We start from the raw sequence: 144179 nt of genomic DNA on the forward strand, positions 1-144179 counted from the left end.
CCACATTGCCTCTTGAGAAACCATTATTTAGTAGAAATTTGCTTAGCCTTTCATACCATGCTCTAGGTGCTTGTTTTAGACTATATAAAGCTTTATTTAATCTAAAGACATGATTGGGAAAAGCATGATTTTCAAATCCAGGGGGTTGTTCTACATATACTTCTTCAGAAATATATCCATTTGAAATAGTTTGAATTTCATAAAGCAAGCATAAGCAAGTAGAAGTCTAATGGCTTCTAATCTAGCAACAGGTGCAAAGGTTTCATCAAAATCAATTCCTTCTTCTTGATTATATCTCTTAGCAACCAGTCTTGCTTTATTTCTAATTACATTTCCATGCTCATCTAATTTGTTTCTAAAGACCCATTTTGTGCCAATTATTGAATAATCTTTAGGTCTTTTCACTAAGGTCCAAACATTATTTCTTTCAAATTGACTGAGTTCTTCTTGCATAGCATTAATCCAGTTATGATCATTTTCAGCTTCTTCAAAAGTTTTAGGTTCAAGTTGAGATACAAAAGCACAATGATTAAGTACATCTCTAAGTGAAGAACGTGTTTTTACCCCATGCATAGGATCTCCGATAATTAATTCCTTAGGGTGGTTGTGAACATACCTCCATTCCTTGGGTAAGTCATTTGTACCTTGAGGTTGTTCTTGAATTTCTTCACCTTTCTCATTTTGTTCATCTTCTTGATCCTTGTCTTCTGGAGTTGCTGAATCTTTTAGAGTGATCTCCTTCATACCTTCTATTAGTGGATCTGCATCATCAACACCCTTATTCTTCCTTGAAGGAAGATCGTTAGATTCATCAAAGACAACATGTATGGACTCCTCAACTACTAAGGTTCTTTTGTTGAACACTCTAAATGCTTTACTAGTGGAGGAGTAGCCTAGAAGGATTGCTTCATCTGATTTTGCATCAAATTTACCAAGTTTTTCTTTGCCATTATTTAATACAAAACATCGGCAACCAAAAACATGAAAATAGGCAATATTTGGTTTTCTTCCTTTCCAAAGTTCATAGGGGGTTTTCTTTAAAAATTGTCTTATTAAAGCACGATTTAAAATGTAACATGCTGTGTTAATAGCTTCCGCCCAAAAATATTTTGGAAGGTTGCTTTCACAGAGCATGGTACGGGCCATTTCTTCTAAGGTTCTATTTTTCCTTTCAACTACCCCATTTTGTTGGGGTGTCCTAGGAGCAGAGAAGTTGTGGCCAATTCCATTTTCATCACAAAAATTTTCAAAGTCATGATTTTCAAATTCTGTTCCATGATCACTTCTAATATTTTGAATTGAAAACCCTTTTTCATTAGTGACTTTTCGATGAAATTTCGTGAAAATTTGAAAAGTTTCATTTTTGAGAGCTAAAAAGAAAACCCAAGTAAAACGAGAGTAATCATCAATTATTACAAATCCATATCGTTTTCCTCCTAGACTAGTGGTTTTAGTTGGTCCAAATAAATCCATATGTAAGAGCTCTAAAGGTCTAGAAGTTGAAATAGTGTTTTTGGATTTAAATGATATTCTAGTTTGTTTACCTAATTGGCATGCATCACAAATTCTATCCTTTTCAAAATTTAATTTTGGCAAACCGAGAACTAAATCCTTTTTGATTAATTTTGAAAGAGAATGCATGCTAATATGTGCAAGTCTACGATGCCACAGCCAACTAGTCTCATTTATTTTAGCATTTAAGGAAACTAGGCATTGCATGTCTAATTTAGTTAAATCATTCAAGTCTACCATATAAACATTGCCATGCCTATGTCCTATAAATTTAATGCCATCGTTAATAGGACTCGTCACAATGCATACAGATGATTCAAAACTTACTTTATACCCTTTATCACAGAATTGACTAATGCTAAGTAAGTTATGCTTTAAACCTTTAACAAGTAAAACATTCTCAATGTATTTGGAGGGAGTGATACCAATGTTACCTATCCCGATGATCTTTCCTTTGCCATTATCTCCAAAGGTGACCATCCCTCCATCCTTAGCATCAAGCGTGATGAATTGTGATTCATCACCAGTCATGTGTCTCGAGCATCCGCTGTCAAGATACCATTTCCTGTTTCCTTCTTGGGATGCTAGACACACCTGCAAGCACAGATCAAGTTTCTGTCTTAGGTACCCAAGCTTTCTTGGGTCCTTTCAGGTTAGTCAGAATGGTTCCTTTTGGAACCCATATTTTCTTTGTGTTTGCATATTTGTTAATAAGACATGTGTATGATTTATGTCCTATTCTTCCACATTTAAAACAAGTAATATTTGTAGGCTTTTTGCTTGAATAATTTGCATAAATATCCTTCAAAAATTTTTGTTTCTTCAGGGGTTTATAACCAAGTCCAGCCTTATCATATATAGCTTTCTGATTATCAAGGATCATATTTAGCTTGTTTGAACTTAAGGTGAACTTATCTACTATAGATTTCAGTTTGTTAATTTCATCCTTAAAGTTTTGATTTTCTTGAATCAATGTGAATTTTTCAATTGAAAGAATTTCAGCTTGTTTCACTAAGGACTGATTTTCCAATTTCAGCTCTTTGTTTTTCTTCCCTAGTTTCTTTAATTCATCAATTGAATCATAGAAAGCTTCATGCAATTCTTCAAAAGTAAATTCACTAGTGGATTCAGAAGTTACCTCATTTTCATGTGCCATCAGGCACAGATTGGCTTGTTCGGTTGAGGTTTCCTCGTCGGAGCTTGAGTCATCACTCGCACTCCAGGTCGCCATCATTGCCTTCTTTTTGAATTTCTTTGGACCTTTCTTCAATTGAGGACATTCGGATCTGAAATGTCCTGGCTTCTTGCACTCGTAGCATATAGGGGTTTGATCTTTCTCCTTTTCTATGCTTTGATCCCCTTTTGTAAATTTCTTTCTCATCCCCTGTTTCCTTTTTCTTAGAAACTTCTTGAATTTCCGGGTGATGAGAGCCATCTCCTCATCCTGATCTTCATCTTCAGAGTCATCTGTTTCATAATCAGGTGAAGTTGTGGATTTGAGGGCAATGGTTCTTTTCTTTTTGATTTCATCCTCTTGATGTTGCATCATGCTAAGTTCATGAGTCATCAAGGATCCAAGAAGCTCTTCTAGAGGTAGAGTGTTCAAGTCCTTTGCTTCTTGGATGGCAGTCACCTTGGCTTCCCAAGTTCTTGGCAGTGACCTGAGAATCTTCCTTACAAGTTCACTGTTAGTATAAGATTTGCCAAGACTCTTTAAACCATTGATTATATCAGTAAAACGAGTAAACATAGCAGTTATGGACTCATCATGCTCTATTTTGAACAATTCATATTTATGTACAAGCATGTTTATTTTAGACTCTTTTACTTGATTTGTTCCTTCATGGGTGACTTCTAACCTATTCCATATTTCTTTAGCAGATGCACAAGTAGAAATGCGATTAAATTCACTAGCATCTAGTGCACAATAAAGAACATTCATAGCTTTGGCATTTAATTGTGCTAATTTCTTGTCAACCTCATCCCATTCTTTCTCGGGTTTGGTTGACTCCTCACCATCTATAATCTTGGTGGGTGTGTGAGGACCATTCACTATGATACTCCACATATCATAGTCGAGTGCTTGTATGAAAATCTTTATCCGAGCTTTCCAATAGGTGTAATTAGACCCATTGAAAAGTGGAGGTCGGTTTGTTGATTGCCCCTCGGCTAGAGAAGTTCCAACATGGGTTGCCATAGATCTTTGGCTCTTTGATTGTTAGATCAAAGAAGGGCTAGAGCACTGGCTCTGATACCACTTGTTGCCCAGCTATGCAACCCAAGAGGGGGGGTGAATTGGGTTTCTAAAAATTTTAAGCCCAACCGATAACTTATGAAGAACAAAATAATGGCTTTAAATCAATATTAATTAACTAAAGCAGTATTGCAAGGATATAAATATGATAAAGCGATAAAGCACACCACAAACACAAGGATTTATAGTGGTTCGGTGCTAACCTTGCACCTACGTCCACTCCCCAAGATCCCACTTGGGAATTTTAATCCACTATCCTTTGTATTCAACCCGAATACAAAACGTCGGAAACTCCGACACTAGCTATCCCAAGCTAGAATACAGGACGTCGGAAACTCCGACCCTAGCTATCCCAAGCTAGAACACTTGTTTCCCGGGTACAAGCCAACCCACAACACTCCGATTTCAGGTTCGGATCAACCTTTCCTTGTTTTGGAAATCCTCCAAAAACAAGAGCAAAAACTCACAAAGAGTAAGAATATTTAGAGCACAGATGAATACAAAAACAGCTCCTTAAATGAGCAAATATAACAATAAAAACTTTACTCAAATGAAGAACCCCTTTTTCAGATTTTCTCAAGATGAATGAACGGTTGAACGCTTGAGAAGAGGTTGATTGTTGATTGAAGATCTCTTGAAAGCTTTGAACGATCTCTAGATCAAGGTTGAAACGATAGGCGTGAAGAATTCTCTCCTTGAAAGATCTTCCTTTTCTCTTTCACAATCTCTCTGGTATATTGTGGATCCTCTCTCTTTTTCTCTATGGATATTTCGTTGATCTCAGGCTTTTTCTTGCAAATTTCGGATCCTCTCTTCTGTTCTTCTCTTTTTCTTCTCTTTTCTTCTCTTTTCTTCTCTATTTGATTTCACGTTTGATCCGCTATTTAATCTGCAATTTCTTTCATCATTTAAAGCATTTTGTAGCATTAGAAGCAAGAGAAAACAATTTAGGCAGATAAAGAGCCGTTAGAGGATTTTTAGGAAGCATAAATGGCAATTAAAACGGGCAAAAAAATAGCCGTTGCTGACATTTCCCGTCGCAGGGGTCGACTCATGAGTCGACTCATGCTTCAGGAGTCGACTCATGAGTCGACTTCTGTTGCAACAGACCAGAAGATCTGATTTCTGAATTTTTCGGTTCAAATCAGCAGGGGTCGACTCATGAGTCGACTCATGCCTTGTGGGTCGACTCATGAGTCGACTCACAGGTCGTGCCAAGCCAAAAAATCCAGCGTGCCATGGGAATTTTTTTCGTGCCATTCAGCTCATAGTGCCATGAGTTGACTCATGAGTCGACTCATGCACTTTAAACCTTCATAACTTCAAAAATATTAGTCCAAACACAATGAAATTTTCACCAATAGATCACAAATCTTTTGTTCTACCAAATGATACTATCAAATCAGGATTTTAGCAAAATTACGATTTTGCCCTTGAAGAGCATAAAGCCTTTTTCAATTTAAAATATTTGTATCCCTTCAATCTGCTTTGTAATCATCAAAATCAATCTAGGAGCAACATAAACTTACTTGAGACAGGTCAGATCATAATTATCATAACTAACCTCTCAGATTTCCTAATATCTACCCATCACTCGCTCATTTTATTCTATATGTCTTTATCTATCTACTTATGCTCTGATACCATATTAATTGTCACGCCTCCGACTCGAGATTGTGAATCGAGGATCATGACAACCGTCGCATACTCATAGAAAACTTTTTCCATAAGCATGCAAGGCATCTCATCATGATATCTTACACATAAAATTAACACTAATCAAACCTTAGTTCAAATAACAAATCAAAACTCAATGTCCAAAAGAAAAATAATTGTCTGACAAAGTCAACACTTAAAATAAAAGTCTTGAATCAATTCTGAGAAAATTCTAAATCAAATGAGCTAACTCCATCTCTAATCGCTCTCCCAACCGAAATCCCGCATCATACTAATTTTCTGAATCTGTAAAGAAAAATATAAAACTCATCATGAGCTAAATAGCCCAGTAAGCAGTGTGTACCTTTAACTAAATAAATCAAGCAATAATACTGTACATGTCGGTTTACTGATAATAACAAAATCAATATGTAAATTCATGAAATCATAATCATACTATCAATCATATATAAAATTTTAATTCATCATAATTTCAAATTATGCTTATCATCTTAAATTCATCAATTTCTTAAGTTCTTCTTACCAACCATGACTATGACCATATTTTTTCTGTGGCAGGGTCATAATACCGCGTATCTACTTGCGGTAGGCTGCGAATCATCTGGCAACCAGGTCCTTTGGAATCGCTGATCTCACTGGCAGTTTGTCGCTGGTCTCTCTGGCGACATGTCGCTAGTCTCGCTGATGACATAAACCCTCAGGACAATCAATTGCCAACGTATATGCCCCCATTGGTGGGGTCCTTTACATAGCCAGGTTGTCAAATTCATATCATCTTCCAATTTATATATTATTTTCAAAAATAATATAAATAAATGATATTCGAGTCAAATCAATCATATCATTCTCTATGATCATACATCATCATAATAATTTTTCAACAAATAACTTCAATCATAAATAATTTCAACAAATAACTTCAATCATAAATAATTTCAACAATTATTTTCAATAAATATTTTCAATCACAAGCATGTCATGAATTTATTTAATTCAGAATTTATAATTTATCAGATAAATTCAATAAAAGTAAACACTACTTACCTCAAAAAAAAATTCAAACTAGGAATTCTAGAAATCTTGAAAATTCTTCTCCAGACCTGGTACGTCAAATATCATATTTTTGATCAAAATTTCATCGAATTAAAAAAATTAAAATTTGTTAAAATTCAATGTCCTCACATGGATTAACTAGACGACAGCGTCCAGGATTTTCGAATTGATCCATAAAAATTCTTCTTATATTTCTTTTAATTATTATTATTATATATTATTTTTTTCTTTTTTTTTATTTTCATAAATCCTAAAAATCTAAGAGAGAGAGTAGAGAGAGAAAGTTTCTCTCTTCCTTTCTTTTTCTCTCTCTTTTTTTTTCTCTCTCTTTTTCTTCTTTTTCTTTTCTTTTCTTTTCTTTTCTTTTTTTTTTCTTTTCTTTTCTTCTTTTTTTTTTCTCGGGCTCCTTCCTTGGCCGAAACAGGGGACCGACAGGTCTCCTCCCTTGACCGACCGTTCAGGCCACGGCCGACATGGCGAACCCGACGGCAGGGGGGGCAATCTCTCTCGAGTTCGGAGAGACAAAGCCGGCGGTTGGTTGTGATCGCCGGCGCTGGAAAACCAAAAGGAAGAAGAGACTGAACAGGGATCCCTTCTCCGACAAAAATCGACGACATCCGTCGCCGGCAGTCGTGCACAGAGGCACGGAAAGAAGGAGAAAGAAGAGAGGAAGAGGAGGAAAGCTTACTTCGGTCTTTGGTGACCCCGCCGGTGAGCAATCGCAGCGAGCACGAAACAAGTATCCACGGCTCCAATCAGAGAAATCAGGGAGGAAGAGAGGGGAAAAAGACCAGTGGAGGGCTTCTAAGGAAGGGGAGAGCCTTTTTATAGAGAGCCTTAGGACTCCTGGTGGTCCTAGGACTCCCGATCACCGTGGTTTAATCGGAGAAGAAGATTCCTATTGGGAGTCTTCTTCCCGATTCTCCCGTTCTTCTTTTTTTTTTTTTTTAAATGGGCTTGGGTCTTTTAAATTGGACTTGGGCTTGGGTCTTTTAAATTGGACTTGGGCTTGGGCTATAACAGCCACCAAGGTTGCAGTCCATAGAGTTCCTGAAAGACAAAGCACTCCATGTTAGCCAATGGCTCACCATGGATCTAAACTTCACCAATCTTTTTTTTTTTTTTTTCTTGCTCATTAAGAAGAAGCCAGATGATGTTTTCCTTACCAACACTGGCGAGTTTGTGCTCGGAGACTCATGCCTGAAAAGAACCCATCCCTAGAAGAGAAGGAAATGAAGAGAGAGAGAGAGAGAGATAGAGAGAGAGAGAGAGAGAGTGAAGTGCTAAAAAGGAGTAGGTGCCCCATGGTTTAAACATGATCCCTGGGATGAACGTTAAAAACCACCGGCATGCCGCCTTCGGTTCACCGCTAGCTCTTTCCGACTTTCCGACAACCATGTAGCAACTTCTCATCATTTTATTCTTAAGCATGAGTAACGGGCCAAAATGCAGGTGGTCGAACGAGGATTGAGTGTGTTTTCAGTTCAGCCATGGCCTAGAAGTGGCTGGAAAGTCTGTCCTCCCAACACGTGGTTTGCAACACGTTACATCAGGTTCAAGTAGTATCTTTCGTACAAATCTTTGTTCGTGGAACCATTGGATCGCATTGTGTACATCTTTCAAAGCACATCACCCTCTCCCTTCCATCCGATAGAACATACCGCACTTTGAAAGATGTGCAAAGTCCGATATAATGGTTCACACCGTGAAAGAAAATCAATCAGTCTTTCACACGCGCACACACAGAGAGAGAGAGAGAGAGAGAGAGAGAGAGAGAGAGTACAGGCATATATGGCTAGTCAAGTTAAGATTCTTTGTGGTGCACACTTTGCACTGCAAGCCTAGTACAATCATAGATGGCTTCCACATCATTCAATCATAAAGATTGACGACCATCTAACAATCAGGGATTACATACCATACATTGCTCATTTTATGCATTATACATCATATCCTATTTTCCTATTAATAGCTATTAATCTCCATGACTAAATGATGCGACGGCCATCCAGGACTGCATCACTTTCTGTGGGATAAAATGAATAATGTAGACGACTGAAAACTTTCATTTTAGCAGAAACTTTTACTTAGGTAGAATTCAAGAAGACATATATATTTTTCTATTATGGGATTAGAGAAGAAGACTCCATTTTGTTTGAAATTCATGACGTGGCATGTTTGATTTTTCTATATTTTTTTTAAGAAATTTTTTCCTTGAATTTGAGAAAGGGAAAAGCTCTCTCCTTTCTATCCGTTTAATAGATATATAGACAATAATTATATTGTTGGAGTATGTGCAAGAAGCCAAGAACTGTTCCTGTGTCGTCAAGCTCATATCCTCCTTTTTTTTTCCCTTTATTTTTTTTGGTAAGACTCCATTCTTTTCTGGCCTTGGGTTGCCGGTGAGAGAAGGAATCCATATACTCAGCCAACTCATGCTTATCTGTTAATGTAGAGTCTAGTTATCTAATTTCTGAAATGATATTTACTCTTTATATCTTCTCCAGCATTATCGAGATTTTATACAGGTGTATATTTCCTAGGGTCATGCCCCACGGAATGTGTGGCTGCGTCGAGTTCCCAGCTCGAGTGATGTTCTGGGGCGTGACGAGAAACAAATATGGCATAGAAGGTATTTAAAATGGGATATGGGTAAATTGTCACAATCCAACAAGTTTGCTGTCCAATGCAACAGAGAAATTCTGGCAATATCACTAGTCAAAAGTGTTCAAAAATGCCTCAAACAAAATTGAGTACATAAAATGGAGCTGCATCTCTACGAAGCATTTGCATAAAACATCAAAAGCTCAAGGAGAGAGAGGGAGAGATGAACCTAACATCATTTTAAGACCCATTTATTGAATGAATCATTAGACTGGTGATGTCACAAACACAAAGGTCTTGACATCAAAAATGAATGATAAGATTGGAAGAGCTATGAGTTGCATCAAAAACAGAAGATGTTTCAACATGATTGGAAAGATCAAAGAGAACTCCAAACAATATGACACAACCATTTCAAACAATTTTGATAATAATCAAAGTACTAAATGCTTCACCTCTATATTTTTCTTTGATATGTCTATTGCGAACGTGGTCTTGGATAGCCCTTCTTTTTCAGAGGGCAGTATCATATCCCAGAGATGAGGAGCAACTTCCAGGGGAGCCACCCAAATGCATATAGATAAATGCAAGGTGTTCAAGGACAATAAAATCAGGGGATAATATAATTCAAGGCAACAAAATAAATATATTCAGCTTCACCGAGTATTAACAGTTAAAACAGTTGACTAGCCTTTTGATTGAAAGATGGATTATCCAACATTTTTCTGGTACATAAAGCTAATGTTATGCTAAACCTATCAGATTCTTAGCATAAATCATACATGCAACTCTTACGATACAACAAAGCAAACTTCCTGTGTTCACAACTCCAGTAAGATCATAGGCATTGGAAGGGGGCAAAAATGTCTTCAACCAGATTGGAAAAAATGAGGGGAGTGACATCATACCTCATTGCACACGCACCGGTGAATTAAATACAGCCACCACTATAACTCAAACGTTTTTTCTTCATTTTTAAGAAATCTTCTTTCCATACCTTCCATGAAGCTCTGACTTCATCAAGCTCTGTGTCTGAAATGCTTGTGTACACATCTAAGTTATCCACCCATTCATTCCATGGGGATTTGGACCGATCCAAGAACTTGGATAACTGAGGCAACAGCACAGAAGAGTAGAATTCATCAACTGATTTCTGGATTTCTTCAGATTCAACCAATATTTGCATTTCAGGCCGTATGATGTTTCCGGGGCGGTTTCTCACAGAATAACAGTTAGCCCTAAGGATCAGAACTTCAGAAGGAGCAAGGGGCAGAACAATGCGAGAAAACTTCGCCAGAGACAACTCTATGATATCTTCCGGTAGCAAACCCCGCTTTACGGCCACTGCAGTCCCAACCATTTTCCGGATCTGTGATGGTAACAAAAGTGAAGCACTTTTATGACTTCGACCAAGATATGCACATGCTCAGATGAAATAACCCAGAGATCATTGAAGTAAAAGGTCACACTTCTCACTTACCACAAAACAGGTCATTATCCTATATGTTAGTTCAGTTGAAGATGACTGGAAAATTTTACTATTTATTTTCAAGCTCAGTTCTCCATCATGGTCAATATCTTGGTTAATATGGTTGTTTGAAAACTCACTAATTATTTTCTAAATCAAGAAAAAAAATGTCAAAATACACACATACGTATGCATATAGAATAATGACCTGTTTTCCATCATTGTGGGTATCTTGGTTGACATGGTTGTTTGAAACTCACTCATCCATTGTCTATATTTACCTTTAAGCTCAGTTCTCCATCATCGTCGATATCTTGGTTGATATGGTTGCTTGAAACTTATTCATATGTTGTCCAATTTTAGAAAATATTTTTAAGTCAAAATACACAACACAGTACACAAAAAGGACAATGCCCTGTTCAACCTGAGATTTAAAGGACAATGCCCTGTTCAGCCTGAGATTTATGAAAAGTCTAAAATGGATCCTGCAGTAGAATGAGAAAAAGATCGTGAAGCAAACTTAGGTGGGTCATGTTACCTCTTCCCCCCACAGTACCTTCAAGATCTCCGCATCTGCTTTGCTCATATTATTTGTCTCGAAAGGTTCACCATGACAAATATTGAGTTCACAGAAAAAATAGTAAAATTCAACGGTTCATGATTTTTTTCTTTTAGATGGTAAGCTGCACAGACAGCCCCACAACATTAACATTGAATACACTCTTGCCTAAAGCAATTGCAGAAAGTTTAAAAAAACAGGGCATATAAGTTATAGATAAAAATGTTAAAAGTTAAAAATCTCCAGTCACACTTTACGATGTTTGCAGTACAAATGTCAGACTGGTTTAAAGGGAAAAATGGCAATCTAGCCAGGAATTTCCTAAATATTTAGAGATGTGTGTTAAATAACAATGTTTACTGTGCCATGAGTTTTTTCTCAAAGATAACATGTGGAAATTGTAAAAGAGCTTCTGTGTCACACAAAGAACACCACCATGGTATTAGCTTACCTGATGTAGCATGAAGGATTCCCCCCATATGGACAACTCGATGTAATTAATTCCTGAAAATGTCTCTAGCTGTCCACATGAGCAGCGAAAGATCTTTCTGAAGTGGGATGCATTGAGTCTATCCATTTCATCAGGCTCATGAAGCCATCTTGCACGAACAGTTAGATGGGTTTCTGAGTCTCTAATATCACATTGTAGTTTTCCTGATGAATCATATCCTTCCTCATCAGAGTCACTTTTACACAGAATATTTGGATGTTCTTCACATTTATCAGGTTCTGCCTCCGCAACCTCAGAACTTTCCAGATAATCATTTTCTTCAACATCAGCAGCAAATGCATCCTCAGCATGTCTTGATCTTGTGATTATGTGCCCCTTCTTTGGAGGTTTTTTCCTATATTTGGAACGAACAGTGTAGTTATGGAAAGGATGTTCTCCCTGCAATGAAACCATAAAGCACACTATAGATGTTAGTTTTCTAAGGATCAACTACCGTATGGTATTAGATTACGAATTTTTTTTGTATTCCTTAGATGCTCATGACAGGTATGCACTCCAGTAACAGCATGTAAAAAATTTCTAAACTTCTTATGCACTGAAAATGGTATCCGCACAAGTCTTTTCAGATATTTTAGTTCTATAAGAATGTCTAAATTCTGATCTAATATTACAAACCTCTTAGTATGATGGACCCTTCTTTTTTTTTTTCTTTGATAATAAGCAACCATGTAGTTAGACTGTCCTGTGCAAACTCAGATGCCACCTCCTTACGTCTAAGAAAGCTTTTCATTGAAAAAAAAAAAAAAAGGTAAATATTTACCTCTGCAAAGTTGGATCTGGTAATAAATTTGACTAGCTAGCTATTCCATGAATGCTTAATCATTAGTTATATTCATGGATGCATGAAAAAATACTTCGGGATGTAAGCGGGAAAAAAGAAAGTAGATGCATATGGATCAATGTGTGTAAATTTATATATGCAAACACTAAATTAACAAAATGAACAGAAAATTTCAAACTCCATGCAAAAGCCAACAACGAATGTATACCTCAAATTTTTTCAGTATATTGTTGAATTGACATAAGTGGTCGTCAACTTCTGCAGAGCTGCAATCACTAGTGATCCCAACAATTTCAGCAGGAAGGAGATAAGAATACATGCGGACAGTGCATTCCCTTCTTGCATCAAAACTCCTACAAAAATCAGTATAAAATGACTAATGAGAGCTAAGCTAAGACAGAAGCAAGTTTTCTTTATACAGTCATCACCTTGGAAGAGAAAAGGTGACAAGTAAATGTGTTCACCGTTTTAGTAAGAATTTTGATACTGCTAAAAGAGTCCGCATAACACATTTCATAAAATATATCAACTATCTCAGGAAGCTGGCAATAGTCTAATTCCCTTTTCCTCTTGCATAACTTGGAAAGAGTTGAAAGTACATAAACTAGAAGACAATTAAAAAAAAATGTCAGTTGACAGATTGCCAAGTAGCAGTCTACACACTTCAACCTCCAAGATCCTGAAACAAGGACTCTACTGCGAAATAGGATTTAATTTACAAATATAAAAAATATAAATATATTGAGATATACTGATGACCAGGTACGTTTACTGGCCTTAGCAATTTTAATAAACTAAAAGTTATATTTACACCATCATAACAATAAGAAAAGGAAGAAGAAAGTATTATCAACATTCAAAAAAAAAAAAAATTCAAGCATCTGCAATTGCAATAAGGTGTTCTTGACAGGAAGTGTCTAGTGCCAAGACTTGTAGCTGAAGGAAACAAGATATTCCATTCCTCCAGATGCCATGAAGTGGCATGCTATCAAGTTGTGTATGTGCCTAAGTTTTGGTGCTTCAGAATTTTAAAAAGCTGAAGCATCTAGATACCACAACTGAGCACTCACAAATTTGGAATTATATAAAAAACGATCATTAGAATAAATGTTGATGTGACTGTGATGAAGGTAATGTTTAGTAATGCCTGCACTATTTATGCATGCATGCATTTTTTGCATGTATCTCCTGGTAAAACACTATGACTGCAGCATGGGGATTGTTCGAATTCACCTAAAAAGCAAACAAAGCATGCAAGGCATATGTATCCACAATGAAGTGCACAGAAATAGAAGGCTGGCAACTAAGAATTATGAGAGAAGGAATGCAAGTAACAAAGTAATTTGAGGTATGAGCTACTTTTTTTTCTTTTCTTTCCGCCCAGGACCATCAAAGATATAAGAGTTTCAAGGTATGGTAGTATATGTTGTATATATTTTCCTTCAGGTAGCACCAGCTTGTTGAGAAACTAACAATATAGTAACATCCAAACTAATAATAAAAAAATGAATAACAAAACATGCATGTTTTAAGGATTTTGTGACGTAATTTGTGTCAAAGAGACACAAATTTCAGAATACAGTCACAAGTTTTTTTTTTTAATAAAAAAATGCCATGTTTTATTTCCATAGTTGCTAAAAAGGCATGTAAATTAACTGATAAAAAAATTCAGGTACTAGTTCTCACTTTTGGGATGGTAATACACTGAAAACTCTGACGTTGTTGGGTAGGTTAGAGTTAACACAATTTGCAAGAAGCATGCCACTAGGATCCTCCCTCCATGCATGTTCAGGAATCTCCATCTTCAATGAAATCATGGTCGCCAACGAATGCACCTACGATATGTTGAGTTTAGAACAAATAAGAAGTCAATTACTCTAATGTAATCACATTCGAAACAACTAATAAAAGGTCAAAAGATAAAAGAGGAACTAAAGCAACAGCAAAGCTAGAACCACAAACACATCCAAAGATGCAAGTGACAGTTGCATTTAAAATAAATGAGAGGTGCTGTAAAAGTTTTTTGTTCCTTCGATATAGGATTATTACGGTGGGAGAGATTGCATTAATACATTTTACCATCTTAGGAGGTACACTTCAAGGAGCAATTATTTTGTTTTGTTAACTTAAGAAATAAGAAGTATAAGGATTGTAATGCAAAGAATATTTTCTATCTTCTACCATACACAATGAGAAGCATAAAAGTCAGGCCATGCGAGGTTTGTGGCCACTGAAGCCTTTTACACAAATGGTGGCATCTCATTTCTTGAGTGGTGAAGCTCCTGTTCGCTTCCCTTTTCTCTCCTAAGACCATCTTATATCTTTCTCTCATTGTCAATAGAAATAGAGCCATTGACCAGATCCTCTTGCATGCATCATATGTACCAAAATTCTAGTTGCACTTATTGGAGATGGTTTGTAAATATAAGCATTGGTATTGTTCATCAGATGCATCTGAGAATAAACTATTAATTGGAATTCTGGTTCTAAAGTAGCATAAAGGTGTAAAGATATACCTATACAACATAATCAAAATATGGAAAGTGAAAAAAGTGTTCCCATGAATTATAAGAAGATTTTTACCTTGCTTTTCATTTCTGATATCAAGTGATTTCTTGGTATAATAACAAGGTCATTAGTAGAAATCTATCCATAAAGCCACATTTGTGAAGATGCTCAAGATACATTTACAAAGAGAACTTTAACAGACATTTGGAAATTTCAGAATTCTGCTGATAAAGAAGAGGCTGTAGCAGGCCAATGTTTTATTTTTTATTTTTATTTTTGTAAAGTCACCTAGTTTTGAAGTCGAAATTCAGTTTTTGGAGAATGGTGTTCGGAACGCAGTTAATCTGAATGATGACAACAGTGCAGCTTACTAACAACTGAACAACTAAAATAAAGAAAAATGTCACGTTACATTTAAATAAAGGAAAAGGTTCACATGTGATCTCTTACTCCTTTGTCAGTTCTGCTACTCCTGGCCCACCCAATTTTGTGCAAATCCCCGTAATTACTGTCACGAATCCCACCTGCCTTGAAGATAGCAGACTCCAACTCTGCTTCAATTGCTACACGTCAAGATTGGAAAGCTTTAGCAAAGGCCCATCCACGCTAAGCTGATAAAATGCACGATACCATCAATACTTTCACACATAACACAGACAACGAGAAAGAAAATAGAAAAGGACCTTCCAAGACTAGTATATATGCGGAAATATCAGAGTTGGGCAAGATTTCCGCAAGATGCAATCTTTATAAAATCTGAGCTCCTTTCAAAAAATTTTCATCTTAACAAATACCATTACGTCACTTCCATTTTAATTTCAGATAAGTGAAAGATTAAAACTTTGGCAGAAAAAAAAAATCCATAACCAAGAACATTTATTTTAACTATCATAAAAAATGCAGAAAGATTATTCTTCGTGCTCTTACTCGATAAAGAATGGCTATCTCGCTGCATCTGAAGACCTACAAAATTAAAGATTATCAACGTTAGAAAAAATATATAATTCGACAACAGAAATATCTTAGCAAAGAGAGAAAGTTAATATGGAGATACCTCTGTAATCGGTTCCCACATATCCGACGCGCATGACGACCTTCTTCTTGCGGAAGGATTCCCATCTCCTTCCGCCATGATCGGTGGCCGGAGGAGGAGTAGGAACAGAAGAAGAGCATAAAACCCTGAAAATTCTCGGGTTTGGAAGCAAGCAAAAGGAGCTAGAGTTTCGAAGGAGGGCGAGCGAGCTAGGGTTCGGGAGGAGCCATGGAGAGAAGGGTAGTCGCACCGAAGAGGCGGCGGCCATTGCGAATCGAATGGAGCGAACAAAGAGACTCGGCGGGGAGAGAGAAGGCGGATGGATTAGAACCAGGGGAAGTCGCCCGGTCTCACGGACGGCTAGACGACCCCTCCGTTAGTATTTCTTGCTACGAGATTCGTGCGATAGATGACGCGATGCGCTCTAAATTCTTAAAAAATAATAATAATAATAATATAACGTAGGCTGCAAATAGATTGGATGCAGGTATAGAATACTGGTCGAAATTTCGGGCCTCTGTCAGGTGGGCCAAGGCTTGGGTTGGGTCGGGACCGGATCTTATTTTGCCAGGCCTGCTAATTGCTCTCTTCTCTTTATTATTAGTAACCCCGGCCCGACGGTGCGCCGGTCTACCCAAGCCCCAAACCCTTCTCTTCACGCTCTACCCTCTCCTGCCGAGTTCCGACCTTTCTATTTCCCTCTCTCGGCCAAGAAGACCTAGGAAAGAAAGGAGAAGATAACGAAAGGGAAAAAGAAGCAAAAAAGGTCCCTCTCTTTTCTCTCTCTTGTTCGTTTTCTTTAATAAATATTGTGGTATGTGATAAAAAAATATTCTGTGAGGAGTAATCGGAAGAAGAAAATAACTAGAGAGGTGAGTATAAACCTTTACATGGTCGTTCTATATAGCCTTGGATTTGTCCTAGTTTTGTGGCTGATATTAGTGGCTCTTTCTTGTCGGATTTATAGGGGAAAAGATATTGAAATTTTATGAAGTCATTTGAACTAGTTATCGGTTCCTCTGTTCGAAGTTTGATTAGCAGAGAAAATATTAATTTTTGCCCACTTTTTCACTGATTGAATTGTTACAGTAGGAAGTCTTCTGTCTCTGTTGGAAAAATGTTCTTGGAATTAGGCAAGAAAATGTGGTATTAGCATTTGTTTCTGCCTTTTTCCTTTTTCCATTCATCCCTTATTTGTTTTATTGGGGTGTTGAGGGTTTAAGATTTCACTGGGTGGTGTTTTTAGTTTTTTGTTTTAGGGTTGGAGGTTGGTGATTGTTCTTATGTTTTATGACTTTGTCTAACTTGGGTTCCTATTTCCTGTTCTTCGTTTTCTTTCTATATGTTAATTGTCTACCTGATTCATATATTTCAACAGGTCTTAGTGTTTGTTCCCCAGATGATAAAGTAGATTTTTTTTTTTTTTCATTTTCCCCGATCTTAAGTTCTAACCATCTTAAGTTCAAACCAAATCAACGATCACCAATGCTGTATGCTAACACTTTTTGTAAAATGAAACTCTGAGTATGAAATAAATCCCTATGTTAATTAATTCTTAGATTAGCAGATGTGCTAGTATTATTTCTTCAGAGTATGATAATTTTGTATATATCCAATTTATATACAAAACTAATTACACATGATTCTTTGATTCTAAAAGCAACTTCAGAATTTAGGGTTTTCAATTTTAGAAAGATTTTTTAATGAAATTTGGACAGGATATTGGACAGAATATGTACAGTCCTGGACTCAGACTGTTATCACTTCTCCTGTGCAAAACTACACTTCTTTTATGAATCTGTTGTCTATGTACTATTGATAATTTCAGGAAACTGCGATGCAATTTTTTTATGCCACCTTATTAACAAGGCATGAACAATTGTGTTTGTGATGTTTAAAGAATCACTATTGTTGCTTTCACCAAATTCATAAATTTAGAAGCTTCTATGACATGCCTCTGCTTTTTGGGTAAATTTACTTTATAGGACTCATGAGCCTCTTGTTATTAGTTGTCTCTATGTGTTGGGCTAATTATAAAAGGTGGAAGATTTTCTTGGTTCAATGAGCATTTAGGACCAATCTAGATTTTGTTCTTGGTAGCCTTTAATTTCTTGGTGATTGTTGCTCTCTCCATGTTTTGAGGTTCCTGGACTAAGAAATCTGCTTCACATTTCCAGCAGGAGTCTGGCCAGTCAGCAAAATCCTAAATAGTCAGGGAGTTATTTAATTGTGTCTTTACAATTCATTAAAGTTTATTCGGTTTTGATGTAATATATTGTGTCAGTGCTGTCTGCTTAATGAGCTGTAGTGTCTCTCTTTTGGTTGGTCTCTACAACTCAAACAGTTCCTTCTTTGGCAACTTTTGACAAATAAGATGTTACTATGATTTAATCATAATGATTAACGTGCCTATGGTTGGGTTATAATGATGCTTGCTATGCTGTATTTATGACTAGAGCAAGGTTCGTAGTTCTGATTTCAATACTTATATTGGTACATTTTGGTATAGTGTTGGCATGCGTCTGTTCGTGGTACCGACACTTGGTACATCCCTTGTCGCGAGTATTAGTTTGCCAGTGGTACAGTATTATATTGGCACCCCTGGTATTGGGCGGTACAATTCAATATGAGGTACCATTAACTAGAGTATGTATACACCTAATTTTGAAAATTCTGAGGAACAAGGTCAACACTGAGGTCCCAATAATACTTTCTCTGGCTTGGACAAAGGCTGTTTGTGAGGGGTTTCAGAATACTTCTATTAGAAAATGTGGAACATCATGATTCCAAGTAATTTCGCTTTTCTGTGAAAAAATAATGTTTACTAGCATTTCTTGTGCTATGTATGATGTCTCTTGCATGTGCAGATGGCTAGATGGGATGAGATTTTGACACTTCCAGTGCAGAATCCACCAACCTTGGAGTTTTCTGCTGCTGATATTGTATGGTCCAGGGTGGAAGGCTGGAGAGAGCAGATGGATAGGCTTGCACTCATTCCCTTCTCCCGCGTAAATGATTTTGTAAGAGGTGAATCTAATAATAAAGAGTGCCCCACTAGATTCCATGTTGAAGCAAGGAGAAGGCGTCCTCCTGAGATGGCTTACAAACCAAAGGTGGATGGGATTCTTGAATATATTTTGTAAGTACTTATGTTTTGAATGCTTGTGAAATGAAACCCTATTTTGTGTTAGTACCAGTTAAAAAGCAAACCTCTGGATTGCTCAAGTGCTGATATGACTGTAGTGTATATGTCTTCAGAGCCATGTACTTGTATACTTGCTAATATAGCTTTTCTTTGGTACTTCACTTTGCTATGCCTTGTAACCATACTTTCTGTTTTCTGCCTCTTTATCCTTTCTCTCATCTCTTAATTCATCTAAACTGGTCCTTTCATTGAATAAATGCATGTTAACTAGATCGATATAGTCTAAGATATCTAAGAAGTTAGTAAACATTAATTGGCAATTTGACTTGTGATACTGTTTGCACCTTCAGTAAAATTTTATGCCGTCAACCTTTTGTTGTTTGTGAGAGAGGATTGGTGCTTGAAATAGAGATACAAACCAAGTTTATATTGTCTAAGATTTTTAAGAATGTCATCAGTATTTATTGGTAATGCGACTTGTGGTATTATGTGCACCTTTGATGAAGCTGTATGTCATGAATCTTTTGCTACTTATAAGAGAGGATTGGCACTTGCACAAGAAAGGTTCAAACACTGTAGTATATCTCATCACTTCTGGTATTGTGATAGATGCAATTGAATGCAGGTATTGGTGTTCCTTTGGTCCAGATGATCATAGGAAGGGTGGTGTTGTTCGTCCGAGTAGGAATTATACTGCAAAGAGGAAGACTCCTGCTGGCCGGCCAAATACAAAGAGAGGTTGTGTCTGCCATTTCATTGTAAAGCGACTTATAGCTGAACCATCAGTTGCACTTATCATATATAATCAAGATAAGCATGTGGACAAAAAAGGGTTACCCTGCCATGGCCCAATGGACAAGAAGGCTGTTGGAACACGGGCAATGTTTGCACCTTACATTTCAGATGAGCTTCGTCTGCAGATTATGTCTTTGCTCTATGTTGGTGTTCCTGTAGAAACTATCATGCAGAGACACACTGAAATGGTAGAGAAGCAGGGTGGACCATCTAATAGAGATGATCTTCTCACCCACAGGTACGTCCGGAGGTTGGAGAGGAAGATCAGGCGTTCCATGTATGAGCTGGACGCTGATGATTCTGTGAGCATTGGCATGTGGATTGAAAACCACCGGGATCACATTTTCTTTTATGAGGACTTCTCTGAAACAGATCCTTTTGTTCTGGGTATTCAGACGGAGTGGCAGCTTCAGCAGATGATTCACTTTGGCAACCGGAGTCTTCTAGCATCTGATTCAAGGTTTGGCACAAACAAGTTAAAGGTCTGTTCGCATTCTTGCTGTTTTGATTAGTTAATATGTGTTGCTTGTGCAAATTGAGTTCTGACACGTGTCCTTGATTCATAATTGTAGTATCCAATATACAGTCTCCTTGTTTTTGACTCAAATAACAACGCAATCCCGGTAGCTTGGATTATAACACCAAACTTTGCGAACGGGGACATACATAGATGGATCGGTGCTCTATATGATAGAGTTCATTCAAAAGATCCGACATGGCAGTTGGGTGGTTTCATTGTTGATGATCCTTCAGCAGATGTGCTTACCATCAGGTTACTATTAATGTTATCCTTGTGTTGGCTGTTTTGTCTAAGCGAGGTTCATAATCTCTGACCTGTCTATGGTAATGCAGGGAGGTGTTCCAATGTTCAATATTGATCAGCTTCTGGCGTGTTCATCATGCATGGCGTAAAAACTTGATGGAAAAATGTTCAGCACCAGAGATGCGTGCAATGATGTCAAGAAGGCTTGGAGAAGCAGTATCCAGTATTTGCAGAGGAAGTGGTGATATGCATTTATTTGATGCTTTCCTCGAAGATTTTGTTGATTGTTCAGATTTTTTAGACTACTTTATGGCGATATGGTTTCCCAGAATCGGTTTGTCTCTGTCTATTCTGTCAAATTGTATTTTAATATTCATCCTCTGAAGATGCTGGTTCAATCTCACTCCCTTTTTCTTCTAAATCTTTTAGGTGTATGGACTGCTGCCTTAAAAGCTCTTCCTCTTGCTAGCTCAGAGGTTTCTGCAGCCATTGAGTGCTATCATCACCTACTGAAACTGAGGCTGTTAAACGAGAAAAATCCAAGTGTTTACCAGCGTGCAGATTGGCTGATCGATAAGTTAGGTACCAAGGTACATTCTTATTACTGGCTGGATGAGTATTCTGGGAAAGACAATTTTTCCCGTTACTGGAAGGATGAGTGGAAAAGTGGTTTAACATCATGGCGCCAGGCATTGCAGATTCCTGACTCAGATGTTGTATTAGATGGTAAGTGCGCCAAAGTAGTTAGTCAGAAAGATCGAGAAAAGATGCATACTGTATTGAATCCAGGTTCCGAATTTGCTATTTGTGACTGTGGCTGGTCAATGATGGGAAATCTCTGTAAACATGTAATCAAGTCAACTAAGATATATCGTGATAGGGGATTGGCTGCATCATCAACAAGTCTCTTTGAGTATAACAGGACTTTGATGAGTATACTTAACTGCCCACCACACGATTCTGTAATCCGTGACCATGCAGTTGCTTTGGCTGTTTGTGTTCAGACACAGTTAAATGCTCTATTTGACCAGGAAAATAGTGTCACGACATCAGGTCCAAGGGAGGAGCAAACAACTAATGACCAGAGCGTATCTGCCACTGAAAACTTTGACAATGCTGATAAAGATTTGATAAATGGGTGCCAGTCAGTTTCTGACAACAGGGATGAAGTTTCGGGAAATAATAGCCATTCTGTTGCCAAGAAGAATAGCACTGCAGTGGAAAGCATCAGCAACAATGGGCCAGATGCTGTTATGCAATCTGTTGAGGTTCCAAGTAGGTTGTTACCCACTGAGCAATTGGCCATTGATGATATTTCTGCAAGTAACTGTGCAGAGTATGAAACAAGAAATTTGTTAGATAGAGCTAACACTTCAATGGATGCTTGCGGTGACTATGACGCTATCCATGTAGCAAATACTGATCAAGTCGGTGATGGTGCTCTCCAGAACTCCATTGCTGAAAAAATGATGGATATTGATCCACACCTTCAGGTCTTCCCAACAGCATCAGGTTCTGGAGTTTTGAATGGTCTTGCAAAGGAAGAGAATGCTTTCCAAGTATCTGGTGTTTTAATAGACAATAAAATAATGGATAAAGTTTCAGAAGCTCATTCCTCTGATCCTATGGTTATTGACTCAGTCGGGGTCTGCAATGGTGTCTGTGATGGTACTGAAAAGAATCAGTTGATTGTCCATGAGCATCAGGGAAGCACTGTTGAGACTTCCAGTCTTGACCAGAATGATGGGGCGTTAGGCAGTAGGATTGCAGATACTGTGGAGAATAATGGTAACAAAGGTACGATGATTGGTAGAAATTTAGCTGACGGTAATGGTTGTGCTGATGTTGATGGAGATGTTGATGGAGTATTTGGAATGTCGAACCTTGGATCTCATAACCCTGATGGTAAGGAAGTGGATGCCAATGAGGTAAACATTTCAGAAATGGACTTGAGACCTTGCTTCGTTTTTGCTACGAATGATTCCAGGGAGAATGTTTGCATTGACCAGTTCTTGGATGTTGCTCAAGCTGAAGAGAAGATTAGTGCTGATATTAGGGAGAAAGTAGTAGATGATGGTGGTAGGCCTCTAGAAGAAACTACTAGTAATGCACAAACAAGTTCAGACATTGGCAGATTTGACCCAAGTGCAGATAAGCACTCTTCTGTGATGGACATTGAGGTTTCTACTAATCCTGTTGAAGAAGTTCAGGTTGTTAAGGATTCCTCTGGTCTTGATAGGAAAGATGGCGTGGAAGTAGCAATTGATGCTTCATCTGTTAGTAATGGGACTTCCAATGACACAGAGGAGGAGTCCAGTAATGGTCATGTTGTACATAATATGACACTCACTGAATGTTCGGCATTGGGACAATAGTAAGTAGTGTCTTGTGATCCCTTAAATTGATTACTTCCTAGTGTGTCAGTGGAGACAGGTTCCACCTGCGAATATTCGAACATCATTGATATTTGAAAGAAACTGCACGGGAGAAGATCTGGCTTACTGTTTGGAGCTATACTGAATGGAGATATGGAGATGCAAGGGAAGGGGTCTGGACTACCATCTTCCCGGTAATATTTGTATCAGCTTGGCTGGGGGTAGTAATGTTTGTGTGCCATCTGGATATTTGGGGAATTATGAGCTACATGTACCGGTAAAATTAGATCGAGTGACTTTGGATATCTCTTTGCAAGGAAAGTGCCTGTGTAGCTCCTGAGTGTTAGGTGTGGTCGGACTAATTCCCACGGAAGCTTCTTCAGATTTTCTGCCACAAAAAGTCACTACAGCATCTCCCTGGGGGTTCTGATCTGCTTGCCAAATGGCTCGGTGCATCCTCCACCACCCACCCCCCACCCCCTGGAAAACAACCAAAAAAAAAAGAAAGAAAACAAAGAAAAAAATGGGAATGCTTTGAAGGTGGTTCGATCTGGAGGATGCCCATGAGGAACTTCACTGAGGATTATCAGACCAACAATCCTGTGCATATATACCTAGCCTGCATATGTTCATTTGAACATCAGTAAGCATTGTGGACCTACCTTGAGTCATTTGTTTGGTCGTCTTTGTTCTATAGCCTGCATAATTCCCAATTTGGCTAATTGATGATCATGATTCTTTAAGCTGAGTGCGGGTGCGTTGTTTGGCAAGCAAGGCTTGTACATTTTAAGTAAGAACCCTGCTTTCTAGTTTCCAAAATGTGATTACTAATTAGAGGACATTGGGTACATACACTTTGACTTGACATGATTTTCATTTTTGTATGATTGATTTAAGCTTTAGCAATACTTAATTACATATATCTTAGTACATTTATCTTTCTTCCTGTTCTTGCCAAAGGCATTCTTCATTTGGCTTGATCTTGTTCAGAAATCAAGGTGAAGAATAACGAACATCAGACTGCCAACATGGGCAGCTATTGCAACTGCACTTTGCTTGATGGGTTGGTTAGATCCAAGTGCCTAAGTTCTTGCCACTTGTTGCAGCCCAAATTTATCCAGATGATCTCATGGTGTGAGAGAATCTGGGAGACACTGGAAAAACTTTACTGCAGCATCATCTTATGCAACATGAAATGGTTTTGTTAGTGGAACTTGGAAGTGTCAACTCTGATTTAAAGCAGAAAAGTGAGTATGATTTTTCATAGTAATGCAATTCTTAAGTTGCTTATGGCATTCCTTATTAATCATTAAAGCCTTCCAAGCTACATATATGCACTTATTACCATGCTTCAGAAAGCAATTCTAATACTCTCTTTTAACATTTGGAGCAGCTTTTACACTTTGACTACTTTATGTTGTTTTCTTCTTCTTCTTTTTTTGTTTTTTTTTGTTTTGTTTTGTTTTTTTTTTAATTTCATCATCCAATTTTTACTCCATGCTTGTAAGCATATATAAGGTATCCCTAGAATGAGCTTGGACATTTAATTGTTTCCAACTTTAATTTAATTTCTGCTGAGTGACTCCAATTTTTTATATTGGGTTGTCTTCTCTGATAATGATTTACCTTTATCATTTTCTATCTTTCTCAGTGTTTCTTCCTTTTTGAAAACAGTTACATTCTTGGGTTTCTCGTCTTGTTCAGTTGCTAGCAGTTTTTATTCTTCCTTTTGTCGTGGCATCAAAATCTGAGTTTTGAGCTAGATGTCCTGTTAACCTGTGATGCAGTGGGATAACTTTCGTATTTGTGTTGCAAGACTAATTTCCATGTTATCAAAGTTTACTTCACAAAATTGGGCAAGTATCTTTCTCGTTTACAGATTTCACTCAGGTACTTTGTCGATATCTTCTTTTGTTGCTTCATCATGGGGCTAGCAGCCTTTAAATGGAACTGTGCTCCTTCAGGAAGTCTTTCCTCCATTAAAGTAGGTACTTTTCATTTCCAATATGTGGTGAAGGCTCTGATATGTCGGCGAATGCATTTCACCGTCATCAAGGAGTTGTAGCTGCAGGCAGTAATATCTGGATCAGAAGAATATTGAATAGAGTAGTAGATGATGAGTAGCAACAGAACACTGTTGTAATAACCGCAAGTGAATATGATGGATGAATTGTCAAAGATTATCAATAGGCATTATAATTTGATCTGAGACTCTGATTCAAGATGTAGGCAACTTGGAGGTATTGGATTAATTTGGAAGTTACATGTTATAATGGCTTTGAAGGAAAATGTTACATTTGACATCCTGTTATGTATTCATGTAAATAAACCTTCAGTTGGTTGAATTTATTATGTGCTGGCTCGCTGTAATCCTGGCTCTTCTAATGCAAATCATCTCATAGAATGGAGAGTGATGCACATAGCTGAGTTATCATATCGATTTGTATAGCTTAGGCCAAGGATGGATTCAGCTGGTCTGCTTCATGTCTTTGCATGTCTTGCGTTGTCCCTTCCGAATCTGAACCATCCTTTACCTCACGATGAAAGCCTAATTATGATTGACTGACTCATTGAGCATGCTAGTGACTCAAAGTCTGTACCGTTGAGGCTCGGTTAACAAAATTGAAAAAGAAATGAAGTGAGAGAAGTTACTATGTAAATCTGAAATTGCGATCAATTGAATCATTATCCTGGATGATCAATGAATCTTATTAAAAATTGCAATAGATAAAAATGAATGTAAAAGAAAAGAGAAGCCATATGATGAAACCACCTAACAAAACCTCGAAGGGAAGAGAAATTATGGGAGTGGAGGTGAAATTGGCTTGGGAAATTCTGACATAAAATTGTAATTTCAAATGAAGGAAATCTCTCTCTCTCTCTCTCTCTCTCTCTCTCTCTCTCTTTCTCACACACGCATATGCACACACGCACGTGCGGCCGCACACCATGAATTTGCGCTTATTAAAACGTGCCCTCAGAATCTTTAGCTAGCCTTAGAAGATTTGAAGGTGATGGAATTTTATTATCCCTGGTGAAATTTGTTCAAGTCTTTGCTGAATTCCCATTCCTCCTTTTTCTAAATTTCAACTTCAGATTTACGTCTAATTTGAAAGCATGGTCCTGCAAACTTTCTGCTTATATTCTTCTATTGATATGTAGTCATTTTATAGATTTCTTATTGGTAAAACAAGGCATTTGATAGATTAAAGTAAAATTAATTGATTTGAAGAATGTTTTCCTGATCAACTCCTCTTGATATAATCCTCTGGAACTGCCAAAGTCCTCGTCAGGACAGCTTAGGTCAGGGAGGCACCAGGCAAAAACCTACCTATAGGCAGAAAGAGAAGTGTAAGTTGTCCATTCAATTATTTAAGCTCATGTGACCAGTCTACAGTCCTCAAAGATTCTCTACCCAGGGCAGCTGAGGGATGGAGGGGCCTGGCAGAAAATTGGAGTACCCATTGGCAGGAAGAGAGAGGTGTACCTTATTAGTTCTATTATCTGCGACCAGTTTATAACCCTCAAGAGTCTACCAAGCCTGGGAAGAGTCAGAAATCTTTGGATGAATATCGAGAAGCAGTGTTTGATACAGGGGATTGAATACATCTATAAGGCACAGACTATGAAGAGCCAGATTTGGAGCATTCTCTATAATCTTGATTTTGGATGGCCTTTTCCATCTCTTTCTATGATTCACCAACACATTATAATCAAACTGATAATAATTTGACATGTGATAGTAGAGTCATGCTGTACTTTGTGTTTGGTTTGGGAGATTTATGACCTTGCTTCTTTGTCGAGAGCTTTAAGAGAGCAAATCCAACTCCATGGGTTGAAATAGCATAAAACTAGAATTGAATCTAAAGCACTTGAGGATGCATTTGATTCATGACCGGAATCGAAATTGGGATCAGAATCAAGATAGTTATATCCCTCGATGCATTTACTTAGCAACCAAAATCGAAATTGAAATGGAATTTGAATACTACAGGAGAGTAGGAATTAGATTTTTGGGGGATTGAAATATTTTCATAATCTTCATAATTTAAGTCTAAGTAGATATAGGACGAGGCTTGACCATCGTGACATGTAACATTATCTATACTTGCTAAGTAATGCACGAAAACTTTTTATTGCTGAAATCACCTAGATCATGCATAATCTTCTAAATTGCTAAGTAGATATTTTGATCACTCAGCTTTACCATTGTGATGTAACATTATGTATACTTATTGCTTGCTAAGTAACGCACGAAACCTTTCTTATTGCTGAAATCTTGTAATATAAGAAACCAACTTGCGAAGACCCAGCAACCATGCATTCCCACACTCACCAAGCCCTCCAATCGAAGTTGCCAGCAAACTCCTCATCTTAATCCGAATTCACAACCCGACAATTCTTCCGAATCTCTCCATCACTTCCAGTCAAAGGGCTGATATTCCCCATCTTAATCATAGCCGCCCCAAAGTCCGCCGAGAAGGCGTCAGGGTCCCCACCGTAATTCTGCACCAGTTCATCGGCCGCACTCCCATTCCCCATGAACAACTGCTGGTCCGAGTGCAGCAGCCCCATGCTCCCCATCAGGTCTTGGTAGTAGGCCGTGTCGAAGCTCGCCGGAGTGTCATCGAGCTGTGAGAGGTTGTCGTCATCGCCCGACGGCGGGCACACGGCCTGGAGGGAGGCGGCGTAGTCGCCGTCGATGGTGGAGGTCTCGTTGTAGATCCGGTTTCGGAACGAGACACATCGAGCGAAGCCGAGGGTGTGGGCGCCGGAGAGGACCACGAGGTCCTCCAGGGCCAAACCGTGGGATTCAAAGTTGGAGACCAGGGCCGAGAGGTCGGAGAAAGGGGAGGGGATGCTGGTGTTTGCTGCATCCTTGCTCGCCGTGGTCGAGTCCCTTCTGCCTACGAGAACATCATAGGAGCTTCCTCCCAGCTGCATGCAGTAATTGCATTCATGGAAGAATATTTAGATGCCATGCATGGATCACACCATATATATCGACGTTAATGTGATGCATCCATGGAAGAGATAGTAGAAACAGGAAGAGAATCGTATGAGATAAATTGGAGGCACAGCTACTCACCGCCACAACCGAGTCCCGGGCAGCCACGGCCAGGATATCAGCACACGAGACCACATTTTCTGAACACACATCGTTGACGGCATCTTTAATTTGATCGATTACATCGAAGCCTCTGACCGAATTTTTGTTGGGCCCTGCTGTCTTCTCGCCGGTGAAGGTTGAGGTATCGTCCAGCAAAATTGAGCCATCGCAACCCTGCAATATTATAAGTATGCATCAATTAAATACCACCAACTTTGATGTTCTTGGCAGCATGAAGATATATATACATATATGTAAGGTAGGCCACCCTATACATTAACAAAGCAGTCGTGGAAGTGCAACCGGACCAATGATGCGCCCATCCGAGGCTCGAGTGCGATCGCTTGCTCGACCGTTTGTTTGATGGTGGGAAGCGCTTGAGGGCACACCGCATCGTAGAAGTCTGGTGAGAGCTGCCCGATGACCGGAAGGAAGAAAATTGGCAAGACAGCAAAGTATGTGAAAACATAGATGGTAGCCATGGAGAGAGACACACTTAGAACAACACCATGTTGATATATTATGAAGGGAAAGAGGATGGATAAGTTGGAAGTTACATTAGGTAGGGAAGGATTGGCGTGTAGCATGTCTGGAACTCTGTTGATTTGAAGAGGAAGATGATAGCTAAGGTTGGAGTGTTCATATCAGCTAGAAAGGGATTAGCCTATAGCAAGTCTCCAAGCTACCAAACTCTAATTGTTTGATGAAGTTAAGAATATAATAGTTGATGGCCAGTGAGTAGTCATGTTGTACATATTTCCATTCAATAAAGGTGGCTAAGCCTCCCTTTCCATTAAAAACAATGTTGACATGTGACTGAGGCTGTACATAGATCGAGTTCACCCCATGCTTAGATCCAATCTGGATTCGATTTAAATAATTGTAAGGCTGGATTGGGTTTCAAATTTAGAAACATTCCATATTTTACGTCGGATTTGGATTTATTGTGTTCTGATTTGTTTGAGCCAATCCGATCTAATTGTTAAATAAGTCTAGTTTGGATCTTCTGACCTATTATCTGATTCGACCTGATCCGATCCGATACAAGTTATATTATTTTTGTATCAGCATATAATTGAATTGACATCAATTGTGGAATTGTTTAATAGAAAAGTTATATTAAAAAAATGAAAACTATAAATGATGAAATCTTTAATTATTTTTGTTGTTAGATTCATTGACTTGTTTCATATTTTATTTTATGATTTATGAGGCACTAATCATAGAATAGATCTTGTAAGTTTATTTTAATTGATGGTTGAACCCGCGTACAGGTCGTAGCCTATAGAAAATTTGTAACTACATTTATAAACTTCATCTATACATAATATGATAGAAATGAAGGCATAGTGCTTAGAAACACTAGGAATTGAGTGTCAGAATTTGTAGAACAATTTAATGGTGGAATCAATCATCAATTATTTGGTCTGAAATAAATGATGTCATGATCCCACCAATCCAAGCTTCTTGAACTGATTTTATTCGCATGATACAGGGGATGTTATGGTAAACTAGATAGCTGGGTGATATTGTTTGATGGGAAGTTTGCCGTTTAGATTTTATATTAATATTATGAGCAACTTGACAATTCATTCATGCCCTGCTTCAATCTATTAGATATCTTCAGATATAATAATTTCTATAATCTATAGGGAGTGCTCAACTTTTGAAATTCTCACAATAAGAAATCTGATCTTTTATGATGAAATTTTTTCATTGCTAAAGATGAAATTTTCATCACTAAAATTATTAGCGACAAAAATTTTCATCATTGAAAGTTTGTAACGAAAAAGTTCGTAGCATTAACGACGAAATTTTTTCATTACAAAAGCTTATACTTTCATCGCTAAATTTGTGACGAAAAATATTTTCATCATAAAAAATGAATATTATTTATTAATTTTTTTTTAATTTTAGCAAAAAAATTTCATCGTAAAATTTAGCGATGAAAAATAATTTTCATCACTAATTTAGCAATGAAAAATAATTTTGTCTCTAATTCAGCAACGAAAAAATAATTTCATCGCTAAATTTGAGATGAAAAAAAATTTCATCACAAAAATTACAACGAAAAAAATTTCATTGCAATTTTAGCGACAAAAAAAATAATTTCATTACTAATTTAGTGATGAAAATAAAATTTTATCACAAAATTTGTGATGAAATTTTACTTTTATCATAAATTTAGTGACGAAATATAAAATTTCATCATTAAAAAAATAAAGAAAATAAAATAAAATTTACAATGAAAAATTTTATTTTTAGTGATGAAAATTCATTTCATCATAATTTTAGTGATGAAAAATATTTCATCATAATTTCTAGTGAAAATTTTTATTTTAAATAGCAGATAAAATTTTTTGATTATTTTTTATGATAAAATTAATATTTCATCTCTAAATTAAGTTAGAAATAAATAAAATATTTTTTACTATTTTTGTCATGAAAGCATCTGTTTAAATGTAAATTTTCATCAGATTAAGCATATTTTACATAGAAACATATGAACATAATAAAAATATTTAAATTTCAAGTAATAATAAGTTTCATAGCTATCATTATCAGATACAAAAGTATGAGTTCATACACCATTAAAAATTAAAAAAAAATTACAAACTATACATCATCACAGTTGTTGGTCTCGTTTCCTCCTCTAGACGTCGATCTCTGGCCCGATGTATGTCGCGATGGCTGTGTAAAAGTGGCATCATACGGCTGTAGAGGTGCTAACTCGGAGGCATCGATATCGAGCCATTCCATCATCGCAACCACTATCCTTTCGAGCATCTGGCTGTGATTCATCTAATAAGTAATTTAATCCTGCACACGCTCATCGATGTTCTGACTGTCTCTGGCACCGAGGCATCACCAGATCGATCAGACGATGAACTGTAAAATTTTTTTGAGTGCATGCTAAATGTGCCCAGACCTTAGCTGCCATCCGAAGATGGCATCTAAAATCACATCATCTGTCATCGAATAAACAGACTATGATCCAGCATCACTGTCAGATCCAACCTCCCTCGTTATCTGCTCTCTCAATTGTAACATTTTTTCTTCATAATAAATCAAATAACACCATAAGTTTATTTCAAAAGCTTTAAAAGCATTCAAAATGTAACGTTGCCTCACCTACTCGGTCACAAACTCGCCATTCTTATTCTAATAGAATTTACCATAGGCGTCGACCTCAGATAGTCCCTATTCAAATAAAAGAAAAGAAGAAAAAAGATATCAAAGTAATTTATATATTCAATAAAAATTTACAGCATGCAATTACAAGTGCAGTTACGTACCGTCCACTTCATTTCTTATGCAAAAGAGGCACTCTTTTACATGTGAATAGAATCAATTTTACTCCTATTCACCTTGTTCACCTTCGATCATTGCTAAAAAATACATACAGTTATAGCCAATAAAGGGCATAACAATATCAAAATAACTTGAAATACTAAACATATCTTAAATGCCTCACTCTCAAAATACTCGCATAACCACTGCCGATCGTCACTAGACCCAGCCCAATTTCTATAAGGCTGGGTCACAGGGTTAATCCCCTTCGTCCGTAGCTGATTGCAGTATGTATGAAGCCTATATCACCAATCTCTACACCTGTTTGTAGCCATTTTGAGAATACATACCGTCACTTGTTCGTCGGTGTAATTTTTGAAGTTAATATTATCTTGCACATATGAACATTCATCATAACAAGAAGTAAAGACATAAAATTATTCATGTAACAAAGAATTATCTATGTAACATCCTTGAAGTCTAACAAAGAGACTAGAGAAAAGATAAGATGGACCATGTAATGATGTACAAGACATAGAATTATCCATTATTTATGAGGACATTCTTATTATCCTGCACATTCAAAATTGATTCTTATCTTGATATGAGAGATAAGGGCATCACGATATCGAGGGGCGATATGCTTAAAACTTTCGACGGTCCATAAAAAATGATTTCACATGTACAGACTGATCTCGTTGGCAATTATATTAGCCTCTGTGCCAGTCAGATAATCTCAAAATATCTATACTTTTGGCTCTTCATTGTGCATATGTACGTATTTCTCCAAAATGGAGGCCCGTACTAGGACCACGCACCGTGCGTTGCTGTTGTGTTCCTACATATGAAAATTTATAAAATGAACATATATCATCTACCAATAAATCTATATAACAAAAAAATATACATAGTTTATAAATTTAATAGAGATGTACCTGCAGGAGGATGATGCTGCAGTGCCATGACCTCTGACTGGACGGGCTCTGGCTGAGCACTAGCCTGCTCCGTAGACTCAGATAGCTGAGTCTTATCTAAGTCCTCTGACTCATCATGCAAAATGCTAAAGTGAGGATGCGTATCATTAAGTGGGGCATGTTGTCTATCGTATGAACGTCCACATCTAAGACCAGCATGATGGTGTCATGATTAAGATTATTCAAATCAGTATGTAATAAAAAAAACTCAAATTCTACGTGATATAATAAAAAAATAAATTAAATTACTTATTCATATTAATTATTATTCTCAGAATCTGAACTCGTGTCCATATAGTCGTCCTCAACAGGACTCGTAGAAGGTGTCGACCCTGAAGTGCTATCATCATTATCATTGATGAAGTCATCATCCACATGTGACTGTGATCCTAAATTATTGTTGGATCATACCTGTGCCCGTGCCGACATTTCAATAATAGGAACATCCTCAGGTTCACAGTCGTCTCGTTGCAATTATCCTATGTCGATCATGTCATCTAGCACTAATAAGTTATCTTGTGCTTGCATTTGATATGTTTCATTTTCAATAGTTGCACGGACTTCATTTTCTAGACCTTCATCATTCGAATATGTGAAAAGTGAGGGATCGAATAAATATCTATGCTGAGTTCTTATTACAACTAGCCAAAGCTCTTTCATTTTGGTGTCCTCAATATACTACACTAGTCTCGCTTGCTTTGCAAAAATATAAGGATCACTTTTGTACCATAAGTGATTGATATGGATACTGACAAGTTGAGGATCTATAATAATTGGCTTGTATCATCCTAAATCATACCATCGATATTTAAAAAATACGACCCACCGAAGCCCACTGTACCTCAGCTCTATAACCTCATACAGAATATCGAAAAAATTCATTATCTCACCCTTGTGCTCGCCCTCTATGCTTATTCTACAATTCTGTGTGGTTCGATCGTGATCGTGATTTTTCATTAAGAATCGTACATCATTGACTATGCATGCTGAATATACCGATACACGTGCAAGTGTGGTTATATCATCATTGATACAGTCAGGATTGTCTATACGTAGCTGAGCTAACTACAATTAAAAGAATAATAAGCAAGTTATGTTTGACTAAACAAATACTATATAAATGAATCTTGAGTCATGGTGAACATTAACGTAGCTTATCCGTTCATCAAACCATGATGCGAATTGATTTTTATGTCGTGCTATTGCTAATGTAGGATTGATTCTTCTACGTTTACTTTCGTACTCACTGAAGTGATACAGCAATAACATGTATATTTTAATTTAGAGTCTATAAGTACGTACGTTCATGCAATATTAACATTAAAAAAATTAAATGTGTATACTCACATCATGTATGCTTCCATCTCTTCACAATTGTTTAGCATATACCAATACATGTTGTCCGTTTCCTGCGGTGTCAACATTCGAAAAGCTGTCTTACCATATGGTCTGGCAATATTGAAGAATACGGACAATCTATCGGTGAGAATATCGTCAACATCGATATTTTATTATGGCCTCATAAATTTGATCTCCACTCTCCGAAGGTATATAGAGCAGAATGTCAGACATTCATTCATTACATGTGCCTCCGCTATTGAACCTTTGGGCCGTGCTTTGTTAGCGATGGTACTCTTGTATTCTCACATCCTCTATCCAATAAATTATCAATTGATATATATACATAATAAGTTTTACAATAATAAATAATAAGTTTTACAATATCATGTAATTATCTTTCAATTGGATATATCCATCTTGTATGTACTGGCCCACCAAGTCTAGTCTCATGTGGAAGATGAACTAAAAGATGTATCATAATATCAAAGAAGGCAGGGAGAAATATCATCTCGAGCTTACAGAGAGTAATGATAATCTTCTCCTCTAATATGTCGATTTGACTTCGTCTCAACATCTTTGCACATAAGTTTCAAAAATAAATTTTTAAATCAAATAATGCATCACATACATTATTTGGCAACAATCTACGCAAGCCAATTGGAAGCACATGATGTAGAAGCACGTGGCAATCATGACTTTTCATCTCATCGATCTTTCCATCTTTCGACTTGATGCATCATTTTAAGCTTAAGACATATCCATCAAAAAACCTCACTGATCTCAGATATGTGAGAAATTGATTTCTCTCTCTTCGGTTCAGTATATAACATGTCAATGGCTTGACCAGCCTATCTCCTTATCAAATCAAATGTAATTCCTTTCTAATCTGCATGTCCTCTAGGTCAAGACGAGCCTTCATGGTATCCTTCGTTCTTCTTTCGATATTAAAGATGGTATAAAATACATTATCAAATATGTTCTTTTCAATATGCATGATGTTAAGATTATGTCGAAGAAAAAATATTTTTTAATATGAAAGATCAAACAACTTACTCCTTTTTCTTCAATTTTCGATACTTGTTTGCACGTCAACTTGGCTGGCCGAATCCTTACTAAATATAACATCTTGTGGGTCAGATAATTGATTTAAAATATTATCCGTAGACCAGAATCTTAGCTGGACACGTCGTTTATGCTTGCCGTTGAACTTAAGACATCTCCTCTATCTATGATCATTTGACAAGAAAAGTTGATGATCGGTGAAACAAATCTTTTTATGAATACAGTCTGATGTAATATCATTGTTACAAGTTGGGCATACTTTATATCCTTTTGTACACCATCCAAAAATATTGCCGTATGTGAAAAAATTGTTAACTATCCAAAGTAGTGCCACATACATGCGAAAAATGCCTCCTACGATATGATCATACATTTCACACCCTTCTTTCTACAAGTATTGCAACTCTTCGATCAACAGTTCTAAAAATATGTCTATGTCTCTTCCAGGGGCACGAAGATCAGGGATCAACAAAGCCAGCAGATTAAAAGGTGATTTCATGCACTTTTAAGGTGATAAATTATAAGAAAATACTATAATAGGTCATATACTGTATGTAATGCTAAGATTATCATATAGATTAAATCCGTCTGTTGCCAATCCTAACCGGATATTTCGTGAATTAGCTACAAACCATGGATATTCACGATCGAAATATTTTCATGCATCTCTATCTGATGGATGTCTCATGATATCATCGTCGGTGTTGTTTCTCTCTTAATGCCATTGCATGTCACAAGTAGTATGCCTTGACATAAATAATCGATGCAGTGGTGGTATAATCAGAAAATACTGCAAAACTTTGCATGGTATTTTTTTTATCCTTACCATGACTTTCATTCCATCTACTTGAATGACAAATCGGACATGCTTGTAGATCTTTTTTATCCTTTCGAAATAGAACATAATTATTCGAACATGCATGTATCTTTTCGTAGCATAGCCCAAGTCATCGACTCTCAATCCGAGTCCTTTCAGTAATTTTTTGGCTTCGTAATGACTTGACAGAAGTAACTCTCCCTCAGATAATAGGTCCTTCAAAAATTTGAGCAACCAATTAAATGAGTTATTTGACCACTTACTAAGTATCTTCATATATAATAATTTTATTACGGTGGACAACAGAGAGTACTTTTTACAATCAGGATAAATGTCACTTTGCGCATCTCTTAATAAATGCTCGAATCTATCATTCACAGGTATGTTACTGTCCTCCTCAGCTTCTTGTCTTAGAATGGGATGCTGATATTCTGATCCCGCTTTCATATTTGCTTCAAATAACTCCGGATGGAGATCCTACAAAATTTTTCTATCTTTTACACTGAGTATTTGCCTTTCACGATTCGATGATCCACCTACTAGCGATGCATTTGTGGACTTCTGGGCAATATGGTCGAGCCAATCAGCAAATTTTCATCATGACAAGTCCATCTCTTATAAGTCGCATCTATACCGTATTCATATAAATGATTCTGAATATCTGATACGGTACATCAATATAGATTCCTGCATTGACGATATGGGCAACGAGCTTTCTCATCTTCTCTAGTGTGATTGGACGTCACATTCATGAAAGACATCACACCCGCAATATACTCGAGACAGAACTTATCGCGCAATAACATCCAACTACAATCCATGCCTACATGTTTATGATGCAAGCTATATAGTCAATCTTATGTAATAAAGTTGACTAACGCCTTATATCCCCTACATATAGGGTGGGGGTCCTATCCCATTCAGGAATGCGAGAATTTAATATAACCATATATATCTTCTACGCCAAAAAAATTTCAACAGCATTTTGGTGTAGTTCCTCAGATACACAAACACTACAATTATGCTATGTACTCAAAAAACATGATCGAAAATACTGACAAAATTCTTCGATATAGAAGCACATGATATGCAATATAAAATTTACTCATATGCCCAAACTGTCCACAAGAATAATTCGAGAATAGCGTGTACAATACTAATATTTTTTTCATTAAAGGACAAACATTGGTTCATGCACGCTATCTTCGAATGAGAATTTTAAGGTTTATAGATTTGTTATGCTATGATTAACATATTATTATTATTATTATTTTTATTTTTAAACTATTTTCAGATCTCAAACTATGCTCATATAAGGAGTAGACCAACAAATAATGATAATTATGCCTAACGACTCAAATCAATTAAAAATAAAATAAAATTTAAAATACTGTGAACTATCAAAGTTATTGCTTTAAATTTGTGTAGTCACTTAACAATCATAAAATTTAAAATAAATTATGCCCTAATCTTCTAACTCCCCCCATAAATCTCATAGAGAGAGGGAGAGAGAGAGGGGTATTGAGATGGATGTGAACTGCAGCGACTGTTTAGCGATAGTGATGGCGGTGCAGCGATGGTGACAGCGGCAACCTATAGGATGGATCATGAGAGAGAGAGAGAGCCATAGAGAGAGAGGGGTCGTACCTGAGAGATCTTGAGAGAGAGGAAGAGATCGCAGCCTGGTGGACTTCAAAGAGGGACGGTGGCAGAGACAGAGGTGGAGTAACGACGATGGTGGCAGCCCTAGGGGAAGCAAACAACCATAAGAGAGGGAGAGAGAGAGAGAAAGGGAGGGAGGGAGAGGGAGAGGGAGAACTTGGGGAGGACGATGATGACAGTGGTGGAGGAAGGACGACAATGAGGGATGGCTCGATTCGATCAATATGGTGGGACGATGGTACAGAGGGATGACGCCGACTGACGATCGAGGAGGACTTGAATTAGCCAACCGGTGGCATGGCTCGGTAGAGTGAGAGGGAGGGTGCGGTGGGATGGTGGCATTGGCACGTGAAGGATTTTGGGGCAAAATTTTACCCTAAAAATCCTTATTCCCTCCCATCTCTTTTTTCAATGAAAAAACTTTTCCATGATGAAAAATTTTTCATCATAAAAAATAAATAATTTCATCGCAAAAGAGTATTTTTTACAACAAAAATTTTATTCTTTGTAAATACTTAATTTTTGGCAACGAAAAATTTTTTTCATTGTAAAAAAATAAAAATTCTAACGACGAAAAAAATTTTATTGTTAAAAATTTACTTTTAACAATGAAAATTAATATTTCATCACAAAAGAGTCAATTATTTATGATGAAAATTTTTATCATCGTAAATACTTAATTTTTGGTAACGAAATTTTTTTTCGTCGCAAAAAACATATCTATTTTTGATGAAAATTTTTTCATTGCTAAAATTTTATTATAAAAAATTAGATTTCTTATAGTATCTTTGTAATTATTTTTTGAGCACCATTGGAAAAAAAGAATTGTAATACTAAATATGTCATGACATGCCTTCAAAGAGATATTCATATCTTATAATGAAGCTGGGATTCATTTTGTCCAAATTTCAACCATTAACATTAGAACTCCATGTTAAAACATCAGGATCTGAACAAAGAACTAGATTGATTCAGAGCCACTTATGATCCAATCTAATATGATTTATTTACGGCTCGAAGTGCAACTAAACAATGTTGTGCCCATGCGGGGCTCAAGTGCTATAATTAGTTGCCCAAACCGAGTTTAATGGTGGGAAGAGCTTGAGGATTGACCTCATCATAGAAGTCTACTGAGAGCTGCCCAACGACCGAAAGCAAGAAATTTGGTAAGACAACAAAGCCTATGAAAGCGTAGGTGGTAGCCATGTAGAGACACACCTCCAACAACCCCATATTGAATATATTACTACGAAGGGAGGGAGGATAGGTATGGAATGTTTATATTAGCTAGAGAAGGATTGGCGTGTGGGACGTCTGTTGATACAAAGTGGAAGATGATAGCTAAGGTTGGAGTGTTTATATTAGCTAAAGAGGAATTAGCCTATAGGAACTAAGGAGGCTACCAAATTCTAATTGTTTGATAAATCTGATGCATGACTGGTTAAAAATATAATAGTTGATGACAAGTGAGTAACGGTGCTGTACATATTTCGATTCATTAAATTTTTGGAGGGTTTAACCTGCCTTTCCATCAAAATAGATAAATAGACAAATACAATGTTGACGAGCGACCAACCGCCGAAAGATAAACACGCCCGCATAGAAGTCTTTATAAAATCAAGCGTACGGAAATTTGGGCTAAACGTTGTTCTCCAGCAACACTCCCGCCATCTCTAATCCTCTTGGATCGAGAGGTAGCGGAAGCTTCCATTCCGAGCTTCATTTGGAATGGAAGGCAATGGACGCAGGAGAAAGCCCTTCTCCGAAGTCACGAATTTTTTCGCGCGATCCCTCTCTTCGTCCTCGGCCCCTCCTCTTCTCTGACGCGCAAGACCAAGCTCCATCACAAGCGCTCGGAGCGGAAATCTTCTCCGTCATCGAACATCGACGCGGTCTCCGGTCGATCCAGCTCCAGCATCGGATCCACCGCCCCTGGAAACCCCGGAATCCGAGAAATCCGCAAATCGAATCCTCGAGGTGATGAGATATCCGTGGATTCTGGTATAATTCCCCTGTTCTTTAGTATTTCTTCTTAATTAGTTGATATTGTGGAGCTTGGAAGCTCGAAATTAGGGTTCTTTATATTTAGAAAGACCGACAGAGGATTTACATTGCGAGTTCTTCTCTTTGGAGCTCCGAATTTCGTCTGGAATTCTTTGCTGTGGATGCTAGGTTTTAGGGAGTGTGAGGAGATCTTCACATGACTGGTTTTGATACGCCTAGGTCTAGGAAAGTGATAGAGTTTTTCTCTGTTGAAATTTGATGGTGCAAGTTGTCCATCAATTGTCGTTAATTCAAACTTAAGGGAGAGGGGGAAAAAAGGATACTCATGTTTATTGTTGGTTTATGATTATAAGTGGTGAACTCTTCTTCTTAGTATGGTTTTTCTGGTTGTGTTTTCTTCCATGAGTTTGGTTCGACGATAAATCCATTGCTTATATTTAAGATGATAAGTCCTGTCGTTCAGGTGTAAAAGCTTCCTTGTTGTCAATTGTAAAACATGGCTCTGCTATGATATCTTCTCAAGTTTGATGAGTGTACATATTGTAGCAAAGATAGTGTTTGTTATCAGAAGAGTTTATTATCACACAGAAAAGTATGAAGAGCATGGACATTTGCTCTCTAAGATTATATGGATAAGCCTTCAGAATCTACTTTCATTGCCAAATCCTGCTGTCGTAAGAACTCCCTTCGAGCAACGGTGTCATAAGAATTTCAAAATGATAGATTTTGCTATCAAGTTCGGGGTAAACTGTCACTAAAGTCCTTTGTGTTTTTGATTCCCTTGAACTTTGTCTTTTTACAGTTGGAAATGCTGTTAGTCTTCGCACATATGAGCATTCTACAGTTTGTATGCAGTGGAATTTAGAAAGAAGAAAGGAGAAGGGAAAGGCCATTGCAGCCCTAGGGGCATTTAGATGCTCTTCATGGAGAGAGTTAAAAGTATTGGGTGGGCATTTAGATGCTCTCCATGGAGCGAGTTGAAAGTATCGGGTAGGTGCATTATTTGTTGCTTAATGAATTGTTATTTTTTTGGCCTTAGTAAATGGTTGCTCATTAAGTTATCAAAAGTAATTTTTAAGTTCTCTCACATCTTTCGGTATCATTTCTGAGCTCTCCTTTCAAACCTTAGCTTCCATGACCTGTGTCTTTTTCAGATTTTTCAGATACCATAATAGTTCGATATAAGGATTTCATAGGATGCAGAGGATAACTCTTTTGTTTGTCTTTTCCTTTTTCCTTGGTGGCTATACATACTTCATAAAAATTATCTAGTACAAGACACACCAGCTTTTCTAGCAAAACAATTTGTTTGCATTTAGTTGATTTTGTTCATGATTTCACTGGTTCATTTCCTCCCTGTAGGAGTAAATCGAAGATGAATAAACATCAGCCTTACAAACTTTCAATTCCTCATCAGAAAATCAAAAAGGTCGCTTCTTACTTAAACTCCTACTTTTGTGTCCACATCAAAGGAAGATTACTCAGACGGCATTGTGTTTTAGAGAGCAAGATCCTTGAGATTCTTCGTTTGCTCTCTTACATCAAAACTACTGTAACTTGCTTTGAAGCAACTTCAATTGACTTTTGAAATCATCTGTTTTTGGCTTCTTTTGTTGTGTTTATCTGGGTTGCTTTAGACATGTAGTCATTTCTGTTTTACCTCAATGCCTCCCCCCAGCCCCTCTGTGAGTGCATTCTGTTCTAACAAACTTGAAGATAGATATTAGTTATTTTGATTTCAAAGTATGCTTAAAAGAACAAAAGAAACAACTTTTGAAGGGGAAAAGAAACTTTTCAGAAATTATATATGATCTGTTCATAGTTATGGATGATGCACATTTGCAGATGTTTATGTAAAGACAGAAAACAACCTGAAAATCTTTGACAAGCCACATATATGACAGTACATGTTTTGGAAAATCCAGAGGGACATGTCTATTTGACACCTGAAAAACCTACTTACACTTACCCATTTGTGTCCTTATGGTTTTCTAGTAAATTTCCTGAGCCAACATGCCCAAGAGGGGAAACTACACTTGGTTCATTTTATCACGTAAGTTTATTTCTAGGTTATAAGCTTTTGTAAAAATAAATTATCATTTAATAAATTCATCCAATTTCCCTCTGCTGGAGCTATAAGAATTTTTGAAATTTGATTAGTTTCATCTCCTCAGAATCATTTTGAAATTAGAAGGCTATGCATGTTTATATTTCATGAATACATACGATTCATATTTATATACAAATAACCAAGGCAAGTGTTTGTGAGATGTATTTTATGCACTGCAGTATTTGTTTCACACTTTGTCATCTTTATATGCTTGGATTTTCATTCAATGATGTACACTCTCATTTTAATGTTGCTGAAACAGCCTTGCTGATTCAGTATCCTGTACTGTGTCAGCTAAATGTGTTTTTGTTGGCATATTCAACACACCATATTTAGACTTTTTTTTCCTTAAGCATGGGGATATTTCTCATTTTTCCAAATAGCAATACCAATATACAGATGTGCATATATCGATATACATTGCAAGCTTTTTCTCATCAAATTATGGTCTATTTTCTTGGATCATATTGCATCAGTTGCAGTGAAGTTCTTGATGTGGAAAGTGCCTTCAAATCATTTTTCGTTACCTCTGTCAATGTAACATTTTCTGCCTCCCCGTTTCTGGCGCTCAACCCATATGCATGCATCTCTGTATTGGGGATGTAGGATAATGAAGTTACTAAGGACCTATTTTTGATGAGAAATTCTTTGTGCACCGCAGGTGGTGCAGAACCGCGCGCACCGCCCACGGTGATTGATTCTTCGCGCATCGCACCCCGGCTCCGTGCGTGAACCAATCAGCGCGGACAGTGCGTGCGGTTCTACACTGCCCGTGGTGCACAAGAATTTCTCATTTTTGATACCCTTACAGGACTCAACTAAAAATCCTGTAAGATTCATAGGTTGGGCCATCTTTTAGCATGGTCTGTACTAACCAAACAACATCCAGCCCAAATCCTGTGGAAAGAAAAAAAAGACCACCATAGGTCTTTTTTTCCTTCCAGCAGCCCAAAAGCTAGGATCTGGATTGAATTTGGACAAGTTTAGAAAATGCAAGCTAGATGAGCCAATATGTTTGATTCCTATGGATTTTCAGTCCAATTCTATAAAATATCCAAACAAACCGTAAGATAGATTTCATCATACTATGGCTTGTTATGAATGTTTAAAAGATGCCAAAGCTTGATAATTAGCTCGTGATGAAGCATTTTATTTAGATAAAAGGGTGTCAGGTGAATGAAGCATGTGATGGTTTTGTAGCCATCCATGCTACGGTTTTGCATGTTACATGATATTGTACCATACTTCTAAACTAGATTAGCTTTTGTTTTTTTTTTTTTTTTCGTTTTTGAGGTTGAGAAACTAAATTAAATTATTCCAATAGATCATGCTAGATTTTTGTCTATTGAATTGCCACTGTCATTCTAGTGCATTTACTTACATTCTAGTTTATGGAACTTTCTGCTTGTAATTTTGTGTTGATCAACCAGTCTAAAAGGGCTTAACTGAAACATGCTTGCTTGTGCATGATATTTGCATTTCATTTCTTCATAGAGTTTGTATTGGAAACTGCCTGGGACAAGATCAGCAGATCCTGCTTACTTCACTGTTTATGCTGATGCTCTCTATCTTGCAATGTTTTCTTAGAAATTACATATGTAGTTGCCAAGTTAAGATCTAAAGTAACTGAAGACCCATTGCCCCAAGTAAACCATCCTCCATGTTTCATCTCTCTTGTTTCTACTGGTTTGGCCTTCACTTTTCCGATTCTTGTGTCTTTCATCTGTTCTGGTGCTGCTAGCATTCAAGACATTTCATTCTTGAACGGATGAGCTCCCAAGATTTTCATACTACAAAAGTTTAGGGCATTCTTATGAAACAAATGTTGAATTTTTGGATCATTATAATGTTTCTTTAGCGATTTTTTTGGTTTGACTTTAATTACTGCACATTCTAGTTTGGGTTTTTGCAGGTGAGCCATGCTAAGTTCTTAGTTCATTTTTTTCCTGTAAAATGTTACTCTTTATGCTAATGCCTTTCTGCTTTCAATTCAATCAGCTCTCTCTCTCTCTCTCTCTCTCTCGCCCCCGCCCACCCCCTACCCCAACCCACCCACCCAACAACACACACACACACACCCCATACTTCCTGTTTCCCTTTCAGGCAGTCTACACACTATTTTTCTGACATATATATCACATTTAAGTGATTAATCTCCCTCAAAAAATCCCCAAAAGCAACACCACAAAATAGCCGGAGATGAGAGTCTTGATGGTCCTATATACCTCAGGATTATATTGAGCAACAGAGAGCCTACTTGCAGAAATAGATGCATTCGAACTGCCCGAGGAAGCAGTCTCAGAGAGTGAACTGGAGCAGCCAAGCTGATCCAGTTATTGATTTCCATTATTCTCTTTGCAGAACAGACAGTACAGACTACTGACTAAGCACGGTTTCTGTAATGGGTGTACCACATCAAAAACATCTAGAAATTTTCGCAGAAGGCATGGTTACTGCAACGTAAATCCAGCCACGGTGGCTCACATATTGAAGCAAACCATTAGCAGAATCTGACACCTTTTCTTGATCATTATTTGTTTTCCTTTTTCCTTTTTAACTTCTATGTTGGGGTTTACCAAAGTACTTTCTGAAAATGCTACTCAATCAGGTCATGTTAGCTCCTTCAAGGGTAGACTACTACACAATATTTTTCTATAGCTCAGCAGTAATTGGATCATGTTGCTCTTTTGTGCTTTGGAGGAAGCAGTAAGGGATACATGACATGAGAACTTATTTTTAGATGCTTCCATACTCTCAAACAGTCAAGCTAACCCCAACACATTGAAAGAAAACAAATTAGCAAAATTATTGTCCATCTATTACGATTTTGCAGCAGAACCTGAAGAAATGGTGCTCTGGTGACCAACAGAGATTACATAGAATACATCAATAGCCAACAGCACTTGATCCAGGGATTATGATACACAGGGAACTCGCTGAGGCAAGGAGTTGTGTGAAGCATGGGCAAAACATCATATTATTTCATACTTTCTTCAATGCAGGATTTATGCAACCCTTTGCAATGATCGACGGTGGTCGAAGCCACGCTAAGATGACAAAAAAGCATTGGCAGAGGAATCCCTCATCAGAAACCTCTGTACCAACTACAGAATGCTTCTTCGTGGAAGCCACTGCTACAACATTTGCAGTCCCCCTACGCACAAATTCCAAGTTACGGTGATCATATTTTGGCAACTAGCAAACGCCAGTAAACATATAAATATTTCAATTAAAGAGTTGCTAAAGAACAATCAGAAATTCCTAATGAAGAACGGAGGTAACATTAAAACCCAATATATGATTCCAATATTTCTACCACAACTACGATCCGATATATAGCTCTTCGAGAGGTGACAAACAAATTGTTTCATACTTCTTCTCAGGGACGATAAATCAACAAACAAAACTACATCAAGCTAATCAAAAAGAAATCGATTTAAAAAGAAACCCTAAACCCTAAAGTCGAACAAGATCCAAAGCATAAGAACCAGTCTCCTCATATGGGAACGTATCTCTTGACCGCCTGCTTCCCTACGACGGCGAAACCCGCCGCCAGCCCTCCGATCGCCCCAGCGATGGCCGCCGACCTCGGCCCCGCCGCGGCCTTGTACACCGCCCCCGTGCTCACCGCCGCAGCCACGGTGCTCAGGACCCCGTCGTTCCCCGTCCAGGAGCTGATCCCGCTCTCCAGCCCGGCGAAGATGAGGCCCAGGACCCCCATGGAGTTCCCCAGCCGCCGCCCGGCCTGTCCGGAGGAGTTGAGGACGCGGTTGAGCCGGAGCTTCAGGGACTCGCCGGGCTCAGCGCCGCGAAGGCCGGCGGCGGAGCCCCGGGCAGCCCCAAGGGCGGCGCCGGCAAGGTAGGCGGTCCCGGTGTATAAGCTGAGTCTGTGGCCCCAGGTGCGGCCCTGGAGGGCGGCCTCCTCGGAGAAGAGGAGCTCCGGAGAGGTGGGGAGGTCGTAGAGGAACTGGTGGACGGGCATGGCGGAAGACTGCTGGAGGGATTCATAGGGGTTGAAGAAACGGTAGGTCCTCCGGTGCTCGTCGTCGGAGGAAGAGGATGGCGTATAAGGGGTGGTGAAATCCGCCATTGGAGCAGGAATTTTTGGTTGGAGAAAGGAAAGAAGGGTTCCTCCTTCCTTTCTTTGTTAGGGTTTATGTTAGGGTCTACGAAAGAGGAAAAGAAGCTGCTGCTAAAACCGTTAGGGTTTATGTTAGGGCTCAAGGAATGACTAACGCCGTTGTCGCGAAATAACGGACACTGCTAAAACCGTTACTGTTATTTCTTACTAAAATTTTGAAGCTAAATTTTAACTGAATAACGGGATCCGAAACCCAGAAACTTATTCAAAGTGCAAGAAAAATCAGATGTAAAAATTGCGGGTTTTCAGGGTTTCGCCTTTCAGAGAATGGTGAAATAACTGCAATTTTTGCATCCGGAATATCGAAATGCAAACTCTTTTTTTCTTTTTTGGATTTTGGAAAGAAGTGGGGATTCTTAAGGTGGAGCTGAATGATCATACAGGATTGCAATTCAAGTAGCGGAGATTTAACTTAGGTTACAAAATAATTAGTTAGATCATTTCCTCACTCGTCTTGACATGAATGACTAGGATATAAATGAATGAGTAGAGGTATAAATGATAACTCGCCTGATTTTATTATTTTATAATGTTTGGAGAATATCTAAATAAATTTTTGATAACTTTATTCAGTTAATTTTGAATTATATATACATGATCCAATTTCTTATGAGATCGGAGTTGAATTTAGCTGCATTCAAATTTGAAAATTTAATGACATGAATACTAAAAATTAAACATATATATATATAATATAATATATAAAATATATATGTTGCATGTGAACATATGAATATAAAAAAAAAAATTATATAATTTAGAGAACTAGGGATAAATCCTAGTTTTACTTTCAACAAGCTTCCCAGTTGATTTTATGTAAAAATAACTCCTCATTCTACATATAAATTAAAAGCAACTCTTATTTTTGACTAAAATTATCTTGTATCCTTATACCCTTATACAATAAGACAGTATTCCTTTACAATAAGGTAATATTATATTATATTAGTGTAGTATTATAATAAATAGTATTTATTTACAATAAGACAGTATTATTTTATAATAACGCAGTATTATTTTTATAATAGTGCAGTATTATTATATTGCAGTATTACAATAAGTCAATATTCCTTTACAATAAGGCAATATTATATTACAATAAGATAGTATTATTTTATAATATTACAGTATTATTTTATAATACAGTATTACTTTATAACTACAGGGTAATTCGATCATTCATGCTATTTGGGAAGCTGCTTTTAAATTATATTTCAAATGAAAAGTATTTTTTATTTAAACTTAAATGAAGAGTTATTTTTAAGTTTAAATTCAATTGAAGATTTTTCATTCGTTTACTTATATAATTTGCATTAATTCTTACTTTATATTCATACATTTCCTCGTACATGCTTATCTTTTATTATTTTATTTTCTAAATCCCAACTAATATATAGTTTTTGATTATGTTCCAATCAAACAAATATAAATAGAAATTTAAATCCATTCCATTAGTGATTAGATTTCTTGGGACAAATCAATCGTCCCCGACTCCGACTCTATATCGACCGCATGAACACATTACGCCGACTCACAATCGACTGACCGATCAATAATCGGCTATTACCAACTAACAACAGAACTCAGTTAATCTTCGATTGAAGACCATCGGCATATCAGAGTAAGAGTTACCGATCGATGCTCATTCAGATCTCCAAGACTACCGACTTATCAGTATTATCGATATATAGTCGCCTACCTTCTCAACACACCCTAACTGTTATAAAAGGTTATTGACTACGTGTCATGGTCATTAATGGGAATAAATAGCCCACTAACTCTATGATTATGTCATGATAATTTAGCACCATAAAAAGGGGAACCACGTACTCAACGGTTACATCAGAATTATCTATAAAAGGAAGGTAAACGAATAGCATAGGTAAGGTAATTCTGGGCTAAGACTCTGCCGCTCAAACACTCTTTAATCTGCTGTTCACCAACCCCCTCTCTGACTTAAGCATCGGAGGGTCCTCGCCGGACACAACTCCAGTCTGTGAGGACTTTGTCTTACAGTGCTCTTCATCGGCAATATGCGACAGGGGATTTGGCCGCAACAGATTGACGTGTCAGGAAGGAAAAAAATTATGGTCAACCATGCCAAGACCCAGAGCTCAACATTTGAGTGGATTGACAGGTAGTCTTCCCGTCGGAAAGATATTCCTCCACCTCCGATGGCAGAGCCCAGTTCCTCGCATCCTGTGGTTACCATGGACGCACAGATTATTACACTTATATAGCAAATGAAGATTTTGACGAAGCCGTTCAAAGCCTCAGCAGCAGCAGCAGCAGCAGCCGCCAATGGAGCAACCGGTGGCTCAGTCAGTGCCATCTAGACATAGCCGCCATCCTCCACGTGCTCACCCTCCTCATCTCTGGAGTGACCGTCTCGATACTCTCACCGAGATGAAAAACTACATTCTCGACACTCTCATCGTGCCATCCATCATTCGCGATGTTCTCCTCTCCTTCTCATGCACACAGTATCAAGAAGAAAAAATGGCCGCGGAACCTTCTTCTCCTTCTTCTAGCTCTTCAAGGAGTTCCACCCTGGAGTTTTTAACGGCGGCTTGATGACTACGAACAAAAGTTCAAGAAATCGATCGTCAGCTCGTCCGATTCAGGTAGAAATCGAAAGTCCTCCAACGACTACGACTTCCACACTGCCCAACTCTCTCTCGACGTATCTTAGATGAATCATTTTCTTTCGATTCAAGATACGCGGATGAAGTCATACGACGGCTCCACCGATCCAATCGACCATCTGGAGAGTATAAGACTCTCATGATGATTCAGGAGGCAACGATGTCCTTTTATGCGTTGGCTTCCCGAAACTCTTCGGAAGGCTGCTCGAGCCTGATATTTTGGACTTCAGTCGGGGAGCATTAACTCTTTCGAGCAGCTCAAGCATTCTTTCGTGGCCCACTTCAGCACAAGCCGAAGGCCATCACGAACTTCTGACAGTCTTTTCTCAATCAAATAAGGTGAGATAGAGACATTGAGAGATTTTGTGGCTCACTTCAATGCAGTCATACTTGAGGTTAGAGATCTCAATGAAGAAATGGCTATATCGACCATGAAGAGAGGTTTGAGGGATCGAGATTACTTACTCTTTAGACAAAATCCTCCTCCAGACCTATGCTGAACTTCTAGAATGGCGTAAAATACATTCGCGCAGATGAAGCTGCTTCTGACCGATGCCAAATAGATGGAAAAGATCAGAAGAAAAAAAAAAAAAAAGTGAAGCTTCGTCAAATCAAGTAGGCCGAATGTCAACAAGTGAACTTCACCTCAATGACGGAGTCTGAAGTCGAACAACTATAGCAGGTATGACTCTTACACTTCTCTCTCTACTCTCCGTGCACAGATCCTGATGGAGATCGAAGGAGAGGAGTACTTACAACATCCCCCATCAATGAAAGCACCATCGAGAGCCAAGATAGGAAGAAGTACTGTCGGTTCCATTGTGATCACGGATACGATACCGAACAGTATATCCAACTCAGGATGAGATAGAAGCCCTGATTAGATGAGGCTATCTCAAAAAATTCTGACGTGATCGTCTGACTCAACCTCCCACCGATCAACAACCTCAGCGCAAGCTGAAGAGACACTCAACAATCACCAACGAGGGAGTAATCAACATGATCTCCGGATGACAGAAGAATTGAAGGGCAACTTTCGAAGAAGAGTCGATAAAGAAATGATGACTCGATAATGCAATAATTTTTTCAAAAGAAGATATTCGAAGAATTCAAACTCTCCATGATGATGCTGTCATTATTCGACAATGATAGCTAATTATGATGTAAAAAAAATTTAGTGGATAATGAAAGCTCGACGGATGTTTTGTTTTACTCGACTTTCTTCGAATGTAACTATCGACTGATCGACTTAGAAGTATCTCGATGTCATTGGTCGTTTCACAGGAGATCGGTCATTGTGGAGGGAGAAATCACTCTCTCATTAACCACAGAAACTGAACTACAAAAAGTACTGTTCTCATGACATTCACGGTTGTCCGAGTTCTCTCAACTTATAATATCATACTCGGATGATCTGATCTGAATGCTCTGAGGTAGTAATCTCGACTTATCATCTACTAGTCTGATTTTCGATAAGAAATAAGTCGAAGAGATACGTGGAGATAACAACTTGCTAGACACTACTTCCTATTTTCACACAAAATAATCAACCCGAAGACTCTTTGTTCGTTGATAAATTGGACCAAAGAGAGAATGAAAAAAGGGTGAACCAGCTAAATAATTGGTTTCCATCCCATTAAAAGAAGGTCTTGAGAAAAGGTCCAAATTGGATCAGAGCTGTCTGATCCGGAGTGGCAGCAACTAATAAATCTGCTCAGAGCAAATACTGATATTTTTGCTTGGTCGGCTACTATATGTCAGGCATTCTCCGAAATAATAACCCATCAGTTAAACATTGATCCAAAGGTTAAGCGACGAGACAAAAGAAAAGACTTTTGCTCCTGAAAGACAGAAGGTCATCGACGAAGAGATCGACAAACTCCTCACAGCTGGCTTCATCAGAAAAACTACCATCCGATTGGCTCGCCAATATAGTGATGGTGAGAAAGGCCAATAGAAAATGGAGAATCTGCATCAACAATACAAATTTAAACGAAGCTTGTCCGAAGGATAGTTTTTCTTTGTCGAAGATTAATCAACTAGTTGATGCGACTTCGAAACACCGACTCTTAAGCTTCATAGATGCCTTTGCAGGCTATAATCAGATTCGGATGGCACCAAAGATGAGGAGCATATAGCCTTCATAACTGATAAAGCATCTACTGCTATAAAGTAATGCCTTTCGGTTTAAAAAATGCTGGAGCCACATATCAACGGCTAGTCAATAAAATCTTCAAAATACAAATCGAGTGAAATATAGAAGTGTATGTAGACAACATGCTGGTGAAAATTCTTAAACTACTGATCATGTTCGGGACCTGGAAGAAGCCTTCAGCATACTTTGATGACATCAGATAAGTTCAATTTGATTAAGTGTGCATTCGGAGTAACTTTTGAAAAGTTTCTTGAATTTTTTATGTCCAATGAGGAATGAGGCCAATCCAAGAAAATAAAGACTATCATCAACATGAAGCATCCTAGCTCCAAGAAAGAGATACAGCAACTCAACGAAGGATCGCTACACTTAGCGATTCATATCAAGGTCGGCAGAAAGATGCTTGCCTTTCTTCAAGACCTTGAAGCAATCAAATAACTTTATATGGTCAAATGAGTATCGACAATCCTTCGAAGATCTAAAAAGATATTTAACATCTCCACCAATGCTTACAAAACCAAAGGTCGGAGAAATTTTGTATCTCTACTTAGCGACATCGACAGAGACAGTTAGTTCGGTACTTGTCCAAAGGATGAAAATCGAATTTAACGACCAATCTACTACACTAGCAAGTGCTTCACAATATCAAATGAGATATTCACGAGTGGAGAAAATGATCTATACTCTAATCATAGCATCACAAAACTTCGCCATACTTCCAAGCACACTTTATTGTCATCTTGATAGATTAGCCATTGAAGGCAATATTACACCGACCTGATACGTCGGGTCGAATGGCAAAATGGCAATAAAGCTTGATGAATTTGATATACAATATCGTCTACGTCCATCAATGAAGGCACAAATTTTGGCCGACTTCATCGCTGAGTGTACAATACTGGATAATAATCCTGAGGATGAAGCTAATGACAAAATAAAGCAGGCCACAACTCTCGAACCCGACTTGACGTCGATATGGGTGCTACATATAGATGGAGCATCTAATGCGTAAGGCAACGGAGCTGGTCTCATCCTCACCAATTTCGTAGGAGTTATTACTGAATATATCATTCGATTCAACTCTAAAGCTTCGAATAACCAAGCTGAATATGAAGCACTCTTAGTCGGTTTAAAAATTATCAAGGAGCTTAATATCGACAACCTGAAGGTCTTCACCGACTCACAACTAATTGTTAGACAGATTAAGAGCAAATTTGAAGTCCGAGACCCCATTATAATGAAGTATCTTCAGAAGGTGAGAGATCTTATGTCAACCTTAAAATATTTTGAAATCTTTCACATTCCAAAAATAAAAAATGCTCGAGTCGACGTACTTTCATGACTCGCAACTATTTTTTTTAACTCGCTGGATCAGACATTCATCGAATGTCTTGAACAATCGAGTATTGATAAAGTCGAGGAAGTATTACAAATTACTGATGAGCCAAGCTAGATGGATCCAATTGTCCAGTATTAAATGGATGGAACTCTCCTTACGGATCTCTCAGAAGCCAAACAACTCAGATGGATGGCCTCACAATATATTTTAATAAATGATCAACTATATAAGAGGTCGTTCTTTCTTCTCTTACTGAAGTGTTTGGGACCGACAGATGCTGACTATGCACTTAGAGAAGTTCATAAAGGAATTTATGAAAATCACTTGGAGGGCAAATCTCTAGCTTACAAAATCCTACGACAAGGATATTATTGACCCACCATGAAAAAAGATATAGCTAAACTTGTCTGAATGTGTGAACCATGTCAAAATATACAAATATACAACACCAACCGACCAGTCAGTTGTCATCAATTATTACACCATGATCCTTCGCACAATGGAGAATTGATATACTTGATTCTTTCCCCCCGACATCTGGTCAGAAGAAGTTCATAGTGATTGCCATCGATTACTTCACCAAATGGGTGGAAGCTGAACCTCTGATATAAATCACTGAAAGTAAGATGAAAGATTTTATTCAGAAATCAATCATATACAAATTTGATCTATCACACATCATTATTATTGACAATGGTCGGCAATTCGACAATCAAAACTTCAAAGAGTTCTGTGCAAAATTTTATATTACGTACAAACTCACATCAGTCAGTCATCCACAATCCAATGAAGAGGTGGAGGTAACAAACCGAATAATTCTTCAGGACTCAAAACCAGACTGAATGAAGCTAAAGTCTCTGGATGGAAGAATTATATCCGATTTTATGGCATATACCGAATGACTCCTCGTATATCAATGAAAGAATCATCATTCAATCTGACTTATGAAACAAAAGCGATGATCCCATTTAAGATCGGATTACCATCGGCAAGGGTAGAGCAATACAGTGAGCCAAGCAATTCAAATATCGGAGAACTGATCTAAATCTACTTTTAAAGTCTACCAACAAGCTCAAATTTGGATGGCAGCATATTGGTAAAGAGTAGTTCGGTATTATAATGCAAAAGTTAAGCCGAAGGTCTTCCATCCAGGAGATCTGGTCCTAAGAAAAGCTGAAGTTTTAAAACCTCTGAATCAGAAAAAATTATCTCTGAATTGAAAAGGGCCTTACAAAATAACCAAAAACTTAGATCGGATGCATATCGCTGAAAACTCTTGAAGAAGCAGCTATTCCTCGAACGTGGAATGCTGACAACCTAAAGATATATTATCAATAAAGCTGTTCATACGTACAGTATTCAAAATAAAATATTGAATTTCAAAATCATAAAAGCTTCGGCCAACTACAAAGTGATTTTAGACCGATAAATGGATGGTCAATTTCTATCAACTATATTTTAATTTTTATTATAAAAATCGACATATCGACTACGGCTTTTACTATAAAAGCTAAAATACTGACTGTATCTCGATATCGATTATATCTCGACTTTTCACTGTAAAAATCGACTCTAATCGAACGACTATTATACCGACTTAGTCTTAACTAAGCAGAATACTATGCCAATATGATAAAGATGAATTGAAATTATACCGACTTGACTACAGTCGGTTGAAGGATATTCGGTTTGTCATCGATTATCAAATAACGAGACATACTAACATGACTACGGTCGGTCGAAGGTATTCGGCTTATTATCTTTTATCCAAATACCTAAAAGATAAAATATATCTATTAATATTTGACTAACGAAGGAATTCTACAAGTACGTTCGACTTGTCGATTGATATTCGATAGTTAGATAATAATGCTATGACATTGCAAATACATAGAAAAGAGAAAGTTAGTACTTAGAAAAATTATTTCATTCGTTCATTGAAAAGAAGATTACAAAATTAGATCAAAGTTGATTATAAAAATTTTTATTATAAAAAGAAGACAAAAATACTACACCGATCACCAATCATTGTCCCCATCTCCTTGCTCCGACGCAATATCGCGATTGAAACTTCTTCTGGTGCAGTCAGTGCACTGTCTTTAGCAGTCGATGCAGCATCTTCAATCAGTGCAGCTTCTTCTCCAGCAGCTTCATCTTCCAGATAGGAGGGATGATGCTGCTCAAGTCCAAATTCGGGTACATTTTTCGATCGTATTTCGACCGTCTTCGTATCCGATGCAATAAGAAGCGAACCCATCTTCGAAGATTTTTTCTTTAAACTCTTCAGAGTTCTTGAAGTTCTCGATGGTTTGGTTCAAAGCTTCTCTCGCTGACTCTGCTTCTGCTCTCGCTAACTCTACGTCAGCTCTTGCGGAAGCCGACTCATCATCGGCCAGTGTCAACATTTCCAGGGTGGCCTGATGTCTTCCACGTTTGGCTTCAAGTTCGTCAATGCAGCCATCTATTTCTCATCGAAGTCGGTGGATGGAGTACTTCTTGCTCTTGATTTGTGACTCAAGAGATGATGTTCTGGCGAGCCGACTTAAGTTTGGCTCCAGAAGATTGAAGATCGACGTCAGATGGGAGACTTCCTCCTGAAGCTTCGTCTCCCGTTCGGTCGTTGCTTGGAGTTGTTCAAGGGCAGCCATCTTTTCAGCATTGACGACCGCCAGCTTATCCATCCAGGTCCGACGGAACTCTGCAACCTTCTAATAGCCGATCTCTAGGTCGTACATATCGTGCGCCCACTGAAAGTAGAAGATAAGTCAGATCAGATCAAAAAAAAAATTGAAGAACTTACCCTAAGTATCGTCGGGTAAAAAGAAGAAAATATTTCGGCTACGGTACTGTTCTTCCTGTTCTCCCACTCAGTCGGGAAAAGAGCCGCTTGGATGAGCCGCCTGGCCAATACCGGATTGGCTAAGGCGAACTCATCCTCAGAAACTCTAATATCAAATAGAACTGAGTGACCCACCAATGATCTATCATCTGCCAAAGTCATCGGTGCCTTCTCCCAATCCCCTGTCGGCAGCCCCACACTTGAGAATGCGGAGAAATTGGAGCTTAACTGCGTCCGAGATGGTTTCGCTGGAGGAACAACTGGCGCAGCCGTCGATTGCTCAACCGTGACTTCCGCCACGGTCCAAACTTCAGCTGGTGGAGCTGTCGATGATATTGCTGCAGCTCTGTCTTCTTTTGCCGCCCCAGCTTCAACGGACAACACCTCAGGGAGCGTTGTCGGGGCTGACAATACCAAAACTGGCTCAAAAACCGACACCGACGGTACGTCGGATTTCCTCGCTGGTGCAGATGAAGCGGCTGCCTGACTCCTCTTCGGTGGTCGGGAGGGTCCAGCTTCGGATGCTGTCTTCTTCTTGGCAGCATGCTGACGAATATCGACGATTGATACTCGTGTCCTCGGCTGCATGGCTACATTCAAAACAAGAAAATCAGTACAGTTCAGAAACAAAAATGAAATAAATGAAAGTAATCAACTTTGCTATACCTAAGGAAGTGATCGAACTAAGATTGGCATCGTAGAGAGTTTGTTCGGTCATCAGCTCTCTCTGCGGTGGTACTGCTATATCTTTCAGTCGATGAAAATCTTCTCGATTGTCGACCTCCACTCGACTATTCTTGTTGGGACAGATCCTTGGATCACCCCAGTGTGAAAGAAAGCCCCAAGGAAAGAAGAAGAAATAAAAAAGAATTGATTCTTCCATCCATGAATGGACGATGAAAAATCAGTGATGAAGGAAAGGACTTTTCTTGGGTTGAAGAACCACCAACCCTTAACCTTAGGATGGGGACGTAGGACGAAGAAAGTTCAAAAAGAGAAAGACGAGGCTCTGTCGGTATTAGCCGACACAGCAAAGCAAAACTAATTATCAATCGGATCGAGTTTGGTGCCAGCTGAGCAAGGCAAAGACCGTAATAGTCAAAAAAATTTGAACAAATTCCAAAATCGAAAATCGAAGACCGGCTCGAAGGTCTTCGACATAGAAGGCATACTGACCCAGAGGAGGGGGTTCACCCGACCATTAGAGCTAGAAGTGAAGAGCTGATACTGCTTCGGGATACGATATTACTTCCAGAGCCGTTCAACATTAGGTTTGGATAGGGAAGAAGCTTTCACTTTCGGATCCGAAGGAGATTCGTTAGTCGGATTCTCCGATCGACTATCCCGATAGAAAGAAGCCCTAGCCATGAAGAAGGAAAATAAGAGAGAACTCTAAAACGAAGACCCAAAGGGGAGGAAAAGTTAAGAAGGAAGATAAGAAAATTTGACCTGAAGCTAAGAAGGGGCGGGGAGAGAACACTGGAGCTCTGGCACTGGGGCAATCTTCCGGCAGAACTTCCGTAGCAGAGAATGGTGACAAAATGTAAAAAAAAAGTTTGGCTGAAAGCAACCCTATATATATATAGATCCATCAACGGTCCAGATGAAATCAGTCGAATCGAAATCTCATCAGATGACGACACGTGGCAACATCCGGACCGACCACTGGTCAGACGATTCGACGCACCTACTCCTGATCGTGCCACCTCACCGTCATCTGCGTGAACAGCTTCGACCCAATGATGTTCGGATACGTGATCAAGATCTACTAGTCTAAATAATATTGTCTGGTACTGAATTATTTTTCTGAAATGACGTCTGGTACCAAATTGTTCTGTTGAAATGACAACTCAATTACGATTCTACAGCTATCGAAATGATAAAACAGTCGAAGAACTCTCGTACTCTAAAAAATCATAAAGACCAGCAGTTAAGTCAGGGCTCGAGATAATACGTAATGACTCCCTTCATCCAACGTGACAGACCACGTGATAATATACACGTCAGACCATCTTAGACTTGGGAGTGGGGGGCAACTATTGGGACTAGTCAATCACCTCCGACTCCGACTCTATATCGACTGCATGAACATATTACGTCGACTCACAATCGACTGATCGATCAATAGTCGGCTATTATCAACTAACAACAGAACTCAGTTAATCTTCGACCGAGGATCATCGGCATACCAGAGTCAGAGTTACCGATCGATACTCATTCGGATCTCCAAGACTACCGACTTATCAGTATTACCGACATATAGTTGGCCTACCTTCTCATTACACTCTAACCGTTATGAACGATTATCGACTATGTGTCACGGTCATTAATAAAAATAAATAGCTCACTAACTCCACAATTATGGCACGATAATTTAGCATCATAAAAAGCAAAATTACGTAATCAACGGTTATATCAGAATCATTTATAAAAGAGAGATAAATGAACAGCACTGATAAGATAATTCTGAACTAAGACTCCGCTCTGAACACTCTTTAATCTGTTGTTCACTAACCCCTTCTCTGATTTAAGCATCAGAGGATCCCCGCCGGACATAACTCCGATCTGTGAGGACTTTGTCTTGCAGGTGCTCTTCACTGATGACAAGCGATAGAAGATTTGACCGCAATAAAATTATTTAAAAAAAATAATTATGCACTTATCATATCATGTTCTTTTTATATTGCAGTTGGTGACAGATAAGTGTCTTTTTGGTTTTGGGAATTGTTAATCCACGGTGGTTGGCCCACTAACATATGTTAAATCGAACCTAAAAAAATTGAATAAGATTATTAACCTGAGCTTTGATACAAGTTCATAGTTTACTCATATTGATGGATCCAAATCCAAATTTGGACTCGATTTTTTCCATCAAATTCAGATGGGGATATAATAAAGATCTAACCCAAATTCGACTCATTTACAACCCTATGTTTTAGCCTAAGCCAGTCTAATCTTCTAGACCTATGAATCAAGTCTAGATTAGAAAAAAAAATCTAATTGAAGAATCAGAATGAATTATTAAATGAATCTGAAAAATTTTCCATGGGTATGATAAGATGAATGGATTGGGTTGGGATCCATAAATCTAATGCAAGAGAAAACCATGTTGAGTGTGAACCGTGCTTACTTGTTCCTGTCCCAGCCTTTTGGAGGCCTAGTAGCAACAACCATTATTTACCAATTTTAAACTACTTTAGCATATATCGAAATATGATAATTGCTGTTATAACATCTTTCATTAGCCATTATAACAAGAGAATAAGGTCCATGACGAGAAGCAATAGCATCATCTTTCTAGGCAATACTCATCAAATTAAAAATTTGATATTATTCCAACGTCATTAGATATTTCAACATGGTTTAGAAAAATGATTATTTTGCCTACCTGCCGATATTTGCTCCAAGAAACATTTCTGATTTTGTTTGAATCCAATCACTCGTCACCTTGTGATGCTTGGAAGGCGGTTACAATTGATTGCACTGGATATCTACAAATTGGAGAGGATCCAAGCTCTTTTCGACGTGAGTGAAAAGTAGAAATACCTCAAAAGAAGTTCTTTGCCTATAATTCTCCTATTTCCATTTCCTTATTAGGTATGTTATTTAGCTTAGAAGCCAACACAGAAAAGGTTCGCAAGCTAGAATCTGAATTCCAAATCCATCAAAGGGAGAAACAAGTGAAACATTAGATATGGTAATGAGTCATTTGTTTGCAGGTATATTTGTGAAACACATACACAAACGAAAACGTATATCCATATATCACTACTTGCTTTCAAGAAGAGCTGAGATCCTTTCTAATTTGTGGTTAAACCAGAGTGATCCAGCTTTACATGATTACTTTTTTGTGATACATGGACAGTGGTTGATACATGGCCAGTGTTTGATTTAACAGGTCCTCTCATGTGACTACAGAGGATCCAAACTAATAAAAAAATGAACAAGAAATACATATATAAAGCCATCATATATAGCCTATGATGGTTGGCGACTTGCCATCATACATGGATGGATGAGGCATAATCTATTATGAGGGCAGTGGACAGAGTAATTGGATACTAATTAATTCAAAATTAGTTTTCTAGGCTTCTCTCAGCGACATTCCCTTGCATGCACCAAATCTGATCTGCTGGACCCATCACCACCATCTTTGGTTGGTGGAGACACAAATCAACTGGCAAGTCAAAAGAGATGAGTTCTACTTCCATATGCTCCGAAATAGCTCTAGCTGAACGCAGTTTTCTAACTCACCGGCTATACTTGTCCTCTATTGAAGAAATGGAAACGGAGATTTGCGGTTTTCCGGGTCTTGATAGGTCTTCTAAAAAATTTATTATAAAGCATTCCAATCATTAATATATATATGTGGCATTACATTTGGGGCATGTGAGATTCGCAACCGGAGTTGGAATATATAAAAATGAGAATCAAAATTATGACATCCCTCAACATATTTAATTCATGGCCACAATCAGGATAGATTTTGAATACTAATAGAGGTTGAATTTTGAAGGATTATAATACGAATAAAAAATGTGATTCTCACCAACCAAAAAGTTGGAATGAAAATTATTTATTCTCATTCTCATTTCAGAAATGAACTATCCTAACCAAATATATCAAAAATTTCTTGTGCCAACATTATCGAATCACTCCATGGCGTTGCACAAAAGAATTCCTAGTGCTAAATTGGCACTTCATGATTTGCATGGCCTCCTTAAATCACACCACTCTGTACATTGCACCATTGGGCGTTTTTTGTGCTCCCAACCAATATTACTACTAGGATAGAGTGCTTAATGCATAGGCATGTAGCATTACTTTGCCATCTAACCATGCTCACCTAGTCAATCCCAGTCAAACAACCATGCACAAACGCTAAATTTTCCGACAATGCAATGAGTTGCCGTGCTTCACGCTCGCCAACTTCCAGATGCGGCTCGCTAGGGTCAACAAGATGAATCCTTCGATGTACACTTTTTTCGAAGTGGAACAGGTATGTGCCTGGACGATGGAGGCAAGACTTTGACAAACGTGCACGTAGTGTTCCAGTTGTTGGATGGAGCCATGCAATCCGAAGACCAGACAAACCTAAAAGCCGATGATGAAGCTTGTCTAATTTGGAGAATTTGGAGGCCAACGGGCCAGTGGCACCATTATCTTGGGTAGAAAAGAGTTTATTTCACCATCAAAGAAGAATTGATAAGCCATGGGCGGGCTCGTGGGCGCCACTAGGCCATGTAATCCATATCCCAACCACTCCATCTTCTATCCCTTGAAGGCCACTTCTTGCTTGCATGCTTATTATTTTGTCTTTTGACTTCCTTTTCTCTAACGTCAAGGGCCATAAAATTAACATGCCACTAACAAAAATATCTAAGTTGGAAAGAACCAAACAATTAACCAGTGAAGGGTGCAAATTAGCAACTTTAAAGTTGAGAATTGTCATCAGTGCAAATGGCCGCCCGCACTTCAATGATACATATAACAATTTTGATGCCAAATTAAAATATATCTAGTTGAACAGACCACTACTATATATTATCTGGATTTGTCATGGCAACGGAAATTTTTTTTTTTATTTTTATTGAGGCACAAATGTCCAAGAACACTAATTGGTTCAAACGTTTGACTTTGATTGCTCGAATAACATTTAAAATATTACTCGTTCAAAAGATCTCACATGGTGTCATTTAGCATATTGCTTATGCCATGGCCGACAAGATTTTTCCAATTCATGTATAATATTCATAACATCTAGATATTTTATAATGCAAAGTCTTCTGAAAGACATCCCTCTCCCATGGCATTTTCTGCATCATCCAAATAAGATTGCAACATCCAGGTCATTTAAATTATGCTTGCTAAACAAAGGCACTTGAATGTGCTAGATTTGACAATTGACAAATTTTGCTTTTCTTTTTGAGAGAGTGGAAGGGAGATCCGCTTCCTGTAGTTAGCGAATCTAGAGTTTTGTAAAGGCATCATTAAAGAATCGTGTTCAATTCTGATCGTATCTGATGCATTAGCACTGGTATGATTGCACCTAAAGAATCGAATTCAGAATCTCTAGCTTGCTAAGTCTTGGTAATTTAAGAAGCAGCAGCAATTAGTTACTTGCATGCAGGAGACATATGTTAGTGCCTCAAATCAGTCATGCGGTATGTTTCAGCTGACCGCGGTTCTGTATTGACATCCTTCTATAGGCTGACAAATATTACAGACTGACTTAGATCAGATTAATTGCTGTAGCTAATTAATATTACAAAAATATTTTTTGAAAAATACTTATGCGCATCAACCGTACCGTTTCACAGAATGGAATGGCTTTAATGAAAACCTTCTCGAGGTCCGCAAGCAATGCTGAAATTTCAAGGTATCCAGCTGGTATCATGCTAGGCCAAGAAAGTATGCCCCATAAGTCCCATGCAAGTTGTCTGATGACATAATCCACAAATCAGAATTAATTAACATCCTAATTTTCATGCAGCAGACTGGTGGAATATTAATTGTTACTTCGTTGGGAAGATACATGGACTAATTGTCATAACAAGCAGAAATGAGAAAGTGATGACTTATTCTCCGCCTTGCTAGGTTCCCCCATGACTGGTGGAGGCTATTAGTTTTGAAATGGAGCAGAAGGTTTCGAGATTGGGGAATAGCATCCATACAAAACTGTGCTAAGAAGAGTCAGCGGCTGTGTTTTTTTGACCTTATATCATGCTTCCAACGTACTGAGTTCACACCTAATCTTCAAAGTATAATGGGGTGTGTATGTGTACGTGGAACTTTGAACCTCCAAGATGTCTATTCTCTATGTCTTCAGATTGAGCTGGAATGGTCCTCTGAAAAGGCTTTCGATGATTCTTTACATTAGTTGGCACAACTGGACCGGTAGCTTCGCTGTTGTTAGGATGAGGTTAGGTGGAATATTGATATTTGGATGGATCGCGACCATTATAAGGACATCAAAAATAAGAAGTCTGGCTGGCCGTCACTCTTTCCCAGCTTTGATTACTTTGACCAATGAAGCTTAAGACTTAGTGCAGCAGAGGAAGGACGGGTGCAAGAACATTCAGAGAGAAGCACCCGGGTGTCCAACTTTCGGTTATAAATATATGACACCATGGACAAGCTCTGATCAGCACCTTAACGGAGTCTTTTCCTAGTCTTTCTTACCTCTAATTCCCTTCTACGTCATGGCATCTGTCTCTAGTTTCTCATATGCTCTAGTCTTCTTCTTGTTCTTCTTCTTTGCTGCAATAACCTCAGCTCAGCTATCATCGACATTCTATGACACTTCATGCCCCAATGCTTTGTCTACCATCCAGAGTGCTGTCAAGGCCGCTGTTGCCAAGGAGGCTCGCATGGGGGCGTCGTTGCTCCGACTCCATTTCCACGATTGCTTTGTTCAAGCAAGTCTCACTATTACTTCATTATCCCCTCTTCTCGTAGACCATCTAACACTGTTGTGACATAAGCCATGCAATATCATGCACTCCATGCATTACTTTTGATCAGTTTGTATTCTGAAACTCTGCTTTCCATTCTCTTCCATAAATCATTGCAAACATGGTCTGTGGAAGCCCTACTTCAAACATTTTATAAGCATGTGCATGTATCTGGCTTTAGCATTGGTGTTTTGTTAGGCAATTAGTTTTAACACTTGCTCAGAATAGCTCAAATAAATTTGCATTTAGTCACGTAGATGGTAGAATACAATACAAGCCCGCTAAAGAAAATGCGAGTATTCTTCACAGAGAAATGCACTCTAATCTAGCTGTTGGAGATATGGGCTAGTTAAAAGATATTATAGCTAGCATGCTGTGAAGATTGCATGAACTAGCTTTAAGAGGAGTGTAGATCCTCTACGGTGCACCGTGCTAGTTTTCCATCACAAGATGAACAGCTAGCAAATGACACACACATGGATGAGGATCATACTGTGCATATTATTTGCTTGCCATCCATCATGCGATGGATGGTCCATGTGATGTACTGCATGCTGTGATGCTGCACGCACCGATATGCTAGCTGGATTGAGATGCTTCACTGTGGGTCCTTTCGGTGGTTCCGCGTGCACATCAAGGCTATTTCAAAAGAAAGTGCGATGAGTTAAATAGCAACCTTCTTTTCGCTATCGCTAGCTAGCTTGCAAAGCTAGCTTGGGTCCTCGCGATGAGTCACATCACAAGAATCTATAGACGCGTTTTGTGTTAATCATACATGATCGCATCAAATACGCGCGGTTAGTCTGGCCTAATCGTTGTTCGGACACTTCTTACCTCATGGCAACATCAGTCCGTATCTTTTCCCAACCAATAAAATTTTGAGATAAAATGGTTATAATAGACATAACAAATCAAAACTCGAGTATAAAGTTTGTTTTAAACGAACTGTCTGATTAGCAAGTTTTACAAAAACAAATTTATAAAAAATTTAAAGTAAATAAATTTTACAAAAAAAAAAAAAAAAAACCTGTTTGCTTGTTTTCCATTTTATCAAACTTGATAAAATCTAGAAAATAATTTTGTAAAAAATAGATCCTCCTATCTGACATAAAATATGGCATACAAAATTAGATTTTATACTCAACTGTTTTGAAAACTTCCGAATAACTAAAGTCTCTAAGTTTTCGGTTGCAGGGCTGCGACGGTTCCGTGCTATTGGATGACACTTCCACGTTCACAGGGGAAAAGACGGCAAAGCCCAACATCAACTCCATTAGAGGTTTTGATGTGATCGACACCATCAAATCCCAGGTCGAAGCTGTCTGCAACCAAACCGTGTCGTGTGCCGACATCCTGGCTGTAGCTGCTCGTGATTCAGTCGTTGCGGTATGAATGCCCCCGACCATTTCCTTCATCTCCTTTCATCCCTTCTCGTCTGTTGCTCGTATCTTGTTTCGCACGTGTACACACACATGCGATCGGTTCATGTGCCGCATCAGCAGGATTGATGTGTATCATAAGCATGGGCCCACTGGAATGCTGATGCGGCAAGTAAGCCAATCACAGAAAAAAAAAATTCATTTGCAACAGTTATATCATGTTAAATTTATAATAAAATAATAAAAATTTTTATATTTCATACATTACATCGATTTTATGAATAATATTTCATATTATTTTGTATATTTTATTTATTTTTAATTTTTTATTAATTTGTTACAATGGTGATACAGTATCACTGTTGCAATGAATATTTTTTTCAATCACAAGTGCATAACACGTGTCCAGCAGGGGGTCATAAATTGCTATCTGTAATTATATCACACTTGTCCCCAATTCGATTGAGTATTTCTACCAGTTGGACCTTTGACCCTACACTTTGTTGTCTCACAAAACTCAACTCCACCCGTCTCTCTTGCTAGCATTACGTGCCTTGTGGAATCATACTAACTTAATTTTAATCACAAAATCCTAATTTCCCGGGGAAAAAAAAAATTTACGACTGAAACTTCGGAATTTCAGTTAGGTGGCCCTTCATGGACCGTGCTATTAGGAAGGAGAGACTCCACGACAGCAAGCCTGAGCTTAGCCAACAGTGACATCCCTCCCCCAACCTCGGATCTCAGCGCCCTCATCTCAGCCTTCTCCAAGAAGGGCCTCAGCACCTCCGACATGGTAGCTCTCTCAGGTACAAATAATTAACACTCGCAAGTCGCATCCTTGGCCACCGTCAGATATTAAGAACCATCACTCCCTCACCCTTCTCTTATGCGTACCTCCATTTGGACTCTTGGCATGCAGGTAGTCACACAATTGGCCAGGCGAGGTGCACGAGCTTCCGGGCTCGGATCTACAACGAGACCAACATAGACTCCTCCTACGCCACCTCGCTCCAGTCCAACTGCCCGGTCTCTGGCGGCGACAACAACCTCTCACCCCTCGACGTCTCCACGCCGACCACCTTTGATAACTTCTACTACAGAAATCTTGTGAACAAGAAGGGGCTCTTGCACTCGGATCAGCAGCTCTATAATGGAGGTTCCACCGACTCCCAAGTGAGCTCCTACAACACCAACTCTGCCACGTTCTTCAGCGACTTCGCCGCTGCCATGGTGAAGATGGGGAACATCAGTCCTCTCACAGGTTCCAGTGGGGAGATAAGGATCAACTGTAGGAAAACTAATTAAGAAATGTGCACTGATTTGTTCTCTCTCTTTCTCTTTTTACTTGGTTAATAATAGTGCACGTCCCTTATGTTCTTTAGCAATTATATGAACTCATTTTATAAAAAGAATATAAAGGAATGCAGACGTAGAAATTACTTGACTCTCTTGCGTTGCTAATCTTGTGCTTAAGGTTTTCCATGAAAGAATTACGCTTTGCTGCGATCGCAGGGCCACCGACAGATTTTTTCTGTTTTTATTCTTTTTCTCTTTTTGGGTCCCACGTGGCGATGGATATAGTTCCGATATTGGGCGCCAGCTGTTGCACCCGAGCGGCCATGCTCTTTCCACGCGATTTGACAACTCATTCGTCTGTGAACCAGATTGCGATAACCAAGGCCCGAAACCTAACTCGAAGGACAAGTTTGATTAAAAATATTTTATTCTGATCAATGGAAAAGGTGGATGCTTCTAGAAAAGTTATTTTGTTCATATATTCTTATTCAGATAAAAAAATATAATTATTTTTTTTTCGGCCCAACACGGCATTGTCGGTAAGTTTTCTCTTTACAGCTGCAATGTGACTTGGAAGAAAAGAGATTCTGCATCAAAAAAGTAAAAGAGATTCATATGACACATGGAATTGATGTGATGCATGATAAGTTGTGATTTTTTTAACTATCTACTGTAGAGTAGGATAGAGTAGACGGTTGATTCCAACTCGAATTGAACTCCTGCCCCATTATCTTGTCTTAGCTCCGTAGATTGTCATTTTTTAGTACCGATTCTCTTGCACAACATAATATGGTGATATTTTTTAAGGACACATACATGATATGGTAATATTAAAATAATTTTTTTTAATAGTAAGACGGACTTCGAAGCTTTTTTTTCTTTATAGAAGAAAATGAAAGAAATGGTTGCATACGTATATCTAAGCACTAGCTTTACAATAACAAATATGCTGAATTTTAAATAAAATTACTTGCATCAATCTTCTACCATCCATAAAACTTGGCAGATATGGAAGCTCGCTATCATGAAATAACATTATTCAATAACGCATGAGTATAAATTCTCATTTTAACTACTACATAAAACTTCTGCCATTCGGTAATCTCGTTCTCACCAAAATAAGCAAGTCTCTCTTTTCTTTCTTTCTTTTTTTTTTTTTTTTTTTTTTTTTTGTGATGTTAAAAGAAAAATCAACTCTTAGTAAACCGTTAGATGCATGGAGGATGCTTATTATGCGCATATGAGAAAGTTCGTCGGTCTCATAATTGTAACTTGACATATTTAATTACAAATTCATGAACTCTATATATGCCAATGTTGTTTTTTCTCTCCCACATGGCAAGAGAACTGCTCAAGTCCATATATATTAGTATAACAATCATAATATAATGTTTCAAATGCTCCGTGATCCATCAAGGAAACGAACCATCTTGTGAACACCCAGAAACCGCGTGGTACCACGCCGCATACGAAACCCTCTCATTTACTTTACTTTAATCTCCATTCACAAATCGACAATTCTTACGGATCTCTCCATCGCACCCCGTCAATGGGCTTATATTCCCCATCTTAATCATGGCCCCTCCGAAGTCAGCCCAGAAGGTATCAGGGTTATCACCGTACTCGCGCACGAGCTCATCGGTCGAGCTCCCATCTCCCCTAAACAACTGCTGGTCCGAATGCAGCAGTCCCCTGCCACCCACTAGGTCCTGGTAGTAGGCCGTGTCGAAGCTCGCCGGAGAATCGTCGAGCGGCGCGAGGTTGTTATCCTCGCCTGACGTCGGGCACACCGCCTGGAGAGAGGCAGCGAAGTCGCCGTCGATGCAGGTGGTGTCGTTGTAGATCCTGTTCCGGAACACGACGCATCTAGAGAAGCCGAGGGTGTGCGCGCCGGAAAGGACCACGAGGTCCTCGACACCCAGCCCGTGGGACTCGAAGTTGGAGAGGAGGTCTGGGAGATCCAACGAAGGGGACGGGATGTTGGCATTTGCTGCGTCCACGCTTGCCGTGGTCGCGTCCCTTCGGCCTAGGAGTACATTGTAGTAGCTTCCTCCAAGCTGCATGCAATCAAGTTTATGGGAGTATAGTTAGATATATAGCATGGGTCATTCTACACTTGTAGCAGTTGCTACGTATAGAATGGGAAATATAAGCATTTAGATCACGAACTCACTGCCACAACGGAGTCTCGAGCAGCGACGGCCAAGATATCAGCACATGAGACAACATTTCCGACGCACGCCTCATTGACAGCAGCTTTAATTTGATCGATCACGTCGAAGCCCCTAGCAGAGTTGTTATTAGGCCCTGCCGTCTTCTCGCCGGTGAACGTTGGGGTATCATCCAGTAGGATTGATCCGTCACAACCCTTCAATTTGAGAGAAAGATCGTTGCATGTTAATTAGTTAATGAATACCAGCTATATATATATTTCGATGTTCCTAGTTCAACGATGATACGATGGACATTGTGCTTACGTTAACAAAGCAGTCGTGGAAGTGTAACCGGACCAACGACGCGCCCATCCGAGGCTCGAGAGCGATCGCCTGTTGGACCATTAGTTTGATGGTGGGCAATGCCTCTGGACACACCTCATCATAGAAGTCTGGTGACAAGTCCCCAAAAGCTGGGAGCATGAAGGCAGAGATTAGAGTGAAGTATGTGAAGAACATTTGGATGGTAGCCATGGAGAAAAACTCGACTTTTTTTACATGAGATGGGGAGGATAAGGCTCGAGTCTTTATATAACTATTGGAGTGATCAATCTACAGCGTATTAGGGGCTACCAACTTCTAATTGTTTAATATGCCTAATGCATTGCATTTGAGAAGACGTGGTCTTGGAATGCAACTTTTTGACGTGGGTTTCTTCTGATCCAGAGATGTCGCTTACCCGCTGCGCTTAGCTACCTCGAAGCTCAAGCAAACCTGGAGAAATCTTGCACTTCCTGGGCCGCGCTTCAGAAGCTTCCAGTTTTTCCCTTGGAAGGCAAAGCACTGGATATCTGAGATATGATACGAAGAGGGTGGCGAATTTATATATATATATATAGAGAGAGAGAGAGAGAGAGAGAGAGAATCTGACTAAATGAAATTGATCGGAATTGAACTCAAAGTTGGTTAGATTAAAATTCTACGATGAAGGCCTATAATGATCTAAACGTTGAATATAATATATTACTTTAAAATTGTTTACACATAAAAAATCATATGATTTAGAGATCTATAGCTATGCATAAATAGTCAAAAATTAGATAATTTAAATAAAATTAAATTAGATGTATGTTTTGATCATTTGATGCATAGACTAGATGTACGTCTTCAAATCAAATAATTTTTTGTGGCAAGCAGTTTTGAGGTAATAGATATATTCAATGGCTTTTATCATCTTTAGGATCTCCATTATCAATTTTGATCTGATTGAATCTGAGATCAAATCTGATCGACCTTATCTAAATTGTCTCTATATGCACATACACACACACACATATATATATATATATATATACACTAAAAATATACATATAGATATAGATCGATATATGGAAATAGGGAGGCATGCCTCAAACGAAAATGAAGTCTAGTACAACCCATAGAAATCTTTAATTCCATTTTTTTGTAATTTTTTATATTTAATTTTTTATTTTTTAAGAGATTCGAGTTGATCAGTTGATTGAGGAAATTCTTCCTTCTCTCCTCTTGAAAAAAAAAAGATGAAAAATTATAAAAATAGAGTTTACATCCTCTTTCCTTTTATTGATGATTTACGGTATAAATTTTGGTATATAGCCCCAACTTATATATAATAGTAGTGAAGTTATCTCTTACACAATTTGAATAAGATTTCCTCTTAATTTATGTAAAACTAGATTTTCAAAAATAAATATGACAAGTAGAACTAATAATAAAAATAATTAAAATCTACAATAGATAGATCTCAATTGCTATATCAATTTTGTTTTTCATCGCTCCATTAAATTTTGTCACACATTGAATGATATACTTGGTCCCCAAATGGTGAAAATTTGATTGATTTTAAATCTTAAGATGTAGACACTAAGTCATAAATTTTGAAAAACTATTTAATTTCAAAAAAATGATCATCGTAATCAGATATTGTATAGCCAAATTATGATCTTTGAAAATTTGGTGTGTCATTGAACTTTCTAATATGATGAATCTTGCTTCTGGATCCTATCCAACCCTAACGTAGCAACTATAATAATTCACATCAAGTATGATGATTCTTCTAAATCAAAGTTATAGACTGAAGGATATCATGATATGATTTGCAGTTATACTGTGCGTGAGATCATAGGAGTGAACCTTCAAAATTGTTGAGCATCATGGCAGAATGGATAGTTATAAGGATCAAAGATTGGCTTCAGTTATTTTATTTCTTATATAAATTAATATGTTTATACTTTGTAAGAGATCCTTCAACAATCAAATTAATGTAATTTATTTTATTTCAATCGATCATAATTTCTGTCTTACGAGTAGGAATAACTTAGATTTTAACTACTATAACTTAGCACTATATTTTAGCCCAGCGCTACATCCATCTTCTTCGAATGGTAGTGTGATGTGAAAGTCCTTAAAGGTCAAAATAATGGATTCATATTATTTTCTATTCTTCCTTTGATTACTATAATCTTTTTGGCTGACCTAATATTGGTGGCATACTCGTACATATCTACCCATAGTCATTTGGTTTGTCATCACTCCTCTCTACTACATTCAAATGAGATTCTGCTAGTAATTAAGTTCTATAACATATCTGAACGGAACAAAAAAAATGCCAACAGAGAGTGAATCCTTCTTTCACCCAAAAGATACAATCCCGATTCATGGAGTGGATCCAATTATTCTTGCAATCACACTACCACAATTTGCATTGACAATTCAACCCATCGATCTGATATGACATTGGGGTTTGCGGCTGTAAATGAGGGATGCCCACATATCACTTAACCAATTGTCTATTTCAATGTAGGATAGGTAAATTGAGCCATGGGTGATCTCTTATATTTTTTTGTGTAAAATATATACTGGATTGCAATGAGTAAGTTTGAAATCAGATGGATACGAATCGAAAATCAGTATTTCCATATCCACATTTATTTTGTCTTACGAATATAAATATGGATATGGATATTATTTAGATGTAAAAATTTATATCCATATTTATTTTAAATAGATACGGATATAATTCAGATATGAAAAGTATGAATATAACTATGGATATAATCAAGTTAATTAAATTTTATAACGACAATCAAAGATATAATATATATTTATATAATTATATATTTTTGTTAAAAATTAATAAATATTATATAAAATTATATAAAGTTACAAGTAGATTCGGATATAGATCGGACAGTTGTCTATTGATCCATATCCATATCTATTTTTTTTTTAAGATATGAATATGGATATAGATATTAGTTTGATTTTTAAATTTTTATTTATATTCAAATTGATTCAGATATAAAAATGAACTAAATAAATAATATTCATATTACTTTCAATCCTAACAATGAGCATACATTCTCTTGTCTCTATGCATGCAAGCATCTTGGGTCTCATCCACGAAAGACTAAATTGAAGCCTGAGTCTTGGTTAGTCGAGGCTCATTAGCTCAGATGATTGATTTCTGATTTTATTATAAATTAATTAACAACAACAATAATTTCAGAAGAAGAGTGCCACGCTAATTAATAATTTTCACTAAGAACCGGAAGGACTCCTGAGTTATATATATTTTAATATTCTGATGACGAATTAAGAGATGGCGTACGTCGAATTGGGTCAAGTCATTCTACTTTGTGGATCAACACTCCAAGCCAACCGTCACCTACCAGAATATAAAAAATAATTAAAATCAAAATCCACCACCACTACTCTATATCAATCAATTAAATATATCACCTTTTGGACCGGCAACTGTGATTCACGGCAATGATACATGTAATCACTGGGCCCACCGGATTGCAACGGGGCCGGGAGCCTAGCGAGTAGCGACAAAATTTGGAAACTATGGCGATATGAGATAACTTCTCCCCAAGGTATTTGCTTGAGCCAATCCGTTTAATTATTAGTATTTGTTGGTAATATAAAGGTTGAGTGTAATTAATGTAATGTTCAAAATGAAGAATTCCACAACCACACTTACAAAAAAGAAAAAAATGATGGATAAAATGAGACACAAGCCAAAGCTTTCCAAGCTAAATTTGAGAGAAGTAGTTCTAATGAGACATTCTTTGCTCAAAAATAGAATAAGATGGCAGGTTCACCTAAGGCTCGGAGCACAAGCTAAATGTTCTGAAAGGTGCACAACTTATGAATGTTAAAATAATGAATGTAAGAAGTGTCGACTGCCTCCCACGAAGGTACATGTAGCTTAAGAATTTTTTAAGAAATTAGTGATTGTTTCCCACCACTCAGGTTAAAAGAGACGGATACCAACCAGCTAAACGTACCCAACAACCTTTACCCATCTCCAACCTAATTTACAATCCTAACGTTTGCTGGGACCATGACCAAGTGATTAACTTTTCTAAATGTACCAAGAGACTGTATATATGTTCGAAAGTTAGGTGTTGATTAAACATTTGCACAGAGTAATTTGATTTGATTTGATTTGATTTGATTGATGTTTCCTCTGCTTTTGATAGAAAAGGGATCCTCGCCTGCCAAAGGTTGACAATCATCGTGATACTAGTAGTGTTTCAAAGATCTACTTTTTGTGTCCAATTAATAAGCATCCAATATCTCAAATTATATAATAATTTGATGCAAAAAATATTCACGTAATGAAAGAATTTAGTTTTAAAATTACTGGGATCTTATTCTAATTACTTATTGGAATCATTACTCGAAAATAATTACTTATTAAAATATATCTACTGTTGCCCTCATATATAATTATCTATTGATATGCGACGTTCAATATAGAGCCTCTTTGATTGTTCATAAATAAAAAATTCAGTCCAATAAAGTTTCATTTTAGATATCTGAAACTAAAATAAGTTTCTTAAATTATCCAATTTCGAAAGGAATCGTCTAAAATAGCTTTGGCCCAGTGGAAATGAAGTTGATTTTGGAGAAAAAAATAGTCCTATATCTATATTCATATGAGGATTAATAATTTTTAGGAGAGTTTTGGATCTCGAAAATCCATTAATTTTTTTATAAAAAAATATTTTACTTTGAAACAGATTTGACCTCAAAATATAGTTTTTATCATAAATTATTTTTCAACCAAAAATCACAGCACCGTCAAATAAGATCATAATCTTTTTTTTTTATAAAATTTAAATAAATTTTTTAATTGATTTAATTGATACAACTCCGGGAGAAATCTTACTCCTCCAGTTACTTCGGAAGAAAAAAAAAAAAATAATAATTTGACAGAAAACGAGGTACATCACGAGGACAGCGGAACTAGATCTTATTGCACAGAGATAATGGAATTATGACAAACTCTTCTCGCAAAAAGAAAGGAAATAGACGTCAAACAACATCTCTCACCACAAGAGGAGAAGACAGAAACCAAAAAGGAAATGACCAACGAACCCTAACACATCTAGACTTGACTCTAAAGCTCTCGAAATCTCAACCCCTAATTCACCTTCCTGCAGTCCATTCGGATCTCCCCAACAGGCCCGGTGAGGGGGCTCATATTCCCCATCTTTAACATCGACACCCCAAAGTCCTCCCAGAACGCATCTGGATTCTTACCGTAGTACAAAACCAGACCATCACTTCCACTCCCATCCCCGTTGAACAGCTGCTGATCAGAATGCAGCAGCCCTTTCTTCTGCAACAACCCCTTGAAGTACACCCCATCGAAGCTCGTCGGCGTCTGATCCAACGGCGAGAGGTTGTTGTCGCCTCCTGAGATCGGACACACTGGTTTCAACGCGCTAGCGAGAGTGGCATCAATGGTGGCCGTCTCATTGTAGAGCCTGCTTCTGAAATTGGTGCACCTCGCCTGGCCAATTGTGTGGCCTCCAGAGAGGACCACCAGGTCCTTCATGGACAACCCATGAGACTGGAAGTTGGAGAGCAGGGCTGAGAAGTTCAAGGTGGGTGCTGGGATGTTGTTGTTCGCAGCATCCCGGCTCGCCGTCCTCGAGTCCCTTCTACCTACTTGCACCTCATATGAAGGTCCTCCTAACTGGATCACCAAAAGAAAACTTCATATATTAGAAATCTTAACCTTTTGCTAAGTATTATGTGGTAATGAATCCAAGATTTTGTAGGAAAGAATAATATTAATTAAGTCGATCCACTCAGACAGTGTGAGAATTTTTAGAAAAGAGTCAAATCTTGGACTACTAGAAAGTAATATTGTAATAACCTAAGCAACTACTGGAAGGGAAACCCACCGCTACAACGGAGTCACGAGCGGCGACCGCTAAGATATCAGCGCAAGAGACCACATTGCCTTTGCAAGCGGTGTTAACTGCTGCCTTGATGCTGTCAACCACGTCAAAACCCCTAACAGAGTTATTGTTGGGGGCTGCTGTCTTCTCCCCAGTGAAGGTAGGCGTGTCATCTAACAAAATGGACCCATCACACCCCTAAAAACCATAGAAGAATTAGATTATAATTAACATACACTCTGATGAACAAAAGATTTTGTGTCGATGGTAGTCTTACATTAACAAAGCAGTCGTGGAAATGTAATCGGAGAAGCGATGCACCCATGCGTGGTTCCCGTGCTACTGCTTGCTCAACCATCATCCTAATTGTCGGCAGTGCTTCAGGGCACAACTTGTCATAGAAGTGGGGATCGAGTTGAGCTCTCGCCAGGAATAAGGAAGCAAGAATGACCATTGAATACGTCAAGAAAGAATAAAGAGAGGCCATGGCTATAACTGGCTGATAATATTGTTTGTCTTGAGGGCACACTACAATGGCTTCCAAGAGGTGTTTATATAGTTGGGTGATAGCTCTCTATGTAGGATGCAGGCTTTAATCAACTTGAAGTATTCTATGCTGGTTTTGGACAAGAATGTATCATCTACGTTGACTAATGAACTCGTTGCATGGTTTCAAACCATTAGGTGAGGAGAATCTATAGATATATGGATATAAAACATGAGCATCTTCGAATCAATGTTGTTAGCGTGGTTGGAATTAAAAAGCCATAACGAAACTGAAATGAAGGTGGTCTACCCTAGCTACCAATTATTACGACTCTAAAAGCCCTTGCTGTGTTACCCCACCACGTTCCTAGCTGCCCTATTGCATTAGAAAAGGACGACTCTATTTAAAAAATTGAGCAGTTTTATGTCGTAGCAAAAATTATTGGTCTTCCCACCAAAATGTAAATTTTATACGAAACAATTATAAGCCAACATTTCAAACAACTACTAAATTGCACGAATTTTTATAACGTGCGCTTAGCATGGAACTAACTACAAGGCGGTGCTCATCATCCTGTTGGAGGCAAGCGCTTAAAATAATGTGCCTGCAAAATTATAAGCCACTTAAGGAGATTCTCTTCATACACGGTAACGAATTAGTTTAAATTAGTTTACGTCAGTCTCAAAGCACAAATCATTAAATGGAATTACCCTAATTTCATGATCAATTTTTAAACAAAGAATTGGTAAACCCGTGCACGAGGTTTGACTTCAGATTTGGAGTCTAAATTGTTGGACGTGAAAGACGGATGAAGCCAGCTTTACACTCTGGTTACCTAACGCAACCAACTCTTGTCTTCTTAGCAAGTTGGGATTCTTTTTTTTTTTTTTTCTATACTTTGAGAGGATGTTCGCTGTCTCGTAAGAAATTCTTTGTACACCGCATGCAGTGTAAAAAAAATGTATCATCCTCATCTGATTGAATCATATAGTTATCACTTTCCAACATGCATTTAATGCTCGCAGTTTTATTTTTTTGTTTGAAATTTTGAATGACAAAAATGTCTCTTCTCTTCTGAAAAAATTATGACATCTTGTATTGATATTATGACATCCTATATTAAAATTATGACTTCCTGCATAAGATATCATAATTTTACATAAGATGTCATAATTCTGGTAAAGATATTTTCATCATTTAAAAATTTTATAAATTTTTTAATAACAAAATATTTTTTTTTTTTATAATATTTTATAAAAAAAATATAACATCCTGTGTAAGAAATCATAATTTTAACACAGGATGTGACAATATCAATACAGGATGTCATAATATTTTTAAAGGCGAGAGATATTTTCATCATTCAAAATTTCAAATAAAAAAGGAAACTATAGACATTAAATGCGCGTTGGAAAGTGATGACTATGTGACCCAATCAAATGAGATGGTATATTTTTTTTATACCATATATGGTGTACAAAGAATTTCTCTAACTCTATGTTATGATGTTGATAGCAATTTTTATACTTCTGGCATTGTTACAATGGATGACCGAGTTTAGGCTTCTCAATGGGCCGGGCTGAGAGCCAATATGATTATATGAAACCTAGGTGGTGCTTTTCTGTGGACACATGCCACAACATGGATCTATTCCAAGCTTGGCCCAAACTAATTCATGCCGGGCCAAATATTGTCACCCATGCAACACAATTATTTAAAATGTTGGCGGGGCAACTGGATTGTGGTCCACTGATCAACACCCTACACGAAGGCTTTTTGAGAGAGTTCAAGATTCACATCTTGTTGGTGCATGGTATATTTTAGAGAAAGTTTTTGTGCACCACAGGCCGTATAGAAAATCTATTGTAGAGCACACTATTTTGTTCGATTGATCCACATAGTCACCATTTCTAACACGTATTTAATACCTACATGTCAGTTTTTTCATTTAAGAATTTTATATGACAAAATATTTCAACTCTTTGGAAAAAATTATGACACCTGTGGCGTATTATAACCTAGGATGTCATAATATACTCAGATATCATAATATGAAAGAGGTATTTTTGTCCAACCATTTTTTAATACGCATTTAATGCCTGCAGCTTTACTTTTCATTTAAAAATTTTGAATGACGAAAATATCTTTATTTTTTGAAAAAAATTATGACATCTACATTATATTACGATATCTTTTGGACAAAAATTATGACTTTTTGGATATAAGATATCATAATATGAAATAAGATGTCATAATTTTATCAAAGAATAGGATATTTTTGTCATATAAAATTTTTAAATGAAAAAGTGATTTGCAACATTAAATATATGTTGAAAATGATAACTCCGTAGATCAATCAGATAAGATGATATGCTCTACGTCAGATTTTCTACATCACCCTGGTGTACAAAAAAATTGCTATATATTATTTATTTTAAGAAACCAATGGTGAGAAAATCATTTCATTGGGCTTATGAAGTATAAGAATACAAAATGAGGAAGAAAGAGAGGAGAGAGAAAAATTAAAGAGGAAAAAGAAAAAAAAAGTGGAAGTCTAAGCAGCTCGAGACAAAAAAAAAACAATCAATATTATATATATTAGCATGTTACCCGTGCTATGCGTGGGCCTTAATACATAGAAGGGAAAGTCAAAAAAAATTTCTTAATCTTTGGTCCTTTTAGAATGTTTGTCCGGACTGCATAGACATAAAAAAATGATCAAAAATATGATTATAAAATTTTATAAAAAAAATGATAAATATGATAGCAAAATATCTCAACATTATTTTTTGGTCGGCATCATCGGCTCCTGTATAAAAAATAAAAATAATTTATATTTTTTTTGAAATAAAATTTTGGATAATTAAAATATATTATCATTTTGAACTTAATGTTCTTCATAGGGAAGTAGTTTCTTGAAAAAGTTCATGCTGAATGTATTTTTCAGGAGTTGTAAAATAGGCTCATCCAGAATCTGAGATGTAGAAGATCCAACTACAGAACTTCCAGATAAATTGATTGGTTCAAATTCACTCTCTTAAAAAATATTTGTCACCTTAAAAATATGATTATTATCATTAAAATTTTGTACTCCAAACATGATTTGGAAGACATAAGTGATGTCAAGAATTTTTTTAATCACAGTCGGAAGACTGAATCTACTGGATCTTGTATCTGCCATAAGATTAAGCGCGCGCTGGAATGCCTATCAATTGTTGCACCATTTTTTCAAATATAACAAAATTTGCTGTTTCGATAACATCTTTGACAATAGCATTTAATTTGTACCTAATAAATTTAAATAAGTCGATATTATTTTTATATTTAAAATATATAATTTTATTTAAAGAGAAAAAATATAACTAGAGAAATATATTAATGATACCACGATATTGGAGATTGATCATTCTTATTACATTGATTGCATCAGAATTCACCACCGTAAAATTTGATAGCAGTCCTATAATTAGACATACTTTGTACCACCATCCGTGGGAATGTCGATGTCTTTAAGATTAGCTTTACATGTAAATTTTGTATCCTAAAAAAAATATATCTTAAATTTTTGAAAAAAATATCATAATCCATGAATTATTTTAAATCATACATGAAAATCTTGCGAATCTAATTTCAATAAATATTTAATTATTTTTCTATTTGTGACAGCTTCAGATTGAGGATTGATAATAATATGCTGCTTCTTTTCCGCAAATTCAATCAAAGCAATCAGTGCTTGCATCCTATACATACATTTATGATTGTACTCAAATTATTGTATCTAGTTGCTATATTTTCTCAAAGTACAATAATAGTTTTTTGTATTTTAACCTACTCGATACTCCATTATTTCTTGTGTCAATATATCCATGTAAAATCTTAATGCCGTGCATGTTGATAGACATATTTTTTCTATAAATATAAATAAAATAATTTTTTAATAATAATAATAATAATAATATTTTTATAATAAATTTTATTATAAAATAAAGATTACCTTTACACGTCCTTGCAGTCATGCCAACCAAAATAATGATAACAGGTCCTTTTCTCTTTTGCATGAATAATATCTTTATTAATTTTCTCGACATATTTGGCCCATAAAGTAATGGATAAATTCTGTATACCGAAGAATATACAAACAATTATGGAACGCTAGTTTTATATATACTTGAGTAATCTAAAGATATAATGCTATTTATAAATGACAATAAACTATATGATAACCAAAATGAAATTCAGATCAATATATATAACTTTCAATCTGCTATTTTAAAATTTTTTTATAGATCATTTTTTGTCTAACATAGGTCGAGTCGACAGATCCAATGACAATGATGTGACCAATAACATCTATAAAATAAAAATAAAAATAAAAATATATTCTTTCTTTGAGAAAGAAGAATATTTGTCCATACCTGTTAGATAAAGATCATTAAAATTTCTCTCCGTCAATTTATCAAAATCGATAAAATTAAATTTTTGAATTGATATGGAGCCATCGCCATCATCAACTTGTCGTATGCTTATCCATCTATTTATATAGATGATGTATTGAAGCATGGTAGCTCAAAAATATTTTTTTGTTTGGTGCAATATTAAATTTTTTAAAAATATATATACTTCTCTCAGTGACTAAATTCTTGAATTGGTTAGCATTTTCCTTGCAAATCGATCCTTGTATAGTGTTTCTCTATATTTCCATTCTTAAAAGGTGAGTATAGAACTTATATTAGTGGAAAAAATATTTTGAAATGGTAATGGCGATTTTATAACTTTTTCATCAATCAAGATGCAATCGAGGCTTAGTAGCTGATTATCAGCATTAGAATTTATTGAATCCCATATTCTCACAATTTTATTTTAATACTCTAGTTTTACCTTTGCAATGATAGATCCGATAATAGACTATATTCTATTTTTTTTATCCTACAAAAAAATATAATATATTAGATGCACTTATATATATAAATATTAAAAATTAATAACAATATCTTAAAAAAATATTCTTTAAAAGCAAAATATACTTGAAGGTAGATGTGAGAAGATTTCTTTATAAACTATATTTTTGTATAATTATCAAATCCGATACGTTCATTCTTTACCAAGATTTTAAGTCTATTGTACAATGTAATGTGTAAAAATATAACATAGAGTTGACCATGGCTAAATACTGGACTGGATAAGTATAATCCAACTTTATTCAATATTTGACCTTGACTTTTATTAATTATCATGGTATAATACAATTGTACTGAAAATTATCTTCTTTTAAAAATAAATGATCATTTCATCTCTATAACCTATATTATGATGTAAGGAATATAAACTTTCATGCCAATGTGACTGTCTTAATAACTTCTGCTTCCATAATTTTTTCTATTCGATGAGTTGTTATCAATCTTATACCATTATAGAGCCCTGTACTTTGATTAATATTTTGAATAACATTATTGGAGCATCTTTTTTTAATTTTAACTCATGATATGGAATGTCATTAAATTTTAAAGAATTCAAAAATTCATCTGGATAAAGAACATCTTTGCTGTAGTATCTGTCGATATTTTACATATTATATCAAGCTTAAGTATATCTTTTCTTCATTTAGAATCGGAGAAAATAAATAAGTATTTACTTCATTGACCATCTCATTTGTAGGTATAATAATAGTCCTTTTTTTAAATATGCTGTATTAGCAAAATTTTTCTCCAAATTTGAATAGACTTCTAAAGCAATATTCTGGATATGATCTTTATCTATTCTTATAACAAATTATATGGAATCTTGATCCATGCTTGGTTCCTCCTCATCTTGTTCTAATTTGATGGTAGGCACTTTTCCATCCTTAACATTCAAAATTCATTTTCTGAAATTAGCTAATACTTTTTTGAAATTTTCATCAATGTTATCATTGAATAACCTCATATTCACTATCAAAAAAAAATTTTATAGCTATTAATTTATAAATATGATCGATTATTGATGCATCAATTGTTTTTGCTCTATTTCTATCAATAACAATCAATAAAATTTGTCTGAAATCTCCTCTAAGAAGTACATTTTTCTATGAATGATTTATTTTATTCATATGAATCATTGCTCTATAGAATATCTGTTAATGATCTATCGAGTGCTTCAAAATAATTTCTATGATTTATTGGAACTGCAACTCAAATTATCAAACTTGCAGATTCAATTAACTTTACAAGTTGAATACTTTTTTGATTTTGTATGTAAAAAATTCTCGATTTGAATTGATATTTTAAATCTTGAATAGATAGTTTGCCTATCAGATAATAAAAATGATGCTATTTTCAAAAAATTATGGTCAGCATAATTTTTTTCTCTGATCTAATTTTTGAAATGATTGTTTATCAAAAAAAAATTTACTTATTCCTCGTGACCATATACAAAAAAAATTCCACCTCTATTTTTATTAATAGCATCCAATACAGATTCATAGATATCTTTTTGCTTTTAATTCAATTTCTCAAATAATGATGAATGTTTTTCTTGCAATTTGTATATATTATAATCCAATTTTTCTCTCAGCAATCTATTATTCATTTTTTGGTTAAAACTCTATTTGGCATCAGAATCTGAAAGAGAGCAGGCATTTTTATTGAATATTTATTTCAATTCAAACAAAACTTAATTTTTCAACTATAATTATGAATTTAAAGATTTAGAAACTCTAAAATATTTCTTAACTTACAAATGATATCATCAGAAATTTTTTTCAGTGTATTTTTAATAAATTTTTTGACTGAGCTATTTCATAATAAACAATCAAGATGACGAACAGCTGTCTTAATTCAGATGATGTTATCTAATAAGAAGCTTCATCCAATACTTCATATCATTCTTTATCATCACCAATAAATCAAGTGCATTACATACAAACTGAAAAATTGGATGGTCAATAGAATCTATAATTTTAATTTTATCATAATTTTTGGATCTTTTTATCACAGTCAAAAGCATTCTTAAATAATATAGTTCATTTAAACTTGGATGAATATAAACTATTCTACCTATTGGATTTTTTTAATTTTTCCTCATCCAAATTTTATCTCAAGAATTTCAAACCTATTTTGTAAGAAATTTAGCATAAGTTAAATGTTGAGCATCATCATATACTTCATTAGTTTTCATCCATTTTGTAAACATTATCTTATATACATCTCTTCTTCCAAGAATAGATATCAAACTCTGACTGTCATGATAAGTTATTCTATTCATATATGGAAGATACACAACAATCGCTCAACAGTTAGTTTCCTAAACTAAATATCAAATAGAAACAGTCTCCATATAACTTCATATACTGATAAATATCTATAGTTCAGATATATCTTAATCTCATCAACCTATTCATATTGATGTTCTCCACTATCAATATGTTAATTGCTATATTTTTTGTCACAACAGCTCTTATTCTATCCACTCTTTCGTTAACATACATGAATAGATATTTGATTAATTTTGACTTGTTACATCATTTAACATTTACATATGCTTGATAATGGATAATCAAATCTAAATTATATAGAACAACAAATCTGTTATCAAGTTTTATCGCATTTTTGATAGCATATTGCCCATCATTCCTTCTTTTATAAATAACAAATCCATTTTCATCACCATTATTTGATTCTAAAATCTTTTCAAAAATTTTTTGAACAATATCCCTTATTCATACATGGCGATCTAGATTATCTGTACCACATGGATTATGCATCATAAATTTTACAATATGATTATATTATATTTTCAAATATTATTCATAAATATTCATACTATAGTCACTTTATATCCGTGACAAGACTGTTATTATAATTAATAAATTTAAATTTATATTCATTACCAATTTTATATCCATTGGTAGAGGGCTATTAATTGACCCAACTTCCATGAGGTTATCATAGCATTCTGAGAGCATTTAAAACTTTATATCTTTTTCTTAAGCATACATATATGTAGGTAGAAAAAATAATAAAAATATGATAGGATTTATAATTCATAAACATATTATTTTCATAAAATACATTCATGAAATCACTTATATAATAAAACATACTTTTTATTTCATATTAATTTACTAATCTTTTATTTTATGAAAAATATGATTTCGTCAGTAATAGATCATATGCATGAAAAGTATAGTAATTTAAAAATAATTAAGAAGTGTAAAATTTACTTACCTTATTCGTCCTATATTTCAGATTTCATTATAAGAATCGGCTAATCCTATTTAAAATATTCAAAATATAATTAATTTTATTTGATAATTTAATAAAATTAAATAATAAAAAGAAGAGGTTGTGGATCAAGTAACAATGGGTTGAGGTGGATCAGGTCTAAGTGATGAAAAAACAAATCAGAAAGCACAAACTTGATTAAGACCAAGAACATTCAATAAGGATCATTAATAGTAGGTTTCAAAGACATTCACCTAGCCAAGTATTGGTCTAACATTCTGGTTAGGCACCATAATAGTTTAAGGCCTCCTTGCCAAGGTCAATGGATTTATAGGATAAGAAAGCAAGACCTGGTATTAGGATCCATAGATCTTTTTAGAGAGAGAAATTAGGTGAGTGGAGAGAGAAAATCAAGAGAGAGATATTCTTTCTATCTCCTCCTCTTCTTTGTTTCTTTATTCTTCTTTTTTGGTAAATAGGGGAAGGGTAGCTGGTGCTCTGGAAAGTGCAACTGCATAGCGAAGCTCTGACAGTGAGCGGCAATACATGGTCAATGGTGGGTAGTAGTGGACAACCGTTAGGAAGTCAAAGGGGACTCAAAAAAATAGATGACCAGGGTTTCATCTCATTTTGGCTGTTGGCTGCTCACCAACGATCATGGCTTCGCTGGGAAAGCATATTTTAGGACGTTCGGATGATCGACTGATAGTCATCATCAAGAGGTGGTAGTGTTGATAGTCAGAAAAAGAAAAATCAAGGTCAAAAAATATAAGAAGTGGAACTTGATCAATTTCTGGCCAAATATGGACCAGCAAGAGGTCTTCCAGGGCTGTGGAAGGAAAAAAAATAAAGGAGAGAAAGTCAAGATTTACCTCAACTCGACAGCATCTTCAACTCCAATTTCTAGCAGACAGAATGACATGAAGCTATGAACTTAAATGGGAGAAAAAGAGAGGAGGAAGTGCCATGATCATCAATGGAGGGTCATAGGGGGAGGGGGGCTATTTATAAAAAGCTCTAGGGTTCTGGTTGCCCTAGGACTCTAGCTCTTCCTGAAATCAATTGGAAAAGAAAACTCTTGAAATCAATCGAGAGTCTTTTTCTAGCTTTTTCTTCTTCTTGTTTTTTTTCTGATAGGTTTCGGACCGGTCCAATGGATCAAGCCATCAAATGGAGAGTCCAAGAGATTTTGGAAGGACATATGGGCTGATTTGATCCCTCTTTGTAATAGGTTTGAGTTACAAGAAAGTTTTGTGCACCCGTGCGATACAATAAAAGTACATAGAGCATACCACCCAACCGTATTGGAGCACGTAGCACCACTCTCCAATACGAGTTTAATGTCTGCTGTTTTGCTTTTTCGTTTAAAATTTTAAATAACAAAAATACTCCTATTCTGAAAAAATTATAACATCCTGTGGTCATATTATGACATCCTGCGATCAAACTATGACTTCCTATATGTAGAAATCATAATTTTTTTCAGAAATCATAAAAGAGAAGAACATTTTCATCACTAAAAATTTATGAAATTTTTAAATGACGAAACTGTCCCTCCCTTCTTATAACATCCTGTAGTCAAATTATGAACAGGAATCATAATTTGATCACAGGATGTCATAATATGGTCACAGATATCATAATTTTTTCAAAAGAGGTGGAGTATTTTTGTCATTCAAAATTTCAAATGAAAAAGCAACCTGTAGGTATTAAATACATATTGAAAAGCAATGACGTGTATTTTTTTTACACCACATGCAGTGTATAAAGAATTACTCTTGAGTTACTTTATGCCTGAGTTATCAAGCCAATTTATGGTCTCCTCCCAAAAGAGTTGGAGGGACTTTGCATGGGATATTCAGGTGCAGGGACCCTTGACAAGAGCGGAGATGAATCAATGATAGTTTTTAAATGACATGCTTGTGGACATATTGGACATGCCGGTTTGAAAATTAGTACAGAATGGTTTATTTTCGATGGACACTTTCTCCTCCATTCTGGAGGTCCAACATGCCCCTTTAGCAAGGTGATTTGTAAGGTAGCAATCCCAGATCAAGCAAAGGTATTCTTATGGTTGGCTGCAAAAAATCGTTTGCACAAAGGGCAGATTCTTGCAAGGAAAGAGGGCAATATGAGCTCGGGTCGCATATCTTGTGGTGCAGGAACTGAATCAATTGGTCATCGGGTGGTGGAGGAAGAATTTTAGCAGAATAGGAATAAAGTAGCGACCGACATACAGAAGCAGTAATGAGATAATGGAAGGAGCGAAATAGCCGTTTGTTTCTAAACAGAAAGTGCTGTGTCCATGCTGTAATTTAGAAGATTCTATCAGAAACTTGTTATGGCACCAGCTTCAGACCGTGCTGCAGAGAAATAATCCTCAACTCTCTGTTCCTGTTTTGCAATGCTGAACTGCCATGACTGCAACTCTCTTGTCTTTCTATTTGTACCTCTCTTCCTGTTTCTACTTTAACCTTCTAATAAAGCAAGGGATAGCCTAGTGCTACCTCATATTTCAATCAAAAACACAGTTATTTAGATAGAATAATATATTTGGCTGTATACAAGGCAGGACGTGCTTCCTTTTCACCATAGGAGTTTCCAACGCATTCTAATGGGTCCGGACGATATGAAACCAGTCAGTTTAAGCTCGATTCAGGCTGTTTCGGGGTTGGGCTGATTTAGTTGTGTGAAGCCCAAAGATGTTGGGGGAGGCATGGACTGCGGTCCACTGTTTGCTCCGGCCCAGAGTTGGCACGAAGCCTAACTTTTAGACCGTCGCGGTATCAATGCCGTTGATGCAACAATGGCTTTGCTGAATGAGTACTTTCTCATCAAATTTGCAGTACAACTGTACAAGCTTCCGTTCCTTCCCTCTTGTACCTAAAAGCTCGATAATAGGATTGCATTGTTTGAGACTATGGTCACCAAAAGCTGTGCGTTTTTAATGGGGGGTTTTTTATGTGTTAAAATGAGAAGACATACGTTGTGACTGAGAACAAGAAACATTGCATTCCATCTCCGTCCAACTATTTGTACGGCAGACCGCAAAGCAACTCGCTATCAGTAATTTTATCTGGGTTGCGGGCACTTCCATTCAGGCTAAATATTCAAACAATACTCATTTCAGTGGTGGTTGTTTGCTCCAAGCAAAGTGTACAATGCTATTTGGAACCTATCCAGGTCTGTATTGATGTAGTCTTATTGGTTCGAGGGTAGTATCGTTCCCCATTTCATTTTTCTTGTCCTCTCCTCTTCTTTCTCTTCTACTTTCTCTATTTCTTCCATGAAACGAGTGGTCGCCCCTTATCACCTTTTCGCCCCACCTCACAAAAAACCAAAACAAAAGAAGAGAGAGATGGTGAAAAAAGATGTGTGCAGTGCCACCACAAACTCAGGGAAGCTAAAAGCATCTTTTGCGCCTTGGCCATCCGCTGAAGTCCAATTACCATCCAGCTTTGTGGATCCAAAAGATTTGGACTTGCCATACCATGAACAGTCTGCACTCCCAATGCACAGACCCACCAGATAAAGCATGAAGTGATAGGACTCCATTAGTTTGCCCAGATGAGATCACTTGTTTGCTTACATAGTAAACTCTTGCTAAAAAAGATTGAGATATCCAATGATCCAAAAGTCTGGTGTAATCGCCCACACGGGAACTTTTTCAAAGGTCTCATAGCATTTATTTCGTGGCCCCATGATTTAGCTTGAAACAACACTGTTAACTTTTTCCTGGAAAAAGAAGACACCACTTTTTTTTTCTGAGAGAATTATGACGGAATTGCCGTCATCAGTAGCGATGTAGCTCCCAATTACTCCACCTACTCCACCACAAAACCCTTGGTAATAAATTAGCCTCTTTCCAACGGAATAACAAATTAAGCTAATCAGTAATTTAAGTAATAATCAAATAAAAATAATACAATATTTTGCAATGCTTGCATGTTGCTTTTGAACCATCAACATAAAAGCTCCGGTGAGGTCATTAGAATATAGACTAACCCAGATCATTCACCAGCCCAATCTAAAGGTGCAAGGTGTTTGAGAATCTTAAGGATGGCAATCGAGTCAGATACGGGTCAGATAAAAAATCCATGCTAACCGACAATGAGTTAAATCAAGTTAAATAGATTTATTAAGCATTGCTACCCCTATTTGAGATATTATGTTAGGTTGGACCTAGGATGCGGTACAACAAAGACACAAGGCCAATCAAGCCATTGTCCATAAGATCAGCAAGATCCAATATCCGGTCAACCATCATTGAGCACCATGGTGATTTTATCTAGGGCAGGTGGCTCCTTAACATTACAAAGCGTCTCCTAGAGCTGTGGTGATCTTATCTAGGGAAGGTGATCTCCTTAACTTTAGAAGGCGTCCCCTAAACATTAGTAGGGTTCTCCTACCAATCCAGTGCCCCAAAATTTCAAGCAGCTATTTTGGGCAAGTTGACAGCAGTAGCCACCGGTGTCTCTGGCTTCCTACCAGTAATAATTGACACGGCGCTCCTTGGACCAAAAACTAATTAGCAATTCCTCTGTGTCGAGCCATTTTATGTCCCTCGCTTAATTAAATCCTGTCATTTTCCCATTCAGACCCGTGGGAATCAATGTGACTGTGGGTTAACTCGCGTCTTAATAACCTAAAATATATATATATATATCACTAAATAAAGAAGGAAAGAGATGTCAGTGAGTAAAGCTTATAACAGAGTACATACAAAATTCAGAGTAGGCTAATCTAAAAACTCAGTTAAAATGCACCTTATAAAATGAGGAGATATCGAATTAAAACGCAGTTAAAACTCAGGGAAACCAAAAATAATAGATCAGCTCATTGGTGCAATCTGAGATATTCAATTAAGTCGTTGTATGATGAGATGCTCATCAAAGACATTAGAGGAGAAGAAAAGAAACTATGATCTAAATAGAAGAAGAGAAGAAACCATGAAAGGTTCTCTTGTTCGTGGTCCCTCTCTCATCAGTATCACTTACTATCACCACTCCATTGTCTAATGCCATGCAGTAGAACAAAGGAGCTGAATTACCATGCTTAGATGGGTGCCAAAGAAATAAAAGGTGGGTTATCTATTCCTCCCAAAGATCCAATAAGAAACAAAATTCAAGATTTCCTTCCAACTGGATTTGTCTGAAAACCCTTATCTGCTTGCTAATGAAATTCCAAGACCGATTTAAAGTTTTCCTGCCAAATTCTTTGCTGCTTGCTAAAAGTTCACTGCAACAACTTAGGGCTTTATAAACACAACCCTCATGCAAGCATGCAAGCACGTACACATTAAGGTGCCACTAAATGTGCAAGCTCTACCTTATTGAACCCAAAAAAAAAAAAAAAAAGGCTGATGGGGGCTTTATGATGACTGATAGAAAGGTATGAATTATATTAATATTATTGACAATTTATTCATGCTAGAGTGTCATATCAAAATAAGAGCTAGAAATACCTTTCTCGCTCAATTTGGATGAGTTGTAACATGTTTCTTCTAGCAAAATTTCGAGACAAGAATTTAAAACTTCAAAGTCACAACCAACATGCAAGCAAACGTGAAGCCATGTAACCAAGTGCTTCTCAGCGCACGAGCTCTGTCTCAATTAAAAATTTAAGGAAACAACATAAAATTTTTTTGCTGACCGACATATAAGGGTGAAAGAGCCAAGCTATTGAGATATGGATCATACATTCATGCAAGAGATGACATGTTGAAACAAAAACTAAAATTATTTGTCTCACTAAGATTGGTTGATTTCTTTTATTGTCCATGAATAAGTCTAGGACCATAGAGATTTACCATGACAATTCAATAGCATGCCTATAGGAACACAAATAGGAGCGCCATTAGACGCACAGGCTCCATATCAATACAAAATAGGGTAAATTAATGAAAACTCCTCATTTGAGTTTAAATTTAAAATAACTCCTCATTTAAGTTTTAAATAAAAAATACTCTCCATTTGAAACATAATTTAAAAATAGCTCTCTAAATAGCATGAAATGACCAAATTATCTCTACACTTATAAAGCAACACTAAAATAATAATACGATATTATAAAATAGTACTATCTTATTGTAATGTAATACTGCCTTATTGTAAAGAAATATTGTCTTATTATAATATAAAGATATTATAAAATGGTACTATCTTATTATAAAATAATACTATCTTATTATAAAATAGTACTATCTTATTATAATATAAAATATTGTAAAATAGTACAACCTTATTATAAAACAGTACTGCCTTATTGTAATGTAATGATACTATAAAACAGTACTACCTTATTATAAAGTAGTATACTTTATTATAAAGGAATACTACCTTATTGTATAAAGGTACAAAGGTATGAGGGTCATTTCAGTCAAAAATAAAAGTTGCTTTTAATTTATATTTGAAATAGAGAGCTACTTTAGTGGGGACCTACTTTTAATTTGAAAATAGAACTAGGATTTATCCCTAGTTCTCCATACAAAATAATAATAATAATAATAATAATAATAATTAATTAAAAAAAATGCATATGTCAATCGACACAGATATGAAAATTTTGACCTGCATATATGCATGCGTGTATCCAACATGGCGAGCATTGACTATGCTTCAGGCTATATGTTCACATGCTTTATACCAACACCGTTGGATTGTATTTTTCACATGGAAGAATGGTTTAACTTCTTTTGCGATGCTAACCACTAGATCGTGCTTTATACAATTTTTAAAGCACTCGAACCTCTTCCTTCCATTCACGACATAGAAGCTGTACAGAGCACGATCCAATAGTTATGTTACAAAGAAAGATTAATCATTTGACTGTGCAAAAGATATAATCCGAACCCATGCCAACCTGTTGGCAACAAACCCGCACCTTTGTAGGGCAACCACAGATACTTGATCAGCCTAATAAAAAGAATTTTGGGACTACACCTACGTCTCCACTAGGGCTGGGTAAAGCATCATAGCCGCAGAAACTCTCTCTCTCTCATCACCATCAGCCGGCCCCATGAACCAGCCGCCCACACTGCTTTTAGGTTCAACCACTCCTCAGCAACCAGGAAAAAGGGACACCTTGATCTCATGATTACTCTACATGTCAGTCTCACTCCGCTCCGGAATGAAACATAATCTTGTAGACTTTACCCACATCGCCCTCATGAGAGGGGCAACGTCTTCGCCACCTTGGATTAGCATGGATCAAAGGGAATCATGGTCCCATGTCATTCTCAACAGGAACACCAGTTAAGCCATTGTCCCAAATATTTTTCAGCTATGACATGGGAAGAGCTTTCGAGGAAACAGTGTGGATTTGTTCTATAAGATATCCAATATTCATGATGATGTCAGTGCCTGCGTAAAAAATATGAATCACTGAAAATATTGAAGTAGATGGCTGAACAAGCTAGCTAGATATCTTATAAAGTCACAAGTTAACATTATATGGGGCAAAGTGGGCTACAGATCCAATGTTGCAGCTGTCAATATATTTGTGCATTGAGATAGCTCTACTGGATTGACCATGTCATGTTGTACTTTTGAGAAAAATCAACTTCAGCTCCTGGCTAAGCATGTGCAAGCTCGTCTAATACTAGGATGCTCTCTTTTTGAGCAAAATGGTGGAAACCAACCTAATGGCCTGAGGTCTGGTTTATCTTTTGCACAAAAGAATGATTCACTTTCTTTCAACCGGATCTACTATTGGATTGCGCAATAGCTGCTTTGAGACCTGTGCAGATAGATGAAGGAAGAAGTTTAGATTGATTTGAGATCTATGCAAAATGCTATCCAATGATTGGCATCACAAAAGAAGATCAATTAATTTAATAAAAAAAAATAATTAATTTAATAAAAAAAAAAGTCACCACTAAGCCGTTCTCACAAGAGGGATAATACTACAGTCTTAGCTCAAATTGCAAAGCCTCCGTGACACCCGATATAGTTGAATTTGAAACACTGATAATGATGGTTTAAGTGCACAATATATAGCTCTGATACAAACAGTCAAACACATATTAAAATGGTTTTTTCCATGAAAAAACAATGGCACCTAATGTGTGTGTAGAAAGATTTAGGACGGTTCTTCTTCTTCCTCTCCCTTGTTTTAATAATAAGGATGGAAATTTTGTTTCCAATCCAGCTTCCCTTTTTATATCCTTCTACGTACTATATATTCTCTAATCTTCTGGAGCATGTTCCTCAGCTGTTTTGCCGTTCCTTTCATTTATAATTAATAATGTATCGCTTTCAATTATTTATTTTTTTAAGAAAACTTCTAGAGCTTGTAATAAATTTAGACCCTAAGAAAGTATGGCTCTCCATCCGAGCGGACACATGCCAAGGGCAAGGGTTATCGCTTGCGAGCGAAAAGTTCCACTTCTTATTGGCTACGGTGCTAATATGCAATGAGATCCGCTGAGAATCATCGTGAGTCCTAGTTTAACTAGGATTATATTTTTAATTTTTATTCTAAGTTGTTCCAAATAATTTTGTAATATTATTTCCAAATAATTATTCCAAGTTGTTTTTAGCGACCGTTGGAGTATGGTTCCTATAATGAAATGGTAGTCCTTTGATGTCAAGCAACCTAGGCGAATTAGGTGGAAAAAGAACATTGTTTTTTTTACTAGTGGAAAGCACTTGTGCTATAAACAAGAAGTTGGAGTCTCAGGTTTACCTCTTATAAAAGAATAGTAGCTTGCCTAGGGAAGATAGTGAACAGTGTGCCTTGTTGGTGTGGTGCAGCGTCCTTTTCTTTTAGTTATAAAGTGTGTGCCTTATTCCTATAGTGGAAAATTATTAGATGGATCTGGTGTAATAGACCAATCCAACAGTCATCATATTATCTATTCTTGTATTTAAACTATTCAAGATCATGCCTCAAGATTTGGATTGGTCCACTAGATTTGATCTATCCGATAATTTCTCTTTGTAATAATTGTGAAATGTGGAGAGGCCTCATGTTATGCAACAGAGTGGATAGAGTTGAGTGTCTTATTTTTGAGAGATTTAGGATTGCCTAGCAATCATGAATTTTGTGAAATATTTATTAATAATTATTTTTCTCTTCAAATTTATTCTTCTATAACATTATTTTCTTCTCGCAAAAATTTTCAAGTTTGTTGTTTGTTTGTGGTGATTCGAACAGCCTTCCTAAGTACGATCATGTTCTTCACGGTCTTGATCTCTCATTCTCTTCCATCCGGTCCAAATGTTGATTTGGATACTAGAAAACCTAATTGGGTCGACATTCCACAAGCACGTAACCTGATCAACTGCAAGTTGGCTCAATTATCTATTAGCTAATAATCATAAAAGTTTTAATTCAACTGCAAATATTATCTATTCAATATTTGAAAATAGCATATAGACCACCAGTTTAATCAATATAATCACATCGAACATTTATGACCCATAAAACTTGGACTCTCACTGTCCGGTATAGAGCCCACCAACTTCAAGACAGCCATGAATGGTGTTTGTTAGGCCAGTGGGATGTACTTGGGCAATTGGCAAAACTAGTGGCATTCACATAACCAAGGGACTGATGAGCGGCGTTGGATATGCTTAGTCCGCTCTCAACTTGGTTAGCACGGTCGGTGCCGGTGGGCACGCAAGCTCGGGCGCTGGCCCATGCCGTCTCAACCACGTATTTGGTCTAATTAACTCGGCTACAATGATGAGGGTGTATAACAGGGGCAGGACTGGCAATTCTCCAACCAACAAATGAGAAGAGGTATAAATTAAAGAGATTAGGGGTTTCATTCATGAAAGCGAAGAGGGACCAAATAAATTTTTTTAGCGGTCTCTTTAAGACTTTGGAAAAGATAAAGAAGGCCACCATACTCCTTCAAAACAAAAGAAAGAAAAAGATAATAAGCAGAAGGGGAAAAAAGAGAAAAGATTGCTCGCATCAATTCTTTCCTCTCTCTCTCTCTCTCTCTCTCTCTCAAGTTTCACGATTATGTCATAGAGATATTTCCGTTTATTGATTAATTCTGAATTCTATATAAATGTAGCAAGAAATAGACGATAGATAGAGAAGTCGGAAGATTGGCAAAGATCATTCATCTAATAATCTCAAAATTCTAGCTATAAATCTGCATTTTCTTTTTTTTTGGTTGAAAGGATTATGCTATCTCCTGCATATTTGCCATCTAAGACTTAGGACTGTTTAGTTGACGAAAAGTGAAGAGAAAAGAAGCACTTTCTGGAAGGTGGACAGGGAGCCTTTTATTTATTTGATTGGAGTTTTAAGATGAGAAAGAGTGAAAAAAATTCTTTTCATGGACAGTCACTTCTCATATTTTATAGGAAGTGAAAATCCATAGGAAAGTAGGCTTTGGTACTTCCTATGATATGAGAAGTAGTGCTACTTTGTTTTTTTTCTAAAAATATTCTTTTAAATCAATCGCTAAAATTTTACAAAATATCAATGGATGGTTAGATAAAATATTGAATAGTGATATAATATTATATTAATATTTATTCTAATATTTATATGAATATAATATTAATATTATGATATTTATTATATTTTAATATTATTTATATATTTATATTAATATAATATTTCTATTAATATTAATATAACTACGCGTGTAGGTTCTAGTGCCTTTTGTAAGAAAAAATGAGAGTGAAAATAGCATCCATTGCAAATTGAAATTACGTATTCAAACTTTTAAAAGCTAATTTTCAATATAATGATTAAATTTGAAATTTTTTCATATAAATTATAAAGTTATATAGACTAATTTTTAGTTCATCTATGATCTGTGTATATTTTTTTATTTTATTTTTAGAATTGATTAGCATCAAGTGAAATGGGATGGCATCAATACGGGTGGCAATATTTTTTGATTTGATGGATACCTGACCTGATTAAGAGATAGGATGGATATGAATTTTTAAAAAAATATCTGAAATGAGTTCAAATCAGATATGGATAATGGAATACTCAGTCCCGAACTTGTCCATATATATCTTTTATTTAAATTTAAACCCCTATCTCTCTCTCTCTCTTTTACATCAAGTTAACCCACCTCCACCCTCTCTTTCTCTCTCTCTCTCTCTCTCTCTCTCTCATTTACATCAAACCCACCCCCACCCCCACCCCTCTCTTTCTCTCTCTCTTTCTCTCTCTCTCGGGATGACCTCCCTCCCACCCCCGCTGCCTCTCAGGCCCTCGCCTTCTCTCTCTCACTCTCGCTCTTGCTCGACAGCTGGCAGGTCCCCACTCTCCTCCACCCCTAGCGGCGGCCTGGTAGGTCCTCGCCCCCTCTCCCCCACCCCTAGCAATGATAGCCAGTGTCGAAACCCTAGCTGATATCTAAGCTTCCCTATTCAGCACTTCAAGCCTCCCACCCAATTGAGACTCCTGGGATAGAAAAACTAGAGGAAAAATGAGGGAAAGCAAGGGCAAATCAATGAAAAACAAAGAAAAGATGGAAAAAATTAACAGGTGAGATCTGTTTTCATATAGATTGATCATTTTTTTCCTTTTCAATTCTTTTTCTTTTCATTTCATTCTCTTTTTTTGAGATCTATAGGGAAGGAGAGCACCTGAGAGAGATCGGAGGGGTTCTTTAGGTTCTGCTTGGGGTTTTTTTGGAGCATATAGGATTAATTTTGTGCGAGTTGTGGCAGTGTGAGTTGGTCTCAATTGGGAAAAGAGAGCACGTGAGGGAGATCGGAGGGGTTTTTAGGTTTCGATTGGGAATTTTTCTCGAGCATATGGGTTTTTGTGCAAGTTGTGGTGGTGTGAGTCGGTCTCTTGAGATTTTGAGAGCTTAATCTTGATGAAAATATGATATTTTTTAGGGTTTGAGGATAGCCATATGAGGCCACAAATGGTGGTGGGGCGGTGGCAGGATAGTGGTATAGATGGAGAAAAGAGGAGGGGAGACGATTTGAGTATATCCGATCCGATCCAATCCGTCTTTTGAGCCCGACCCGATCTGACTGAAAACAGATACGGGATAGGTACGGTTATAATTTTTTTCTGTCGAACAGATTAGGATATCAATCATTCATATTCATATTCGATTCATTGTCATCTAAAATAAAGTTCATTGAAGTTCACTCAGATGCAATACCATAAATATCAATTTTTTTAAAAAAAAAAAGTTATTCCATGGCCTAGTCTCCCTTTCGTTAAAAGAAACAGAAAAAGCCCATTTAGATGGTCCTAATGGAATCTCCCAAGATTCATAGGATGGATCACCGAATTAAAGGAGAGAAAGAGAGAGTGGGGAGGGAGAAAGAAAGGACAAGAGATTAACCAGGGTGGGCACTCGATCCAAAACCGCGTGACAAAAAGAAAGATATTAAGATGATTGTCCTTTTATTTCATGATCATCATAGAGAAATTATATATTGCCTATGCTACATGCACTATATGGCCATACATGTAGCCAATAACTACCGTTAGTTCCTATGGATTATTTATCAAACATGTATCGCGCTGTATTATTATAGGATTCAGCATATATAATTGACTATACGTGCAGTCATGTTGGTGCATACAATAGAAACAATAATTTCTTGGGCAAATGGGATACGAGTGGTCCCGTTTTTTCTGGACCAGATGGGGCCCAATACAGTACTGTAATATGAAAAATCTCATTCCCAATTCTACAGTTCCGATAGAATTACCCAGGACATGCGGTAAAAGATTAAGAAAACGACAAACCGATATAGTGTGATTCTTTTTTGGAGCAAGATTCCTAACTTCTATCAGCAATTTTATATCCTTTTCAACTGCAGCCACTTTCGTGCGAGCGGTTACAATCGCATGTCCGCCAAAAATCTTCGCCTTTTTTTCTTCTTTTTTTGTAAATAAAATATTTACCTTTGCGGGCCACGATTCCGCGGAGAGCAAGTGCTCTAACGTACGTTACATTCTTCCACACGTGTCTGAGAATGATCTTGATTCTAAAGGACAAAGCCCGTGCACGTGAGTAGGCAAATGCTCGATCGGACTATTTTATTTCTCATATACCAATTTCATTTAGACCTCCTACTAAGCACAACGAAAAGTTGAATCGAGCCAAAGCCATGGCCAAGGAATTTAGATGTGGAAATGAATGATAATAATTAATATTTGTCGAATAATTGTCTCCATTGGTTTCTTCCACTTTAGGGCTCATTGGCAGCCACGAAAACAATAGTTAAAAAAAACGGTCAGAACAACAGTACTTATCCGAGAGTTGCCATGTATATGTTCTTCTTGCTTTCTACAGTACTCTCTAGAGTGCTAAAGGAGTGCATATTTTAGAAAAGAAGGGCATGTGTTTATCAAATTACTGGAACCATAACCGAAGCTGGGTGAGTAGAAAACACAATAAATGAAGAAAAAATGGAGAGAACGCGTACAAGGCAATCAATTTGTTGCACACCAATAGCTTATTTAAGTGACATGCTCCAAAGCACTAGTGGTAGGTAGCTTCCATCTTGAGTCGTATCTTCTTCTTCTTCTGAAGAAGAAGAAGAAGAAGCTCACTCAAAGGATATCACCTCCATCCCTCATCCAACTCCTGGACACGGCCTCGCATCTCTCTTTCTCATTACCAAGCTAGTCTCCAGACTCCTCCCGGCCCCTAATGGAGAACAAGGGCTACACACAGGATGGCTCTGTTGATCTCCGGGGGCGACCCGTTCTTGCTTCCCAAACCGGGAGGTGGAGGGCTTGTGCCTTCCTAGTAGGTATGTCTAGCTGCACCCACATATATATACCTTATGTTATTTAGAACCACAGCATGAAGTTTATATAATTCTATTATGGTTTCTTTCTTTATTACAATTATTTGTCTGGTATGTGATCACCTTTATGAGTAAATAAATGAAAATACAAGCGTGCCACATGCACTTGGATTCCAAGAAAGGATTTGTTTCTTTTTTTTGTTTGTTGCTTGATGAAAAGAGGAGAATAGTGGTAGTCGAAGACCATTAGTCACCTGTTATTATGGAAGGATTTGTTTCTCAAAATAACACATGTATCTAAGTTGACAAATTATCTATATTTATCCATATTCTTCATATATGTTTGGTAAGGAGAGAAATATGTGAGTTTACTCAAGTGGATGGTGTTATAAGGTAAGTATCCTTGTCGTGCTTCTTTAGATTTGGATCTATGCGGCTATAACGATACTACTCTACCCTTTTCCCCAAAATTACCTTTGTATTAGACGTTTGTGTGAACGTAGCTACTTAATTTGTTCCTTGAAATGATCAAACAGGCTATGAAGCATTTGAAAGGATGGCCTTCTATGGTGTAGCCTCAAATCTGGTGGTCTATTTGACAACCGAACTGCACGAGGACACGGTCTCGTCGGTGAGGAGTGCTAACAACTGGTCAGGTTCGGTTTGGATCACACCGATCCTTGGAGCCTACATCGCCGATACCTACTTCGGCCGATTCTGGACCTTCACTATTTCGTCTCTCATCTATGTCTTGGTAAGTCACAACTGCAACCAGAATTATTCAAATGAAGGAAATAAGCCTGGTGTAATGAGAACTTGTTATGTTTCATGACCATCAACCAGTGAAGGTTGGATGGTGATGGGAAGAGAGAAGACATCACAAGGAGTAATTAGTCACCATTGTTTTTAAATTCTTTTCTTGAGGGGGAGGGGCCTATGGTAGGATGGAGATGATAATGCACGATTGGAGATGGAACTTCATGAGTTTGTTCTGGTTCACACATTCACGATTTTTTATTTAATTTTGAAAGAGAAGGGTACTGATGGACCCATTAATCCTCCTATTAATTGTTTCATCCCAGGCTGCTTACGTTCCATCATCCAACTAGTTGGTGATAGGGAAACCATCCTATCGAACACGGCTGCGGCCTAAGTTGCCCCATCATCAGTTAAACATGATGGTCCTTTTTCAATTAATGCAAGACATAGAGCAAGACCGATGACAAGAAAATTTAACCTTGTACCAAAAAAAAAAAAAAGAAGGCTTGGAAGTAGCATCACATGAATTTTGTTGTTGGATTTATTCTTTTTCCTTTTTCAAGTGGCCTGAGGCTCCAAAGGTTATGGAATCCCTGACAGTGGTATGATAATTTGGTGGGGAGTCCATGTCTCTATTGTAGTGCTACCTTATCTCAATGGTCTGTGGGCCTTCTTTAGCAACAACACACCTTCACCCTCTCTTACTTCTGCTACCGCAGGGCATGATCCTCTTGACAATGGCAGTTTCCCTCAAGACTTTGAGGCCAACATGCACCAACGGGGTCTGCAACAAGGCAACACCATCCCAGATTGCCTTCTTCTATGCTTCCCTCTACGTTATGGCCATTGGAGCTGGGGGGACCAAGCCCAACATATCGACATTCGGCGCCGACCAGTTCGATGACTTCGACCCCCACGAGAGGAAGCTAAAGGTCTCCTTCTTCAACTGGTGGATGTTCAGTAGCTTCTTGGGGGGCCTCATGGCCACCCTTGGCCTCGTTTACATCCAGGAGAACCTTGGGTGGGGTCTCGGCTACGGCATCCCCACCGCAGGGCTCATGCTGTCCCTCCTCATCTTTTACTTGGGCACGCCGAATTATAGGCATAAGGTCAGGAAGACTGAGAGCCCAGCGAAGGAGATAATAAAAGTTTGTGCCGCTGCTTTCTCTAATCGAAGGCTTGTCCTACCCAATGACCCGGCGCAGCTCTACGAGCTCGAGCCGCAGCATTATATCATCACCGGAAAGCGGCGAGTGCATCACACTTCTGCTTTCAGGTAAGCTTTAATTTTCATACATACTTACCTCTCGGAGAGAGGGGTTTTTGGGTATATATACGCTGGAACTGTAGTTGGACCAGGGGCGGGGTAGGTGCTGATCGTCCATGTACATCGATCTTAACGTAGCAACTTTGTCACGTAGAAAACCCTAGGAAACTTGGACCAGATGGCTACACCATGGATTACGTGTCAGGTGCTGGTTGTCCCAATTAAGGCTGGAACTGTAGTTGGACCACATTCCGTGGGCAGGGTAGGTGCTGGTCGTCCATGTATATCTTAACGTGGCAACTTCGTTACGTAGAAAACCCTAGGAAACTTGGACCAGATGGCTACACCATGGATTACGTGTCAGGTGCTGGTTGTCCCAATTAAGGCTGTTCTGTGTTTCTGATGTCCACAGGTTTGGATGTGCTGAACACAACACGGCCATTAGCAACAAATGTGATCTGTGATGGTTGACTCCAAGTGATAAAGTATGAGATAACACAAACGGGGTCCTATATATGCCGTACGGCATTCGTAGTGCAATGCTATCGTTGGATAGCAACTATATCATCTATTTTGGAGGTGGATAATTCTTTTGAACCTCTTATTCGTTATACATCATGCTGAAAAATAATAATTTAATAAATAAAAATTATTAATTTTTTAAATGAATGATATGATGTTAGAAATTTTTACGGTGTAAAAATCATATCACAGAAGATTCAAACTCAAAAGATTATCCTTTTTTTTTTCTCAGCAAAAACAAAAAAGAAAGTAAATGTCATGACGCACCGAAACTTCAACCTCATCTGAGGTCTTTACCAAAAAAAAAAAAACTCAGTTGAGGTCAATATCGTGCCATGTCGGACAAGTGTGCCACGCATAAGTTGGTGGCGCCATATAACATTACATTTATTAGGGAATAAAAACATGCTTGTTATAATGGCCGACGAGTGGGGACTAATGGGGTACGAAATCATAACTAGTTGAAGCTTGAGTGGAGTCAAGTCAAAATTTAAAATTGTTAAAGGGGAGCGATGCTTAAGGCACTTACGGTCGATTTTTTTATTTTAAAAAGTGCTGCCTATAAAATAAATATTTTTATGAAAAATCCTCTCTCATAAAAAAGTACACAAAATAAAAAAGAACCGGAAGAACCTCATGTTTGTAGAGAATCTTGCTTGATAGATTTGAATTTTAGAAATCCAAATAAATCAAAACAAAAAAAAAAAAAGGAAATGCTTGATAGCCTTGGAATTTTAAAAATCAAAAAAGAAAATAATAATAATAATAAAAGCTATGTCCTGGCTGTTAAGTGTTGAGCAAATTGCATATAAGGCTCATTACCAAACTATTTGCCAATAAATTTTATTTGAGCCCAATTCACAATCTTGTGGCTTCTGCCGGTTCGCTCAAGCATTACAAAAGCCTAATTTATTGGGCCTGGACTTGGGCCTTGCCTATGACTCCAGAATCACCATAATTCCTTACCAAACTTAGGGATTATTAGCATGTCTTTGCATAAAATATATCTGTATGGTATTATAATTAATCAGACCATATTCTTCGTCCCCATCCCTTCTCTAGTGGTCTTCTTTAAAACAACAGTGTGGATCGTCTGCAGTGCACCGCACACACACCGTCCACCGTCCGATGGATGGTCACGCACGGTCGCGTGCAACGAGCATGCATCCATATATGGCCGTCCATTACGCGATGGATGGTGCATTGTATACTGCACCATATGATGCACAGCAGAGAATCCAGACTCTTAAAAAAATCCCTAATTACTTTCTTTCTTTTTTTTTTTTTTTTTTGGATCATACTTTACTTTCTTTAAACTCCTAACCTAAGCCTAGCCTTAAACCTGCAATGGTTCGCTCACGCCTTACAAAAGCCTAATTTATTGGGCCTGGACTTGGGCCTTGCCTATGACTCCAGAATTACCACAATTCCTTACCAAACTTAGGGATTATTAGCATGTCTTTGCATAAAATATATCTGCAAGGTATTATAATTAATCGACCATATTCTTTGTTCCCATCCCTTCTCCAGGAGTCTTCTTTAAAACAACAGTGCGGATCATCTGCAGTACACTGCACGGTGCGGTGCACAGCACACACCGTCCATCGCACGATGGATGGCCACACACGGTCACGTGCAACGAGCGTGCATCCACATGTGGCCGTCCATCGCACGATGGATGGTACACTGTGCACTGCACTGTGTGATGCACAGCAGAGAATCCAGACTCTTAAAACAAATCCTTAATTACTTTTTTTTTTTTTTTTTTTGGGATAATACTTTACTTTCTTTAAACTCCTGGCCTAAGCCTAGCCTTAAACCTGCAATGGTTTGCCTATGTAAGTCTGGCTATTGGCCATGAAATACTAAAAGGTACTAAATTTAATTAAAGACTGTTAAGCAGGATCAAAGGGTTTAACTTCTACCAAAGTCCAATAGTGCCGGGAGTGGAGTAGCGGTGGCCGTAATTTGCAAGCCTAACTATTCCTCTCAAAAAAATTGCAAGCCTCGCTACCAAAAAAGAAAATTGCGAGCCTAGTCCGAAATTCTTCAAGCCAGGGACCGAGCATCGAATTTTATTGGATGCATTTGGCCAGATATGCATGCATGTGTGCAAATTTAAGAGGACTTGAACTGGAAAATGTTCACTTAATCTTATTAATTTGTGATCTTTTTTCTTTTTTTCTTAGGTTTCTAGACAAGGCAGCACTGAAAGAGCGACCCAGACCCTGCACGGTGACCCAGGTGGAGGAGACCAAGCTGGTCCTCGGCATGAGCATCATCTGGCTGGCCACCCTCATCCCCAGCACCATCTGGGCCCAGGTCAACACTCTGTTCGTCAAGCAAGGCACCACCCTAGACCGAAGCCTCGGCCATGGCTTCCAGATCCCCGCCGCATCTCTCGGTAGCTTCGTCACCATCTCCATGCTCCTCTCCGTCCCCATCTACGACCGCTTCTTCGTCCCCTTCATGCGCCGCCGCACCGGCAACCCCCGAGGCATCACCCTCCTGCAGCGTCTCGGCATCGGCTTCGGCTTCCAAGTTCTCGCCACCACGGTTGCCTCCCTGGTAGAGCTCCATAGAATGCATGCCATCAACTCACACCATGCCAACGGCCCCAAGGACATCGTCCCCATGAGTATATTCTGGCTGCTCCCCCAGTACATCTTGCTAGGCATCGGCGACGTTTTCAACGCCATCGGATTGCTCGAATTCTTCTACGATCAGTCCCCTGAGGACATGCAGAGCTTGGGGACGACGTTCTTCACCAGCGGCATCGGCGTCGGGAACTTTCTAAATAGCCTTCTGGTGACCGTGGTTGATAAGTTGACGAGGAGAGTTGGAGGGAAGAGCTGGATTGGGAACAACTTGAATGACTCCCACCTGGACTACTACTATGGATTCTTGATGGCTATCTCGGCCATCAATCTCGCCGTCTTCATCTGGATTTCCAGCAGATACAACTACAAGAAGGAGACGTTGGAGGTGACGGAGAGGAAGGTGCTGTGCGTCCAGATGGATGGCAAGGTTATGGATGCTCCCCCAGCTACTCTAGGGTTGCAAGTGTGACAGTGTATATATATATATATATATTATATTATATATTATATATATATATATCAATCATAGCTTGAGAAAAATTGTGAAGGTGAAATCGCTAGGCCACTTCTCTTGGACGAACCGGTCAAGGCCAAGAATTTGGCGTTCAACGACGGATGCGATGTGTTAGCGGTTAGTAATGGTTTCATCAAAAAAAGGACTATGAGTAGTAATGGGTTAGCAGGCCTATCAGCCGTTGTACTTTCTCACAATTTGTGTCAGACCAGTCAAGCAATTTGAACCTAGATTTGGTTATCTATGTATATGACTTATGCCACACATTAATCAAGTTTGGCTATGCAAGTTGAGCCTTCATGTGGTCTAAAATTCTAGTTTTCAAGCAATATTGTTGCTGATTCTAAAAATCTTCCAAGGGTCTCTCAGCGGGCTGCACACTTGACTTCAGTTCACGATGGCGTGACGGAGCCAAGTTGACGATGATAGGCCCAACGGTCATCTGAATTTATGTATTGAGAAATCCTTATCGGGTGGTGTAGAAAATTCAACATGAAAGTCTACGTAGTTATCATTTTTTAATATGTATTTAATATCTGTAAGTTAATTTTTTTATTTAAAAATTTTATATAATAAAAATATCTCAATTTTTTAAAAAAAATTATGACATTCTATAACGTAATATAATCCAAGATGTCATAATATGATCTAAATATTATAATATAAGAAGGACATTCTTGTCCTATCATTTTCTAATGCACATTTAATACTGCAGATCGATTTTTTTGTTTGAAAATTTTGTTTAATAAAAATATCTCTATTCTTTAAAAAAAATTATGACATCCATATTATAGACATGGATGTCATAGAATATCATAATTTTTTCAAAGAGTAAGAATATTTTCATCATACAAAATTTTTAAACGAAAAAGTCAACCTGCAGACATTAAATATGCATTGAAAAGTGGTGACTACGCAGATCTATCGAATGAGGTGGTGCACTCCACATCAGATTTTCTACACCGCCTGCGGTGCACAAAGAATTTCGCTTTATGTATTTATTTTACGGCGTGATGACACACGCACGAATTAAGCCCAAAATGTTTGATGAAATTTTAAGCCCAATGATGATGTGGGCTTCAATGTATTCATGGGCTGTGGGCTTGTCCACCAACCACTGGATCTTCCCATCTTCCTGGGCTGATCCGTTATTTCTTTGATTCTTTAATAATTGTACCAGTGCCAATGATGCATCAATTGTTATTACTAGCCAAATTCATCTCTTGTTTACATGAAACTGAATGATTTCATAATCAAAATAGAATTTGATGCTCCAGTGTTTTGTAATGAACTGGGGTTTCCAGTCCACTTAGCCATCAGCCCATCATCATCCATGCGTAACCCAGTGGTGAGTCACAGGCAGATACAGACAATGGGACCCATGTTTTATTGGCCCTAACCCATTCAATCACCCGTAACAAACCAATGCAAGAATAGTGGATTATTCAACAACGTGAATTGGAGAAAATCTAGAGCCAAGTTGCAGATTTTTCTTTCCTCCACAGAAAAAACAAAAAAAAACCAGCAAGCTTTTCGTGCATGCCATGCACAAATCTATCCAAATAGAAGTCAATTTTAGTAGTAGTTGCCGACAATTTAGACTGGAAACTAAAGCATAGCTCTACAATATTTTAAAGAGAAGTGGTGCATCCGTTAGCAGGTGGCAGCTCTTTAAGCTCCTGTGATTACGAAATCTAAGCCTTGAAAAGAACGCACGATAAGGGCAGCACGGCTTTTGAAGCGCAGCCATTCCCACTCTCAATTGACAGACAACCACCAGAGACTTGGACATGATACACTCTTTTTTTTTTTTTTTTTTGTAAGATTTTTATCTATGGTTCCGCTTTCTCTAGAACTTTAGCTTTACCAAAAATGGTGGCTTTAGTGGAGTAGATTCTGACCGAATAGTCTAAGCTCAGACCGAATATGTTTGGTGGACAGTCGACCCCACTTTATTTGCAGTAAAAATGGACATAGCGCAAGCTAATTTGCATGAAATTTTTTGTTTGAAAGCTCTTTCTTTTTTTTTTTTTTTTTTTGGTAGACAGTTTGAAAGCTCTTTTGAAGACTTCTTCTCAATCAGTTTAGTAGCAGCCGTCCTTTTCAATGCTGCTGCCGTAAAGGTCTTCACAATTATGGTCTTAAGTGTAGGATTGTCAACTTCCTAATTAATTAATTGGAGCTCCCATGGCATTACGTCTAGTAATCTCGTTATAGTAGGTGTAGACTAAAATAAACAAGAGGAATGTGACTCTTGATCTTAGTCATGGGATGGAGCGTCTTTTCTCGTGAAAAATTGGTCGATCAGAATCAAATGATATGGTTGAACTGGTGGCCAAATAACAGCTACACCTAATTGACGTGCCATATTGTGTTTACTTTGTGATAAAGATAATGATTTTACATTGACCAGTTTTTGCTATTAATTTTATCAAAAAGTTTGAGGAGAAACGGAGAAAAATCCACTAAATTTATTTCCAAGAGTGAATAAAATGAATTTTATTGCAGATATTTTTAGGTGTGCGTTCCAATTTTCAACGTGCTAGCTATTCTGGCCAATCTAATTGGCCCCACGGCGTGGAAGCAAAACTTTCAAGAAGCACTCAAGGAGAGTGCTATAATAGCTTGGAAAGTGACCATGTCAGAGATCTATTATATTCTAAATAAATTCATTTACCCACTCAATGATCCAATGTAAAATATATCTAAAAACTAACTAACTATATGTTCTTAATAGAAAAATATTAGTGATACATTTTGAAATCGAGCATGGTCGATGCGGTAGAATAGATCCATTAGAACTCACTGTGAGCCTGTCACCAATTCTTCATCTCGACCAATCATTTCTTACCATATGATTAGTTCGAAGGCATACGGAGATGTCCAAATCTCTCCTTATTCATTTATAGTAGGTCCATAATAATGGAACTATATTCATAATCATGAGATATGTGGGAGAATCATCTTAGTGATATTTTCGGCACACATGAGTAGTTATTCAAAATAGCCGTCCTTATATATCCCAAGATTTTATCATGCTTTTTGCCTATATAAACTACTCTGATGAGATTCCTTCGATAAGTTTGAGCTAATCCTAATAGAGCTAAGCTAAGCCAATCAAATAATGTCCATTTGCGATTGGACTTATTGTGCTCTCTGTAACCTTAGCCTCTCATTTAAAACATTCTTATTTTTTTGAATATTATCTGATTCAAGTATCAAAGAATTCTCCACCAGCCACTTTCCATAAACATGCTGCCTTTATTAGTAATGTTTTAGGGCTGACTAAGTATTGGAGTGAAGATTTGACCACTAAAATTCATTTTGCATGATAAGGTCTTTGGCCAGCTTCTTGAGTTCCAGCACCATCTCATCGAATTCTCCAACAACGTACTAACCAACTCGATGGCTTAATTAGAACGATTCTTGATGGCAATAACAATAAATAATAATCTAATATTTAATATGATAATTATTTTGCTTCTGTCCGAACTGTTTTTTCCTCTCGAAGTATAACTCCTCTTTTCTTCTTCCTTCTGTATTTTTTCTTCCTCAATTTAATAAAGTTTGATGATTTTGACCTCATTTTTTTGAAAAAAAAAAGGTGATTGTTTTTAATTTTTTTTTTTTTCTTTTAAACTACGATAAGATCCTTGGACTAAAATCCTTATGTGTCATAAATAACTCAAGAACTGGGAGAAAATGTCACTCCTGTTCTTAATATAATAGAGCTTGAAGCTTTTAATTTGATAATCTGTGATATTTGTCAATTGCCTTATTGTGTTGTACAGCTGTAAGGCGCTTTGAGGGGATGTGGACAGTTTCCAAAGGGGATGATAACAAAAAGATAGTATTTGTATGGCTGAGGGGGGCATCTAAAATCTTCTTCTAGATAATGGTGGTCTTTTGAATGGGCGTTTTCTTGTAGTAAAAGGAAAGTGAGAAAAACATGGACGGGGCGTTATCTTCTTCTGAGGGGTTGGAGTAGTTGCATCACAAGAATGATTGATTTTCTTTATGATGTTGACCATTCGATCGTATGTTGCATAAATCTCAAAATACTTCAAATTTTTTTATTTATTTACCTGTATGGATCTCGAAGCAGATATTATATAACCCAACAGTGGATTCCTACAAAGAAAGGGGAAATCCTTCTTGTGCATGAAAGATATAACCCCTATCCTTCAAGCAAACCATATAAGGTTCTTCCAAATTATGTTTCCCGATGGATACTAGATTCAAAACCAAGTTATTGAGTATATAGCCCAATAGTTTAACCAACTATGCTAGTTGGCACCGAGACATACGAACTTTTGGTTTTCTTGAAAGAGATGTGAGGTCTTTGAGGAAAAAAAAAAAAAAAAAAAACGTTTCTTTCACTTGAAGTTGTTGGGGTTGGATTAGAAACAATGGCTCACATTGACCCAAAGAATTGAGGCCCCCTAGACCTTCTGATCAGATGAGAGAGACCCAACCCAACATGGGTTGAGTTTTAACCCTATCTCCGGTGTCATGGCCCATGTTATAGCCTCCATATCAATTATACTGTGTATTGGAAAGGCAAGAAAATAAAAACCCTTCTTTGGCAGGATATAATTATAGAATAGAACCATTGCTTTGCATGTCGATTGGCCATTCTATATGGCATAGCTGGAATTGGTGTGCAACCATACCTATTCTACATGATACTAGCTGGTGTGTAGCCAGGCCCTTGCTACATGGTAACATAGCTAGTAAGTTTGACAGAGGAACAGTCCCTTCCTACAAGAGTCTCTCATAGATTATAAGAGAAAGGATTAGAATAATTATTAGATTCTGAAACAAAATAGTTTATGAAAGGTGGACTAAAACAAAAACATAGGTTATGGCAACATTAGGAGTTTTGAAGGATCCACATCTCTGGAGGGACTAGGCATGCCATATGGCTTTCCATCAACAAGTCAATAATATTAAAAGAAAGTTCGAATTTGATCGGAATGATGGGCAGATGCATACTAATCTTTACGTTGGTAACTGTTCCAAGTTTGAGTCCTCACAACTTTTTGCAGTTATAGATTTGCAAAATCTTTCATCACTGCTCGTATTAAAAGCAGTCACCTAACCCTGTCAAGACATCAACCGTCCTACTACCATGTCCCCTTCATCTCTTGGCTTACGTTTAGTAGTTCTAATCCGGCCCGTGGTTGCCACTTGACATTTTGGTGGATTAGGTTTCTCAGAATTTAAGGCATTCATAGCTGTGGAAACTACCAAGTTGAGAAACGATTCAACAACACGGTTTCAGTCTGCAAGAAAATGACAAGTAATAATATCCGAGTACGAAGACTTTGAGCCGAATGCAGGTGCCAAATAAAACCAACCTGCATACCTAACCATGCACCATAAATTGACTGCTGACCATTTCTTGGCTCAAACAAGTTTACCACTGGATACAAGCCATGTGTCGAGGTTGGGATCAACCAGGTTGCTCGTTCTCTTCTCGAGCTCATCTATCTTGCCTCCTTTTTATCATTACAAATTGAGGGTCATAGCTTGTTAATAATCAAGCCCATTTTTTTCCCCTCATTTGACAGAAAAAGAAAAAAAAAAAAAAAAAAAAGGAAGCCTTAACATGTGCCTTTGACTTGAGGTGCTACCCTGTTTTCCAATCAAATGAACTTGAACGAGCCCTTTATGGGCCAAGCTCCTATTGTATCTTTGCATAAAAGAATGATTGTTCTTCTTTGTGACATTAATATTAGATCGTATTTTGCACAGCTTTCAAAGCTTTCAATCTCTCTCTTCCACTGATCAGTACATGAGATAGACATCATGCTTTGAAAGCTGTGCAAAATGCAATCAATGGTTCACACTACGAAAAAAATTAACCATTTTTTCACGTAAAAGATACAACTCGCACCCATCAGAACAAGCTCATTATTCTTCCGGTTACTCGACTCTTACTTTTGGAACAAAGAAATGACTCTTTCCCAAATCCTATGCAATCATGGAGGACAATTAGATACTGTCATACCAATGAATGGAGGCTTGCCCTGGTGGTCGCATCTTTGTGCTATATGCTTAGAGGTCTTGATTCAGTCTTGGATGGTTTATCCAATTAACAAGACCTAGATAACGATAGTGCAGGTGGATCTTTCTCTGTTCGTTTGAAACAAATAAAAAACAAAGAGTACTCATTTAACACCAAGATCCAAAATACATTTCATGCAAGACAAACAGAACTCTGTTTCTTTTCGAGTTCATACTTCAAAAGGAGAATCACCATCACATGTCTCAAAAAAAGAAAAAGAAAGAAAGAAACAAAAAGGTAGCCACTCTGTCCTCAGATGGGCAAAGTTTGAGATATATTGACCTAATTCACATGACTTGTAGCTCTCAAAATATGTACCAATTAGACCTCAATACATGGCAGCTCCTGAATAAATTTACCCTCCCCTAATTCCATGATCCAATCCACATGAGACGGCTAAAATTAGCCCAACTCTAGGTTCCTTTAAGTGTTAGAGACTTCGAGCCAGATATATCATCCAGGTTGGTTGGCCTCAAGATCCCTTGACATTTCCCTCAGAGAAAAATGTTCACACTTGTTCTTCAATGGAGGAACAAAGGGGCCACCATCTTTTGACAAACTTTTCTCCTCCACAGCAAGCTAACCACGTTTTTTTTTCCGCTTTTTTATTTCGAAAATAGACCATGTACGCACTTTCAAACATATCAATGTGAATGCCTCTTTTCTCCCCTTGATCCCATGCAGCCAGAAGTTCCACAGTTAGGCTCCTAGATAGTGCCATGAACCAGGACACCTGCCAAGCAACCCTCCCTCCCACTCCTATATATATATGTCCCAAAATCTGGCATGCTCCTCACAAGCCAAACATAGTCTCTCCTTCCATTATACATACATAACCAATAGAGAAATGGCTTCTTGCTCCACCATGGCTTTTGTGACACTAACCTTTGTGCTCCTTTTCCTAGGGAGCTCCTCAGCCCAGCTGTCTACTAACTATTACTCCAAGACCTGCCCAAATCTCTTCTCTGCAGTTAAGCCGGTCATCGAATCCGCTATCTCGAGCGAGAAGCGGATGGGTGCCTCGATCCTTCGCCTCTTCTTCCATGACTGCTTCGTCAATGTACTTGAATTATATATTCTCTAAAGCAATTTAGCCTGTAGATAAGCGATACACTTGCATTCACTGGTAACAATTGTGCATGCTTGTTGTAGGGGTGTGATGGGTCATTGCTCCTAGATGACACATCAAGCTTCACTGGTGAGAAGACCGCAAACGCGAACAGAAACTCTGTGAGAGGGTTCGATGTCATCGACAAGATAAAGACTGCAGTAGAGGAGGCATGCCCAGGGGTTGTGTCGTGTGCCGACATCTTGGCGGTCGCTGCAAGGGACTCTGTGGTCATTGTGAGTTGCCATGCTCTGCTAGTCCTATGCTCTTTGCTTGCAGTAGTTTTTTATGCATCAATGGTTGATTCTAGACTATATTTCTAATCGTATATGTCGGATGGTTTGCAGCTTGGTGGGCCAAATTGGGACGTGAAGCTGGGGAGAAGGGATGCAAGGACAGCAAGCTTGTCTGCAGCCAACAATAACATTCCCCCTCCAACCTCAAGCCTCAGCAATCTCATCTCTAAGTTCTCGGCTCAGGGTCTCTCCACCGACGAGATGGTTGCACTCGCTGGTATGGCCTTTAGCTAAGTCCACGTAGATGCACAACTGCAGCCACGTAGCAAAGAGTTTCTTGTCCCCTTTACGTTTTTTTTTTCTCCCTGTCCACTTCTTGCGTGGTGCATGTCCTTTGGTCAAAAAAGGTTATGCTTGTGATTGGTTGGCCTCTGCCCCCAGGTTGGGAGTGGTTGTGTACTTCCCTGCCCCAGAAACAATATTATTTTGTTGTAGTTCCATATTTCCCTGCATTAAAAAAAAAAAAAGAAAAGAAAAAGAAATTGCATTGTGATTCCATGTCACAAGAGTTGGTGGATAGCTGATTGATAAAGAAATCAACCATTTATTTCAACTTTTACTTTTGCACTTGCTTGTTCAAGTTGTAAGAAAATATGCAAAAAAAAAAAAAAAAAAAAAAGAGAAATAACTAATCATAAAATTTAGTTTTATTTTTTATCTGAACTAACTATAAAATTTCTTTCATAATTATAATTATCTGGCCTTTTCCAACTGCTTGCAGTTTAATTAGAAATATTTTTTCCTTAAAAAAAGTAGCTGTAAAATTTCATGAAAATCAAGAATGAAAAAAATTATATCTAACAATTTTGGATTAACATTTAAAGTTCAAAAAAAGATGTATTTCTTTTATATTATTCTTCTGATCAATTAGCTATTTTAAACAGGTGCACATACAATTGGCCAAGCAAGATGCACATCCTTTAGGGCTCACATATACAACGACACCGATATCAATAGTTCATTTGCTAAAACAAGGCAGGCGAATTGCCCCAGCACCTCCGGCAACGGGGACAACAACTTGGCACCTCTAGACCTCCAAACTCCGACCGTCTTCGACAACAATTACTACAAGAACCTTGTCAGCCAGGAAGGCTTGCTCCACTCTGACCAAGAACTATACAACAAAGGCTCAACAGACTCTCTGGTCAGCACCTACAGCACCAATCCGAGCAAGTTCAGCTCTGACTTTGTCGCAGCCATAATCAAGATGGGAGACATCAGCCCTCTCACAGGGTCCCAAGGAGAGATCAGGAAGAACTGCAGGAAGATTAATTAAGGGGAAAGCATGGACTTTTCTATGTAACAGTAATAAACGTCATGGTTTTTGACCAGGTTATGATCTGAGGACATGGTACTGGTGAAGTGTGTCTGTGTTATTGCGAGAGTTTCCTTCCCTGTTTTAGTTTTAGAAGCATTGGCTTGCTTGTTGGATTCGTCTGTCATGGTCTATGATGTAAGGATCATTAATTAAAGTAAGTATCTTATTTTGGCTATTTATTTCTTTGATTCAAAGCTGTCTTCTAGCTCCAATTTCTCCCCCAACGCCGAACTACTTTTTTGTAAAGATTAATCTCCGTTGCAGCCCAGACAAGTATTAATTAGCCTGACGGAAAGTACATCTTATTACTAATAATATTATGACAGAAAGTGCATCCGATCACATCAAAACTCTAAAGATTGACATATAAAAAAAAAAACAAGATTAGTCTGATGCGGACGACTAGGGTGGACAAATATTTGGGTACGTTTGAAGTCCACCGATACACTGGGCCTGGTTTACTTTTATTGCTCTTGGCCCATTGGTCCTTTATATATGTTACCCAACTGGGCCGGTTGCCTGTTAAGATAATCAAGTGACGCGTCTTGTTTGCTGAGAAAAAGAAAAATGTCCTGGATGGTAAATATAACAAAGCAACATTTAAAAATTTCTTATTTTCATGACATTGCTCTCTAATTATTTATTCCAGGAGCATTAAACGTTACAGGTTTTCTTACTTTAGCCATTATAGTTCAGTTCAAAAATTCAAATCCGCCTGAGGTTTGATTTGGTATTAGGTGAAGCATGAATTGATGCAAATTCACTTCAAAGTGATTTGATACATGAATCTGTATGAGATAATTGTTCGAGCATATGAGACAGTACAGTTAATATACTTCTCTTCGACAACAGAAAAACAATTAAAAAAGAGTAAAAAAAATAAAAAATGTCTAATTCCCATAAATCATTAGTTATTCCTTCATTTATTTAGTAAAATTGATTAGGCTCACCAAAGCTTCTCTCAAAACAAATCTTTACTAATAAGAACATACAAATGTTCCAGCACTACTGCAGGAAACCTAGTCAATCACCATCCTACGTTGATAAAAATCTAGGTTGTCCATTGCCCATTTTTTTGGTACAAGTGGACGGTCACACTAATTTGATACGAGACCAGTCCAAAAAGTTAAGATACACAAAATTTCACAAGACCAGCAGACAGTCATCATCCTATCTCCACAGCCAATCGTTGGAGTCCTCAGCAACAAAAACCGCCACCCAATCTGCTGCAGTATTCGCCTTCCAATAGATATATCGGACTCGCACTGCAACAGTTTGGTTAAAAGAGATCCAGACATCTCAAATAAGCGGATGACCCTCGAACTGCCTAGCATCTTCCTAAATTCAAGAAATAATAGTAGCAGAGTCATCCTCCAGAAAAATTCTCTCCACATGAAGCTACTGCCTGGCAAAGGTGACATCTATCCAAATGACGTGAAGCTCCATCGCTGGAATCAAAGGCTCAAAAAGATGAGATCCACCAGCGATCAAAAGTCTCCCATCCGGACCATGGATAATAAAGCCCGATCCACTCCTCCCATCCCTGACACTGCCATTAAAGTTAACCTTAACAAACCTCGGTGGTGGGGGCTTCCAAGAAATAGATAGAACCCTACAGGTCATTGTCGGAGCAGCCAGGAAGCTCTAGAGACTGAGGATGTCCAGGGACAAACTGGCAGTGTCAAACTAGCAGTATTCTTGGGCTAAATAGATCGCTCTCTCCAGTACCCAATGAGCAGGAATCACCTTATCGTCGAAGACAAAGCTGCTCCTTAACAACCAAATTTGATAAGCAATATAAGTCATCCATCCATCAACCATAATCAATCTGTCAGTCACACTCTGAAGGAATCAAACCAAGGAAAAACACCAACCACGGATCAGTGTTCGTCTTCCATGAGTAATCATTCATCTGTCTCCAAATGATTCTTGTCCTAGGATATTGCAGGACTGTGTGCTCCGTAAACTTATCTTCCAGACCACAAACCATACATAAGGTCAGAATCTTCACGCCTCTCTCTCCCTGAAAAGTGCCCGAGAGGTTATCCATTGCCTTTAATCAGTCAAGGATGCCTGATTCTCGCAAGATGGTCAGTGGGACAATAATGTAATTGAGTTGTGAAATATAATTAAAAGATATATAACGGAGCTGTTGCTATGATTAAATGAGAGAAGTGACACAATATTGCAGGGACAAAGTGATGTGAACGAGGAAAGCTATGGGTTTCATTTGATAAACGGCATATCAGGTTGGTCCCATTCAAAACTTGCACTATAAGAAATTTAATTTTTAACGATAAAATTTTAACGATAAAATTTATTTATTATAAATAATTAAATTTTTATAATAAAATTTAAATTTATCTTCAAAAATCAGATATTTACGATGAAAAAAATTTTATTGCAAAAAATTATATCTTTTGCAACGAAAATTTCATTTTTGTTGCTAGAAGTTAATTTTTAGCGATGAAATTTTTTTTTCGTTGCAAAAAATAATTTTTTTTACGATGAAATATTTTTTTCATAGTAAAAAAATATTTTTCTACGATGAAAAAAATTTTATCGTAAAAAAATTTTATTTTTTACGATGAAATTAATATTTCGTTGTAAAAAATAAGGACTTTTTCGCTCAATTTTATTTATATTTAGCGACGAAACTAGTTCATCGCTAAATTTTATTTTGTTGAAAAAAATTGAATATTTTGCGACGAAAATTTAATATTCGTTGCTAGAAATTAATCTTTAGCAACGAAAATTTTTTTCATCACAAAAAATTATTTTTTTTGGCGATGGAAAAATTTTTCGTTGCTAAAAATTTTTTTTTTTTGCGACGAAAATAATTGCATCGCAAAAAATTTGATTTTTTTGCGATGAAATATTTTTTCGTTGCAAAAAAATTAATTTTTATGATAATTTTTTTATATTTGCGACGAGATTAAATTTTCATTGCAAAAAAATTATCATTGGCGACGAAATAATTTTTGTTGCAAAAAATATATTTTTTTGTGACAAAATATTTACTTTTCGCAACGAATTAATTTCGTCGCTAAATATTTTTTAATTAAAAAAAAGGGCACTTTGAAATAGGGCAAAAATTTGCTCCAATTCAAAATAAACCTCGCTTGTTCTCTCCTTTGCCCACGCCGCCGCGGTCGCCAAACTCTTTCTCCCTCCTCGATCGCCGGCGACAGTCCTCCCTCCCCAGTCATCGGTCGTCGGTCGTCGATCATCCTTCCCGGTAAGTACTCTCCCTCCCGACCACCATCCTCTCTCTCTCTCCCTCTCCGTCGCTGTCGAGCCCTCCCTCCCCACCACCTCCGAGAAGAAGAGTAGGCCACAGAGGACCTCACGCCTGTCCTCTCCCTCCTCGCCTCCGTCGTCTCCCTCTCCCTCCGTTTCCTCTCCGACTCCTCCTCCCTCCTTCCCTCGAATCCTCCCTCCTCTCCGCCTCCTTCTCCCTCTCTCGCCTCCTCTCCCTCCTTCCCTCCCCGTCCCTCCTGTCCGATCCCTCCTCCGGCCGTCGGACCAGCAGCTCGGTGCTGCCCTCTTCTGCCTCGCCCATGCTGCCCCCTTCCGCGGTGTCACCGTCGCTTCGACCCCCATCCCGCCCTGCCGCCTCCCGTCCCCCGCCTGCCGCCGCCGCCGCCTGCCGCCTCCCGTCCCTTCCTCTCTTTCTCACTCTTCCTCCCTCCCCACCGCCGATCGACCCGTCCCTCCCCGTCGCCGGTCGATCCCTCCCTTCCCTGTCTCCCTCCCTCATTCTCTTTCTCAATGCCTAAACTCATTTTCTTTCTCACTCTCCCTTCCTCACTTTCTCTGTCACTCTCCCTGTCTCCCTCTCTTACACCTGACTTGTCTGGTTTTGTAGGGCCGTCGCCGCTGCCGTCACCATCGCCGGTTGCCATCACCGTCACTGCACAGCTGTCGGATTCAAGGAGAGAGTTAAAGATGAGAATAACTTTTTTAATTTTTATAATAATTTTTTCTCAATTAATTTTAGCCATTAGAAGTAATTATTTGTTATTTTAATAATTAGATATAATGTTAGATATAATTATTTGTTTGATATAATTAATTTTAGTCATGATTTAAAAATATTTTAAAAATAAAAATAATTATAATAATAATATATTAATTATAGCATAACAAATTTATAAGCCTTAGAATTTTCGTTCAAGGATAGTGTGCATAAACCAATATTTTTTTTATGAAAAAAATATTGGTGCTTTACACACTATTCTCGAATTATCCTCGTAGACAGTTTGGGCACGTGAATGAATTTAATATTGCAACACATGTGCTTCTACATCGCAGAGTTTTGTCGGTATTTTCGATCATGTTCTCTGGATACATAGCATAACTTTAATGCTTGTGTATCTAGAGAACTGCGTCGAAATACTGTCGAAATTTTTTTGGTATAGAAGACATATATTACAATATTAAATTCTTACATTCCTGAATGGCATAGGACCATCACCCTATAGGTAGGAGATATAAGGCGTCAGTCAACTATTATTACATAAAATTGATTGTATAGTTTACATCATAAATATGTAGGTATGGATCGTGGTTGGATGTCATTGCGTGATAAGTTCTGTCCTGAATATATTACGGGGGTGACGTTTTTTATAAATGTGGCACCCAATCATACTAGAGAAGATGGAAAAGTTCGTTGTCCATGTCGTCGATGTAGGAATAGCATCATCTCCTTACAGGTACATCTCTATCAATTTATAAACCATATATATTTTTTTGTTATATATATTTAGTGATACATGATATATGTTTGTTTCACCAATTTTTACATGCAGGAACACAGCATCGACGTGCAGTGCATGGTCCTAGTAGGGGTTTTGTTTTGGAAAAATATGTGCATACGCACAATGAAAAGCCGAAGGTATAGATATTTCGAGATCATCCGGTTGGCACAAAGGCTAGTATCGTTGCAAATGAGATCAGCTTGTATATGTGGAATCATTTTTCGTGGGCTACTGAAAGTTTCAAGCATGTAGCTCCTCGATATCATGATGCTCTAGTCTCTCACATCAAGGTAAGAATTAAATTTGGATGTCTTGTATATCATTACATGATCCATATTATTTTTGGTTATATAAATAAATTTTTTATTATATAAATAATTTCATGTATTTGCTTTTTGATATGATGACTGTGTAGGATAATATTGACTTCAAGGATTGCACCGATGAAGAAGTGACGGCATGTATTCTCAAAATGGCTGCAAATAGATACAGAGATCGGCGATGTAGGATTCATAAATACTGTAATGAGCTGCAGGCGAAGGGGATTGATCCTGTGACCCAGCCATACAGAAATTGGGCTGGGTCTAGTGACGATTGGCAGTGGTTATGTAAGAATTTTGGAAATGAGGCATTTTGGAAATCAGGTATGTCTAGTATTTCAAGTTATTTTAATTTTGTTATGCCCTTTAGTGGTTATAATTGTATGTATTTTATAGTGACGATCGGAGGCGAATAAGGTGAATAGGAGTAAGATTGATTCTATTCACACGTAAGGAAGTGCCTCTTTTGCATAGAAAATGAAGAGGATTGTACGTAATTATATTTGTAATCATACGTTGTAACTTCTTATTAAATATTTATATTATTTTGATATCTTTTTTCTTCTTTTCTTTTGTTTGAATAGGGACTATCCGGAGTCGATGCCTATGCTAAATTCTATCAAAATAAGAGTGGCGAGTTCGTGACCGAGGAGGCGAGGCAGCATCATGTAAGTATCATTACTCTACATTTTGAATACTTTTAAAGAGTTTGAACAAATTTATGATTTTATTTGGTTTATTGTGAAGGAAAAAATGTTACAATTGAGAGAGCAGGCGACGAGGGAGGTCGGATCTGATGATGATACTGGATCGCAGCAGGTTTGTTTGATGACAGATGATACGATTTTGGATACCGTCCTCGGACGGCAGCTAGGATCTGGTCATAGCATGCGGTCCAAAAAATCACGCAGTTCGTCATCCGGCCGGTCTGATGATGCATCGGTGCCAGAGACAATTAGGACATCCATGAGCATGATGCAAGATCAGATTAGTTACTGGATGAATCGTAGTCAGACGCTCGAGAGGATAGTGGCTGCGATGGCGGGACGGCTCGGTATTAATGCTTCTGAGTTAGTACCTCTACAGTCACATGATGCTGCCTCTGCACCATCATTGCGACACATATCGGATCAGGGATCGACGCCTGGAGAAGGAAACGAGGCCAACGAGCCAGATCATACCTAGTTTATAGTTTTTTTAAATTTAAAATGGTGTATGGACTTATATTTTTGTATATGACAACGAAGATTATGAAACTTTTTGTTACTTGGAACTGGTATTTTGAATTAGAATATTTCTATTGTGTTAATATATTATTATGTAAAATATGTTTGATCTGAGAATTTATATTTGAGTAGATTTTTTTTGATAAAAAAATAAAAATTAAAATTTTTATCCAAAATTTAATTTAGCGACGAAATATTAATTTCGTCACAAAAAAAATTATAAATCCAAAAAATAAAATTTTTATTATATATTGCGACGAAATTTTTTATTTCATTGCTAATTTTGCGACGAAAAAATAATTTTGCCGCTAAAAGTATTATATTTTTGCGACAAATTTTTTATTTCATCGCAATTATCGCGACGAAATTTTTATTTCATCGCACACAATTGCGACGAAATTTTATTTCGTCCCCATTATTGCGACGAAAAAAAATATTTCATCACCAAAATTGCGACAAAATTTTTTTTCGTCACACAAATTGTGACGAAAATTTATTTCATCATAATTATTGCGACAAAATAATTTTTTTCGTTGCCATTTTTGCGACGAAATAAAAACTTCGTCATCATTTTTTACGATGAAATTTTTTTTTCGTCACAAAAAATTACGACGAAAGAAAAGTTTCGTCGCAAAAAATAAGAGAATATTTTTTTTAATCACTATATTTAGCGATAAAATTATTTTCATCGCTAATATTTGTCATGAAATTCAATTTTCATCATTAAAATAAAAAAAATTAAAAAATAAAAAAAAATTTTGCAACGAAATTATTTTTCGTTGTAATTTTAGCGACGAAAATTTAAGCTCTTGCGACAAAATTATTTCGTCGCTAATACAGCGATTACTTCGTTGTTTAGGTTGACTATTTTTTGTGACGAAATAAAATCTTTTCGTCGCTAAGGCTTTTTACTATGAGATTTTTTCTACAAATTTTTAGCGATGATATATTTTATCGTAAATATTTTTAGCGACGAAAAAATAAATTTTAATGATAAAAAATTTTATCATAAAAAATTAAATTTCTTGTAGTGTTGGCACCTGTTATACGTTGGCCGACAGATTAATTAACACCACTCATACGTGTATAATTTGTTGCAGGAAAAAAAATGTATACGCCATGCACATGTGAGGTAGCTAGTAGAGATGCTACATATCCAACATAGAAACATGTCGAAACCGTGACATTTTGTGTACCCCACCGAAGGTGGTTTTCTTTTTTTTCTTTCTTTTTCAATTTTTTTTATTCTTCTCATTGCTTTTTTTTTTTTTTTAATTTTTCATGTATGTGTGTTAGTGTGTGTTGGAAGGGACGCAAGGCCAACCCGATCGTGGAAGTACTTTTTTGAACAGCAAATCTATGGATTAAAAAATTATGTCGCTTCAACACTCAAACTAAAAATAATTTTAAAAAAAGTGAAAGAAGTATTGCTGACTCTAGCGTTTGAATTGGCTTATATATCTAACATATGTTTGTACATCATTCACTGCATCTAATTTATCACATTTGGAGGTCGAAGACTGATCAACGCAAGCTGCAAAAAAATAAATAATTATATTTAATTTATTATATTTGGATGTCGCAAATTAATTGATACAAGCCGCATAAAAATAAATAATTACAAATATCTATATTGATCCAATTGAGTAGAAGAAAGATTTTTTTTAAACTTGCTCAACTCGAATCTCACAAATAAAAATAAGAGTAGAAAAAAATTTTTAAAATATGATTCAAATTTTTTTTATTTTTTTTCTCTATATTAAAAAACTAAGGTACATATCCCTTATTTATAATGGTGAGATCCGTGTTTGCATAATTTGGATCAGATTTTTTTTTTTATTTTACAAAAAAATATTTATTTTCGAACAATTTAAGTTAAACTCATCTTTTTAGCTTTAAAAAAAATCTCAAAAAAATATAATGAATATAAAAAAATTATAAAAAAAATATTAAAATTTTATATGAGATAGATCCCGACTTTTACATTAACTTTATATTTTATCATTCTATCTAATTCTTCACGAATTGAAAGATAACCTTTGATCAAAATCTTTCACAAAAAGAAAAGTTTCGATTTGATCAGTGCATTTCGAGATCTAAATAATAAAATTTTGGTCTAATTTAATCCCTTTAGGATTTGGTTCAAAATTGTAGATCTTGAAAAAATATTCAATTTCAAAATAAAAGAGATCATTTCAATCGGATATTGTATGATCAAGTTATGATTTCTTAAAATTTGATACGTGATTAAGCTTCTTAATGCAGTGGATCTTATCTAATCAATACTCATAGTGATCAAAATAGTTCAATATGAAATGTAATGATCAGCGTGAATCATATGTTTTGGAGTAGTGATGGTGTCAAAATGTTGTGCACCATTTTTTTTTTTTTCAATTACTTAGATGATCCAACAAAAGTAAAAAAACAAAAATGTGCATCGACGTAGGTGCGGCAACACCTCGCAGAGCATGCTGCTTAGCTCCATCCAGTTTGCACAGTTGGACGTTGAGACACGCTGGCCAACTGAAAGATAGAAAAAGAACCAAGTCAGTTTTTTTCCCCCCCGCTTCACTCAAGCTCCTGATGGCGTATGAACACGTACATACGCTTTTGAAAATAAAATATGCACCCACTAAGATTGTAAATAGACCCTTGCAGTGTATTTGAAGGATCAATTTGTCTTCCGTTAGAATCAACAGACACCCGGTTTTGTTTTCATGTCACGTCTAAAATTCTAATCGAAGTTGTCCAAATGCTGCAGCACGAAAAAGTTTTGTTAAATAACCTCGGCCTCCAGGCTGTGATTAATGGCCATGTGTTGGAGGTTATTAAATGAGTAGATGACGCATGAAATGAAGCTCCTCCACTTCACTCGAACCAATTAATTATAACAAACCCGATCCAACCTGTGATTTTGTCAGGTCGGCAGCACTTCGACAAGCGTTTTGCTTAAATATAATGAAAAGGTCACCTTGCATACTTAGCTTAAATACTTACTGCTGAAAGCGGTGCAAATAACCTTCAGTATCATTCTCATAATCGAATAATTTTCAGCACCATCAGCCCTCAAATATGGAACACGGTGGTAGGATCTGTTTGTTAGATTTTATAAAAAGAGAGAAATAGAAGAATATTCAATCTTGAAGCTTTTCTACCAAATGCCACTTACTCTGTTCTGCTCATCATGCTTGCCGAACTGCCTTCATGCTGTGACCGCTAGAATAGACAGAGCTCTTATAGCTCTCAAATAGAGCATGAACGGACCATAGAAGTTAAAGAGAGAAATGGAAACATCATAATCTATAGTCTTCAGTCTTTATCACATGATTTTCTCATATTACAAGTCACTATGTAGGCATTTTGCATGGGATTTTAGGCATGATCACAAACGTCTGTAATAAGTGTCTTGTAATCCAATATGCTATTATACACTGTACATAACACCTTTTTTTCTAATGAATCGGGTGGATCTCCCTCCCAATTATTTTCAAAAAAAGAAAACATACTTACTACTGAAATCACCAAAAACCATCCGCCAATTACCAGCTTACACTCAGATGGTTGGTATCATAATCATAAATTCAACATTTGAAAACAATTCAGTTAGATATAATGATTCAGAGTTCAAAGACCTTAAAAAAAATCATCCAAAAAAGAAAAAAAAAAAATCTAGACAACAAAAAAGTAGAGAAAAAAAGAACAAATGATAGCAAACAAATTTTCTCTACCATTAATATATTAATTTGTAGCACACACAAGCTTCTTGCATTAGTCAAGAATAATTTGTGAGTAAATCAAAAAATTTGTATATAATCCGAGAATAATCGAACAACTCTAAATTGATTCATTTTTGGAGAATAATTCAATGAATCATTTGGTCAAAAGAAAAATTGAGAGTGATTCAAGAATTTTTTTAATAATTCTGAAGGTATTATAACTATGGTTGACATCCCTCTCTACATGTAACTTGTATGTGTATATGTATATGTATGTTTGTGTGTGTGTGTGTGTGTGTGTGTGTGTTTGTGTGTGTGTATTGTATCTAATGTCTTCTCTCCATTTGCATAGCACTAAAGTTATATTCCACACGCTAATCTAGCTTTAGTGTTATGACAGCTGTCAAGTTATTGGACCAACCAATAAAACAAAGACCATTTCTTTGAAAAAAAATAAAAAAAATACAGTATGATGCAAGACCACATATATCCACTGTATTTGCTTCCACCTGTATTTGGTGTCACCTGGTGTATCACTTGTTTTAAGGCGTGCAACCATGTATTGCAGAATGACATGGCTCTAAAAGAGAAAATAAAGGCCTACAAATTTGGTGCTATGGCGGCAATTTCTACACGCTTCCTCCGCACGTAGAAAATATCTATGTTCGCCACGTTGCAGAATGCATGAAGAGTTTTAAACAAGATTAATTAATTACATATGAGATAATTTTTACTCGATTTCCAGAAATGATACAACTGTATCAAGCAAAACTAGTATTGTAATGTGAAAATAATTCGAGAAAGATGGCCTCCAACTGTCCAACGTACCAATGTTCGAGAGTGGGAGGCTTGTCTAGCCTCTCTCTTTTCCACTACAATTTCCGAAGGGGTTAACATGGCAAATTCCCAAAGGGATGACGAACCATGCCCGAATCCTGAGAAGCTTCTTGACTACGTGGGGAGAATCAAAGCAGTCGTACCTTCTGTCTCCTTTTCTTTAATGCGAGAACTTTGAGATCTTAGGGCACAGAAAACATGTGAGGAAACCCCAGATCCATTTTCAGTCAACTAGATCGCACGCGTGTACGTGCAAGGAGGTCACCTGCCCACCTCCATTCTTTATTTATAAAAGACTAGAATTTTACTTGACAAATTTAGGGAAAATATTGAAATCACCTGCATGCACAAAATATTTTATATGCCCAAAAATTATGGATTTTGTTTTTCCATGAAGAAAGATACCTCAAAGCTTAACTAATAATTTCCTAACAATCGCTCACATATGGAATAAGATACAAAGACTCCAAAATTTATGTCCATGAATCATGACAGATAGGAAGATGGGAAAAAAAAGGGAAAAAGAAAGGAAAAAGAAACAGTGGAAGAAATCTAAGGCATCAGATAATCAAAACGCACAATTTAACAAGTTCTAGGTGAGTATGAGCTTCTAACCATCAACCAAGTCTGTAATCCAAATGGTAGTCCTCCAGCCAACCAATATTTCCTTCTTCCTTTATTCCAAATGGTTCATGACTCAATAAAATCCAAGTCTTTAGCCGAAGTATGGAACATTTTCATTTGTGGTGGAGCTGTAGTCCGTGGAGCTCGATGCAGCGGTGTACATGGAGGAAGAAGACGAAGCAGGAGCTGGAGGAGGGGCTGTTCGAGCTGCGATGGGCGGCAGCGGTGCACCAAATGAGACCTCCCCAGAGGAGGCTAGAAGGGCTGCAGCATGAGATGAGGGGAGGACGGTAGCACCAGCAGACCTATACTTGTACTTCAATATCTCAGCTCTCACCGCTGCGAGCTCCGCCTCCAAGGCCTGGACCTGCTGTTGTAACGCCGAGATCGCCCCCATGCACCCATAGACAGGGTCCCTCAGCCTCACATTCGCTTCATAGACAAGACTGTTGGCCGCGTCGGCCCTCTGACTCTCGGGAACCTCCTAATTAAGTATAAGAATCAGCAGGATAGATATATACCAAGGAATTTAATATGGATGTGAGGGAGATCGAGTAGGTGATTGTTACCATTAGCATCTTGGAGACGTTGCTTGCACCAAATACTTTATGAACTGAAGCAAACTTTTGGGGCTCATGAGGGGAGAAATAAGGAGAGAAAGGGCATTCTTGGGCGCATCGCCTCCTCAAGAGCTTGCAAGCGGCGCATGGAGTGATGGTGTTCAGGGCTCCCACCGGACCTAGCAGGTGACGGCGTGCCATGCGATCGGGAACATCGGGTTCCCTCTTGATCTTCTTGCCTACTTCATCAGCCCTCTCCCTGTGGTGCAACCAAGAAAGGGATAAAACAAAAGTTAAGAGGATGTCAAGGGAAAAGGGAATTAGGGTTAGGGCTTTGGTATATCTTATGACGCCCATGAACTAAATTTGATACAGGTTAGATTTCTGGTTTCCCATCTAGATGGTAAAACTATGGGTATGGGGTCTGTGAATTAGTTTGAGATTATTCATGAGATGAAAGATTGATGGTCAAGTCTGCGAGGTTTCCAGGCTCAAGAAATAAAAGATACCCACAAAGAAGATCATAGGCTTAGGGTTTTGACTCTTCTTATTTCTGGAGAAGATTCTTCCCTCTGTTCCTTACCTTGCTGTGGACATTCAGGCATGCTCCTTGTCAATGGAGAGAGAGAGAGAGAGAGAGAGAGATGGAATATGAAGAAAGAAAGGAGTACTTGAAGGCAAGTTATTTAGGGGAAAGTAGGCCTAAGCTGCTATCATAGATGACCACAAAAGAGGAAGCTTAGAAGAAAGAAAAAGGTAGAAAGATATAGAGAAATGACGAAATGCATGCATTTGGCTCTTATTGCTCAGTAATGGATCCCCTACAGCTGATGAAGGTTGCAGAAAAGGGAGAGACAGAGGGTAATTGATGGTTTAGGGAGAGAGACAGAGAGAGAAGGGGTGCTAGAGTTACATTTTTTTTGTTCTAGAGAATGCCAGCTCTGGCACCGCTTGCTCACGTGGAATCCCTTCAGATGTTGACTTTTCTAAGAGATCAAACCAAGGGTTTGGCTTGTCAAGAATCTTCAATAGGGAGTCCTAAAAGTTCTCTTTGCTTTTTGTTTGGTTCTTTCCATTTAGCTAACTTAAAAACCACCCTTCTTGTCCCCAGAATGAGGATAGAGAAATTTTCGTCCTAAGTAGCAAATATCAGATGTTTAAGGCAACGGGGTTAGCTAAGTTGAAGTGGTGGTGGTTGATATCTATATCAAAAATAGAGCATTGATATCTTAATGATGCAAGGAATACACAGCATGAAACAAAATTCTCAGGTGCAAAACGATACGAGAACAAATTAGATAGTTGAGTGGTTGTCCAATGATGTTTGGACGCTGTCATTTTGTGACCACTATATATCACTGTGGCTTATCTAGACATGTGTCCAAAAAAAAAAAGGAAAAAGAAATGACTATTGGGGCATCAATTCATGTGGGGCAGCATTTAAACTTAGACGTTTTGTATCAAGTGCTAACCATTTTAAAGAACATCGTATATATCACATGGAGTGCAATTTAAATTGTTGCTTAGCGTGCTATGTAGAACAGAAACCATTACACAACAAAATAATCTTTCTTTTTGATGCTGCTTTATCGACAAGCTAGATGTCTATATAATAATGAATTTTGATTGGGAGTTTGCATTGTTTTTTCTGTTCTTTTTCTTTTTTCCTTTGTAAGAACTTGCCTGGCTAATCATAAAAAAAATGCCTAGTAACCGATTAAACACGACTAAATGTAAACGAGTAGCTCAATGTTCATAATACTTGAATCAGTTTTTTACTTTGGATAAATAAATCAACTTTATCGGTAGGAAATATGAATAACAAAGATAAATTTATTTTGATCTATCTATGAAATGCTAAAATCATCTGACATCCAGTAAACATGGTCAATATAACGCACACAGACCTTTCCCTCAAAAATATAATGCAGATTCTTAACGTGGACTACAAAAAGAAAGGCATATACATATGCTTCAATGGGAACCAAGATGATGATTACACATTTAAGGTAGTTGGGTTGGCTTTTTCTAAGTGTGCTGTCATTGATAGTGATTTTAACATTCAGAGCTGGGAACTGTTGTTATCAGAAATTAAGAGTCATGGGTTTACTTCTCAATTAATTGACTTGCCACGGGAGATGCTCCATGCATGTATCTAACAGCATTTCTTCCTCTTAAAACTGATTCAAAATACTTATCCATTCCATCAGATCTCCAGTGCAAGCACAAATTGCAGCTTGTCTTCAGTCCATCAAGAGACATAAATTGTTCTTTTCTTTTCACAAGAAAACAATCACTTAGTCTAGCAACTAAATATAAATTACTCTCTTCGAACTCTAAGAAGATCTTAACTCCAGTTCCTTAATCCAGTCTTGCGGTTTTTTCCGCGTAACACTAGTGCCCATGGTGCTGAAACAGAGACATCGGTATCAAGGCCCCTCATCGGCGGGAGAAGAACAACTGCATCAGCCACAACAAGGTCCCCTATGACATTAAATAATCTACCCCAACACTAGGCACGAATATAGGTTTGAAGTTGGTCCAGCATGAAATAGATCGCTCATGTATAGGATTCTAATTATGGTCAAGGTCTGATCTTTGAATTAGATTTTAGTTAGGTGGTATATTCCTAAAAGACACCAACAGATTTGAACTCAGATATCAATTTCTAAGCACACTTTTTTGATACTTTAACGAGTTCTCAGATAATATTTTCATATTGTATATTGGGAAGTATTCCGCAAGGCAGACATTTCCTAATACCTACTTCCAATTATATTATCCTCAGAAGAACCACACATGGACTTCAGAAATGGTTCTTGTCCAAGCTGAGCCGAGCTGAGGTTCTCGTTTGGGCTTGCCAAGGACTATATTATACACTTCGTTTCCATCGTCTTACTAGCTGGATGATAAATAATAATAGTAAGAAAGCGATGGGCAAGCAAGATGAGCCTAACTTGGCCACGGGGGTGGTTTGTTTTGTTTAAAAAATAGCTATCGATGTGATGCGTATCTCGTAAGAAAATGGCACGGCTATTCTTGTTTGACCCGCATTCCACGCCTACAAAAGCTCTCCGTTGTTCTCTCAGACCCAACTTAAGCTCTTAAATATCACCTCGTTTCCCCAACCCAACTATTACTCTTCAGGCAATCTTCACGTAGAATCCTGGCAGCCACCCACAAAACCCTAAACTGTAGAACCATGCAGCCTTCATCCGAATCCAAGCCCTGGCCTTCAGCCCAAGAAGCCCATGGGTCGTTTTCCAAATTCAAACACACAACAGACATTCATCTAGGATAGGTGGTCAAGAGCAATGAATGTGGACGCCACCTACTCTCCTAAGAAGACCACAAGAAGAACAAAGCAAAAAAGAAGTATATATCACTATCAGATGAGGGATTTATTAATACATAAAATAGTTCAAGTTTCACATCTCTTAGGTCCTTGGATGGTCAAAACTCAAAAATTGCCCCTTGCAGCTAGAAAGCTTTAATGGAGTTTCATAGTGTTTGATAAAGGTATGCAGTATTTTAGTCAGTCGTCGGGTGGACTATGTATACTTGTCTTTTGATTGGTGTATTGATTGATGAAGGTCCACTGCTCAAAGTGTTTCCCACTTGATGAATGTTTTCCCTTTTTAAATTTAGAATTATTATGGTGAGTTTAGAGTTTCAACCACTCCTTGGATTGATTTATGTACTATACATGCTTCCAATTAATGGTGTGTTGCAGCCAACTCCCCATCGCTTGTCGTCAGGAACGAACACCTGCAAAACAGCATCCGCACAGATCGGATTTATATCCAGCGGGAACTCTCCGATGTCTAAGTCAAAGAGGGAAGTTGGTGAATAAGAGTTGAATGTAAACAATAGCAGAGTTTAGCCCAGAGTTAGTTCACCAGTCCCGTTTTCCTTACCTCCTTTTATAGATGAGATTTTTATAACCGTCGGATATGGTCCCGTATTTTATGGTGCTAAATCATCGGACTATAATCATATATTGGATCGTTAATTCTCACTGATTACGCTGTGATATGCGGTCGGTAATCGTTCATGACGGTTATGATATATCTGAGTTGACTGACCGACCATATATCGGTAAAATCGACTATATATCGGTAGAATCCATAGCAACCGTCGGCTAGTAGTTCTGTTATGCCGATGGTCTAACTCGTTCGCTGTCGATCGGTAGTAGTCGAATCATTAGTCGGTCAGCCGGCAATAGGTCGATGTGGTTCGTTCGGTTGGTCGATGAAGAGTCGAAACCGCATATTCAGTCGATGTAGAGTCGGAGTTGTATGTCCAGTCGGTCGGCTGTTGTTGAGTCGGTAGTTGTTGACCTGAGTCAGGAGTCGATTGACTTATCCCAATAGTTGCCCCTCACTCTCAAGTCCAAGGTGAGTCGACGTGTATATTACCACGTGGTTTATCACGTTGGATGAAGGGAGTTATTTTTTGTCACATCAAATACCGATTTTGATACCATTATCTTCGAGATATGGATGATCGGCTATTTTATCGTATTGGTAGGTACAGTCGTCTGTCACACTGACTGGACGATTCGGTATCAGTTCTCAGTGTCAGGCGTCGTTTCGAAAAGTCGATTCGATGTCTGACGATATGATTCTGACAAGTAGATTTGTTCCACGTGCCTGAATATTATTGGGTTGGAATTATTCACGTGGATAAAGGTGATGTGGCTCAATCTGGGGCAGGTACGTTGAACCATCCGATCAATGATCGGTCTAGATGTTCCCACGTATCGTCATCTGATAGATCTTTGATTTGACTGCCTTCATCTCGACCGTTAAGAGATCTTATATATAGGATCACTCTCAGTCAAATTTTTATTTTTCACTGCTTTTGATGCTAGGACTCTGCCGGATTGTTACCCCAACGCCCAAGGTTATCGCTCCCAACTTTCATATCAACTTTGCCTTTTTTCGAATCCTTTCTTCTTTTCTCTAAAGTCTTCTTCATCTTGCTGAATTGTACTGACCTCCGTTGTAATTGCAACCATGCAGCAGAGGGTGCGAGTGTCGAATGTTGACATTCGTCAGCACGCTGTCAAGAAGAGGACAGCATCTGAGGTCAGACCTTCACGACTGTCGAAGAGGCATCAAGCACCAACTCCAGTCGGTGTTTCAACATCGGTCGTAGAACCCAATGCCCCATCGGCATCGGTTCCCGAACCAGTCTTGGCACTGTCAGCTCCGACAGTGCTCCCTACTGCATCGTCCGAGGATAGTATGGTGAAGGGGGCTACCGAAATAGCATCGGTAGTCCCACCACCTGAGGAGGTTCGGGCTGAGGCAACAAAGCCCGAACAATCTGCGGCTGTGCCAGTTGCTCTTTCAGTTGGGACGCAGTCTAGTTCAAGCTTCTCCTTGCTTTCAAACATGGGGCCACCGATAACAGACCGGGGGAAAGCTCCGGTGGCGTCAGCGGATGATGCAGCATCAAAGGGCCATGCGGTGCACTTTGACCTCCAAGTGACCGTCGATGAATCGGCCCTGACTAATTCTGTACTGGCCAAGCGACTGTGCCAGGCAACTCTCCTTCCAGCTGATCGAGAGCGTCAGAGGAAACGTCGGTGGTCAAAATATTTTCATCCTTTTATCCAACCATCATCAGGGTAAGTCTCTTTAATAAACTTTCTTTTTTTTTCTTTCTTTTTTTTTAATTTGACTTATCTTCTGTCTGCAGTTGATCCACGACATGTCTGACCTGGAGGTTGGCTACACGAAGTTCACCGACATCTGCAGCGCATGGAAGAATAAGGTGGTAGCCGTCGATGCTGAGATAGTGGCTGCACTTGAACAACTTAAGTCAGCAGCGGAACGGGAAGCCAAACTTCAGGAGGAGGTTTCCCGACTAACTGACAATTTGGCATCCTTGGAGGCCGAACTTGCATCGAGTCACGAGGCTATTTCGGCTCTTAAATTACAGGTCAAGAGCAAGAAGCATTCTATCCATCGATTTCGACGAGAGTGAGATGGATGTATCGAAGAACTCGAAGCCGAACATGGATGTCATCGGGCCAACCTAAAAAGTTGGCACTGGCCGAAGAAGAATTATCCTCTGCTCGAGCCAATGCTGATTTGGGCAAGGCAAAAGCAGAGTCGGCAAGAGAAGCACTGGGTCGGGCAGTCAAGGATTTTCGAGGTTCGAAAAAATATAGGAAAGAGATCCTCGAAAATGATTTCGCTTCGTACTGCGTCGGTATGAAGACAGTCGAGATGCGGTCGAAAAATTATATCTGAACTTCGACTTGAGCAACATTGTCCCTCCAAAATCGAAAGACAGAGTTGCTGAAAAACAAGTTGCTCCGACTCAAGAAGAAGCACCGATTGAGTTTGAAATCATTCAAGTCGACGATGCTACACCCGAGCAAAGGAATGATAACGAAGTTTAGTCGGTGTATTTTTTTTTTTTTTGTAATCAGATACTGATAATCGGACTTCAGTCCAATTTTGCAACTTCTTATTTTGGCAATGAATGAAAGCATTTTTCTTCTAAGTTTGAACTTTGTTCGTCTGGAATATTATCTGCAATGTCTGCAATGTAAAGTAGTCACCGAATATTAATCGGTGATCCGATCATTCGATTGGACTTGTAGAATATCCATTAGTCACGTAGTCGTTTTGACGTACTTGATAGAAATTAGGATAATGATTGTAAATCGAATATTCTGTGCCCGACATTTGGTCGGACTTGTACGTCGAATTATCTGATAATCGATGGCAAGTCGAATATCCCTCGACTGGCCGTAGCCTAGTCGGTATAATTTCAATCTGATCTTGATCATTTTGGTATTTCATTCCGCTTAGTTAGGACTAAGTTGGCATATTAGTCTTTCGACTGTGATCAGTTTTTATAGTGAAAAGCTGACATTAAAAATCGAGATATCACCGGCACTATGACTTTTGCAGTGAAAGCCTGTGTAGTCGATGTCGGTTGAGATTGAAGTCGGTATGTTAATTTTTGCATGAGAACCGAAATACAGTCGTCATCGAAGTAGTTGATTATTCAATTTTTATAATGGAGGCTAAGATAAACTTCATGTCAAAGTACAGTAGATAGCTCGACTTTGGCAATAGAAGTCGACATATAACCAGTGGTTGATAAAACTTGTCAAAGGTTTGTGATTCTGAAATTCTGATTGTATTTTAAATAATATACATATCGACACCTTTATTGATAATACATTTTCAGATTGTCCGCATTCCACGTTCAAGAAATCATCGATCCTTCGAGAGTTTCTAGTCGATATGCGCCCGGTCTAAAAGTTTTCAATATTTTATAAGGTCCTTCCCAATTTGAAGATAATTTTTTTTAATCCAGGGGTTTTGAGACTTCTGCTTTTCTTAAGACCAAATCTCCTGATTGAAAGACCTTGGCTTGACTCTCGCGTTGTAATACCGGACTATCCTTTGCCAATATGCAGCCATCCGAACTTGAGCTTGTTGTCAGAGTTTTTAAAGGAGATCTAAGTCGGCTCTCCGACATTCAGAGTTGCTCGGCTCATTATATTACTCCACTCTTATTGACGGTAATCCGATCTCAAGCGGTATCATTGCTTCTGTCCTATAAGCTAAGTTGAAGGAAGATTCTCTAGTTGGTATGTGGGGAGTCATTCGATACGCCCATAAGATTGGATATAATTCTTCTATCCAGAGGTCTTTGACTTCATTCAGTCAGATTTTTAGCCCATGTAGAATTATTCGATTGGTTACTTTCACCTTACCATTTGACTATGGATGGCCGACTGACGTGAGTTTATGCATAATATGAAACTTCGCACAAAATTCTCTGAAATTTTGATTGTCAAATTATCGACCATTATCGGTGATGATGGTGTGTGGCAAACCAAATCTGTAAATGATAAATTTTTGAATGAAGTCTTCTATCTTGCTTTCAGTGATTTGCGTCAGAGGTTCGGCTTCTATCCATTTGGTAAAGTAGTCGATGGCGATCACTATGAATTTTCTCTATCCAGATGTCAGGGGAAAAAAATCAAGTATGTCAATCTCCCATTGTATGAAGGGCCATGGTGCTACAATCGACACCAGCTGACTGACGGTTGATGTATATTTGCATACTTTTGACATGGTTCATACCTTCGGATGAGTTCAGCTGCATTTTTTTGTTGGGAATAGTGTCCCAAAGTCAATCGTCAACCTGTTGACGGTTGTGCTCCTTTTGTATTAGTACATGAATTATAAATAAATAAAAATTATTTTGATATTTTTTCATCACAAATGTTTCATCTTCTAATGAACTCCTGTGTTATGGTGAAGTCCTTAGGACTATTTAGACTCGACAAAGGAGGATTTGTCGCTTAGTCCTTAAACCTGTTCGCGACCAAATGATACGTTGTTACCAAGGACGACAATGTTTATCGAGCATAGGTCGTTGTGTGCCATATGGGTTGGTTGTCCTCATAACCAAGGAGTGTGGAGACACTGGTATGGCATACAGGTGAGATGTAATGGTATATCTACACTGAATGTGACCGACTCCGGAGCTATTTCTGCTGTCAAGATTTGCTCCGATGCGATATGGGTATAAATGTCCCTCCAACCTGAGACCGCCACGGTGACTTGCAAGCAACTCACTGCACTTAGGCACTGGACTACCTGAATTTCTAATTCAGTGATGGAAGGCTGCTGGGTGTAGTCAAGTACTTGACTTGTCGATGCGTGTGTCAAGATGGGATTGACCACTCCAGTTTAGGAGCTGTGTACAGTCGTATTTCAATTTAGCAAAACCTTGGCCAGGATAGTCCTAGTGAGGAGTCACAGGACTAATTGAGTTGAGCACGATTCGATGAGGAAGAAAGTGGGGCGTGAGGAAGCTTGTGCGTGAGGTGAAGGTCCAAAACCTTTCGAGAGAAAAAGAAAGAAAAGAAAGAAAATTGGGCGCAGGGTTTTTGGTGTGTACCCTAGGGTTTCTACCTAGGGTTCGGGAAGTGAGATTGGTGTGCCACGAGTGTCGTGAGTCTACCAAATTTCAGAGAGAGATCCATCAGCCTCTCAACCAATCGTGCAGATGATCCAGAGCATCCGAGGAGTCAGCACAAATCGATCGAAGGAGTTCGATCAACATCAGCCATCAAAAGGATGAAATCACGAACTAGCATTCGTGAGGAGCTGATCAGACGGGAGCTTCGTGTGGACGATCCGCAGAGGTCAGACACTAGTGTGGCTGTGACGTGACGATCAGAGCCCTCCGATGGTGATCAGATTGCGGTGATCGACTACCCGCAAAAGGTGATGTATTCTGAACACAGTACAGTAAAAAATTTACTGTTTCAAATTTGAATTTCAAATTTAAATGCATGCTGTTGCATCATATTTAGATTCTAGTGTAGGATTAATTAATATTAATAATGAGATTAATTAATAATTCTACTGTAAAATAATAATTTTAAAAAAGTTTTTAAAATTATCATTTTGCCCCTACACTGAATTTTCGCTTCAAATGGTATCAGAGCATGGTTCTAGAATATGATATACATATGCATGTGTAGATTAAGGTGTAATCTATAAGTTTAAATTTGAAATTCAAAATTTAAAATTTAAAATTTAAAATTTTTTAAAAGTTTTAAATTTGAAATTCAAAATTTGAAATTTGAATTTGAATTTGAAATTTAAAATTTGAAATTTGAAATTTGAAATTTGAAATTTGTTTGAAATTTTAAATTTAAAATTTGAAATTCAAAATTTAAAATTTGAAATTCAAATTTCAAAATTTAAAATTCAAAGATTAAAAAATTAAAAATTTGAAATTTGGTTGAAATCTCAAATTTAAAATTTAAAATTTGAAATTCAAAATTCAAAATTTAAAATTCAAAGATTGAAAATTCAAAATTTAAAATTTGATTGAAATCTCAAATTTGAAATTTGAAATTTGAAATTTGAAATTTAAAATTTAAATTTAAAATTTAAAATTTGAAATTCAAAATTTAAATTTTAAAATTGGTATATTTAGATATACTTGATCCAAGTAGCAAGTAATCTAATTGGGTTGGTTGCTATGACCGTCCGGTCATAGGAGAAAAGTAGGGTTTAAAGGCCCTCTCTTCCCATTCGATAGAATCTCCTATGGCGGTAGGGGTGCCGATGTAATTATATCCCATACCGATGAAGCAGCGAAAGACTTAATTATAAAATTTATCATGAATGTGTTAGATTAGATCTAAAAAAAAATTCATGATTAATTTTGAGTTATTTTCTGCTATGAAATGAGCAATAGGATTGCTGTTTATGAATTGTGCTGACCCGTTTGTGAAATGAGTCAACACATTTAGTGAACAGAAAATAAAATCTTTCAAAATTAAAAAAATTATTTTCAAAATGTCAAACCCTGATCCATCAGCCCAAGTACTTAATTAAAAGAATTAAGTGTTGTCTAGTAGGTCTAGAATTGTGAATTAAGACCTAAGACAATTGCATAAACTTGTGGGTCAATGGGTTAGATGAATTAGGTCCATAATTGGGTTAGACCTAAGGTTAGCTTAAAAATGGACTAAATGGAGTAATTGGTCAAATCTAATCAAAAGTTGAATTAGATTAGGTCAAGGATACTCTAGACTCAACTTCAATAGTTGTAGTTGAATGGGTCCATATCTTTAACTAGACCAAGATGGACTTAATTCATGGCTACGCAGTGGAGCCCTATTTACTAAGTTGATCAAAATTAAAACTAATGAACCGGTTGGTGTCTAAGGTAAGTTCGACAGTTTTGACCAGTGGTTCTTAAGCGGGAGCTACTTGCATTGATTCGATCATTGACAAGTTAATGGCAAATCTCCACCACTGATCTCACTTACTTGGCCAATCTGGTAAGTTAGATTTTGATTAGATCACTTGATGATTAGAGCTCACCCATGTCATTAGGTAAATCAGTGTGACTGATTTAGGTGCTCCTAATGCCAGCTTTAATTAAATCTTTTTTAATCTGACTTGGTGAAGTCAGTGGGAGGATTGAAATTGGCTGGATGATTTCTTCTCTACTATCCTTTAATAACATCCTCAAAAAATTATTAGGTCCCTAAAATGATTAAGTTATAATGATAACTAAGTCAATGCCTCCCATTAAGTGAGTTATAATGAGTCCATTAGTTCAATGATCATTGGATGCCCAAAGGCTTGGTGCTCATTGGCTAATGGAATTATCATTCATAATATGATAATTTGGTTGAGTCTTTCTGATGGTGGTTAGGTTGGCCGGCCAAAGTCGGGCCTGATCATTTATTGGTCTGATTCACCAAATTAAGTCATGTTAATGGTTGGACCTAACCAGATTTTTTCAGTGGAGGCCAAAGCCTACTGATTAGGTTCTGGAGCAAAATCAATTACTAGAAGTTGTTTAGAGAAATAACTGGTTAAGAACCTACCTATAGATGCACATGGGTTAACCAACCAAAGTTGAGCTCGTGTGTAGTATGTGTGGATTCTAGTACCTATTAAGGAATTAAATTAATTCTTCGAATTGAAGGTTGAGGCTACCAGTTCGTAAAAATATTGGAAAAAACTTTAGACTAAAGTCCAAGTCTTTAGTATTAATTTATGTACTAATAGAGGTCTGATTTTTCTTTATATAGCTATGGCCACTACCCTGTCGCTCCGATCATTATTAGATAATGACAAACTCATGGGACCTAATTTCGATAGCTGGTATCGAAAATTGAAAATCGTCCTTGAGCATGAGCAGATCCTTTATGTAGTAACGGATCCAGCACCTGAAGAGCCAGCTTCGAATGTTAGTAAGGCGATCCGAGACACTTACCAGAAGTGGCTCAATGACCGCACCACCGTCTGATGTATTATGCTGGCAGCAATGAATGACGAGTTCAGCCGCAGGTTTGAGAACGCCCAGTCATAGGAGATGCTTCAAATGTTGAACGACTCCTTTGGCATGCCTGACGATGTTGAAAGGCACAAAACTAGTTGTGCCATTTTCAATGCTCGGATGAGGGATGGGGCCTCAGTCACTGATCATGTACTGCACATGATCGAGATGATTGAGCGCCTAAGCAAATTGGGTTTTCTTCTGTACGAGCAGCTCGGTAAGGATGCAATCCTTAATTCCTTGCCCAAGTCCTTCCTCCCATTCCTTACTCATTTTCGAATGACAAAGCCTGCAGTAAACTACCACGGGTTGTTGGGGTTGCTGCAGAACTTTGAGAAGGATCACCAGCTCCATAAGGAGACAGTGAATGTAGTGGGAGGGTCTTCTTCTCGTCGTCGACCCTTTGGGAAGGGGAAGAAGAACAAGAAGAAGAAGAACAAGAAGGTGCAGCCTCATGCTGGGACGGTTGCACAGGGTCAGACCAAGAAGCGCAAGCCCAATCAGAGCCAGGCGGAGTGCTTCTTTTGCAAGAAGCAGGGGCATTGGAAGAGGAACTGTCCTCAATACATTGCCTCCCTGGACCCGAACAGGCCGAAGAAGAAGCAAGGTAATTATATGATAACTCCTTGCAACTTTTTCATTTGTGATACTACTGCCTGGGTATTGGATATCGGAAGCCCTTATCATATTTGTAATTCGATGCAGGGTCTGCAAGTCAGTAGGAGATTTGATGAAGGCGAGAGGTTCCTGAACGTTGGAGATAGAAGTAAAGTTCCAGTTCTAGCTTTAGGAATCATGAGTCTTGTAATCAATTCTCGTAATGTAATTCTGAGTGAATGTCACTATTGTCCAAGCTTTTTATTAAATATTATTTCTGTAGGCCTTTTGGCCATGTACGGTTATGATTTTTTAATAAAAAAAAATATTTACAATGTCATTTTGAATGGTGTTATAATGTTTGTTGGATAATTAAATAATAGAATTTACTTACTATCACAGCCTGTTAATGTAGTTCAAAACTTCGGTAAACGCCCTAAAATAGATAATGTGTCAGAAGTCTACCTTTGGCACTGTAGGCTAGGTCATATCAATAAGAACAGGATAAACAGGTTGGCTCAAGAAGAAATTCTTGAACTTGGTGATTGTGAATCACTTCCAACCTGTGAGTCTTGTTTTCTTGGAAAGATGATCAAGTCACCTTTTACTGGAAAAGGTGAGCGAGCCAGTGAACTCTTGGGTTTGGTACATTCTGATGTATGTGGACCTATGAGCTCAAGTGCAAGAGGTGGATATTTCTACTTCATAACCTTCACAGACGACCTATCGAGGTATGGGTATGTCTACTTAATGAAGCATAAGTCGGAGTCATTTGAAATGTTCAAACTATTCCGAAATGAAGTAGAAAAATAAACTGAAAAGTGTATTAAAATTCTTCGATCTGATCGAGGAGGTGAATACCTTTCCAATGAGTTTCTGACATATCTAGGGGAGAATGGGATTCTTTCTCAATGGACTCCTCCTGGAACACCACAGCATAATGGTGTGTCTGAAAGGAGGAATCGGACCTTATTGGACATGGTTCAATCCATGATGGGGTTTGCTGGTCTGCCGATCTTCCTCTGAGGATATGCGCTCAAATCGGCTTTTTACCTTCTAAATAGAGTTTCGAGTCTGTAGCCAAAACGCCATATGAGATATGGATAGGACGTAAGCCAGTACTCTCGCATCTTAGGGTTTGGGGGTGTCCGGCTTATGTTAAACGTTTAATTACAGACAAGCTTGGACCTAGGTCTGACAAGTGTAATTTTATAGGGTACCCAAAAGAGACCAAAGGGTATTATTTCTACCTTGCTGATGAGCAAAAGATGTTTGTCAGCCTTAAGACAATCTTTTTAGAAAAAGAGTTTCTTAGTGAAGGAACTGTTGCCTCTAAGTTCGAACTTGACGAAGTTCGACAGGTGAAAAATCCGACATATGTTATTGAACCTGAATCGGATTTGATTAGATCAGATCCGGAGCCCATTGATTATGCACCCTTAAGGTGGTCTGGTAGAGTACCACATCAACCGGACAGATACTATGGTTTCTTGGTCCGAGATGGCGATCCTATCGAACTTGATAAAAACGATGAGGATCCGATCACCTATATGGATGCAATGCAGAGACCTGACTCTGAGAAATGGCTAGAGGCCATGAAATTCGAAATGGAGTCCATGAAGGTCAATGATGTGTGGACATTGGTTGACTCACCCGAAGGAGTAAAACCCATAGGATGTAAGTGGGTCTTCAAGAGGAAGAGGGGCGCAGACGGAAAGGTGGAGACCTATAAAGCCCGTCTGGTTGCCAAGAGATATCGTCAACGTTATGGTATAGACTATGATGAGACGTTTTCTCCTGTGGCAATGCTCAAATCCATTCGAATTATGCTTGCGATAGCTGCCCATCTAGACTATGAAATCTGGCAGATGGATGTGAAGATAGCTTTCCTAAATGGAGAGCTGGACGAAGAGGTGTATATGATACAACCTGAAGGGTTCATATCCACAGATGAGTCTAAGGTATGCATGTTACAAAGATCCATTTATGGACTAAAGCAGGCATCTCGGAGTTGGAACATACATTTTGATAGGACAATCAAAACGTATGGCTTCGTTAAGAACGGAGAAGAGCCCTGCATTTATAAGTGGGCTAATGGTCCAGTAGTAGTATTTCTTGTATTGTATGTGGATGACATTCTCTTAATCGGGAATGATGTCCCTGCATTACAGGGAATAAAGATTTGGCTATCGTCACAGTTCTCCATGAAGGATCTGGGAGAAGCTTCCTACATCCTAGGGATGAGGATCTATAGAGATAGATCCAAAAGGTTGCTTGGCTTATCCCAGTCCACGTACATTGATACTATACTGAAAAGATTCAGCATGGAGAATTCCAAGAAAGGCTATCTACCGATAGGTCATGAAATTTTTCTCTCGAAAAGGGATTGTCCGACAATACCTCAAGAGAGAGAGCGTATGGGTAGGATTCCATATGCTTCGGCAGTGGGATCTATCATGTATGCCATGACATGTACACGACCAGATGCGGCATACTCACTAGGGGTAGTGAATAGATACCAATCTGATCCAGGGGAGAATCACTGGAAGGTTGTTAAAACCATCCTGAAGTATTTAAGAAATACTAAGGACCAGTGGCTTGTTTATGGTGAATCAGACTTGAGACTTATAGGATTTACAGACTTTAGTTTCCAGTCTGATCGCGATGACAGCAAGAGTGTGTCGGAATTTATTTTTATCCTTAATGGTGGGGCTGTCTGCTGGAAGAGTTTCAAACAGCACACTATGGCTGATTCAGTATGCGAGGCAGAGTATATTGCTGCATCAGATGCTGCCAAAGAAGCGGTGTGACTAGAAAATTCATCACCGAGCTTGGAGTAGCATCCTCCCTTGTTGGTCCAGTTTTGCTCTACTGTGACAGCTTTGGAGCCATTGCTCAGGCGAAGGAACCGAAGGCACACCAGCGGACGAAGCATATTCTGTGTCGCTACCATCTCATTCGGAAGATCGTGGATCGAGGTGACGTCGACCTTCAGAAGATCGACGGGAAGGAGAAACTGGCCGACCCATTCACTAAAGCCATTGCAGTGAAGGAGTTCAACGACTACAAGTCGAAGATGGGTATTAGATACTGCACAGATTGGCTTTAGGCCAAGTGGGAGATTGTTGGGAATAGTGTCCCAAAGTCAATCGTCAGCCTGTTGACGGTTGTGCTCCTTTTGTATTAGTACATGAATTATAAATAAATAAAAATTATTTTGATATTTTTTCATCACAAATGTTTCACCTTCTAATGAACTCCTGTGTTGTGGTGAAGTCCTTAGGACTATTTAGACTCGACAAAGGAGGATTTGTCGCTTAGTCCTTAAACCTGTTCGCGATCAAATGATACGTTGTTACCAAGGACGACAACGTTTATCGAGCATAGGTCGTTGTGTGTCATATGGATTGATTGTCCTCATAACCAAGGAGTGTGGAGACACAGGTATGGCATACAGGTGAGATGTAATGGTACATCTGCACTGAACGTGACCGACTCTGGAGCTATTTCTGCTGTCAAGATTTGCTCCGATGGGATATGGGTATAAATATCCCTCCGATCTGAGACCGCCACGGTGACTTGCAAGCAACTCACTGCACTTAGGCACTGGACTACCTGAATTTCTAATTCAGTGACGGAAGGCTGCTGGGTGTAGTCAAGTACTTGATTTATCGGTGCATGTGTCAAGATGGGATTGACCACTCCAGTTTAGGAGCTGTGTACAGTCGTGTTTCAATTTAGCAAAACCTTGGCCAGGATAGTCCTAGTGAGGAGTCACAGGATTAATTGAGTTGAGCACGATTCGATGATCTCATCAGGGTTGACAGTTTAACCTTGAGTCGTCCTAAACACAGAGGTCAAAAAGGGATGAATTATACGGTAACCATATTCACGTAGGTTCTGAATGTTGCGATTGCGACTATTCGATCTATCTGGTCGTCGAGTACTATTGCTAGATGGTCACTTCGATTAGTACAGGAATTGGTTCCTGTGCTACCGGCTTAGGTTCGAACCTGCGGGGTCACACACATTAGAGGTTTCTTTCTGATCTGATGGCTGATTATGAGTCTTATGTGTCTGAGACTCTATGATTGAGAATTAAGATTCTCTGATTATGAGTTCCACACATTTTGGGTACCGGGTCAAAATTTTGAATTTTAAATTTTGAATTTGAAATTTGAACTCTTCGATCAAGGTTTCATATTGATGGACTTTGATACCCGATTGCCCATCGAATTTGGACTCAATAATTATGAGAGATTTTATTAGTGATTTGATCGCTAATTAACTCAATTTGATTGAGTAATTATTTTTGGATCAAGTCCAATTGAATTGGATTCAGTTGGGTTTGACCCGATTAGGTTAAGAGTTGACCTAATCGTCGAGATGGTTTGGTCTCTGATTTGATCAGGGATTGAGCTTAGTCAATTTCTGATTTGATTGAAATTTTATTGAGCCTAATTAAGCCTAATTAAGTTGGGTTTAATTTAGTCTAATTGTGCTTAACCTATTTTGATTAGGTTGGTTCAATTAAGATCAAACCACCATTTGAATTTGAATCCCTGCACCACCTTAAATCTCTGCGCCCATTTGAATTCACGAGAAGAAACTTCTCGTAAATTTTTCTCATGCAAAGCCCTTCTCACGCCCACTCTTGTGCACCATATGGATGGATAAAGCTGATTAGTTAACCATTCAAATTCAAAGCGTGTTTGAATTTGAATGGATAACTTATCTCTTTTGCCTTCAAGCTTATTCATCTTGTGCGCCACATAATTCACACAAGAAAGAGTTTCTCATGAAACCTTTCTACGCACAAAGAGTCCACGCCCTTTTCTTCTCACGCCACAAGTGGATAGGGATGAGTTGGTTTTCATTTGAATTCAAATTTGATTTGAATTCAATTGTGTAACCACTTGTCTTTATCCTCTTACGTGGATAAGACATGTTTTGAACTGTTTTAAAAGAGATTGGGAGGTGGGGCGTGCGTAGAAAAATTCTGAGAAAGAAAGTGGGGGTGAAATCACGAACTAGCATTCGTGAGGAGCCGATCAGACAGGAGCTTCGTGTGGACGATCCGCAGAGGTCAGACACTAGTGTGGCTGTGATGTGACAATCAGAGTCCCCCGACGGTGATCAGATTGCGGTGATCGACTATCCATAAAAGGTGATGTGTTCTGAACACAGTACAGTAAAAAATTTACTATTTTAAATTTGAATTTCAAATTTAAATGCATGCTGTTGTATCATATTTAGATCCTAGTGTAAGATTAATTAATATTAATTAATGAGATTAATTAATATTAATTAATAAAATTAATTAATAATTTTACTGTAAAATAGTAATTTTGAAAAAAAATTAAAATTACCATTTTGCCCCTGCACTGAATTTTTGCTTCATTTTTTTCATAGTGGGCTAATAATATCCTTGTTGCAGAACTTTATAAGCTAGAGACTTGCCCCCCAAGTGATTTTCGCAAATTCCTTCGTGCACTTCTTTAAGTGCATAGTTGGCATCTATAGGTCCCAAACACTTTAGCAAGAGGAAGAGAAAGATCTTTTGTAAAGATGACCATTCATTATTACATATTGAGAGGCCATCCATCAGAGTCGTTTAGCCTCTGAGGAGTCTGCAGAAAGGCTCCCATCGATCAGGTATTGAACGATCAGATCCATATAGCTTGGTTTGATAGTGAGCTGCAATACCTCCTCGACCTTATCAATACTCGGCTGTTCGAGGCATTCAACAAATATCCGATCCAGTGAGTTGAAAGCGAAAGTAGCCAGTCATGAAAGTATGTCGGCCTGAGTATTTTAGGTTCTGAAAATATGAAAGATCTCAAAATATTTCAAGCTTGCCGTAAAATCTTTCACCTTCTAAAGGTACTTCATCATAATGAAGTCGCGGGCCTCAAATTCGTCCTTGACCTATCCAGCGATTAGTTGCGAGTCAGTAAAGACCTTCAAACTATAAATCTCAAGCTCCTTGGCTATATTCAAGCCGACCAAAAGTATTTCATGTTTGGCTTGATTATTTGAGGCTTTAAAGTTGAATCGAAGGGCGTACTCGGTGACTACCCCTTCGAAATTTGTGAGTATGAGGCCAGTTCTACTACCTTGTGTATTAGATGCTCCATCAATGTGCAGCACGCAGGTCGACTTTAAGTCAGGTTTGAGAGTGTTAGCCTTTTTTATTATATTTTCATCTGTATCTTCTGGCTTATTATCGAATATAGTACATTCGGCAATAAAATCGGCTAGGACTTGCACCTTCATGAATGGTCATAGACGATATTGAATGTCGAACTCACCAAACTTCACTGCCCACTTTGCCATCCGACCTGACGTGTCAAGTCAATGTAAGATTACCTTCAGCGGCTGATCTGTCAGAACAACAATCGGATGGGCTTGGAAGTACGGATGAAGTCGTTGCACCGATATGATTAGGGTGTAGATCATTTTCTCTGCCCTTGAGTATCAGACTTCGACATTATAAAGTACTTTGCTAGTGTAGTAGACTGATCGATGAATTCGATTCTCATCCTCCTGGACGAACACCGAACTAACTGTTTCTACTAAAGTTGCCAAGTAGAGATACAATATCTCTCCGATCCTTAATTTTGTGAGCAAAGATGGAGAAGCCAAGTATTGTTTCAAGTCTTTGAAGGATTGTCGGTATTCATCCGACCATGAAAAATCTTTCGTCTGCCACAAAGTTTTGAAGAATGGCAAGCATCTCTCAGCCGACCTAGAAATAAATTAGCTGAGAGCGGCAATCCTTCCATTGAGTTGCTGTATCTCTTCCCTTGAACTCGGATGCTTCATGTTGATAATGACTTTGATTTTTTTGGGATTAGCCTCGATTCTTCGTTGTGAAATAAGAAATCTGAAGAATTTTCTGGAGGTTACCCCAAATGCACACTTAGTCGGGTTTAATTTCATCTGATGCTGTCGGAGTGTGTCAAAAACTTCCTCTAGATCCCGAACATGATCTATAGTTTGAGGATTCTTCATCAGCATGTCGTCCACATATACTTTCATGTTTCATCCGATCTGTGTCTTGAAGATCTTATTGACGAGCCGTTGATAGGTAGCACTGTTATTTTTCAGATCGAAAAGCATTACTTTATAGCAGTATATGCCTTTGTCGGTTACAAAAGTTATGTTCTCTTCATCTTCTGGTGCCATGCGGATTTGATTATATCCAGCGAAGGTATCCATGAAACTCAAAAGTCGGTGGTCAAAAGTCACATCAACCAATTGCTCGATCTTCGACAATGAGAAGCTATCCTTCGAACAAGCTACATTCAGATCGGTATAGTTGATACAGATCCTCCACTTTTCATTGATTTTTCTTACCATTACCACATTGGTAAGCCAGTCGGGATATGTAGCATCCCTGATGAAGCTTGCTGCGAGGAGTTTGTCGACTTCTTCATCAATGACCTTTTATCTTTCAGGATCAAAATATCGCTTCTTCTGTCTCACCAGCTTAACATTTGGATTGATGTTAAGTCAATGAGTTATTATTTTTGAAGAAATCTCGGGCATGTCGGAGGCCGATCAAGCAAAAATATCGGCATTGGCTCTGAGCAATTTTATTAGTTGTTGCCGCTCTGAGCCGGATAATTGTGACCTAATTCAGACTGTTTTTTCAGGATCTTCTTCTTTTAATGACATAAAAACCAGTTCTTCAGCTGGTTCACCCCTCTCTTGATTTTCTCTTTAGTCCAATTTGTCGACAGACAAAGAGTCTTCAAGTTTATTATTTTGGATGGAGACAAGGAAGCAATGTTGGACGAGTTGTTGATCTCTACGCATCTCTCCGACTCCATATCTTGTCGGAAATCAGACTAACAAATGGTATATCGAAACCACTGCCCTCAGAGCATTAAGCCCAGATCGTCTGAGTATGGCATTATAAGCCGAAGATACTCGAACCATCATGAATGTTATGAAAACAGTGCTCTATTATGGTTCAGTCCCAGTGGTTAAGGGGAGAGAAATTTCTCCTTCTACTGTGACAGCATCTCCTGTGAAGCTGACAAGTCGTGTCAAGACTCTTCTGAGTCGGTCAGTAGACAGTCACATTCAGAAGAAAATCAAATAAAATAAAACATCGATTAAACTTCCATTATCTATAAAGATTTTTTTTACATTATAGTTCGCTATTATTGTCGAAATAACAACAGCGTCATTATGGAGAGTCTGAATTCTCCGAACATCTTCTTCCGAAAAAGTTATTACATTGTCGAGTCGTCGTCGCTTTATCGACTCATCTTCGAAAGTTGCCCTCCTGTCCAGTCGTCCGGAGATCATGTTAATCACCCCTGCAGTCTGTTGATTATTTACAGCTTCTTCGATTTTGAATTGAGGTCGTTGATCAGCAGGAGGTTGAGTTGGTAGACTCTCTGGTATTTTTCGAGATAGCCTCATCGAATCAGGACTTCTATCTCATCCCTGAACTGGATGCATTATTCGATATCATGATCGTGATCACGATGGAACCGACAATACTTCTTTCGATCGTGGCTTCTCGATAATACTTTCATCGATGGGGGGTGTCGTAGATATTTCGCTCCTTCGATCTCCAAAAGGATCTACGCACGAGGAGTGGAAAGAAGAGTATAGGAGTCATATCTGTCGTAACTCAGCCTTGGACTCCGTCGTCGGGGTAAAGCTTGCTTATTGGATGGTGGCCGACTTGATTCGGCCGGAGCTTCTCCCTTCTTCTGTTTCTTCTTCTGACTTTTGCCTTCTGTTTGGCGCTGGTCAGAAGCTTCTTCGTCTACGTTCATATATTTGTATGCATACTCTAGAAGTTCAGCATAAGTCTGAAGGAGAGTTTTATCCAAAAAATACATAAATCGAGATCTCCTCATATCTCTTTTCATGGTCGAGATAGCCATATTTTTATTGAGGTCTTTGACCTCAAGCGTGACCGTATTAAAATGAGCCACGAAATCTCGAAGTGATTTAGTCTCTCCTTGCTTAATCAAGAAGAGACTATCAAAAGTTCGTGGCGGTCTTCGACTGGTGCTGAAATGAGCCACGAAAGAATGTTCCAGCTGTCCGAAAGAATATATGCTTTCCGACTGAAGTCCAAAGTACCAGGCTCAAGCAGCTTTCCGAAGAGTTGTCGGGAAGCCGATGTATAAGAGGACATCGATCGTCCCCTGAATCATCATGAGAGCCTTGCAGCTCTTAAGATGATCGATCGGATCGATGGATCCATCATATGGCTCCACCTGAGGTATCTTGAATCGAGATGGGATCGATTGGTCCAAGATGTGCCGAGAAAGTGGCTGGGTGTGTGGAAGTCATAGTCGTTGGAGGACTTCCGACCTTTCACTTGAAGCTGAGCAAGTTGGTGACTGATCTCCTGAAATTTACATTCATAATCATCAAATCGCCGTTGGGAAACTCTGGGGGTAGAACCACCCGATGAGTTAGAGGAGGAAGCAGACTGTGTTCGCGGTCGCTTTCTTTTCTTTGCCTGATCCAATTGAGAAGGAGAGGGACGCCATGAATGGTGGATGGCACATTGAGAGCACCGCGAATGCTGCTGCTCGTGCCGATGAGAGAGCCGAGACGATCGCTCTGGTGAAGGAGACTGTCGTGGATGACAGCGACTGTGCCTGGATGGCACCGTATGCGCCACTGGTTGCTTTGTTGGCTGCTGTGGTGGCTGGCTCTGCTACTGCTGGAGGCTTCTGACTGCCTCCGTAAAGACAGTCACCTGCTGCATGAGTGCAATAATCTAGACATCCGTGGTGACCACAG

General features: G+C 37.8%; 10 protein-coding genes and 1 non-coding gene across 16 annotated transcripts; 5 read left to right on the forward strand and 6 right to left on the reverse strand.

The window, feature by feature from the left end:
* Window positions 1-9723: 9723 nt before the first annotated feature.
* LOC105044781 (putative tRNA pseudouridine synthase) lies at window positions 9724-16320 on the reverse strand. Its single transcript, XM_010922790.4, has 7 exons — window positions 15982-16320; window positions 15855-15890; window positions 15378-15490; window positions 14106-14254; window positions 12628-12772; window positions 11579-12016; window positions 9724-10469 (listed from the first exon to the last, which is right to left on the reverse strand). Exons 1-7 carry the CDS (start codon window positions 16226-16228, stop codon window positions 10032-10034), a joined length of 1566 nt encoding a protein of 521 aa, XP_010921092.1. The 5' UTR covers window positions 16229-16320; the 3' UTR covers window positions 9724-10031.
* Window positions 16321-16569: 249 nt separating this feature from the next.
* Window positions 16570-25408, forward strand: LOC105044782 (uncharacterized). 3 transcript variants are annotated; one of them, XR_012141356.1, is made up of 7 exons: window positions 16570-16726; window positions 18828-19099; window positions 19731-20382; window positions 20473-20672; window positions 20753-20997; window positions 21093-23828; window positions 23999-25408. XR_012141356.1 is itself a non-coding variant. In XM_010922791.4 (6 exons), the coding sequence occupies exons 2-6, from the start codon at window positions 18828-18830 to the stop codon at window positions 23036-23038; spliced, it is 3315 nt and encodes a 1104-aa protein (XP_010921093.1). In that variant the 5' UTR covers window positions 16582-16726; the 3' UTR covers window positions 23039-23979. The 3 variants fall into 3 exon arrangements, 1 of the variants encoding a protein (XP_010921093.1); XR_012141355.1 differs by having other exon boundaries at window positions 24029-25408; XM_010922791.4 differs by lacking the exon at window positions 23999-25408 and having other exon boundaries at window positions 16582-16726; window positions 21093-23979.
* Window positions 25409-27120: 1712 nt separating this feature from the next.
* Window positions 27121-28666, reverse strand: LOC105044783 (peroxidase RIP1). The gene is made up of 3 exons (XM_010922792.4): window positions 28424-28666; window positions 28128-28322; window positions 27121-27976 (listed from the first exon to the last, which is right to left on the reverse strand). The coding sequence occupies exons 1-3, from the start codon at window positions 28628-28630 to the stop codon at window positions 27413-27415; spliced, it is 966 nt and encodes a 321-aa protein (XP_010921094.2). The 5' UTR covers window positions 28631-28666; the 3' UTR covers window positions 27121-27412.
* Window positions 28667-36178: 7512 nt separating this feature from the next.
* Window positions 36179-44104, forward strand: LOC105044784 (uncharacterized). The gene is made up of 4 exons (XR_012141358.1): window positions 36179-36268; window positions 38918-39296; window positions 40102-40289; window positions 40662-44104. It is a non-coding gene; the product is annotated as an uncharacterized protein (transcript).
* Window positions 44105-44687: 583 nt separating this feature from the next.
* LOC105044785 (mitochondrial import inner membrane translocase subunit TIM23-2) lies at window positions 44688-45540 on the reverse strand. Its single transcript, XM_010922795.4, has one exon. It carries the CDS (start codon window positions 45497-45499, stop codon window positions 44906-44908), a length of 594 nt encoding a protein of 197 aa, XP_010921097.1. The 5' UTR covers window positions 45500-45540; the 3' UTR covers window positions 44688-44905.
* Window positions 45541-61621: 16081 nt separating this feature from the next.
* Window positions 61622-64808, forward strand: LOC105044786 (cationic peroxidase 1). Its single transcript, XM_010922796.4, has 4 exons — window positions 61622-61946; window positions 63177-63368; window positions 64005-64170; window positions 64284-64808. Exons 1-4 carry the CDS (start codon window positions 61731-61733, stop codon window positions 64667-64669), a joined length of 960 nt encoding a protein of 319 aa, XP_010921098.1. The 5' UTR covers window positions 61622-61730; the 3' UTR covers window positions 64670-64808.
* Window positions 64809-65878: 1070 nt separating this feature from the next.
* Window positions 65879-67371, reverse strand: LOC105045085 (peroxidase RIP1-like). The gene is made up of 3 exons (XM_073256940.1): window positions 67138-67371; window positions 66834-67028; window positions 65879-66717 (listed from the first exon to the last, which is right to left on the reverse strand). Exons 1-3 carry the CDS (start codon window positions 67345-67347, stop codon window positions 66154-66156), a joined length of 969 nt encoding a protein of 322 aa, XP_073113041.1. The 5' UTR covers window positions 67348-67371; the 3' UTR covers window positions 65879-66153.
* Window positions 67372-72007: 4636 nt separating this feature from the next.
* Window positions 72008-73594, reverse strand: LOC105044787 (peroxidase RIP1). Its single transcript, XM_010922797.4, has 3 exons — window positions 73330-73594; window positions 73056-73250; window positions 72008-72844 (listed from the first exon to the last, which is right to left on the reverse strand). Exons 1-3 carry the CDS (start codon window positions 73537-73539, stop codon window positions 72287-72289), a joined length of 963 nt encoding a protein of 320 aa, XP_010921099.1. The 5' UTR covers window positions 73540-73594; the 3' UTR covers window positions 72008-72286.
* A 21521-nt stretch (window positions 73595-95115) lies between these two features.
* Window positions 95116-101396, forward strand: LOC105044788 (protein NRT1/ PTR FAMILY 5.1). Its single transcript, XM_010922798.4, has 4 exons — window positions 95116-95449; window positions 95983-96200; window positions 96925-97481; window positions 100184-101396. The coding sequence occupies exons 1-4, from the start codon at window positions 95347-95349 to the stop codon at window positions 101061-101063; spliced, it is 1758 nt and encodes a 585-aa protein (XP_010921100.1). The 5' UTR covers window positions 95116-95346; the 3' UTR covers window positions 101064-101396.
* Window positions 101397-107959: 6563 nt separating this feature from the next.
* On the forward strand, window positions 107960-110075 carry LOC105044789 (peroxidase 4). Its single transcript, XM_010922799.3, has 4 exons — window positions 107960-108238; window positions 108331-108522; window positions 108634-108799; window positions 109467-110075. Exons 1-4 carry the CDS (start codon window positions 108026-108028, stop codon window positions 109856-109858), a joined length of 963 nt encoding a protein of 320 aa, XP_010921101.1. The 5' UTR covers window positions 107960-108025; the 3' UTR covers window positions 109859-110075.
* A 10419-nt stretch (window positions 110076-120494) lies between these two features.
* On the reverse strand, window positions 120495-122997 carry LOC105044791 (LOB domain-containing protein 15). Of its 4 annotated transcripts, none has more exons than XM_073256942.1 (3): window positions 122857-122997; window positions 121953-122202; window positions 120496-121867 (listed from the first exon to the last, which is right to left on the reverse strand). In XM_073256942.1, coding segments are annotated over exons 1-3 (645 nt in total). In that variant the 5' UTR covers window positions 122859-122997; the 3' UTR covers window positions 120496-121474. The 4 variants fall into 4 exon arrangements, with proteins under 4 accessions (XP_029120772.2, XP_073113043.1, XP_073113044.1 ...); XM_073256943.1 differs by lacking the exon at window positions 122857-122997 and adding an exon at window positions 122457-122476 and having other exon boundaries at window positions 120498-121867; XM_010922800.4 differs by lacking the exon at window positions 122857-122997 and adding an exon at window positions 122527-122840 and having other exon boundaries at window positions 120500-121867.
* Window positions 122998-144179: the final 21182 nt, after the last annotated feature.

This window comes from Elaeis guineensis, chromosome 5, assembly GCF_000442705.2.
Source record: "Elaeis guineensis isolate ETL-2024a chromosome 5, EG11, whole genome shotgun sequence".
Taxonomy (NCBI): Eukaryota; Viridiplantae; Streptophyta; class Magnoliopsida; order Arecales; family Arecaceae; genus Elaeis; species Elaeis guineensis.

What these genes read in the sequence shown, in the direction of transcription:
- LOC105044781 (XM_010922790.4), bottom strand. Translation starts at nt 16,228, where the DNA reads ATGGCCGCCGCCTCTTCGGTGCGACTACCCTTCTCTCCATGGCTCCTC. An exon ending in TGTGGGAACCGATTACAGAG is followed by an intron (nt 15,891 to 15,981) that starts GTATCTCCATAT and finishes TTAATTTTGTAG; the next exon opens with GTCTTCAGATGCAGCGAGAT. An exon ending in GTAGCAGAACTGACAAAGGA is followed by an intron (nt 14,255 to 15,377) that starts GTAAGAGATCAC and finishes AACATATCGTAG; the next exon opens with GTGCATTCGTTGGCGACCAT.
- LOC105044786 (XM_010922796.4), top strand. Translation starts at nt 61,731, where the DNA reads ATGGCATCTGTCTCTAGTTTCTCATATGCTCTAGTCTTCTTCTTGTTC. An exon ending in CTCGTGATTCAGTCGTTGCG is followed by an intron (nt 63,369 to 64,004) that starts GTATGAATGCCC and finishes TCGGAATTTCAG; the next exon opens with TTAGGTGGCCCTTCATGGAC. An exon ending in CGACATGGTAGCTCTCTCAG is followed by an intron (nt 64,171 to 64,283) that starts GTACAAATAATT and finishes CTTGGCATGCAG; the next exon opens with GTAGTCACACAATTGGCCAG.
- LOC105044787 (XM_010922797.4), bottom strand. Translation starts at nt 73,539, where the DNA reads ATGGCCTCTCTTTATTCTTTCTTGACGTATTCAATGGTCATTCTTGCT. An exon ending in TCCACGACTGCTTTGTTAAT is followed by an intron (nt 73,251 to 73,329) that starts GTAAGACTACCA and finishes TATGGTTTTTAG; the next exon opens with GGGTGTGATGGGTCCATTTT. An exon ending in CTCGTGACTCCGTTGTAGCG is followed by an intron (nt 72,845 to 73,055) that starts GTGGGTTTCCCT and finishes TTGGTGATCCAG; the next exon opens with TTAGGAGGACCTTCATATGA.
- LOC105044782 (XM_010922791.4), top strand. Translation starts at nt 18,828, where the DNA reads ATGGCTAGATGGGATGAGATTTTGACACTTCCAGTGCAGAATCCACCA. An exon ending in TTGGCACAAACAAGTTAAAG is followed by an intron (nt 20,383 to 20,472) that starts GTCTGTTCGCAT and finishes TCATAATTGTAG; the next exon opens with TATCCAATATACAGTCTCCT. An exon ending in GATATGGTTTCCCAGAATCG is followed by an intron (nt 20,998 to 21,092) that starts GTTTGTCTCTGT and finishes TAAATCTTTTAG; the next exon opens with GTGTATGGACTGCTGCCTTA.
- LOC105044789 (XM_010922799.3), top strand. Translation starts at nt 108,026, where the DNA reads ATGGCTTCTTGCTCCACCATGGCTTTTGTGACACTAACCTTTGTGCTC. An exon ending in TCCATGACTGCTTCGTCAAT is followed by an intron (nt 108,239 to 108,330) that starts GTACTTGAATTA and finishes TGCTTGTTGTAG; the next exon opens with GGGTGTGATGGGTCATTGCT. An exon ending in CAAGGGACTCTGTGGTCATT is followed by an intron (nt 108,523 to 108,633) that starts GTGAGTTGCCAT and finishes GATGGTTTGCAG; the next exon opens with CTTGGTGGGCCAAATTGGGA.
- LOC105044785 (XM_010922795.4), bottom strand. Translation starts at nt 45,499, where the DNA reads ATGGCGGATTTCACCACCCCTTATACGCCATCCTCTTCCTCCGACGAC.
- LOC105045085 (XM_073256940.1), bottom strand. Translation starts at nt 67,347, where the DNA reads ATGGCTACCATCCAAATGTTCTTCACATACTTCACTCTAATCTCTGCC. An exon ending in TCCACGACTGCTTTGTTAAC is followed by an intron (nt 67,029 to 67,137) that starts GTAAGCACAATG and finishes CTCAAATTGAAG; the next exon opens with GGTTGTGACGGATCAATCCT. An exon ending in CTCGAGACTCCGTTGTGGCA is followed by an intron (nt 66,718 to 66,833) that starts GTGAGTTCGTGA and finishes GATTGCATGCAG; the next exon opens with CTTGGAGGAAGCTACTACAA.
- LOC105044791 (XM_029264939.2), bottom strand. Translation starts at nt 122,300, where the DNA reads ATGGGCGTCATAAGATATACCAAAGCCCTAACCCTAATTCCCTTTTCC. An exon ending in ACGTCTCCAAGATGCTAATG is followed by an intron (nt 121,868 to 121,952) that starts GTAACAATCACC and finishes ATACTTAATTAG; the next exon opens with GAGGTTCCCGAGAGTCAGAG.
- LOC105044788 (XM_010922798.4), top strand. Translation starts at nt 95,347, where the DNA reads ATGGAGAACAAGGGCTACACACAGGATGGCTCTGTTGATCTCCGGGGG. An exon ending in GGCTTGTGCCTTCCTAGTAG is followed by an intron (nt 95,450 to 95,982) that starts GTATGTCTAGCT and finishes ATGATCAAACAG; the next exon opens with GCTATGAAGCATTTGAAAGG. An exon ending in CGTCTCTCATCTATGTCTTG is followed by an intron (nt 96,201 to 96,924) that starts GTAAGTCACAAC and finishes CTGCTACCGCAG; the next exon opens with GGCATGATCCTCTTGACAAT.
- LOC105044783 (XM_010922792.4), bottom strand. Translation starts at nt 28,630, where the DNA reads ATGGCTACCATCTATGTTTTCACATACTTTGCTGTCTTGCCAATTTTC. An exon ending in TCCACGACTGCTTTGTTAAT is followed by an intron (nt 28,323 to 28,423) that starts GTATAGGGTGGC and finishes ATAATATTGCAG; the next exon opens with GGTTGCGATGGCTCAATTTT. An exon ending in CCCGGGACTCGGTTGTGGCG is followed by an intron (nt 27,977 to 28,127) that starts GTGAGTAGCTGT and finishes TACTGCATGCAG; the next exon opens with CTGGGAGGAAGCTCCTATGA.